Here is a 137,715-nt window from a genome sequence, read left to right as displayed (position 1 = left end):
CAATGCCAGAACCTCTGGGGATCTCAAAGTTCGTGGGAACTGAAAAGCCAGTACACGCCTGTCATCCTAGCACCGGAGAGGCAGAGGCAGGCAGGCAAGAGAATCAGAAATTCCAAGTCTCCTTTCATTATATAATGAGTTCCATGCCAACCCAGGCTTCGTGAGATTCTTTTTTTTTTTTCTTTTAATGATTTTATTTATTATTATATGTAAGTACATTGTAGCTGTCTTCAGACGCACCAGAAGAGGGTATTAGATCTCTTTACCGGTGGTTGTGAGCCACCATGTAGTTGCTGGGATTTGAACTCAGGACCTTCGGAAGAGTAGTCAGTGCTCTTAACCTCTGAGCCATCTTTCCAGCCCCAAGCGATTCTATCAAAGGGGAGGAGGGGCAGACAATAGGGATGATAACAGAGCTAAGCCACTCTGGACAGCACAACAGGCAGGAGGGCAGACGCTTACTCATAAGGTGTAAATCACCGTCCTACAACCATCTCCTACTTCAGGAATATGGAGAAAATGACTGGAGTCACTATCGTGAGGTGCTAAGAGGAGAGAGTACTCCAGTTTCTGGATGTGAGGTACAGGTCAAATCTCAGAGCCAAGTGCTGGGCTCGGAGGGATTCAGCTGTGTCTCAGAGGGCTTGGCCGAGGGCAGAGGCACAGAAAGGACTTCTAGACTAGTCTGGAAGCCAAGGATCCTCCTCCTCAGGTGATTTTATTTTTGTTCTATATTATTTTATTTTATGTGTGTGGGTGTTTTGCCTGCATGTATGTCTGTGCACCGTGTGCATGCAGTACCTGTGGAGGCCAGAAGAGGGCGTTGGTCCTCCAGAACTGGAGCTTGAGATAGCTGTGAGCTGCCAAGTGGATGCTGGGGACAAGACACCAAGTGCCCTTAACCACTGAGCCATCTTCCTGGCCCCACAAGGGGCTAGCACCAAACTCTGCATCATGGTGTGTCCACCTGTTCTCTTGGCCTCCTCCTTCTATCAGAAACCATTTGTACCACCCCATTTTGATGTGTGGAAATGACCCCAGCAGCCCATGGTGATTCACACCTATCATCCCAGCATGCAGGAGGCCGGGGCATGACTTCGAGGCCAGCCCAGATACTGTCTCAAAATTAATAATAATAATAATAATAATAATAAAAAATTTAGTTTAAAGGGGGAAAGAAAGCAAGCCAGATGCAGATGTGGTGGTGTATTTCTTCAATCCCAGGACTCAGAAGGCAGAGGAAGGTGAATCTCTGTGAGTTTGAGGCCAGCCCGGGCTACCTAACAAGTTCCAGGCCAGCAAGGTCCACACAGCAAGACCTTGTCTCAAGAAGGGGATCGGAAGCCTGAGAGATGGTTCCGTTAGGTTAAGAGCGCTTGTTGCTTGCCGCTCTTGCAAAAGACCTGAATTTGGTTCCCAGCAGCCACATGAGGCAGCTCATCTCCCAGCTCTAGGGATGCAGTGCCCTCTTCTGGCCTCCCCGGGTATTGCACGTACGAGCCGCGCTTGCGCTTACATCATTAACAATTTAACAAGGGAGGAAAGTAAGGAATTCGCAGTGCAGCCAGATGACCTGAGGGTGAGACCCACAGAGAGAACTGACTCCCGCGCATTCTCCTCTGACTCACACACACCCACACACACAGAAACACACCCACACATCTTCCCAAACAAATAAATAAATGAAAGCTAAGGAATTTTTTAAATCTTCCTCCAAAAAGGAAGAAACTGGGCATGGATGTTCGTGCCTGAAATTCTGACGCTTGAGGAATGGAGTCAGGAGGATTGTTTCTCCTCCTGCTGTAGCGTCGGGCTACATGGGACTGTCTCAAAAACAGAAAACACCCCCCCCCAAAAAAAACCCAAACTATGACATCTCTATTAACCACAACGCTCCAAAAACATTTTATAAGTTAAAAATCAGAAATGTGCGCTGGGCAGTGGTGACGCACATCTGTAATCCCAGCACTCGGGAGGCAGAGGCAGGCGGATTTCTGAGTTTGAGGCCAGCCTGGTCTACAGAGTGAGTTCTAGGACAGCCAGGGCTACACAGAGAAACCCTGTCTCGAAAAAAATCCAATATCCTCTGCCCAGGGAGCAGGGTCTCCTCCACCCACGAGGGGAAAGCGGTTTGGATAGTGGGGCGCAGATATGGAGCCTTGGGAGGGGATGTCGGGGGGCGGGACTGTGTCCAGCACTCACGACTCCGCCGGTTCTGTTTTAGGGAGAGCCAATGGCAGCGTGCGCCGTCCTCAGGGTCCCCACGCTGTTCCTGATCCTCCTGCTCATCCCAGAGCTCCACGCGGCAGGCACCCTTGCTTCTGCCTCCTCTGCCCGGAACCCGCCCGAAACCCACGCCCACCTCCCCGGCTCTGAGCTGTGGGTGCCTCAGGCAAGCCATCATGGCCGTCGGGGCCTGGGGAAGAAGGACAGGGGCCCAGGCAGGCCTAGCCGGGCCCAGGACGGGGCTGTGGCCACTGCCACCAGGCAGGCTTCCCAGATGACACTCGGACAGCCCCCCGCTGGCCTTCTGCAGAACAAGGAGCTGCTTCTGGGGCTGGCATTGCCCCACCCCGAGAAGGAGGAGGCCCGGTCTCCAGGTTGGGAGAGGGTGAAGAAACGTGGCAGAGAACACAAGAGGCGCCGGGACCGGCTGCGACTGCACCGAGGTAGTTGGAGGCCTGGGGGAGGGGCTGCACTGGGAGGAGGCTCGAATCCAGTGCTAAGAGCAGGAAGTGAGCCGGGCAGTGCCTTTAATCCCAGCACTTGGGAGGCAGACGCAGGCAGATTTCTGAGTTCGAGGCCAGCCTGGTCTACAGAGTGAGTTCCAGGACAGCCAGGGCTACACAGAGAAACCCTGTCTCGAAAAACCAAAAACTCAATCCGTTTTAAGGCTCCCGAGGACATCTTTCAGAGGTCTCTCCTGTCAGGGCAGAAGGGACAGGGAGAGGCAGGGGTTGGGGTTGGGGGTGGGAGACACAGAGGTGTCTTAGGCAATCAATCACCCTCCTAAGTTGCATCTGACCTAAATCCTCCCTACGCAGCCTCCCTGCATACAGACAGAACAGATGGGGGTCCTCCCCCAGCCCATGCTTTAGTGAGCTCTGGAAGACAGCGGGTGCTGAGGGCTTCTAAAGCCAGAGCTGCTGAGACCAGTGTCTGACTCCACTGCTAGCCTGTGCCTTGAGCGAGTCCCCCTCCTAAGCCTCAGTTTCTCCTGCTGTAAAGACGCCACCCAACCTTAGCGCAGGAGGGACCCGACGCCCAGAACGCTTAGGGTCAGCGTTCATGGGAGAAGTTGCAACTGAACCCACGGCTCCCAAGACGGTGTCCTCCAACCCTGAGCAGCAGCGCCACCGTGTGGCGATCGGCTGTGGGCCACGGTCACCGGGAAGTTGGGCACAAAGCAGGACAGAAGTTGGTTCGTTGATTTGGGATGATGGAGAATTCAGAACGTCCAGCCTGCGGCTGCTTGGCGGTGAGACAAAACAGCATGAAAGAAACGTGGAAATAAAAGCTCAGCTCGTGATGCCCGGTGGACCAGACAAGGGGGGTGGGGAGGAAGGAAGAGAGACAGAGAAAGAGAGACAGAGAGACGGAGAGGGACGGAGAGAGATGAGAGGGGGGGAGGAAGGAAGAGAGGGCGTGGGAACACCTAGGTCCACTAGGACCCGCCTCCCAGAGGCTCTACTGCTTCCACAGAGAGCCACTGGCTGGAGAATCAAGTTTTTTTTTAAGATTTATTTTTTAATTACGTGCATGTGTGTGGGGGGGGTATGAGCATGTTGAGTACGGGTGGGGGGAGACTCACCGGATCCCCTGGAGCTGGAGTTAAAGGAAGTTCTGAGCCACCTGACGTGGATGCTGGGAATCGAACTCAGGTCCTCTGCAAGAGCAGGCCATCTGTTAACTGCTGCATCATCTCTCCAGTCCTGGGTCCTCGGGCCGACATCAAAGACATAAACTTCAGTGAAAAGAGAGAGACAGAGACAGAGAGAGACAGGGAGAGGGGGAGAGGTCACCTTCCCATGTCTGCCTGTGTCCAACTTCCTTAACGCGCTCCCTGCCTCGATTCCCCGCGCTCCTGTGGTCACCCAGGCCGAGCCTCCTTTGGCACAAACAGTCAAACCTGAGCATCACCTACCAGCTGTCCCCCCCCCCCCCAGCCTCACCCGGCCCTGGGCCCGCACAGGCCACCCGGCTACCAAGCCTTTCCGTGGGACCCCTCTAGGGGCAGAGCCAGGGCACAGGTGGGCAGGTGGGGTTTGCAGGGTATTTCTCTAGGAAGAAACTGGAGCAGCCGCAGCCGCTTCTCCTGCAGATGGCCATGGGGGATCGGGAGGGGGGACACGTGCCTCCCTGCCAGGTCCACTGGGACCCCTCCACGGCAAAGGCAAGCTTCAACACAAGCCCTCCCATCCTCGGGGGTCCCCCGTGCCAGTTTGGAAGATGTTGATGCCTCGAGGACCCGCATGGGGCCCCTAGTTTCCACGAAGCTCCTTGGCTTCAGTGATGCGGCAGGGATGTCAGGGTGACGTGGTGGCAGAGGGCGGATGAAGTCCCCGGGTGGGCCAGTTTATCAGCACTTAGGAAGCCTCAGACTGACTGGGCATCATTTCTGCAAGGAGGGGTGACCTCAACGGATCCGGAGCGGCTTACAGCCACCTCCAATGTATTTATTTGTTATATGAGAGTAGACTGTAGCTGTCTTCAGACACTTCAGAAGACGGCATCAGATCTCATTACAGATGGTTGTGAGCCACCATGTGATTGCTGGGAATTGAACTCAGGACCTTCGGAAGAGCAGTCAGTGCTCTTAACTGCTGAGCCATCTCTCCAGCCCCCCCCCCCCCAGTGTCTTTCAAGATGGTCCCAGCATCGGTTTTGCACTCAGGACTGAGGTTCAAATCCACGCTCTGCCAGGCGCGAGCTGTGTGTTCTTGGTGAAACTGCCTAACCTCTCTGGGTCAGGTTCCTCCCCTGTGCCTGAGCTGCAACTACTTCTCAACAGGTCCTGCAGACGTTAGATGAAGTAGTTATCGTGAAGTGGTTCCCTGGGAACCCAGCATACCAGGGGCATTATCAAGAAGCACATGCGTGTGCATGCGAGCGTGCATGTGTGCGTGCATGTGTGTATGTGTGTGTGTAAACAGTGGCTCTCCTGCCAGTTATCTCAAAGGCTTCTCCTTAGGCAGTGTCCTCAACCTCCATAAACCTCACCTCCTCCAGGAAGCCTTCTATGGTTTCTACGGTTCTTCTGCAGCCTGGACTGAGACTTCCTAGAATGCAGCTTCTAGGGGAGAATCATCTGTTCATGCCGCCCTCCCACCCCCAGGGCTGCCCTGCTTCCAGGTCTTTAGCAGGGTAGACAGCAAGGATGTTGGACGGGTCAAGGGTTCATGAGGCAGCTCTTGGCTTGCAGCAGAAAAGGCAGGATGCCCCGTAGGTGGACACGGAGCAGCAGGCGTGTCAGCCCGTGCTTGCCTTGTCTCAGGCCGAGCTGCCATCCGTGGCCCCAGCTCCCTGATGAAGAAGGCAGAACCCTCTGAAGACCGGGTGCTGGAAGGTACCATGGAGGAGTCTTCCACCAGCCTGGCGCCCACCATGTTCTTCCTAACCGCGGCAGACGGTGCCACGCTCACTACGGAAGAGTCCCGGATCCTGCCCGTCACCTCCCTGCGGCCCCAGGTAGGGGCCCCACGTGGCCTTTACGCCTCACGCAAACTGCCTGTCAGGTCAGGGTTGCCTGGATGAACAGAACTGGTAGCGCGAATGTCTACATCTAAGGGGATTTTTTGGAGTGGCTTACGGGCTGTGGTCCAGCTAGTCCCAAAGCAGCTGTCTCCCGATGGAAAGGCCAGACTCCAAGGCTGGCCACCTCAGCAGGTCTCCGGGCTGTGTTGGAATTCTGAAGACGCAGGTTCTAATACCAGCAAAGGGGATGCCCCAGCAGCAGAGTAGATGACCTTGCCAGCAAGAGTCAGGGCAAGCAGGCAAAAAGCAAAAGCATCCTTCTTCCAAGTCCTTTCATGGAGGGCGCTGCAAGAAGGCGTGGCCCGCACTTAAGGGGTGGGTCTTCCTGCTCCAACCATCCAATCGAGAAAAATCCCGCACAGGTGTGCCCAGCTGCTTGCACGTTAGTTGATTCACCCCCTGTTCTGCTTAGGTAGACTGAGGCACAGCAAGGTGGGGAGGGGGTAGTGGAAACCTTTAACCCTTGACCCCACCAGGTAGTCTGTCCGTAGAGGGGCTGCCAGCACCCAGAGAACGTGGTCGGGGCTTGGGCCGGGGACAACCAGGAAGCCAGTTCCCCCTCAGCGTGCTGCTCTCTGCCCGCACAGAGGTGGAGGACTCTCAACGTCTGGAAGAGTTCAGAAAGCAGCCACGGTGATTTAAAGCCCAGATCTGGGGGCTGACAAGATGGTTCAGCGGTTAGGGGCACTGACTGGTCTTCCAGAGGTCCTGAGTTCAAATCCTAGCAACCACATGGTGGTTCACAACCATCTGTAATGGGATCGGATGCTCTCTTCTGGGATGTCTGAAGACAGCTACAGTGTACTTACATATAATAAATTTTAAAAAAAAGAGTTAAGTAGAAAAAAAAAGAGCAGCGTGCACCAACTGCAGAGCCTCTCGCCAGCCTGATTGTGCCTCATTTGTGAGCTAGACCCATAAGATGTGTGCATATGCACGTGCGTGTGGAAACAGTATATATTCAGGCCTTGGCTCTACCGGCCATCGCTGGCAGGTTGGCCCACATCTCCTGAGCACCAGGAGATAGCTGTAGATATTCTCTGTCCTCTCTGTTTCTTGCGATCCTGAGAGTCGGCCGGAAGCTGTGGCTGTGAGCAGGTAGTTACGGTCCGTGCTTTGCTGAACCCTGGTGAACGAGTACATGAGGACCCAGCCGTGGTGTTTGGTCCTCGGAATGTTGGTCAGAGCTGTGAGGGGAACTGAAGCCTCTACAGGACCTTCAGAGGAAGGGACAGGGAAGGGAGGCGTGGGCCACTTCCGGTCCCCTCCCTGCTGTGTTTAGAAATGCGAGCAATCTGAATCAGTCTCTCTAGCCACCATCTTGACACTTTAACACGGGTCCCAGGATCCCAGCGGAGAACAGGTGGCCTTGTCCTCTGTCCCCTGAGAGCCCAGGTTCCCACTCTTGTCCCTTTGGAGGCTCCAGGTCCCCTCTCCTGCCTTGTCTTCTGCAGACACAGCGCACTGATGGGGAGGTGATGCCCACACTGGACATGGCCTTATTTGACTGGACGGATTATGAAGACTTGAAGCCAGAGGTCTGGCCTTCTGCAAAGAAGAAAGGTATGTCCACTTCGCCACCCCGCGCCATGCCTGGACTCCTGTCTCCAGCACCTACCATTTGCTGAGCTCAGAATAACATGTAGATGGGCTGGAGTCCATCGACCTAAGCTGGACCTGACGCTCGCCGTGATAAACAGTACCCTGAGCTCACTACACAGGTCCCGTGTCTCTTTAGGGAAGAAAGGGAAGCAAAGAGAGGCAGAAGGTCTTGTCCAAGTCACCATGGGGTGGATGCCTGGCGCCACAACACCCAAGCCTCGCGCCTGATCTGACTGCTAATTTTTTGGTCCCCAGAGAAACACTGGAGCCATTTTACCAGTGACGGTAATGAGACATCACCAGCTGAGGGGGACCCTTGTGACCACCACCAGGACTGCTTGCCAGGTACTCTGGTACCCCCAACACCCACCCTTGAGGCACCAGGCTGGGAGGAAATGCCAGTGAGGTACCTAAGACAGGGCTTGGAGCAAGCCGGAGAGTCATGACCCTTCATATGCAATACTTAGAAGCTACAGTACCCACCAGGTTTTTTGTTGTTGTTGTTATTGTTGTTGTTGGGTTTTTTGTTTTTGTTTGTTTTTGGTTTTGTTTTTTGTTTTTGTTTTTTTTCTGGATTTGTTTTTTTCGAGACAGGGTTTCTCTGTGTAGGCCTAGCTGTCCTGGAACTCACTCTGTAGACCAGGCTGGCCTCGAACTCAGAAATCCACCTGCCTCTGCCTCCCAGAGGGATTACAGGCGCGCGCCACCACCACCTGGCAGTACCCACCAATTTCCTGAGAGTTGCTACCACACACTGACTCCACACATTGACTCAGAGAATGATATTAGAGGTGAGGGGAGAGAAAGAAAGGAGGGGGCGGGTGACTGACTGGCTTAGTTTTCAGACAAAACAAGACAAGCTCCAGAGAGGTTAAGGGCCCTCTCCAAGGTAGATCTCACAGCCTTAGCCATCTTGGTCCCTAACCTTCTTACCCCTGTCCCATCCTGAGTCAGATGGTCTGCTCCTGACCTTGTACTCTGAACACCCTCAAGGGTTAATTCAGTCCCTTCATCATGGCACCAAATGGCTTTCTGAGGATGGTTTCAATGACACCGTTGCCTGGTCAACAGGTCAACCTATCAGGGTGGGGTAAATGCAAGGGACCTGCTGTCTGATTGGAGTCTGGACTGCTGGCCCCGTGGGATCAGGAGGACCTCCTCAGAGCAGACTGAGGTGGAATTAGAAGCTGTGGAGGGGAAACACCTATCATCACAGCACTTGGGAGGTGGGGGCAGGAAGATCAAGAGCTCAAGGTCATCTTGGGGTGCATAGGGAGTTCGGGGCCAGACCCTGTCTTGGGTGCTAATATCTAGGACATCCATGGTTTTGCCTCTTAAAGGCAAGAGAGGAAACAAGTTGACCGAGAAACCTTGAGTCTGATGTCATGTTGGTTCAGCGAGAGTTGTAGAGAAAAGCCTTGACTGCCAGGGATGCCCTATCCTGACCAGAGCAGAGGCCTTGTTTTCTGCCACGCTGGCTGCCCATTGTCTGGAGCTGCTGAGGAAGGGGGTGGTTGGGACATGGGCCAAGGTGGCCCCTGAAACTGCTCACAGCAGAAGGTCATGTCTCTTCTTGTCACTAAATAATGAGTGCTTTGGGAGACAGGGGCTGGGGAGACCCAAGGGGGCCATCTCCACGGTAGGGGGCCATCTCCAGGGCACCACATCAGCAGGACAGTCTGCAAAATAGTAGCCATTTAGCATTGCAGGAGACACACAGGCTGTCTGCACACTGAGTGTGAAGAAAAGGATGGGGCCAGGGCCAGCAGGATAAAACTTGGAAGCCAGCTTTGTAATGGGCAAAGAGATGTCTCAACCCTGCCTGGATTTGCCCCGAAACCCCACCCCCACCCCCAAGGCTTCACTTCCCCATCTGTCCAAGAGGATGTTGTTGGCCCATGATCCCCGAGGCCCCTCGCAACTCTCAGCAGACCCTACCTCTGGCACCCCTAGCTATTACAACCCCGTCCCTGGGAGGTAAACCCCACACCACCTTTGATCCTTCCATGATCAATCAAGTGGTCCATCTGGGGAGGTCTGCCACTTGCCTCTGGGGACTTCATCCGTGACATCCAGCGGCAGTTCCAGCCCGGAGCCTTGCACACCAGATGGCCCACTAGGGCATGGCCTGCCGCCCATTTGATGGATCTCCTGTCCGGTGGGACGCGGTAGGGCGGCGGGCGGCGGTCGGGGAGGAGCCGCTTAGCTCGGCTGACCACATGTGCTTGCTATGTTGCCAGGAACTTGCTGTGACCTCCGGGAACATCTCTGTACACCCCACAACCGCGGCCTCAACAACAAATGTTTTGACGACTGCATGTGCCTGGAAGGTCAGTCCGGACCCTGGGAAGGGGAGAGCCCTCCCCCACCAGCCCTGCTCCCAGAACCGGGAAGCCTTTGTTGTCCGAGCCAGCTCTGCGTTGAGTGGGGCACGGGGTTTCCTGGCAGAGGGTGGACGTGGATGGAGGGGCTGGGGAAGAAGGAGTGGGTAGGAGGACCCCCTGAGAACTGAAGGCTCCAGTAGGAACAGCTTTGCCAGGGCCTTCCAATCTGTCAGCTCCATGTGCTTCCATCCCTGGGGTGGTTCCCAGATTGGTATTTCTCACCTCTTGAAATGCAAGCTGGCGCGATCACTCGGGATCAGGACTGAGTGAAGGGAGGAGACAGGAACGTATTTCTCTAAATAAGATCCAACCCGAGACGGCTGGCGTTTCTCAGTAGAATTCTAGCTAGGAGGCTCTCCAGGTGAGATAGTGGGGAGCCGGGAGCTGGGTGGGTTTCTGGGCAGTCATTGGGGAGGGGTTCGCTGAACTACTCTTTTAGCTGCCCCTGAGTACCAGCCTCCAGAGGAAGCGGGTGCCCAGGGCGCACGTGTGTGCCTGCTGGTGCCTGCTCCATGCTGAGTTCTTTCTTTCCCTGAAATGTTCCGAGGCAGAACTGTGCCGAACTGCATAGGCCATTCTCAAAGTCATGATTCTCCTGCCTCAGCTTCTCAAGCAAGCTAGATTGCAGGTCTAAGCCACCGTTGCTGGCTCTCTCTTTCTCCTTACTTAGGGTGCACAGTGACAACTGGCTTGGAAGAAGCACACCAGGGCTAGCAATTGGTTCGGCACATAAAAGGGGCTTGCCCTGCCAGCCTGAGGGCCTGTATTCAATGCCTGGAACCTGCAGTATGGGTGCCCCGCCCCCATCCCCTGCCACCCCCTCCCCCCTCCCCGTCCCCACATGCATGTCAATAAACAAAAATAAATGAAAATGAACCAATAAAAGGAAGAAAGGGGATAAGGGGGGAGGGAAAGAGGGAGAGGAGAGGAGAAGAGAGGAGAGGGCAGGGGAGGGGAGGGGAGGGGAGGGGAGGGGAGAGGAGAGGACAGGAGAGGAGAGGAGAGGAGAGGAGAGCGCACAATGATGCCATTGACCTGTAAGGCTGTTTGAGAGGCTGAGGCAGGAGGATCATGAGTTTGAGGCCTGCCTCTGCGACTCAGCCTAACTCTGCTTCAGGGAAAAAAAATTTTTTTTTCTTTTTTGGAGATAAAATCTCTCAGGAGGCAGAGGCAGGTGAATCTTTGTGAGTTCAAGACCAGCCTGGTTTATCTACACAGTAAGACCCAGTCTCTAAATAAATGCATAAGTTGCTGAAGATGTAGCTCTTATAAAGCCTTGAGTTCAGTTCCCTACCTAGATGAAAGGCAGAGCAGGGGATGGGCTGGAGAGGTGGCTCAGTGGTTAAGAGCCCTTGCTGCTGTCACAGAGGACCTAGGTTCAGTTCCTCACAGCAATGTGACAGCCCACTACCACCCAACCCCCCAGTTCCAAGGGATCTAGTGTCCTCTTCTGACCTTCAGACACCAAACATGCATGTTGGCATACATACATACAAGCAGACAAAACAATCAGACTCAAATAAATCTTCTTTGTTTGCTTGTCTGTTTGAGACAGGGTTTCATGGTATAACAGCCCAGGCTGGTCTGGGAGTTGCTTTGCAGACCAGGCTAGCCTTGAACTCACAGAGATCCCTTTCCCTCTGCTTCCTGAGTGCTGGGATTAAAGGTGTGTGGGATTAAAGGTGCTGGCTGACTTCAAAATAAATCTAAAAGAAAAAATTTTAAATAGGGAAGGATGAAGGGAAAAGGTGGAACAATAATTCTAATTGCATCTTCAGAGAATCTTCAGACTTACGCTATAGCAGCCATAGTCTCAGGAATACCTGGTTCCCATCACTGAGATTCAACAAAAACCAACACGTGGCCATCCTGAATGGGGCTGGGGCTGTCACTGCCACAGGCTTCCCTTGTTTCAATATGATCTTTATTTATTTAAACAGTATTTATTTCGGCACACAGCTCTGAGAGATAAGCACCCTTTTTAAAAACAAGGTGTCAGAATGGACAGGCCAGCTGAATTCAGGCCGCATTCCGGGCTCTGAGGGCAGAATCCTTTCCCAGCTCCTCTGTGAACCTGAGCCACCCTCCAAGTTTAGTTCACATCAACAGAAGAGCCCGAGCGTCTCCAGTCCTCAGGTCCATTCCTGTGAAATGAGATAACAAGAAAATAAATCCACAGATAAGCTGTCCCTGGAGCCAGGCGCAGCGGCTCAGGCCTGTGATCTCGGCATCCAGAGGCAGAGATTGCAGGCGCGTGGCTCCGAGGTCATCCTCCACCACATAGGGAGTTTCATCCAGGCAGCCTGGGCTATAGAGGGCCTTGTGTCCATCCCAACCACCCTACACCTACCCCCACAAAGAAAAAGAGAAAAGGTCCTTGGAAAGTCATAAGGTCTGTAAAGGCGGCTTCTGCCTGAAGGTGAGTAGGTGGTCTCACAGGATGTTATGTAGAGTCCTTGGGTGACTGGGGCTGAAAGATGGGTGGGAGGGGTCAGGAGGCAGAAGGCAAAGGTGGGCACCTTGGGCAGGAACAGCCTGGCCTAGCCTGGCACATAGTGGCCCCTGGAGAAGGTTATAAGAGAAATGTCCAGAAGAACCGCACTGTGTTACCCTTGTTTAGATTTTGTTTGATTAGAGAAGGGAGGTAATGCCCACACTTACGCAGAGACGCTGCATGGGCTAGCCTCTGTGATTAAAAGACAGCTCTGTGGCTGAGGATGAGGCTTAGCTTAGCTTACCTAGCATATACTAGGCCCTGGGTTCTGTCGCCTGTGAAAACCGGGTGCACGTACAATCTAAGCACTTGGGAGATAGAGGGGCAGTTATCTCTGATTGCAGGAGTGGGGACCCTGGAGGGCAGGGAACAGGCTGGAAGGTTAGAGAGGGTAGAGACTGACCAGAGTGAGGGGATGTGAGATGCTGTGTTCAGAACACAGAGGAGCAGGAAGGAGCAGTGTGACAGATAAGCCATTGCGTCCTTGGTGTTGGCCTGAGGAGGGGGCCGTGGGAGGCTCTGGGGGTGGGGGGGTGGGGGGAGCCTCCTCCTGTGGGCCTCAGATGGCAAGCCGCTTACACTACTTTCTAAGGATCTCGAGGTGTCCGCATCCAGAGCCTAATTGTGTCCCCTTGTACTGATTGGCCCCACCCAAATTCCTGCTTCTTCCTGGAGATTTGAGTTCCAGGGACAAAGGGGAGAACGGAAACTGTGGCTTGGATAACTCATTAAACATTAAACACGGCTGGAGAGGAAGGGGCTTCACCCAGATGCCACTCGGGAGGGACCTGAGGGGGACCAGAGCAGGCCGGGCCAGCAGAGTCTGGAAGCCCCTAAGGGCTTGTGTAGCCACCTAACACTCCTGCTCCGGCCACAGGCTCTCGGCTGTCACTCGGGCCAAGAGCTGGGCCTAGGGGCCGGGGATCTGGCTTAGCTAGCAGAGTGCTTGTTTAGTTGCAGACAGCAACACGGCAGCACACAGAATGGTGGGGCATACCTGTGATTCCGGTGCTTTGGAGACAGAGACAAGGGGACTGAGAGGCCAGGGTCATCCTCAGCTGCAGAGCAAGTGGGAGGCCAGCCTGGGCAACATGAGACCTTCTCTCTCTTTTTGTTTTTTGTCTTGTTTCGTTTTGTTTACGATACAGGGTTTCTCTGTAGCCCTGGCTGTCCTGGAACTCACTCTGTAGACCAGGATGAACTCACTCTGTAGACCAGGCTGGCCTCGAACTCAGAGATCCACCTGCCTCTGCGTCGTCCCAAGTGCTGGGATTAAAAGCGTGCGCCACCACTGCCCTGCTGACCTTCTCTTAAACCTGTAACAAATTCTAGGTTTCCAATCACAAACTTCCCAGCAGCCCCTTTGCCCTCCTGCTGGAAGCAGAGGTATCCTCTCACCCCCAGTCCCCCTCCCACCTTGAAGTGCAGGGGTTTCTTGGGCCACAGAGACATCTCCTTTCCTGTTATCAGGGGGATGGGACCTACTATGATCTTAACTGAAAAAAATATCTATGCACATATCAGGTAGACTAAAGCCCGGATAATCAGAGCCTCAGGCAAGATACCCACCCACTGGCATCAGCAGGGCCACCGTAAGTTAGTTAGGGGGTTCAGGAGAGACTTCTTCATGTGTTTGTGTGTGTGACAGATGTGCTTGTGTGGTGTGTGTTTGAGGTATTTGTGTGTGATATGTGTGTGTGCTTGTATGTGAGTGTAGGTGTGCACGTGCCGGGTCCATGTGTTGAGTCAGAAGACAGTCCTAGGCGGCAGCCCCTGCCTTCTACCTTACTGGACACAGGGTCTCTTGTTTGCTGCTACGAGCACCTTCTTTTTTGCTTTTTGTTTGCTTGTTTGTTCTTCCCCCGAGACAGCGTTTCTCTGCTAGCCCTGGCTATCCTGGAACTCACTCTGTAGACCAGGCTGGCCTCGAACTCAGAAATCCATCTGCCTTGGATGAAAGGTGTGCGCCACTACCGCCTGGCTGTGTGTGCTGTCTGACCAAGCATTCCTGTCTTGCCATAGAAACTTTGTAGTCCCCTTGCAGAGGCACTACAGAGTCGGGGTTTTTATAGGGGTTCTGGGGATCTGAACACGGGTCCTAATGTTTGCAGGGCAACCAGTTTACCCACTAGGCCATCTCCCCAGATGGTGAGAGGTTTCATTTCTTTCTTTTTTTTTTTTTTAAGGATTTGTTTTATTATTATATCTAAGTACATTGAAGCTGTCAGATTTATTTATTATTATATGTAAGTACACCATCACTGTCTTCAGACGCCCCAGAAGAGGGCATCAGATCTCATTACAGATGATTGTGAGCCACCATGTGGTTGCTGGGATTTGAACTCAGGACCTTTGGAAGAGCCCTGAGTGCTCTTAACCACTGAGCCATCTCTCCAGCCTGAGGTTTCATTTCTTGGTTCCTGGGTCCAGGACTTTCCAGGCAAATACTCTATAACTGGTCTGCAGCTTCAGTCTTTCATTTGCTTATTTAGTATTTTGGTCGGGGTTTTTTTTTGTTTTTTGTTTTGTTTTGTTTTTTTGAGACAGGGTCTCACTGTCTAGTTGGCTAGCCTGGAACTCACTCTGTACAATAGGCCGGCCTCAGAATCAGAGGTCTGTCTGCCCCTGCCTCCCAGATGCTGGAATTAAAGAGTGGGCCACCGCCGGGTGGTGGTGGCGGTGCACGCCTGTAATCCCAGCACTCTGGGAGGCAAAGGCAGGCGGATTTCTGAGTTTGAGGCCAGCCTGGTCTACAGAGTGAGTTCCAGGACAGCCAGGGCTACACAGAGAAACCCTGTCTCAAAAAAAAAAAAAAAAAAAAAACCAAAAAAAAAAAAAAAACCAAAAAAACAAAATCCAAAAAAAAAAAAAAAGAGTGGGCCACCACGCTCAGGTCCCCCCCCCCCCCAAATGTATGAGCTTGTGTGTAATTGAGAGATAGTGTGTGCTTAAGATCCGCAAACACAAACACCACTTTCAACGTTTAGGTTTTGTTTTTTGTTTCGCTTTGAGTCTGCTCTGCAGTCGTGGCCAGCCTCAGCCTCCTTAGTGTTGGGATACTGTGCCACCAGCCCAGCTTCTGAAGTCTTTTCAGACTGGGGGGGGGGGGGGGAGGGGGGGAGGGAGGCTGTTGGATGAGAAGCCTGGAAAGGCTGGAGGGGAAGAAAAGAGAGGAGACAGTCACCCTCAGTTCTGACTCCCTCGCCTTCTTCCACTCAGGGCTGCGTTGCTACGCCAAATTCCACCGGAACCGCAGGGTCACTCGGAGGAAGGGGCGCTGCGTGGAACCCGAGACAGCCAACGGGGATCAGGGATCTTTCATCAACGTCTAGCGCCCTAGTGGTGCCTCCTCACCGACCCGGGATCTGACCAAGGGAGGTTTAGGGCAAACGGGACCGTGTTAGTAAAACTAGCTCAGCTTGGGGCTGAGTGTGGAACCAATGGCTGAGGGTGCGGGTGCAGACCCAGAACACTCAACCACAGGCTGGACGGCGGCTCGGCAGAGAGCAGTGCGCCTGCGCCCCGCCCGCAGCCCGAAGCCCGCAGCCCGGGAGGCGGGACCCGGGCAGGACCCCACCGGCTCACTGATCCTGCTCGACCCGGTGGCTTTGTGTAGCGCACCCTCTTCTGCTCCACGCCAGCATTGCAGCCGTTTCCATTTGAGAAATCAAAGAGGCTTCCTTGACTTGGAAAGAGAGGGGACACCTGACAGTCGCTGATCTGGAATGCTATGCCGCAGGCAAACGCCGAGCACCACGTATATTTTTACTGAATTTCCACAGAAACGGTAGAAAGAGACCTCTGGCGCGCGCCTGAGGTGTGTGATCCCTCGTGCAGGGTCCGACATCATCCATGATGCTTCAGTTTTGGCAGCAGCAGAGACAGCTTGTCTTGACCTTCCTCAGGCTTTCCCAAGAGAGCCTCGTGTCTTTTTTTTTGATGGACCCAGTCTCTCTCTTTTGGGCAAGATGGCAACTCAGACAATCTTCCTGCCTTGGTCTTCCAAATGCTGGAATTATAGGCAAGGCTCAGCATCTCTGGCAGGTGTATCTTTCTTACAAACAAAACATGAGGGCTGGGAACGCGGCTAAGTTTGTAACACGCGTGCGTGGAATGCGTGAATCTTGCCTGGGCTGCTTCTGACACCTAGGAAGTACGAGGCCAGACTCCAGGAGACCATAGCTAACAAGCTGTCTGCCTAACCTGCACGGGGCCCTGGGCCTGATTCCATTCTGCTTCCTCCTTCCCCTACTTCTTCCCCTCAACTCCTACATATGACACCTGTTTCCAAGTGAAGAATGATCCCCGCGGCTGGGTCCTAGCCTGTGACAGGTGCTGATCACAGTCATGAGTCGGGGAGACAGTGACTTTCCTCCTGTGCCCAACCATAGCCCAGACCATCCAATCCTGGGACGCCGGGTCGCTCCCTCCTAAGCTGTCCTCCGTTTCTACTCCACTTGGAAAGTGGGGCCACCTCTGAGTTTGGGGTCCAGTGAGAAGCACCCCCACAGGCTAGAACTGTGAGGGCAATTCCACCAGTACCGTCGCTACGCAACGTGTTCCAGTGCATCTGACTTCAGGAGAGCCCTTCAGATCCCTGTGCCTGGCATCTCCCTCCTGGTCAACATTTTTGCAAAGGACAAAAGCCTTCCCAGGACAAGCCCTCCCCGACCTGGACCACATCCATGGGATGCCAGGGCTGTTTACTGCTTTGGGGTGACCAGTCTGGTCCAGGGGTCAGGCACCAAAGAAAGCAGGCCGATCTAGAAGAAATCCAATATGCTTATTCTCCTGTCCAAGTCGGGTCTGATAGGCCTGGGAATGGGGGGCGGGGCCAGGAGCCGGAAGGATCAAGGCAGCGATGGGAAAGCGAGTCCTAATACAGATTTATTTTCCTTTTTGTAGTACCAGGGCCTTGCACGGTCCAGGCAAGTGCTGAGCCTGGACCCCTGAGCTGCATGCTAACTGGTCTGGGCTTCAAAGTCTCCAAAGCTCCCCAGGGAGGCGCCTTGGCAGCCAAGGCTAGACCATTGGTCCCCTGTCTTCTCACCTGCTGCAGTAAACAACCTCTTCTCCCTCTCATGCTTTGCTGACCTTGGAAAGTTACTTAGGGTCTTTGTGCCTTGACTCTTCATCTTCGAGTTGTAAATGCCTGGTTCTTACCAGGTGTACAGTGTCTGGCCCATAACACACACACACAAACACACACACACAGAGTACCACCTAACAAACTTCAACAGGTCTTCTCTTCCACAGTGATCCATCACATAGTCAGTGATTTTTTTACTTTTCTTCTTCTTCTTCTTCTTCTTCTTCTTCTTCTTCTTCTTCTTCTTCTTCTTCTTCTTCTTCTTCTTCTTCTTCTTCTTCTTCTTCTTCTCCTCCTCCTCCTCCTCCTCCTCCTCCTCCTCTTCCTCCTCCTCCTTCTTCTTCTCCTCCTCCTCCTCCTCCTCCTCCTCCTCCTCCTTCTTCTTCTTCTTCTTCTTTCTTCTCCTCTCTTCTTCTCCTTCTTCTTCTCCTTCTTCTCCTTCTCCTTCTCCTTCTCCTCCTCCTCCTTCTTCTTTTTTTCTGAGACAGGGTTTCTCTGTTTAGCCCTGGCTGTCCTGGAACTCACTCTGTAGACCAGGCTGGCCTCGAACTCAGAAATCCGCCTGCCTCTGCCTTCCAAGTACTGGGATTAAAGGTGTGAGCCACCACTGCCTGGCGCCAGTGATTTTTTTAAAAAAAATCTGATGTCTCACTATACAGGCCTCGCTGATCTGACACTCATGACGTAGACCGGCTCGGCTTGGCCTGGAACTCACAGAGATCTGTCTGCCTCTGCCCTCTCCTGTGCTGGGATTAAAGGCGTGCACCACCAGGCACACTTCAGGATGCTTTCTTTGGTTTCTCCAAACTGCATTAATCCCAGAACTCGGGGAGGCAGAGGTAGGTGAATCTCTGTGAGTTCAAAGCCAGGCTGGTCTACATAGACCGGGACAATCAGGGTTATGCAGAGAGACCCTGCCTAAAAACAAACAAATAAACAAAAAAACAAACTAACAACAACAACAAAACAACAACAACAAAGTATATGTCACAAAGCAAGGTCACAGTGCTGCAGAAGCATATAGGTCCCCATGCTGAGGCAGGGGTGGAAGAGGTTGTGGCTATGCAGGAATAGGTTTGTTTCGAGACAGAGTTTCTCTGTATAGCCCTGGCTGTCCTGGAACTCACTCTGTAGACCAGGCTGGCCTCGAACTCAGAAATCCGCTGCCTCTGCCTCCCAAGTGCTGGGATTAAAGCCATGTGCCACCGCTGCCCACAGGAACAGGCTTGTGTGTGTAACAGGGGTCCCTGGTGGAGAACTGAGCAGGGTGAGAGGAGGCTAATAGCTTCGACAGACACCTGAGCTGAAGCTTCAAGAACACTCTGACAGATCCCCATTGTCCCCAGACAGGGACTATTTTTCTGGGCTTTGTCTGGTGCTATGAAGGGTTGTTCGTTCTCACGGCTGGCAGGAAAGGGCTGAGGGTCCTATGACCTGAGACACAAACTTCAAAGGAAGATGACAGTGTAGCCTGCTCTTTGAGGGGGCGAGTTCAAGGCCCCATACCTTCTCCTGCTGAGGAGCTGCGTTGGAGCCTTTCCCCGAGCCTCCTCAGGCCCTCTGCAGGCTCCCTCTGCAGCTACCTACACCGAGCCTCTGTGGAACCTACAAGGACGGTGTTTAGAAGCTAAGAACCCAGGAGCTCCGGGTGCCAGAAAAGTGGGGTCTTGAGAGGCCAACAGCTGAGGCTCCCTTTTGAGGGCTCTTGTGTCTGGACTACATTAGTTCTGGCCCTCTGTGACAGCCTTCATGCTCGCAGACCGTAGTGAGCGTGTGCCTACAGGCCATGGCGATGGGTGGACACGGGAAGTAGGAGGTCAGGGAGAGCCAGCTGCACGAGGAACGGGGGTTTAGCCTGTAGGGAGTGACGTTTCCAAATCTCAAGGAAGAGCAGGCGATCTGGGGCAGATCCATGGCCAAGGCCCTTCTTGTTGCAAAGGTCCAGCATCACCTGGGTGTCTGGTGAAATCACAGAGCCTCCCTTCAGTCTCCTCGAGGCACAAGAACCATCTACATAACCTGCAAGAACTATGTTTAGAAAGCAAAGGACCCAGGAGCCCTGGGTGCCAGGATTGTGGGTCCTACTCCACACCTACGGAAGCACAGTCACAGGGGTACCCCTTCCCCTCTCCTGGCATCATCTGGCTTCAAATACAATCTCCAGCTTGCTCTTGTGTGTGATGGGATGTCACAGGTCCAGGATACAGATGGAAGACAGATGCTGGGGTGGGGGTCATTTGCACAGGTCAGCACTGTTGCACTCAGGATGATGGCTTGGCAACTCTGAGGTCTGTTTCCTGGCAACTTAGCATCAAGGGCAAACTCCAGCATCCAAGGCCTGCCTTCTAGGATGTTGGCTGTGCTTGGAGGATCCTAGTGGGGCTGGAGAGATGGCTCAGTGGTTAAGGGCTCTTCCAGAGGATCCATGTTCAATTCCCAGCACCCACATGGTCTCACAACTGTCTATAACTTCAAGATCCGACACCCTCACCCACACATACATGCAGGCAAAAACATCAGTGCACATGAAATTAAAAAATAAAATAACAGGCTGGAGAGATGGCTCAGTGGTTAAGAGCACTGACTGCTCTTCCAGAGGTCCCGAGTTCAAATCCCAGCAACCACATGGTGGCTCACAACCTCTGTAATAAGATCTGATGCCCTCTTCTGGTGTGTCTGAAGACAGCAACAGTGTATTCATACATATAATTAAGTCTTTAAAAATATGTATAACATTTTAGAGGATCCCAGGTAGGGCTCCTAGACCTGGAGCCTCTATGGTTGGGCTTTTGAAGCCTTGAATAATTCCTTGGAGGGCTGTAACTTCTTCTTGGAATGTGGGAGCACCAGGGGAAGGGTGTTACGCCTCCTTGCATGGATTCTCCGAGCTTTTAATAAAGAGGCGACAGTTGCTAAGCCATTTCTTGTCCCTGTTCTTCAGGAGATGGTCAGTCTGGCTGACGGGCAGGGAGCATTGCCAGAGCCATGCGAGGAGACCCTGTTTCTCTTGTCATATCCTGTTTGTTGACTCCACATGTTTGACTGAGGTCTGCTCTGAGCGAGCAAGGCAGGCATGGCCCTCCCTCCTCACCCTCACCTCACCCCTTATAGCTGGATATCCAGGTGTGCGGGGTTGGAGCCGCTGGGCTTCCCAGACACTGGAGGCTGGTCACAGCAGGCTGGCCAGCGGCAGCTGCAGCAGCCACCTGCTTCAGTGTGGTACAGAACAAAAGCCCTGTCACTCCTGGCAGGGTCTGGGGAGGCTCAGATGCCATCTTGCAAAAGCTTGAGAACTGCCTGCGGTGGCCTGGTGTGGCACCTGAAGGAGCGTCTCTTATCTGGGCACTGTTTCTGCCGGCACCACCCGCGTCTGCTCACCAGGTCCGCTCAGATCTGGCTGATGAGAGAAATTCTGGCTCCGGTGGCAATGGCTCTGGTATCCCAAAGCCAAGGCCGAGCCCAGACACTTCTGGAGCCTGGTGTCCCTGCAAGACTTCTGTGCCCAGCTGGGCAGAGTGGGTGGGGACCAGCTTTCCCAAACCTAGGGTTTCTTAAATCGTGGACCCTTCCATCCAGCTCCAACATCCTCCAAGACACCTCAGGTTTCTGAACCTAGAGGGCCACTGTCTCTGTGCTCCTGGGACTTGGCCTGTTTGGTTTTAGGACTATAGAGTCCTGCACCAAAACTTCCTTTCCTGTGCCTCTGCCCAGCAAGCCAAGGTACTCCAGCTGAGTGGTTCTAGGAGACCAAACCCAGAATGTCCCCTTCTTACAGACATCAAAGGTCATGGCCTCTCTGTCCCAACTGTTAAATTCTGCCATTTGGTGGTTGTACACTAATAAAATCATATTGCCATAAAAGAGCAATGGGCCAGATCTGGTCTCTGGGTTACAGATTCCTCACCTGGAGCTTACCTCTAGACAATGGCTGCAGAAAGGCCTATTGTTTTGTTGTTGTTGTTGTTGCTGTTGTTGTTGTTGTTGTTTTTGAGACAGGGTTTCTCTGTATAGCCCTGGCTGTCCTGGAACTCACTCTGTACACCAGGCTGGCCTCGAACTCAGAAATCCACCTGCCTCTGCCTCCCAAGTGCTGGGATTAAAGGCATGCGCCACCACCGCCACCTGGAGGCCTATTGTTTCCTCGCACCCTTTCTATCCTGGCATGCCAACCTAAAATCTGTTTCTAGGTATTAGTGGTCCTGAGATAAAGAGCCAAGGTCAGACAAATCCAAGGTCACAGGGGTGTCAGCAGCCTGGAAACAGGCCTCAGAGCTCAAGTAGCTTCAATGGGGACGGGGGCAGATCTGTTGGCTTGTCAAAAGCAATAACACCAAAACTAGACCCAGAGGCCCAATGCCTGCAATCCCAGAAGGTCGAGGTCACCTTTGGCTAGATAACCACCCAGTCTCAGAACAAAAAAATCAGAGAGAAAAAAAAATCCCCAATGGGTATTTGTAGTCATCTCCTTTTTAAATAGCTGTGTGTTTATGTACCGTGCATGTATTTCTCTGTGTATACATATCAACACAGAGAGCTTTGCTTTATTTTAAGCACTTGGCTGTCTAGACTGTGTGGACTAGCAAGTCCACAATCTGTAGAACAGGCTGGCAGGCCAGAAACTGAGGCAGAAGTTAACGTCGCCTGAGGCCAGATTTCTTCCCCAAGGCCTCCATTCTTGGTCTTAAAACCTTCAACACATAAAACTGCCCACTGTGGAGTCAGGCAAAGGTGGTGCACACCTGTAATCCCAGCACTCTGGGAGGCAGAGGCAGGTGGATTTCTGAGTTTGAGGCCAGCCTGGTCTACAGAGTGAGTTCCAGACAGCCAGGGCTATAAAAAGAAACCCTGTCTCAAAAAAAAAAAAAAAAAAAAAAAAAAATCCAAAAAACCAAAAAAAAAAAAAAAAGAAAGAAAAGAAAAGAAGAGAAAACAGCAACAACTAAAACCCTGCCCACCACAGAGGCTCTGTCGCTTGGCTCTCCAGCCAATCACAGCGCCTGGTTATGGGCCAAAATTTCTCTGGCAGGCAGTGCTCTCTCTGTCTGTCATCCCAAGCTTTGGGTGGTGGCAATGGCCCATGCTGTTATCTGTGTGGGCTTTTGTGCCTGGAGAGCCCAGGACATGGAATCCCAGTCTGGGCTGACATGGGGAGAGGGCAGAGTGAGTGGGTGGACAGGAATAGACATTTTGTTCCTTTTCCATCTTTATCTCCTGCACACACACACACACGGCATATCCTGAAGCTCTGGGTGCACGCAGGGACTGGAAACAGGACTGGTCAGTGCAGCCTTGTACACGACGTCCTGAACTGTCTTCCTGTGCCCTTGACCTCTTAACCTTTTAGCCTGATACAGAGAGGGGAAGGGTTCTTTGCAAACCCAGTCATAGCTTCTGTTTATTGAAGGAAGCCCCTGCCCTCCTTGTACCTAAAAATGCTTAGATTTTCTTTTCTCTTCTCTTCTTTTTAAAGAATTACTTATTTTATGTATATGAGTACACTCTTACTGTCTTCAGATACACAGAAGAGGGCATCAGATCCCTTTACAGATGGTTGTGAGCCACCATGTGGTTGCTGGGAGTTGAACTCAGGACCTCTGGAAGAGCAGTTAGTGCTCTTAACCGCTGAACCACCTCTCCAGCCCTTGGGTTCTCTTTATGGAGGAGATAGATTCAGGCACAAAGAAATATCTGTCTCCTCCTCAGTCTCTTCCCTGGAGTTGTGCTAAGCAACTGGTGGTAGACCTGGGGCCTTCAGTGGTGATGACTCCAAGACCGGACCCTGTGTCTGTAAGGCCTTGGCTCTCTCAAATGGTACCTATTCACAGAGCACCTACTAGGATCAGATAACTGACACACACCCATCTCTCCCCAGTAATCTGGTGTCCTATCTTCCCCAATAGGCTGCACCATGAGGATGCCTCCTGGGAGGTGCTTTCCACCTGGTGGGATGTGGAGCCTCCCCTACCCCCACCCTTTCATTCCTCTCTTATCTCTGGCTACAGCTGCCAGGGTGCAGAGTCAGGCTCCAGCGTCTTACCACACTGTGCGAGGAAGGCGATCCTCCTAGAGACGGTGGGATCAGATACAAGGAAAGCAAACACCCAGGGAAGCTGGTAACTGATGGGCACCTTGGGGTGGCAGGGCCAGGGCCCCAGCTACTCTTGTGTGTACACAGACAGAGCGCCCAGAAATACAAATTCCAACACCATCCGTGCAGAGAGATGGGAGGCCGGATACGGGGGAGGCTGGGGCCTGACGTGCTGAAGCCTTGATGGGCTGTGGCGAGTTGGAGGAGCGACAGGCCTTCAGGGAGGGCTTGGCACAGGTGCAGGAATGCAATCGGACAAGATTCTCAGCAGAAAACAGGGAGAACAGAACACAACAGCTGAGCACATGCGTGTGTTCATGTACACAAGCATTCACATACATATGTACGTACATACACACACACACACACACACACATATATATGTATATATATGTGCACACAAGCATTTACACATGAACACCCTACACACACAAGTTAATGAAAGGGAGCATCACAGTGAAAGGGAGCACTACAATGAAAGGGAGCACCACAATAAAAGGGAGCACCACAATAAAAGGGAGCACCACAATGAAAGGGAGCACCATAGTGAAAGGGAGCACCACAATGAAGAGGAGGACCACAGTGAAAGGGAGCACCACAGTGAAAGGGAGCTCCACAGTGAAAGGGAGCACCACAGTAAAAGGGAGCACCACAATGAAAGAGAGCACCACAATGAAAGAGAGCACCACAGAACAGAGAGCTGGGGAGCAGGCCTCCTTCCTCCAGGCAATGGTCTCTGTGTCCTCTTTCCCTCTGGCCGGTTTCCTAGGATATAAGGCAGAGGCAATTTCCCCACATGCCTTTCTTTTCTTCCTGGTCTTTTTTGTTTTGTTTTGTTTTGTTTTTTGTTTGTTTGTTTTTCGAGACGGGGCTTTTCTGTATAGTCCTGGCTGTCCTGGAACTCACTCTGTAGACCAGGCTGGCCTCGAACTTCAGAAATCTGCCTGCCTCTGCCTCTGCCTCCCAAGTGCTAGGATTAAAGGCGTGCGCCACCACCGCCCTGCTTTTCTTCCTGGTCTTTGGGTGGGTCCCTCACTGCAGGACTTGAATGCTCCAGTCCTAGCACTAAGTGACTGGACAGGTCCCACTAGTGTAAGCCTCACCCGCTGGCAATTCGAAACTGCCTTCCCTAAACCGCACCGACTCCACACTTGAAGCCACCACTAACTAAGACCAGGGTGAGCGCCTGGCCTCTCTGTCTCCACACTGCGTGTCATCTCACTGTGTGTCACCTCACTGTGTGTCACCTCACTGTGTGTCTCCTCACTGCGTGTCACCTCACTGCGTGTCTCCTCACTGCGTGTCTCTTCACTGCGTGTCTCCACACTGCGTGTCTCCTCACTGCGTGTCACCTCACTGCGTGTCTCCTCACTGCGTGTCTCCACACTGCGTGTCTCCACACTGCGTGTCTCCTCACTGCGCGTCTCCTCACTGCGCGTCTCCACACTGCGCGTCTCCTCACTGCGCGTCACCTCACTGCGCGTCTCCTCACTGCGTGTCTCCTCACTGCGTGTCTCCTCACTGCGTGTCTCCACACTGCGTGTCTCCACACTGCGCGTCTCCTCACTGCGCGTCTCCTCACTGCGTGTCTCCACACTGCGTGTCTCCTCACTGCGTGTCACCTCACTGCGTGTCTCCTCACTGCGTGTCTCCTCACTGCGTGTCTCCTCACTGCGCGTCTCCACACTGCTCGTCTCCTCACTGCGTGTCTCCTCACTGTGTGTCTCCTCACTGCGTGTCTCCACACTGCGTGTCTCCTCACTGCGTGTCACCTCACTGCGTGTCTCCTCACTGCGTGTCTCCACACTGCTCGTCTCCTCACTGCGTGTCTCCTCACTGCGTGTCACCTCACTGCATGTCTCCTCACTGCGTGTCTCCTCACTGCGTGTCACCTCACTGCATGTCTCCTCACTGCGTGTCTCCTCACTGTGTGTCTCCTCACTGCGCGTCTCCACACTGCTCGTCTCCTCACTGCGTGTCTCCTCACTGTGTGTCTCCTCACTGCGTGTCTCCACACTGCGTGTCTCCTCACTGCGTGTCACCTCACTGCGTGTCTCCTCACTGCGTGTCTCCTCACTGCGCGTCTCCACACTGCTCGTCTCCTCACTGCTCGTCTCCTCACTGCGCGTCTCCTCACTGCGTGTCTCCACACTGCGTGTCTCCTCACTGCGTGTCACCTCACTGCGTGTCTCCTCACTGCGTGTCTCCTCACTGCGTGTCACCTCACTGCGTGTCTCCTCACTGCGTGTCTCCACACTGTGTGTCTCCACACTGCGTGTCTCCTCACTGCGCGTCTCCTCACTGCGTGTCTCCACACTGCGTGTCTCCTCACTGCGTGTCACCTCACTGCGTGTCTCCTCACTGCGTGTCTCCTCACTGTGTGTCTCCTCACTGCGCGTCTCCACACTGCTCGTCTCCTCACTGCGTGTCTCCTCACTGTGTGTCTCCTCACTGCGTGTCTCCACACTGCGTGTCTCCTCACTGTGTGTCTCCACACTGCAGCTCACCGGATCGCTTCTGCGCCAAGGCCATAAATCACGCCGGGATACCCCATCTCTCTCGTTCCCCATCGTGGCAGAGACAAGCCCAGGTATCTCGTCTGCTTTTACATTCTTCCATGTGTTTGAATGTTTTGCGTGCATGCACTGCACGGATGCCCGGTGTCTAGGGAGGTCAGAAAAGGATCCTTTAGAATTACAGCTACATTGCGGGCAGTGGTGGCGCATGTCTTTAATCCCAGCACTTGGGAGGCAGAGGCAGGCGGATTTCTGAGTTCGAGGCCAGCCTGGTCTACAGAGTGAATTCCAGGACAGCCAGGGCTACATAGAGAAACCCTGTCTCGAAAACCCCAAAAAAAAAAAAAAGTTACAGATAAACCGTCTGTTGGGGGCTGGGTGCTGAAGCAAGGTCCTCTACAGCACCAGCAGGTGCTCTTAGCCAGTCGGCCGTCTCTCTAGCCCCTCACTGTCAGTTTTTTTCCCCAAGACAGGGTTTCTCTGTGTAGTCCTGGTTGTGCTGGAGCTGACTCCGTAGACCAGTTTGGCATCCATTCAGAGATCCACTTGCCTCTGCCTCCCAAGGGCTGGGATTAAGGGTGTGTGTGACCATCAGTAGCCTACTAGCAGCTTTTTATACTGTCCTGCTCCAGACTCTCTAAAAGGCACCTAAAAGATGGTCTCTTCCAGAGGATCTGACGCCCTCTCCTGGCATTCTTGGGCGCTTCACACACATGGTGCACAGACATACAGGCAGGCAAACATCCGTACGCATAAAACAACAACAAAGGGCATCTCTGCCAAAGCCATCAAGGCTCTCTCCAGTCCCACCAGACCCAAGGCCAAGATACCCAGAGCCAGTGTGTCTGTGAAGATCAGCACCATAGGGGAGCAAATTGACTCCAAGGAAGACACTCTCTGAGATGTTGAGGGGCCGGGGCTCTGCCCTCAAGGCCCTTCTCTGGAAGGCTTCTTGGTCCCACTTCCTCACAGGCATGTGTGCCCTTCAGATAGAGTTTGGGACTATATTCTCTGCTCTGTTTCTTCCACTGAGGCTTGTCCTCTTAGGGAAGGAAATGTCTGGGACTCACATCAAAACTGGTGTCTCCTACCGCTGGAAGCACAGGACAGCTGGAATCATTTTTTTTTTCCCGAGACAGGGTTTCTCTGTGTAGCCCTGGCTATCCTGGAACTCATGCTGTAGACCAGGCTAGCCTCAAACTCAGAAATCTGCCTGTCTCTGCCTCCCAGAGTGCTGGGATTAAAGGTGTGCGCCACCACTACCCGGCAGCTGGAGTCATTCTAAAGACCTTTCCCATTTCAAGCCTTCTGTGAGCCCCACAACGTCTCAGATCTGATGTCACTGCCCCATTTAGGTCAAATGACTCACTCAGGGACACAGACACCCAGTGGCAGAGGACTGGGGAAAGTGGCAGGGATTCAGGCCTTCAGATCCCCAGTGCAGATGAGTCTTCAGATACACTTTACACTTTAGCAGCCTTCATTTACTGGTGCTGTCCCCAGCCCTCAAGGAGAGAAGCTCCTTATGGTTAGTCAGTTAGTGCAGAAGTCTCTGACTGGCCCAAAGTGCCTAGAGGAATGCTTGATCCTAGTGAGACAGCTTGGTCACTCCCTCCTGGGCCCAGGGAGCACAGCAGAGTAGGGCTAGGGATGGAATGAGTCAGTGGGATCACTCCCCCCTAGGCTCTGGGAACACCCTGGGGGCATCCCTGGGAACAGGGACTGGGAAGAAGCAACAAACAGAGGTGTAAGAGATAGAGTACGGGTCTGGACATGACACCACCATTGCACTCATGATCACACTCTGCAGGTGTGGTTATCTGCATAAGACCAGCACATGATGGGGGAGGGGCTCAACATTTCCCCAGGGTTGGTGGAGGAAAGATCTGCAAGGCTCCACCCCTCGAGGAGGGACCACTGGCAGTTTGCAGTTGTAGGGGGAGGAGGTATCCTTTTTGTGATGGTTTGCATAGGCTCGGCCCAGGGAGTGGCACTATTAGAAGGTATGGCCCTGGGCTGGAGCGGTTAAGAGCACTGACTGCTCTTCCAAACATCCTGAGTTCAAATCCCAGAAACTGCATGGTGGCTCATAACCATCTGTAATGAGACCAGACGCCCTCTTCTGGTGTGTCTGAAGACAGTGTACTTACATATAATAAATAAATAAATCTTTGGGCCAGAGGGAGCAGGGACTGAATGAGCAAGGTTGACTGGAGGGAGTGGAGACGCCCAGAGCGAGTAGAGGTCCTGAGTTCAATTCCCAGCAACCACATGAAGGCTTACAACCATCTGTACAGCTACAGTGTACTCATATACATAAAAATAAAATAAATCTTAAAAAAAAAAGATGTGGCCCTGTTTGAGTAGATGTGGCCTTGTTGGAGTGGGTATGGCCTTGCTGGCGTGGGTGTGTCACTGTGGGTGTGGGCTTTAAGGCCCTCACCCTAGCTGCCTGGAAGCCAGTATTCTGCTAGCGGCCTTCAGATGAAGATGTAGAACCCTCAGCTCCTCCTGCACCAGGCCTGCCTGGATGCCGCCGTGTTCCCACCTTGATGATAACGGACTGAACCTCTGAACCCATAAGCCAGCCCCAGTTCAATGTTGTCCTTATAAGAGTCGCCGTGGTCCTGGTGTGTGTTCACGGAATGAAACCCTCGCTAAGACAATTTTCTTCAGAAGTGTAGCCTCTGGTAACTGGCTCTGCCCCAGGAAACCCTCTCCCACCCATGCTCTGGTGAGAGACTTGAATTCAACCCTGTGAGAGACACACACAAAGAGAAGGCTGAGAGACAGAGGGGAACTAGATGGGAAGATGGTCCACTGAGATGAAGAGGGTGGGGTAAGAGAAGGGGGGGCATGGCTAAAACTGGGGGCTGAAGAAATGGCTCAGCAGTTCGAGCACACCCAGCTCTTCCAGAGGACGCTACTTCAGTTCCCAGCATCCATACCAGACGGCTCTCAGTGACCTGCAACCCCCGCTCCAGGGCATCCAAAGCCCTCTTCTAGCCTTTGTGGGCACACAGCACATGGCACACACACATACATGCATGCATATAAATAAAACTAAAGCTTAACAAAAATGAAAATGAATGAAATTTGTTGTATAAATTAAGAAGCTGTCAGTCACAGTTTAAGAAATTATGAATAAGTCCACAGTGCAACAGGATCCCACCGCAGGATAGTCCAGCCCCCTGGTTTACCAGTAGGAGAGCTGCCGGGCACCACTTCTCCACCCAGGAGATAATTACCCTTCCTCTTCAATTAATTGGGCATTGCAGTGCGTCAGGGATGCTGAGACACTGACAGACACCATGTTTCTCATGCGGCAGAGGGACAGCCAGAGGGACAGCAGAAGGGACAGCTGGAGGGACAACTGGAGGGACAGCTGGAGGGACAGCCAGAAGGACAGCTGTATAGAGCCATTACTGTGTGCCAAGAGCTGTGTGGCTGGGAACCCTGCACAATGGGCACATGTGACCCTACGAACACTCCCGAGGCTTAGCGTCAGTCCGAAGGATCAGTGTTCGAGGCTAGCTAGATGGCTCTCCAAGGAAAGGTGCTTGGGACAAGCTGAGGTGAGAGTTTAGTCCCTGTAACCCACATGGTAGGAGAAAAATGACTTCTGCAAGTTGTCCCTCCACACACGCACACACCTGTGCTGCAGTGTACACACACACACACACACACACACACACACGGAGAGCTTTTTGGGCTGCCTAAGAACAAGGAAATGGGCCGATTGGCAGGAATCTGACATTAAGGTGGGACAAAGCGGGCTTCAGCCATGATTATGACTTTTGGCTAGGACAAGGAAGTAGGCTCAGACACCCAGACCATCCTCGGAAACAGCGATCATGGATCGGCTCTCGGCACTTTCTTTATTGTCTTGCTTGATTCCTCATTGTACTGCTCGCCTTAATACCTGCATGTAATTAAAATGGTATAAAAGCGGATTGGAAAAAATAACCCCGCCTTCAGTCCAAGAATTGACTGAGGCCACGGCAGCTTTGTCTTACTGTCTCCTTCTTTTCAGTCCTCACGCCTGTGCTGGAGGACCTGTTGACTGACTGAGCTGGCTCGCACACACACACACACACACACACACACACACAAATAAATAAATAAATAAATAAATAATAAACGTAATAAAAACAAATCTTAAGTTCATTGTATTGAGTTTAAGGTCCTGAAACTCTGTCTCGGGGGGGAGAGAGAGAGAGGGGGGGGGAAGAAAGAAAGAAAGAAAGAAAGAAAGGAAGGAATGAAGGAAGGAAGACATATTTAAACTTAAATTCCGGGCTGGAGAGATGGCTCAGAGATTAAGAGCTCTAATTGCTTTTCTAGAGATCCTGAGTTCAACTCCCAGCAACCCCATGGTGGCTCACAACCATCTGTAATGAGGATAGGATACCCTCTTCTGGGGTGTCTGAAGACAGCGACAGTGTACTCACATACACGAAATAAATAAATAAATCTTTAAATTTCAAAAGAGCATTCCCTAAATGGCTGGCTCTGAGGCCTTACAGTCTGTGTGGGCCTCTTATCCTCCCACAGCCAGCCGGGAGCAGGTCATGGCAGGAACCTGGGCTCCCTCGAGAACAGTTAGCTCCTTTCTCCTTTGTTCCTCTGTGTCCTCGCACAGGCCAGGCTGGCCTGCCCAGCTAGCTGGTTCTTCACCTGTCCCCTCCCCCCTCTGGCCGCAGCTTGCTGGGATGAAGACAGTACCCATGAGAGCATCAGAGGCCATCTGCAGGCCTGGCTCTACCCCTTTCATCGTGGCCTGGGCGGTATTCTCTTTACAGAGTGACCATGTGTTCATTACACACAAAAAGCATAACATATATAGAAAACCAGGGTCTATATGACACGGGAGCTTTCGGAAACAAAGACCCAAAGGCCCCAGGGAGCTAGCTGTCTGTTTTCATGCTAAGGTACTGTACTGGCTGGTTTTGAGTGTCAACTTGACACAGGCTGGAGTTATCACAGAGAAAGGAGCCTCCCTTGAGGAAATGCCTCCATGAGATCCAGCTGTGGGGCATTTTCTCAATTAGTGATCAAGGGGGGAGGGCCCCTTGTAGGTGGTGCCATCCCTGGGCTGGTATTCTTGGGTTCTATAAGAGAGCAGGCTGAGCAAGCCAGCGGAAGCAAGCCAGTAAGGAACATCCTTCCATGGCCTCTGCATCAGCTCCTGCTTCCCGACCTGCTTGAGTTCCAGTCCTGACTTCCTTTAGTGATGAATTGCTACGTGGAAGTATAAGCTCAATAAACCCTTTCCTCCCCAACTTGCTTCTTGGTCATGATGTTTGTGCAGGAATAGAAACCCTGACTAAGACAGGTACCTTGAATGCACACAGTTGTAGAAGTGTGAGGATCCGATCTAGTGACAACAAACTAAGCAGACCCTACAGAGCCTGTCTGCTTCATTGCTTCTTAACCTCTCTGCACCATTCCTCCTCCTGAGTGTGGAGCAGGATCCTGTGAGAGCATTGGGGACTTTGTTTTGGGGCAGTGGTGTCTAACTTGCTTTTCTATTGCTATAAAGAACACTATGACCACAGCAAATCTTTCGGTTTTTTGAGACAGGGTTTCTCTGTGTAGCCCTGGTTGTCGTGGAATTCACTCTGTAGATCAGGCTGGCTTCCAACTCAGAAATCCTCTTGCCTCTGCCTCCCAAGTGCTGGGATCAAAGGCATGGGCCACCACTGCCCGGCCAACCACAGCAACTCTTATAAAGGAAAACATTTAGTTGGGGCTGGCTTATAGTTCAGAGGTTTAGTCCATTATCGTCATGGCGGGAAACACGAGGGTGCACAGGCGAACATGGTGCTGGAGAAGGAGCTGAGAGTTCTACATCTTGATCTGAAGGCAGCAAGAGAGAGACTAACTCACTTCCTCCAACAAGGCCATACCTACTCCAAGAAAGCCACACCTCCTAATAGTACCACTCCCTATGGGCCTGTGACTACTATTTTATTCAAACCACCAAATTATAAAAGGTTTGGAGGCTGGTAAGATGGCTCAGGGGTTAAGAACACTGACTGCTCTTCCGAAGGTCCTGAGTTCAAATCCCAGCAACCATATGGTTGTTTTATAAATTTTTATAAAATAGAAAGAAAAGAAAAGGTTTAATGAGACTTAGGGTTCCGTGATTATTATAGTGGGATCATGGCAGTGGGCCGGTAGTAGCTGAGAGCTCGTATCTTGACCCACAAGTTGGAAGCAGAGAGACCGATAACTGGGAATGGCGTAGGCTTTGGAACAGCAATGCCTGCCCCAGTAACACCTCTTCCAACCAGACCACACCTTCTAATCCTTCCCAAACAGTTCTGCCAACCGAGACTCACGCATTCAAACATAGAAGGCTATGGGGACCATTATCATTCAAGCCACCACAAGGGAACAGGGTTTCCTTTGGCCTAGGCTGGTCTTGAACTTCTGAATCCTCCTACTTCCACCCCTTGAGTGAGTGTTGGGGTTACAGATGCATGCCACCATACTGTTTAAATAGTTCTAGACCTCCCACCCAGGGCCTTGGAATGTCGACCAAAGGAGCAAAAGCAAGACTCACTCTCACTCTCTCTCTCTCTCTCTCTCTCTCTCTCTCCCTCCCTCTCCCTCTCCCCCTCTCTTTCTCCTTCCCTCCTCCTCTCTCCCTCTCTCTCTCTTTCCCTCTGCCCCCTCCTTCTCTCTCCCTCTTCTTCCCTCCCCCCTCTCTTTCTCTCATTCTTTTTTTTTTTTTTGTTTTGTTTTGTTTTTTGTTTTTTTTTCAAGACAGGGTTTCTCTGTGTAGCCCTGGCTGTCCTGGAACTCACTCTGTAGACCAGTCTGGCCTCGAACTCAGAAATCCGCCTGCCTCTGCCTCCCAAGTGCTGGGATTAAAGGCATGTGCCACCACCGCCCCGCTTTCTCTCTCTCTCTCTCTCTCTCTCTCTCTCTCTCTCTCTCTCTCTCTCTCTCTCCCTTCCTTCCTTCCTTTCTTTTCCTTTCTTATCTAATGTATTTTATGAAATTCTCTTGAAATCCAATAAGCTTGAAAGGGAAATTTAACACAGTAAGAACTGAGCTTTGAACTTTTTCATATTTATTTATTTTATCTCGTGTATACGAATGTCTTACCTGCCTGAATGTGTGTGCACTGTGTGTCTGGAGCCTGCGGAGGACTAAAGTGGGAGCTTGTATCACAGGTACATGATTGTGAGCAGACGCGTGGGTTCTGGGAACCGACCCAGATCTTCTAGAGAAGTAACAGGTGCTCCTAATCACGGAATCACCTCTCCGACCTCACTTTTTATCTTTATGGACAGGAATTAATTCACTGACCCTCACACAGATCATGGGGTAGGTAGGCACTGTTCTAGTTCTTGTGCAACGGAAGGAAGAGAGGATGTTCTGGGCAGACACCAACGGTTATCACACCAGCAGTTCCCGCCTGCTTGCCCCAGGCTCTTGCGGCTGTAGGCGGTCCCACCGCCTCTTCTCGATCCCACCTAGGCAGCCCCTCGAGCCCTAGGCTGCAGAAATCCCGACTTTCTGCTTGAAGCGCAGGAGCTGGTAGCGGCCTAGGCAGTCGTGGTAGCAGCGGGAGCCTGAGCCTTGCAGCGAGGGCCTGCTGCGAGACGCCGTCTCCTAGCAACCGGTGCAGTCACGTGGCCGCGCGGGCCCGCCTCACACCGTTGGAACTGGCGCAAGGCGACGGGCGGGGCCAGGAAGTTTGTTCCCGAGTTCGGAGCCCAGGAGTCCCCGCGGCCGTCGCTCAGGTGTCCTCCGCCGGGTCGGGATGGAGCTGCCTGCCGTGAACTTGAAGGTGGCCGCGCGGCCGGGGCGGGCGGGGGTCCAGGAACGTGGGGAACGGAGTCGGAGCCGAAGGGAAGGCGCCGAGCCCCGGGGAGGAGGCGTCGGACGCCTGGGGGCAGAGGAACACCTGGGGACAGAGACCTGGGGACAGGGCCGCCCCTTCCGCACAGACCCAGGCTGGCACGGGGTCCCAGACTGCCCGGGCCTGCGCTCCTGGTGTCCCCCACGGCAGGACAGGGACATCTCTCCTCCCGAGAGGTCAGTGCAGTCCGGGTGTGTGCGCTGGCTCAAGTTAGGAGAAATCCGCCGTCCCCAAACGATCGCTTTTCCCTAATTTCCGCATGCAGCGTCCTTATTTCATAATAAAGAAGCAGGAACTGCGGAGGTTTCCTAAAAGCAAAGATCCCCAGAGCCTGTGCTGACCAGGCTCCGGGCAGCGGGACTGCCTAAATGTCTTCATTTCCGAAGTTCTTTTCTCTCTCAACCCTCCTCGTTTGCAACAGAGGTTAGCTTCGGCCAGAGTCCTGTGGACCTGGAAGTAAACCGGCCATCTTGGGCCTTTGGTGCAAGCTCCTTGAGACCCTAAGATTCCCAGGTGTTAAAATCATTTAGCACCATTGGTGTCTGAGACGGAAAAAGGACGGAAGAGAGAGGTGGCTTTGGGGCAGTTGAGTGATTACACAGGGGCAGGGCTGTGACTTGCTCTGGCCGGTTTCCCATTCCTAAGCTGATGGCTGGCAGCTGGAGGGAGACGGAGGGAAGGAATGGGCTTGATTGGATCCATTATCTAGGGGCAGATTTATGGGCTACTTACTGCAAGGCTTGGAGGCAGTCTTAATTCTGCTTAAATAATTGCAAAGCATGAGTCTCAATGGAACATTTGAGTATCTCACGCCAGAACTGGGGTTCCATCCCAGTACCACACAGTAATAAATAATAATAATAAAACATAGGAACAGGTGAGAAAAATGCCTTGAACTTACTATTATAGCTGAGGATGGCTTCAAATTTCTGATCCTCCTGCCTCCACCTCTCCAGCGCCAGGATTGCACTGTAGTGGGGATGAAAGCCAGGCCTTCTTCTTGCAGCATAAGGAAACACTACTGACTGAGCCACATTCCCAGCCTGTGTTGCTTTTATTAACCCCAGTCCCGCTGAGAAAGCTAAGGCTGTACTTGTGTCGTTTTTGTTTAGAGTCAGAGTCTTGCTATCTAGTTCTGTCTAGTCTGGAACTCACTATATAAATCAGGCTGTCTTTGAATTGACAAGAGATCTGCTTGCTTTGGCCTCCTGAGTGCTGGGATTAAAGGTGTGCGCTACCATACCAGGTCAGAGAAACTGCATTCTTTTATTGGGGTGCAAACTTCAGCTTAGATCATACAAGCAAATCGTCAGTCTCCCAAGAAATAAGTGGTACAGTCAGGATTCGAACCCCCAAAGACCCAGCTCTGGTGCTTTGCATTTCCCCTATCAGTTGCTTAGGGTTTTGGTTTTGATGGCCTAAGTGGACTTTTAGAACCTGATAGGTACAGTGTGAAGGAGCATCACAAATGTGAAGGAGCAGGCTTTCAGGCCCAGAATGCAAAGGCTAGGCCCTCCCTTGATCTGACTGACAAACTCCTGGGTTAGCAGGGGCCAATCAGCAGCAAGTGAGCAAGCACTAGGGGGTTGTGAAGTAACACGCAGGAAGGACATCCAGTCACGTTTGGGCTTCACATCAATGACAAAATTTTACTGTATTGGGGGACAAACTGACTTATTCACCATCTGAAATTCAGAATGAGGCTGGGTGTTCTGTTATTGTTGTTTGGTTTTTCGAGGTAGTTTATGTAGTCCTGGCTGTCCTGGAACTCACTCTGTAGACCAGGCTGGCCTCGAACTCAGAAATCAGCCTGCCTCTCACCAAGGCTTGTCTTAAGCAGGAGCTAAACTGAAGCAGCTCAGGTTGGACCAGACTCGTGAAGCCCTGGGGGAGGTGGGGAGGGCAGCAATGAGGCCTCTTGTGTTGAGTGTTTGACCCACCTCTACCACAGTGTCCTCCAGAGTCAAGGACTCCCCGCTGCTCCGAAGAGCAGGTGGCCATTGTCTGTCAGGAGACGGTTCACGTGCAGAGCTAAGATCTGTACCACAGTTTGACTCCAAAGTCTGCCAGGTGACCAGGGCAGGGCCTGCCTCTCCTCCTGGGTAGCCCTTTAATTTAGCTGTCCTGGGGGCATCCTACTGCCTTGTCTAATAGGCCAAAAAAAAGCTGCACAGGATACACTAGGATGTATTAAGTTGAGGTCTGGGATATCCCCAACCCCTCCTTCTTTGGGAGTGGTAAACAAAGACTTGTTGTTTTCTTGTGGTGGGATACCACATGCCAGGCAAGTTTTCTACCTCTGAACTACAGTCCATAGCCCCAGACAAAGGGTTAAGTAATCCTCACGGCCCTTAGACTTCTGCTGACCCATGCTTTTCTAAGTTAAACTTCACTTCCCTCTGCCCAGCCTTTGACCTTGAAGATCCTGACAGGACAGAATGCAGGCTTCAGAGCCAGGTTTTAAGACCAGCTCTGACAGAGTTATCTGTGTGACACTGAGGAGGTTCTTGACCTCTCTGCGTATCTGGTTTGCTCACTGTACCAAGAGGTGGAAAACAAGCTGTGCCTTTTAAGGTGATGAGGGGATTAAAAACTCAGACCAGATGTCAGGTAGTGATGGTGAATGAAGAAACGGAGATCTTTGTGAGTTCGAAGCCAGCATGGTCTAACAGAGTGAGTTCTAGGACCGTCAGGGCTGCACAGAGAAACTCAGTCTCAAAAGACAAAAAAAAAAAAAAAAAAAAAAAAAAGGAGAAACAAAACAAAACAGCCCTCAGACCAGAACACAGGCCTACCTTTGCAAGCCCCTGAAACAAAGCCAGACAGAAAGAAAGCTCAGAACAGGGGGGTGGATCTGGGCTTTGCGGATCGGATCTGGTGTGCTGAGTCTCTCTCCGGTGAGTTCTGCTCCAGTTGGCCCTGGACAAAGCGTAGGCAGAAGGCTCCCTGGAGTGTGCTCCGGAAGTAGGGCTTTGATGTGGAGTTACTGCAGAGTGAGGATTCCCCCCAGGAGTGAGGTGGACCAGCACAGGACAAGAACTGGAAGCGCCTGCTTCCCCTGAAGCCCAGGCCCCCTTGGGATCGATGCTCCCTGTAGATACATCCCATCTTCACCACACAGACAGGGGCCCGTGTTCCCATCCAGCACCGGCGACCCCTGCTGCCCTGGCCTGCTGACCATGTTTTGGGGGAGAGAGTCTCCCAGCTCTGGTCAGCTCCCTTCCATCTGTGGTCAGTCCCTACCGCTGTGCATTCCCAGGAAGGGCTGGGCCACTTGGCTGTTTCCTCCTGCTTGGCAGTCGTATCACCGAGGGGCTGATTAGATCCCCATTACAAAGATAGGGAAACTGAGGTATGAGAGGCGAAGTCTCTCTTTTCTTTTTCTTTCTTTTTGTTGTTTTTGTTTCATTTGTTTGTTTTGTTGTTGTTTGAGACTGGGTTTCTCTGTGTAACAGCCCTGGCAGTCTTGGAACTCTATAGACCAGGCTGGCCCCAGACTCCAAGAGACCTACCTGCCTCTTCCTCCTGAGTGTTGGGATTAAAGGTGTATGCCATCAAACCCAGCCTGAGACGCAGTTTCTTTTCTTTTCTTTTCTTTTCTTTTCTTTTCTTTTCTTTTCTTTCTTTTTTCTTTCTTTCTTTCTTTCTTTCTTTTATTATTTTGGTTTTTCGAGACAGGGTTTCTCTGTGTAGACCTGGCTGTCCTGAAACTCACTCTGTAGACTAGGGTAGCTTTGAACTCAGACATCCACCTGCCTCCGCCTCCCAAGTGCTGGGATTACAGGCGTGCGCCACCACGGCCCAGCAGAATGCAGTTTCTTGATACCTTTGCATGAGTGTCCAGTCCTATCTCTGTGCCGTATGCCCTTGAGTCAGGGTCCCTCACAGAACTGGGGCTCACTGATTTGGCTCCACTAGCTGGTCCATGAGCCACGGATCCTCCTGCAGAGTCCCTTCCTGTGGGCAGGTTTGACAGCGCCAGGTCCCAGGCTGTATCCTGCCTGCCTGTCCCGGTAGCGCACACTGCCTGGCCCTCTGCTCAACCCTGCCACCTGCGCCAGCTTAGTTCTTGGAAGTCTGGGCCCCCTCTGGGGCCTCTGCCTGGGTCACGTCCTCCTCCCACTCAGAGGGCTGGTCCTGGCTCCCTGCCTTGGCCTGCCTGATTCCTTAGTTGGCCTCAGCACTAGTCCTGGAAACCTGTGACTCACTGTAGCTGAGGGTGCCCAGATCCTCTCAGGGCATCTGCCCTTCCTGTCTTAGGTGTCTAGGCAGTGCCCTCTGGATTATTAGTAGAGGCATATCCAGGACCATGGCTGTGATTTCAAGGATGCCAAACACAGTGAAAGGGTATTGTAGAAACCGGTGCAGGGAGGAGGGATTTTGTTCTTGACGCGAGTCACGTGACATCTGGGGGGGGGGCAGGCGTCATTAAGCTTGAAATCTGAGCTGCCAGCCTCTGCTTTAGACATCCTCTGGTGTCTCTTACCCCACCCACCCCTGCACACACTGTTGTGTGTTTTCAAACAGACCTAGGTTAGTCCTGAACTCATTATGCAGCAGAGGAAAGTCTTGAACTCCAGATCCTCCATCCTCCACACCCACCCACCCCCAATGCTGAAATTACAGGCGTGCACACCTATGTCTGATGTACGAAGTTTATTCATTTCAGGGATTGAACTCGTGGCTTCAAGAGTGCTGGACAAGCACTCCACCGAGGAGTCCCAGCCCCCCCTCCTGGCTCCCCTCCTCCCACCCCCAGCCGCTGGGGCTGGCTGCCTTCCTAAGAACTCTCCCCTTGTTGGAGGCCCCTCCCATTTTCCCATTGGGGGAATGGTTCCAGGGCCCAAGGTCTGGGCTCCCTAGAGGAGCCCCCAGCCCTGGTTAACAGGAAGAGACAGTGGTGCCTGCTGCTGGCCCGGCTCCTCTTTCTTCACCACAGACTCTTTACCTTGCTGGAGTTTAAGACACTGTGAGACCCTTGTGGGTGCCAGGCAGGGGCCTCCCGTGTGTTCCAGAAGCCTTACACCACCTGTGACTTTGCACCGGCCGACTTATCCAACCCTATCTGTGTTCCACAGGTTATTCTCCTGGTTCACTGGCTGTTAACAACCTGGTAAGTGGCTGTGTGTCTGGCTGCATCCACATGTCTCCTGGCTGCTTGTTCCCGCCACTGGGATCAGTGTGTGTGCACGCGCGGCCTCCCGGGTCCTGACAGTCTGGCCAGGCCCTGTCCTGTAGCGTTTCAGCCCATCACATTTAGCAGTCCATTCTACGCAGGGCTGGGTCTGCTTTCCGTCCGCACAGTGGGATAAGGATTGGCCTCTGCGGCAGTGCGGACAAACCAAGGCCCTAAGTGGGGCTCTGGGATGCAGTTTGACCTCGCTGTCACTTCGCTCGTGTGTCTGCAGCTGCCAAAAACAAGTCGGGAAATCACTGAGATCACGTGTGCTTCGCAGGCTTTGAAGGGCAGTGCCTAGGCCAACCGCTCCTAGGGATGTAAACAGCAGGGGGTGTAGGGTGTCACTTTCCCAGAAGCTCCACGTTGGTGACATCTGCTTTCTCGAGACAGAGGGAAGCAGGACTGGAAAACATCAGGCCTACTGGCCTAATTGCTACTTCCAGTGTTCCAGCCCCAGCCCTGCTGATGGTTGGGTCCCTAAGAAACCCAGATAAATCTCTGTACCCGTGGCCCCGCCCAGCACTTCTTACCCCGCCCCCTACCCTAACCTCTCCGCCCACGATCTGGGCTTCCCTTCCCCAGCGTCTGATTCCGTTTTGGCTGCCTGCTCTATTGGTTCTGCCCCTGGCTCCTCTCCTGGACCTCTGTCTATTTCTCTGCCCTCTCTCCTCTCCCCTCCTCTCCTTCCACCCCTCTTGCTCTGATGCTCTCCCCCACAGCTCTCATGGCCCTAGTCAGTTTGCTGGCCGTGCTCAGTCTGGTCCCTTGCAGATAGACGCCCGTGCTGTCTCTCCCTCATATCCACAGTAGAACCTTCTCCTCTCCCGTACCTGGGAGCAGTCAGTCCTCATGTTCATTCACTGTGTGACTGTGTGACCTGGTTAGTCACCTATGTCTGTGACTTTGAGTCTGTAAAATGGGGCTCATTACAACACCTCCCTCCAAGAGCAGCTGTGAACGAGTGAACTTAGCATGCATAGGGCAGAGCCAGGTCCCAGGAAGGGCCCTGTGCTAACTGTGATAAGCCTGCTCAGCAAGCAGATTAGTAGGTAATGTCAGTTGCTAGCTGGGTCAGGTCGTCATGGGAGCGGATCTCTCTCTCGGGCACCATTTGAGCTCAAGATGGAAATAAATGACAGTGTGTTCAGGACGACGAATCCTCAAGGGTGTGGCAGCCAGGAGGTAAGGGTGGGGCTCTCATGGGAACCCCATAGACGACAGCTGAAAAGGTATCTTAGTCCAAACAGCTGGAAAGGTTGGTGTGGAGGAGTCACATGATCTGAGTCACACACTGCTTGCTATTTCAAGACCTGCCTGCAGGGGGCAGGAGTGACTCTTCTCAGAAGAGGCTAAGGCCCTGGAGCGGGGGAAGGCCTGTGGATGGGTGGGCAGCTCAAGGTGATTAGCTGACTGACAGTGTCTCTCTATGCAGGGGCTGCCTGGTGTTCTCCGGCTCCTATGCCTGGGGCAACTTTACTATCCTGGCCCTGGGGGTGTGGGCTGTGGCCCAGCGCGACTCTGTCGATGCCATAGGCATGGTGAGTTGGGGGCGGGGTGCCTCCATCCGTGTGACCCTCATCTGCCCGTCTTCTCTTCCTCATCCCCCACCTTTCCTGTCCTAGCCCTGCACGTGGTAAGCCTTGCTAGGCCAGCTGCACTCCAACCCACCCCTGCCGTTGTCCCCCCAAAACAGACACGGGGCAGGTCACAGAAGCCCAGGGCTCCCCAGGAGAATTATAAAGGGCTTCTCCTTGTCTTCTTGCAGTGTAAACAGGTGGTACGGACTCCATGGGACTCCCTCTCCAATTCTGGATACAGGCCCTTCGTGACCTCAATGGCAGGAGGTGGGGGTGGGGAATTCTGGGGCAGCAGGCTAGAGCCAGACTCCCGGTTGTGCTCCTAGACCTGTGCCGCGGCCAGTGACCAGGCTGGTGTATGTGAGGGAGGCTTGGGGTCTGGTGGGGTGTCAGCGGCCATGACCCTGTGACGGTGTCCCTTGGGGTCTGGTGGGGTGTCGGCGGCCATGACCCTGTGACGGTGTTCCTTGGGGTCTGGTGGGGCGTCGGCGGCCATGACCCTGTGACGGCGGCCATGACCCTGTGACGGTGTTCCTTGCAGTTCCTCGGTGGCTTGGTCGCCACCATCTTCCTGGACATTATCTACATTAGCATCTTCTACTCGCACGCTGCCACTTGGGACACTGGCCGCTTTGGCGCCGGCATGGCCATCTTCAGCCTGCTGCTGAAGCCCTTCTCTTGCTGCCTCGTCTACCACATGCACCGCGAGCGAGGGGGCGAGCTCCCCCTCCGCCCGGGTAAGTCCCACTCCGCCCCGCCGGCCCCTGGCTGAGATGCCAGTCTCGTGTGACTCTTCCTGCTGACGGTCTGCAGGCAGACTTCGTGGGCTGCGGGCCTGCACATGGCTGCGGGGACAGCTCCTTCCTTCCGTTCCCACCCAGCCCGAGCTCTGGGAGTGTGCTCCCCTGCCACGTGGGGCGTGCCCTGTTCTGGGCAGGCAGGCCAGGGAACCCTGTGTGCCAGTCTTTTAGCCTCTGGTCCGGCCCACACTGTCCTCTCTGGTGGTGGACCAAGCCATTTTCCTGCCCTCTCTGACCCTGTTCCCCTGTGGGAGCTGGGTGTGGTTCCCAGGTGGCCTGGGGATCCCATGAGAGTACAGAGAGTGCAAGAGTGGCCCATGGGTGCCTGCTCTGGCTTACCTCAGTGCTAACCTAGACCTGCCCGGGTGTGACGGGATCAGATGGGAGAGGGAAGGGAAGGCCACTGCCCTCGGGACTTGTTTGTGGTCCCAGGACAAATGTACAGAGGAGAAATGTGAGAGACACGGGTGCCTTCCGTGCTGCCCTGTACCCTCAGCCCCAGCCTTCTGGTATAGCAACTGTCCCAGGCGCTGCGGCTTCTAGAAATGGTGACTTATATGGGTCCTGGTGCCTGGCAGAGAGCAGGAGAGAAGTGTGTGGGCTCAGGATGAGCCGCCTCTCATCAGATGCTGCTGGGGCAGATGTGGCACAGCAGCCATAGCCATTGACCATAGGACCTGCTGTTTAGGTTGGAACCCAGTGTCTGCTTCCAGCCACGTGATATCAAATCGGGCCTGTCTCTCCGACCCTCAGGTTTCTCTCATCTGCAGATCCACCCATACAGATGCCGGATTGGGTGGGTGCTGCTAGCCAAAGGTTTGGCGTCTGGGCCTCTGCTTACTGCCACTGTCCTTGGTCTCACAATGCTGAGCTCTAGCCACGGCAGACGGTGGATCCTTCTGTGCTTAGCAAAAGGCCCACGGTCTCATTCTCTCCATCCACGTGTCCCCTGTCCTCTAGATCTCTTCGGACCCCCTCAGGAGCATAGCGCCTACCAGACGATCGACTCATCAGACTCCCCTGCTGACCCCTTTGCCACCCTGGAGAACAAGGACCAAGCTGTCCCCCGGGGATACTGAAGCTGTTCCTGGCCGTCCTGGTGCCCAGCGGGATGCCTGTCACCTTTACCTGGACTTACAATGGGGCATCCTCGATTCCACCACAGAGATGGCCTGAGTCGTGTATGTGCCCTTGGAGATCAAGGAGCCTCTAGTTTTCCAGCTGCCCCCCCTTCAAGACACCCGTCAATCCCTGGGCTAGAGCTGTGGTTGGTTCCTTCCCTCCTACCCTAACCATAACACACTCCTACCCAGCCGCACAGAGTGCTCAGGGCCAGCCAGGGTCTCTCAGGCCTCCCCCAAGCCGATCCAGCCCTTCCCAGAAGCTCTGTGAGCTTGTGGTCCTCAGCCTGCTCTGCATAGGAGCAGAGTTCCGGTGCCTGTCACCGCCTCATGGTTCGATGCCTGAGAACTCCAGGCCTGGACGCCTTAGTTCTGCAGAGGCCTCTCTCGGAGCCCTGACATTAAAATTCAGGGGTTCTGTGGCTGCGCTGTGTTTGAGCTCCAAGCTCCAACCGCCCTGCCGTCTTGGTATGATTTCGCCTCTGAGTTGGAGCCTGATGGAAGGAAGGGCTCCTGTGAGTTCGCGTGGAGGAGCCTGGCCCCCGCCAAACGGGTGTCAGAGGAAGTGCTGGTCAGGGTGGCACATCTGCCCTCTGAATCTAAGTGGCCCAGTTCACTGCCTCTGACACCGAGCAGGGCACGGGTGGCTTCCTCTAAGCCCTGTGTTCTGACCACAGTCACGGCCTCCTGAGGTCCCAGGGTTCCCACGTGCACTCACTGCCAGATCTCTGGGGACAGACACTTGAAGACTTATAGGGAACCACAGGCTGAGGTGAGTGTTGTGAAAGAACTGTCCACAGACCTGTAGGCAGGCAGGGAGGCTGAGTGACAGCGTCTGTGAAAAGTGAATCCCGCCCCCTTCTGGGCGGGGTCACTGTGGTCCATCCACTGTGTGGAGCACCAACCCATATAATCAGCACATAACCCAGACCCGCTGGCATCCCGAGCCCAGTGAGAGCAGAGGGAGGAGCAGCGTGTACCACTAGAGGGCGGTAGTTGTGATGCAGCCTCTCACAAAACCTGTTTAGGCTGCATGCAGCGCACTATAAAACAGGAGCTGGGGCCCAGAGAAAAGGCTCAGCAGCAGGTAAAGGGAGGCTACTCCTGGGCATGACAGTCTGTGTTTAGCCTTGGACCGACTCGTGAGAGCTGTCCTCTGACCTCCACACTGTTGTCAAGGTTTTACACACACACACACACACACCGGAATCTTAAAAACAGACATGGTGGGTGGTTGGAGGCAAAGGCAGGTGAATCTCTGGGTTCAAGGCCAGCCTGGTCTACGGAGTGAGTTCCAGGACAGCCGGGACTATTACATAGAGAAACCCTGTCTACAGAAACAAACAAACAAAGCTCTGGGACACGTGCTTGCAGAGGCCTTGGAGGAGAAGGGCGCATGAGACCTGAGGCAAAGATGGAGAACCCAGTGTTTTCTCCTGGAAGGGTTCTCAGCAGAAGGAAGGCCTGGAGTGTGGGCGCCTGAGTCTCTTGGAATAATAGGTCATGCTTGCGGAGACTAACGGGGTGAGGGAGGGGCTCGGCCTGAGTAGCTAAGGCAGCTCAGAGCCTGCATCCTCCCCCGGATCTGACTGACTTTAGGGCAGGGTAGAGGAGGACTATCACCGGAAGAGACTAGAGCAGGGGAGCTGGGCTTTCTCATTGGTTGGCGGCTGTCTCACAGTGAGTGACAAACTTCCAGCTGATGGGGGAGAGGCCCTGGGGGACCCCAGAGCTGCCACCGGCCTTACAAAACAGCTCGTGAAGAAGAACATCCAGTGCCAGAATAGGTGGGTGAAAGTAGAGACACGCCCTGGAGGCAGAAGGTCTGAGTGGAGAGGCGGCCCCCAGGAAGCCTGCCTGACCTGGAGCACTGGTCAGTATGTGGTCAGGAAGCAGGTGTGGCTGGAGCGCTGGGTGTCAGAAGAGCAGGCTGGGAGCCGTCGTGGGGACTGGCCTCCACTGAGCAAGAGAACAGGAGAGCATGCGCCGGAATCCGCATCTGCACCCGCTGCATGAGAGCCCAAGAGAGCATGCGCCGGAATCCGCATATGAATTTGACTGGTTGATACACCCTAGAAGGATAGTTTGTATCTGTGGGCTGTGGGAGTGTGGCAAGCTGTCGATTAATTCCCAGACACACTCTGAAGGTGACTGGCAGGATCTGCGGACGCGCCGAAGACAGAAACTGGCAATCACTAACAACAGGATTTGGGCTCGACCCTGGAGTTGCCTCTGACTGGAGGGCAAAGAGGAGCACACAGGCTGGCCAGCAAGGCCCGGGAGGGCTGTGCTTGTGGAACGGGGCTCTTCAATCAGCCATTCTCACCCGCACCTGCCTTTGTGCCACAAGTCCCCATGCTGATTTGGAAACAGGCTGGCCCCCAGGTTTTAGTCTAGAGTCGGCCAGTCTCGTCCTCGGGAGGTCTCTTCCCTGTTGCCTGCAGAGCTGAAGTCACTTGTCCAGTTTGCAAAGCTATTGCTTGTTTGTACTGAGTTGAGTCTTCCTGAGAAACTACCCCTGGGGCAGGTACTCAGTATACTTGTCTGTCACACTGCTGGTCTGCTCTGCGCTCTCTCTCTCTCTCTTTCTCTCTCTCTCTCTCTCTCTCTCTCTCTCTCTCTCTCTCACACACACACACACACACACACACTTGGAGAAAAATGTAAATTAAAGGGAGGATAAGAATCGGGTGCGACTCGGACTAGTGAAGGTTAAGAACAGTGGAACCTCGATGGTCAGTAAATGTTAAAGCGTATTGTATGTGTTGCTGTGTGATTGATCACAAGGGGGAGGGGAGCAGCCCGCCGGTGCAGATACCTATCGTTTACCAATCGTGTAAACATCGTGGGCGCCCTTACACAATATCAGAGGGCTGCAAGTGTCCTCTGAGGCTTTGTTCTGTGAAGCACATGTGTGAGCAAGAGACCATCAGAGAGTCAGTGAATGATTCTAACCATCCATTGTCATCTCTGAGACTTGAGAGCGCTAAGGACTTTCCTCCCCCGGTGCCTTGAAAATGGACTTCATTTTAAATTCATTACATAATAGAATTACCTATGATTCCGAATATGAAGGAGAGCCAGTCTGTCGGAGCATTCTGCCTCCCCACCACCACACAACCAGAGGACATATGGTGCCCTAGCTTCCCAAAGGACACTGATCTGGGGACACACCAACTTGGACAGAGGAGCCTTGGACAAGGGACCCTGTAGAGCTGATCCCAGAGCTGGAGTGTGCTTTACGGAGCCTGGGGTGGCTGGGAGTTTAAAAAGAGGGCAGCCATTGTGAGATGATAAACACAGTTTAAAGCAGAAACTCGATGCAGCAGACAGACCTAAAGACTGGTAGGTAGCCTGCAAAACAGGTTTGAAGGACTGACTCTCAGAAAAGCAGCCAAGGGACGACATAAGATTCAGTGCGACTTACGAGCTGAAGTTGGGGAAAGGTGGCCAAAGGTCCCAATCACCACGTTTAGGAAGATATTCGAGAAAGATTTCAAAACAAAACAAAAAACCACATTTGTTTTTGAGACCAGGCTCATTAGTTCTGGCCCGCCTGGGACTCACACAGATCTGCCTCTCTGCCTCCAGAGAGTGACCACACACCTGGTTTGACACAGACCTAAAAGAGGTAGGAGGAAGGCTAGGATCTAACTCAGTGGAAAAGGTCTTGCCTAGCATCCACTGGTCGTGGGTTCGATCCCCAGCACCATTTTTAAAAATGGGGTGGGAGTGGAGCTGAGGGTGTCACTGGTTTGGGATTTGGCTAAAGCCACCCAGCCTTGTGACTTGAGCCCAGGCTCTTTCATCTTCCTACGGGTGCCACAGGAAAGGCGCATACGGCAGGGTGCACCACGGAACAACACAAACAATGGTGTGAAGTGTGTGCTGTTTAGAAGGAAGCCTGAACAGACCAACATCAAAAAGCATGCAAGGAAGAGACGGTGATTTCCTGCTACTTCTGGGGAGACCTGAGGCCTGGAGACCATAGACAATGTAGTAGTGGGACGGACTTGGGGGGGGAAAACTGCCCGCAGCCACACCGCCTGGTAACTGAGATGCAGGTCTGTAAACTCAGCCCAGAGCAGCGCAGCTCATGCACGCGCTCGCAGACCTCGGCAACTTTCACTTGAGGACGCGCAAGGCACCCTGGGTACGGGGGCGGGGCTAGGCGAGCACGCGCGTGTGTTTGAAAATCTTTTTTCCACACACTTAACGTTAGCGGTCCCCGAAACCTGATTGGTCAAAGGAAAGGTCCCCAGGAGGACTGAAGCATGTGAGAGCAGGTCCTGAAGGGCAGGGAACTGGTCCTAGGCTTCCACGGTGGGAAAAGGGAGGTCTGTGTGTCTTTATGCGGGCGTGGGGGTGAGAGGGCGGGAGTGGCAAGGGAAACCACCGGTGTTTACAAATCAGCCTCCTCTCCAGAGATCCCCAGCGGTAGGGCTGTGCAACCAGCCGGTGGCCTTTGCAAGCCTCAATTATTGTCTCGTTTCTAGAACCAGTAAACTAAATCTTAGGACTGACCGCGGTGCAGAATGCCTCTAACAGCGGAGCTAGTGTTTAGCGTGGTTCGGTCACTTAACACGTGTCTAAGCCCCAGCCACGTGCCCGGCTACTGTGTATGCTGTACGTGTGCAGGTGAGATCATCATCTCGTCAGTAGACACAGTTATGATACGTGCCAGGCGGAGCTCACGCAGGGCACAGAGAGTAAGGGTGGGCAGCATGCTGCAACTGATGAGAAAGCGCTTACTGTGATGTTCGAGGCGGGACTTAGAGGCAGGAGGCAGGGGCAGGAGGCAAGGTGGCTCAGTGGTTAGGAGAACTGGCTGCGCTTCCAGAGATGCTGCGCTCAATTCAGCAACCACAAGGTGACTCACAACCATTCTATAAGGAGATCTGATGCCCCGTTCTGGCCTGCAGGTGTATCTGCAGCAGGACATAATAATTAAAAAAAAAAAAAAAAAAAAAAAGGGCAGGAGGGAAAGGAACTCAGTTTGTAGTGTGCTTGCGTAGCACAAAGAAAACACTGGGTTTGAACTCCAGCACTGCACAAAGTAGGTGTGGCGGCCCGGTCTCTAATCCCAGAATTTGGGAAGGGGAGTTCGGTATCATCCTTGGCTATACACAGTAAGTTTAGGGACAGCCTGGTCTACATTTAAAAAACTCTCAAAACTGTGCAGCTAATTAAGCCGGCCGAGTCCCTTTCCCCATGGGGACTTTGGTGTGCAATGGTTGCAAACAGCAGCTTCCTTGGTAGTGTATGTAGCCTATTGTCTATATGGGTTGCCTCAAGGGACCTTGGAGACAATTTTCTGGCAGTTGATAATCAAGTCTCTGATCACAATGTTGTCCCTGATCTAGGCTCCAGACAGGTATGCGTGGTGCTTTTGGGAAGCCCCAGGGCACAGTGGCCAGGGTTCACATTGGCCAGGTCATCATGTCCATCCGCACCAAGTTGCAGAATAAGGAACATGTGATTGAGGCTCTGCGCAGAGCCAAGTTCAAGTTCCCTGGCCGCCAGAAGATCCACATCTCAAAGAAGTGGGGCTTCACCAAGTTTAATGCAGATGAGTTTGAAGACATGGTTGCTGAGAAGCGCCTCATTCCTGATGGCTGTGGTGTCAAATATATCCCCAATCGTGGTCCTCTGGACAAGTGGAGAGCCCTGCATTCCTGAAGGCTTCCACGGTGCTCTCTTATACCCTACCTACAAAATCATGTTCAATAATAAATCTTGCATCAAGTCCGCTTAAAAAAAAAAAAAACTCTCAAAACAAAAGAGAGACTGGAGAGAGAACTCAGTGGTTAGGAGAAATCTATTGCTCCTAACCTAGGACCCAGGTTTGGTTCCCAGCTCCCACGTGATGGCTCTCAGTTTCTGGCAAGCTGGTATCCAGATTTCTGGTGGTATATGCCTTTAATCCAAGCACTTGCGAGGCAGTGGCAGGTGAACTTTTGTAAGTTTGAGGCCAGCCTGGTCTACATAGTGAGTTCCAGGATACCGAGGGTCACATAGACACTTCCTTAAAAAAATAAAATCAAAAAAGAAGAAATTATTACAACAGAAAGGGGAAAGGCTATGTGGGGCAGTGAGCAGAGACCCCAAGAGACCAAGAGACATATGCAGGGAAGGGCTGTAGCTGAGGATGTGGCCCAAAGGTGTTAGAGCGATCAGGGCCCCGTGGCCAGGCCATCTTGTTCTTTCTCCACAGAGAGTGCCCTTTCCCTGTTCCTATGCTGAGAATCTAACCCAGGGCCTCACACATGCAGGTCACCGCTTCACCCTGAGCTACGCCTCAGCACAACTCATCTAACGGAATGCACAGCTGTCCTCAAACCCATGGAACCGAGACCTGCCACTGGATATAAGGAAAATGTTCCCCAAAGACTGTGGCTGTCCTGGGGCCAGGTAAGAAGCTCACTGAGCCTGGGAAGGCGGTGGCAGCTGGTCCTCTATAGTCGCCCACCTAACACGTTTGGTGGCTCTAGAGAGTTGCTTCCTTAGGTGAGGTTGGTTGGTATAGCATCACCCACCCAAGGGGAGAGCCCTTGAGAAGGATGGAAAGGCGGGACCTCAGGAGGGAGGGGTCCCAAAGGGAAGGGTCTTGGGAGGACACCCACCTCTGAAGGGTGGAGTTCCTGTAGAATAGGCCCTTAGGAATGTAAGTCTCTGAGCCAGACTCTCTGGAGGGTGAGCTTCTGGGGTGAGGGTTCTCAGGCTACAGAGTGGCTGGAGGGAGAGAGAGAGGCCCAGAGGTTAAGAGCACCAGCTGCTCTTCCAGAGGATCCTGGTTCAAATCCCCAGCAACCACATGCAGCTCACACCAGTCTTGTAACTCCAGTTCCAGGGGCCTTCACACCTGACACCCTCACACAGATATCCTTGTAAGCAAAACACCAATACACATAAAAAAAAAAAAAAAAAAAAAAAGGCTACAGAGCCGGTCCAGCCTAGGGTACGAAGAGCCCAAGAACTGATCCAGATTCTGATTCTTACGTCTGGAACAGTTGGGGTCACTGGAAGGCAGCCAGAGGGTGCATTAAAAGGTGAGAGTATTCTGAGACCGCTGGGCAAACTGTGAGCTGGCAAACTGTAGTCCTTCACTCTTTCCCTTTCTCCCTTTCTCCTTCACCTCTACCGGTCACCCCCATTTCCACAGCCCTCTGTGCACCTTGGTCCTACCTACAGATAACCCTTCCGCAGGCTACCCTCTCTCCCCTCCCCTCCATGTTCCACACAGCCAGGCCTCAAGTGGAACCTTGTCACTGCCTGGTGCCACGGCCCTGGGCTCCACACATTGGCTCCCTCAGGCTTGTAGAACTGAAGTCCTGACTCCTCCTACCAGGAGCCCATACAGCTCTGAGGCCTGGATACCCGCTTGTCTTACCTGAGAAGATATCACCTGCTTCTCGCCCCAGGGTGTGGCTGTCTCTGTTCCTTACAAAGTCGAAGAGACCTTGGAGAAGCCTGGACATCAGCCTGGGTAGTGGAGGCCAGAGGATGCCCGTTTGCCAGGTCACCACACACTCCCTAGGCCCAGGGCTGTGCCAGAAGTCCTGCCGAGTCCAAAGTAACCTGGCCATCCCATGTCGCACCTGGCCCTTGCCCTGGAGGACACAGCTGCCAGACACGGTGACACGGGGCTCTGGCTGCAGAGTAGCCTCCGGCCGCCAGCAAGGAGGGCCCAGGGGAGGACCTGAGAGCCCTTTGTCCAGCAGAGTGACCTGTGCTTCTGAGGGGCCGTCAGCCCCCATCTGCAGAACATCTGCCTGCTACCAACTGGCCCGTCCTGCCACCAGAAGCAGACACCCTCTGCTTACACTCGAGGCTGTCTGGGGGCTTGGCACCTCTTGGTGGGTGCACATGGCCTGGCCCCAGGCCCTGAGGCAGTTCAGGGAGCTGGACACCCAGGTTTGTGGGGGAGCCCCTCACCTTGGAGGACCTGCCTGTCTCAGGCCTCAGCTCCTTCCTCCTGAAGTACTGCCCACTGGCTGCAGGACTCCGTCCAACACCTAGAACCTGAGGCTACCCGTTTAGGGAGCCAGACATCCTGGGAGTACCCAGGCCTTACCCAGAGAGGACCCCACAACTGTGGTAGCCAGCCAACGCCTGCCCAATCTTGGCCCAGCCACTCTAGGGACAGTATAAGCTTCCTGGAGACTCTGGAGCTCCAAGATAAATTCTCTGAGTCCCCCACATACAAGCCCCTGCCCCTGCCTCTAAGTCCCGCCTCGAACATCACAGTAAGCGCTTTCTCATCAGTTGCAGCATGCTGCCCACCCTTACTCTCTGTGCCCTGCGTGAGCTCCGCCTGGCACGTATCATAACTGTGTCTACTGACGAGATGATGATCTCACCTGTACACGTACAGCATACACAATAGCCGGGCACATGGCTGTGGCTTAGACACATGTTAAGTGACCGAACCACGCTAAACCCTAGCTCCACAGTCAGGGCCCGCCTAACCACGTGGTAAGCTGTGGAGTTGTGGAGTTATCAGCCATTATGTTTGTTTTATTTATTTACATTTTATACTTATTTTTATTTGTGTGTGTGTGTGTGTGTGTGCTTGAACGGTTGTGTGTACACCACATGCATACAGGTTCCCACAGAGTCCAGAAGAAGGCAATGGATCCCAGGGAACTGGAGTTACAGGCGGTTTGTGTGCCTACAGATGTGAGTGTTGGTAACTGAGTCTGCGCAGCAGTCAGTGTTCTTAACCACTGAGCCATCTTTCCAGTTCCTATGCATCTGTGGGCTTTTTTTCCCCTAAATTCTATACCCTCATGTTGCTCCCCCACCCCAGGCAATAACTTTTTTTTTTTTTTTTGGTTTTTCGAGACAGGGTTTCTCTGTGTAGCTCTGGCTGTCCTGGAACTCACTCTGTAGACCAGGCTGGCCTCGAACTCAGAAATCCATCTGCCTCTGCCTCCCAGAGTGCTGGGATTACAGGCATGCACCACCACCGCCCGGCCCCCAGCAATAACTTTTAACCCTGAAAGTGACGAAAGGACCCAGACATGGTGAGCGACTTAGGGGTGAATAGTAACCTGTAGGGGGACACTGGGGCCCGGGTACCACGGAAGGGAACAGAGCCCTGCGAGACTCAGGGAAAATACTACAGAGGGAGAGGACTTTGCTGGGCTGGGCCTCTGGGGGTAGCAGGAACCTTGCCAGTCCTGGAGGTCCAAGAGGAGGTCCCAGGGGAGCAAGCCTTGGCTGGGCTGCATCCCTGTCTCCACATAAGCGATTCTGGGCAGGGGACTCTTCTGGCTTAGCACTGGGTCATCTGCTCAGGAAGCATGCATGTGGCTCTCTGCCCCAGAAGCCTCTAGTCTGAGGTGGGACACATATAGCCCCCTTTCCAGCCGGGAACGTAGGCTCTTACGGCAACCTTATGGGGAACATGTGGAGGACACAGAAAGGCAGTGCCCATGATGGGGAGGCCGGGGAGGCCTGAGGCTGCAGCTGTATGTTTGCGACCAGGAACTTAACCCCTTCCTGCCTTCTTCTCAGAGAATAAGGTTCTTAGCAGCTTAGACCCAGGAGCCACCATGGCCCACTGCCTGGTGACCATGGCCCCGGGCCCAACAGCTATCCAAGGGTCCAGATCAGTGCTCCCTGTGGAAAATCTGCCAAAAGTTGGCCCTCTACGGGACCCTGATCCTCTGGAGGACACGATTCTACCAGCACCAGCAAACTGTGTAAGCTTCCGGAAGCTGATGACCCAGGGTCAGCCCAGGGCATGGTGGGTACATGATCTGTGTCCTTTAGAGCCTGGTCACCCATCCCAACCTTCCCATGGCCTTGACAGGAGGCCTGATATGATACATTGTGTGGCCCGGCTGATAACAGGCTCTGGGAGGCTGATAGACCATGGGACCCTGAGACAGTGACCAAGCAGTGACCAAGCTGGGGCCACCGCCCCCAGCTGCCTTTACAAGGATTCTGAGACCTGGCTGATAGTTAGCTCTGGGGAAGGCTGGGGTCATCAGAGGTCAGCTTTTCAACTGGGCAGTCTTGGAGAATAAGCCAGCAGTTTTTGAGTTAAGAATTCTGTTCTAGCCGGGTGGTGGTGGCGCACTCCTTTAATCCCAGCATTTGGGAGGCAGAGGCTTTCGGATTTCTGAGTTCCAGGCCAGCCTGATGTACAGAATGAATTCCAGGACAGCCAGGGCTACACAGAAACCCTGTCTCGAAAAAACAAAAAACAAAAAAAAACAAAAAAAAAGATTTTTGTTCTAGCAAGCATGGTGGCCCCTGGTTCAGGATGACTGCAATCCTCCTACCTCAGCTTCCCAAGTGGTGGAATTGCAATCAAGAGCTACTATGCCTGGTTTGTGTTTTTGATTGTTTCTGGGTTCCCTTTGTTTTGCTTTGCTCTGCATTGTTTTGTTTTCAGGAAGTGTTTTGTTTTGTTTTAACTGAGTCCCCCACAAGAGGGCAGTGGTCTGGGAAGTCACTAGAGTGGCTTGTTTGTATCTTTTATGGGGCTGGGCGCCAGGACCTCAGTCAGACTCCTCCCCCTAAGCATGTGTCCACCACTGAGCTATGACAGACATCGTTATTTCTTGAAGCTTCGGTGATCCCTCTGTTTCCACCGGCTACAGTCTGCTGGCTGGGCTCTCTCACAGCCGTCCCGTCCCAGTCATGGGTGCCAGGAGTCCGAGGGACTCACCGGCCTCCCTCCCTCCCTCCCTCAGCTCCTTCTTTCAGGGTATGCAGCACATCCTGAGCCACTGGCACTGGAGGGTCTGGGGCCCAGACCCTCCCCCAAGTGACAGGAAGACCATGCTACCCCTGGAGGCACGGGGCAGCAGCCCAAGATGAGAGGCCTGGCTGGGCTGCAGACCATCAGGAGGGGCGCTGGAGAAGGTGAGGGGCTGGGGTGGGGGTGGAGATGAGGAGACCCAGGATTCACCCTCCTCCCCAGCTCCTAGGACCCCGCCCTCCTGGAGACCTTTCTGTGGGTATCCTGAGAGCAGCCAGGTGACAGAGCAGGGACTGTGCCCTCTTCTCTGGCACTGCACCTCCAGCAGGCTCTGGATGCAGTGAGGTTGTACGGGTGTTCCCTCCAGAGGTGGTAGGAACCCCTCCCTCCCCAGGAAGGGGGAGCCCCATTGTCCATTGTGTAGTGGAATCATTGCTTCCTGACAGCTCCGCTGACCCATCCTCGGTCTTCCCAGCAGCAGCCCCGTGGAGTCAGCCAATTTAGGGGGCTGCCTGCCCACAGCCCAGTCAGCATGGCCCCCAGAGTCTCATGCACTCCCCTGCTGTGAGGGGTGGGAGTCCAGCAGGGTTTGAGAAGGGACTGCCTGCATCCCTTTGTTTTGTGCCTCTGGCTGTGAGATTCGAGGCAAGTTACCTAACTTCTCTGTGCCTCTGCTTTGCCATCTGTAAAATGATACACAATTACACAATTACAGCACCAACCCGGATGACTGAGCACTGGGCATCGGAGGTTGAGGGCCCTTTTTTAGTCCTGTCACTTGTCATTGTGTCTTTTACAAGGGCCCCAGACCCCTTTAATCTGTTCATCAGAGCTGGGAAAAGATCCACCCAGACCATACCAGTTGCTGAGGGGAAGAAGGAAGAGGTGAGGCTGGCCCAAGGGCTGTGCTCAGAGAGGATGTTCCCCTTCCTTCCCGGTGTCCTCCTCAGCTGGAGCCACTGGACTGCAGCTCACGGGACCTGGGGAGAGCTAACTGCTCCCTGGGCCTGCAGTTGGAGCTGTGGGACTGTGATGGGTCTGTGGCGGCAGCGGCTGGCTCGGTGGTGGACAGTGCAGGAGAGTCCAGGAGCGAGGCCAGGGACTGCGAGTGGCCCTGAGTCACTGGCTCTCCTGCTGACAGAAGAAGCCAAGGACTGGGTGGGGACACCTGGGAGAGGAGACGGCCAGGGTCTCTTAGTGACACTCCGTTCCAGAGCCATCTCAGAGCGAGCCCAGGATTGGATCACGGAGGGCGCATTCAGGACCCTTTCATCTTCTCCTGTGCGGGTCTCTAACAAGCCACTGAAGTACACTGAGTCTGTGCTCGGCCGTCTGCAAACCAGGAACAAGAGTGCACACTCCACCAAGTGCCTGAGGGGCTCCTGTCAGATTGTCCATGGCAAACCCTAGGCTGGAATATCAGCCCCTCCCTCTTCTCCTGTCACCTCTGCCTTGCCTGGCCTCCGGATGTTGCTGGCCTAAGCTCTAAGTCCAGGAATACAGAGTCCTGGTGTTCTTGGGGCCATGATGCCAGTTAGGCTGAAGAAATAGGCTGGCTGAGCAGGCAGCCTGGGAAAGGAGCCTGTGTGCGTGCGGAAGGAAGGGAGTGAACCCCTCTACCTTCCCAGGAGGGTAGCCCCACTTTTATGCAACTAATCAACCTCAGTTCTGGGGATAGAGCGCAGCACTCCAGTCTGCCACGGAGCCACCCTCCCAGCCCCCATTACAGTTTTGTTTTAATGAATTACTTAATCGGTGGGTGGCGTGCGCGCCACGGCTCTTCACGGAAGTCAGTTCTCCCTCTCTCTCTCTCTCTCCTCTCTCTCTCACACACACAGACACACACACACACACATACACACAGACACACATACACACGAGTGCAGGGTATCAAACTCGGGATGACAGGCTATACTTTTTTTTGGGTTGTTGTATTTATTTATTTATTTATTTATTTATTTATTTTGGTTTTTTGGATTTGGATTTGTTTTTTTTTTTTTGTTTTTGTTTTTTTTTTTTTTGAGACAGGGTTTCTCTGTATAGCCCTGGCTGTCCTGGAACTCACTCTGTAGACCAGGCAGGCTGGCCGAGAACTCAGAAATCCACCTGCCTCTGCCTCCCAGACTACTGGGATTATAAGCATGTGCCACCACCGCCTGGCCTACGCCCACTTTTCAAGTGCTGGGATTACAGTCCCATGACACCATGTCTGGATTGCGCAATACCAGGGATCAAACCCAGGGCTTTATACGCATGAGACAAAGCAAGTGCTCTTGCAGCAGAGCTATATCCCCCAGCCCCTAGATTTTTTTTTTTTTTTTTTGAGACAGGGTTTCTCTGTGTAGCCCTGGCTGTCCTGGAACTCACTCGGTAGACCAGGCTGGCCTCGAACTCAGAAATCCGCCTGACTCTGCCTCCCAGAGTGCTGGGATTACAGGCATGCGCCACCACCGCCCGGCTAGCCCCTAGATTTTTAAAACTCTGAATTCTTCCAGTGCCTAAACATCTTCAACAAAATCTTCAACAAAAAAAATCTGGGAATGACATTCGCTGGGGACTGTGGAGTTAGCATGGGCGACATTCTGGGTTCAGTCCCCAGCACCCAGAAGAACAAAACAAAACAAAAAACAAACAAAACAAAACAGAGCCTCAGCTTCCTGAATATAGTGCCTGGTGACCAAAAGCATTTTAGCCAGGCAGATGAGTGTAGGGCAGAGGGCTGGCTGAGCAGGGCACAGGGAAGAGGCTGGGGGAGCCCCCAGTGGCTCTCGGCCTCTCTGGCCCCAGGGCAGCAGTTTCTCCATGAACCGTACCAGAGGTGGGGCAGTCTGCCTCCAGGTTCTTCAGAAGGTTGTGTCTAAGGACTGGACTGGCTGTAGCTGAGATGTCGTCAGAGGTAGGGGCTTGTAAGGTAGGAGGGGTCTGCCCTTGCGTCCTGGGAAAGGCAGGGAGCCCAGGGCATGAAAAGCTCTGGGGATTGGAGGTCTTGGTCTGAGGCAGAGACGGTGATCAGCAGCCTCTCATTATTTTTGGGTTGGTAACAAGACTCAGACTCAGTTTACCTCCTGACCAGGCCAGCCCTATGACTTCAACAGGCCAGTGAAGGTGACAGAGGTAGGTGTTTCCTTTAGCTATGAGGAGGTTCAGGTCCTCAGGCCTCTTCCAGTGGCCAAAAGAGGGTGGAATTGTATAGCTCAGGCTAGCCTCAACTCCTTGTGGTTAGCCAAGGATAGCTTCGAATCCTGATCTTCCTGCCTCTATATAAGAGGGTATATGCCGCCAGGCCTAGTTTATTTGGTGCGAGGGACCAAAGGCTTTGTGCACCTTAGGAAAGCACTTTACCACTTAAGTCAGATTCCCAGCCCTTGCAAGGTCTTCAAGCCTGGGCTAGCCTCAGAAAGCCTCCTGCTTCAGTGCTGGCATCACAGGCATGTCTGCAGGTATCATTTTGAATAAACACAAAACCCAACTGAGAACGACACCCCCACCCCCTGCAGCTATTTCCATGCCTGGTGTGATCATGTGGGGGACATAGGAGTGTCCCCCCACCCCAGAAGCGTGAAGACTTCCAGGACAGCCTGAGAAGAGACCTGGGGGCCATGCTCGGTAGCTTGCAAGAGACCTAGAGCAGGGGCTCTGGCACAGGACCAGCGTGTGGCCTTTGTCCTGGGCTGGAGAAGCTCTGTGCAGCAGGGTGGATGGAGCTGGCGGACAGCTGTGGAAGACTCAGGCCCAACAGGCTTTTGTGGTGTGGCGAGTCACCCTAGGGCTGTGCCGCGAGGCCCAGCAACAGGCAGGAAGGAGCGTCTTGGCCCTGTGCTGGATCCTGTGGATGTACTAGTCCTGCCTAGGCCAGCCAGGCCCACCCAGCTCATGCTGCCCAGCACCTGACAACCTGATGGGTGCCCGAGGCTGGAGGGCACGCTCACACTGTGTTTCTAGCTTAGGTTTTGAACTTTGGATTGGGAAGCATATTGGGTAGCTGAGTGGTGACTGCATGTCTGGCTGTCAGGACAGAGACATCCTGATCTTTGGAGTGGATCCCAATTCTGTCACCTTCTAGTATGACCCATCCTTGGGAAAGCTCCTGACTTCACCTGCCTTGCCTCGAAGCCTGGGAAAGTGTGCATGCACTTTGCAGAAATGGGCAGTGCACTGGCATTTGCAGGGGAGGGGACAGGGTGTGGCTGTTAGGACTGCCCTCTCTGCCCCTTGAAACAGTCTGGCATGGACTTAGGACACTGGCCGAGGCTGGCCAGCAGAGGGCACCTCCTGCTACTGATGGACACCCCAAACCTTTGGATGCCAGTGAGTTGGGTCCGTGTGTGTGTGTGTGTGTGTGTGTGTTTTGTATATGTGTTTCCCAAATAAATCCTTAAAATCATGTGGTGGAGGCCGGAGGACCCATGAGCAAACCTCTTGAGTGACAGCCCTGTGCATGAGTGACAGCCCTGTGCAGGGCTGCTTTCCAAGGGTCTCTGTTAAGATGGACACTGTTAAAAAGTGTTTGTGGCTGGGCATGGTGTTGCGTGCCTTTAATCCCAGCACCAGGAAAGCAGAGGCAGACAGAGGCCAGATCTCTGTGAGTTTGAAGCTAGCTAGGACTGCATAATGAAACTATCTCAGAAAGAAAGAAAGAAAGAAAGAAAGAAAGAAAGAAAGAAAGAAAGAAAGAAAGAAAGAAAGAAAGAAAGAAAGAAAGAAAGAAAGAAAGAAAGACAGAAAGACAGAAAGACAGAAAGAAAGAAAGAAAGAAAGAAAGAAAGAAAGAAAGAAAGAAAGAAAGAAAGAAAGAAAGAAAGAAAGAAAAAGGAAGAAAAGAAAAAGTGTGGGTCAGCGGGGGTGTCTGGGCGGGGAGGGTCAGCGGGGCGTCTGGGTGGGGAGGGCCAGCGGGGTGCCTGCCATGCCAGTGCAGTGACTTGATGTGATCATCAGAGCTGATGCAAAGGAGGGAGGAGATGAACTCCACAGAGTTGTCCTCTGGCTTCCTTGTGTACCAAGGCACGCATGCCCCTCCCTACACATACATCACACACACTAAGTAATTTAAGAGAGAGGGGGTGGGGCATGCCATGCTAGCCAAGTGTTCGCTCAGCCCCACCTCCAGATCTTAAATTCCGTTACAGCACAATCTGGGGCTGGAGAGTCCATTCCATGGTAACTCTTTCTAGAGGGACCTGAGTTCGGTTCCCAGCACCCGCATCCACATTGGCGGCTCACCACCCTGTGAAGCCTCAGCTCCGGGGCATCTGTTGACTCAGTGACCTGTTCTGGCTTACATATGGGCGCACACTGATGCACACAAAAATGAAACGTGCTAAGTCTTTACAAAACAGCTATATGGAGTCAGCAGTTTTATTGTTTTTGGAAAAATGAAATGTGCTCATTACAGAAAAAGTAGAAAGTAGGGTTTTTTGGTTTTGTCTTTTTTTTTTTTTTTTTTACCAAAAGGTCACCTTCAGACCAGTTCTTGGCTCTGACACAGCAGTGAGGCTGATGGTCTGTGAGGAGGGAAGAGAGAACCACGAATGCCAGATGCAGCAAACAGCTCTGCCTAGCGGTCTGGAGGTGCGACCAGGGACCCAGCCCAAGTCCCTGTCAGGCCAGGCCGTGTTCCTGAGGACACTGTGGCATCAGCCAGTCTTGCTTCAGATTGCCAGCGAGAACAGGATTAACTTTGGAAAGAACATAAACCATCGAAGTGCCTTTGCCTTTGAAATGGAATTGCAAGGCTAGCCTTGCTGGGTTTCAGGATCCCCGCGTGGGCTCAGGGTGACAGCACACTGTGGGGTCTCGTGCGCTGCTGCAGGCTCTGTAGACCCAGCTTGTACAGCCCAGGGGGCTTCAAGCTCACGAGGCACTTCCGGTTCTCTTGCCTCGACGTCGTGAAATCTCACTAGTACACTACCATATACACTTTCATTCTCTTCTTGCTAGTGAAGGGAAGGCTAACACGCTAATAAACTGAGGGTTCTAGAAACACAGCAGACACTGAGAATGGTACCCAGAGTTCTGCCCTTTACCACGGGCAACCTTGCCCTGGCAACACGTGTGGTGGCAAGCTATTCCCGGCGCTGGGAGTCCTCTCTGTATGTTGCGTTAGTTGGGAGCCCAGACTTCGGAGTCAGGCCATGTGAGAGAGAGGCAAGGCTTCAGCAACATTCTAAAGCTTGATTCAGGAGCACAACGTCGATCTCAGGGCTAGCCTGAGCTCCACCACGGGGCAGATATCATATCACTGAGCCAGCCTCTGCTTAGATGCCTTCAGCCAACAGGGAGGATGGTCAGAGGGAGCTGTGCATGTCCTGGTGGCTTGTGTCGTCTGGGGGTCTTGGGACCCCTGAGTGTCAGGTGAAGCGCCCCATTATGCACACAGGTGGAAGCCTGCTCTGACAGGAGGCAGGCAGCAGGGTCGAGCCCACTGCAGTTGATCTTTGCCCCCCTGCTGTTCCTTCAGTCTCCCGGCTGCTGGCCACCCGTTATAGAGAATGTGCTGCCCAGCCTGACATGGCCACACGGAAGAGGCATACAGAGGACCGCATCCTGGGCTTTGAGTAAGGAGCTGGGCCCTTTGAAACAATGCCCTTGTCCATCTCTTCTTGAGTGTCCCAGCTATTTGAAGAATTCCTTTCTTTTCCCTTTAGTGCCATGGGCCAGCCCTCAGCCTGGAGACTTGAGGGAGGCTTTTGTTCTTCTAAATCAAGATATCATCCTCTCCTGACCCAAGTCTCCTTTCCAGGTGATAGAGACCCCTCTGCCCAGCCCTCCAGCTGTCTGCCACTGCCTGCATGGGCCTCCCCTGCCCCCTACAGGACTAGGTGAGCTCTGCAGCTTTGAGACCAGGGCCCTCGAGGGCCAAGGCCAGGCTCCTAAAGGTGGCTAGGGCAGGATCAGCTGGCATGGGAGGGCTGGATAGCCCTGGCAGGACAGCAGAGCCTGGGGCTCTTGCTCTTCGCCCTCGAAGAGGTTAGGTGTTCTTGGCCTGCAGGGACAGGCACCTACACTGTGGCGCAGTTGGGTTTCCCAGCAGGCCTGGAGCCTGGCGTGGCAGCGCTGGGTAGATGTTCACGGGTGGAGCGGGTGTCTTAGGTCTGGCAGGTACCAAGCGGAGGCCGTGGGAGACTTCCCATTCGCCCTGTCTATCCCTGGCTAACTGGAGACACTAACTGCATCTCGTGCAGAGCCTAGGGATGGGCTCAGGTGTTTTCATCTTTAACATTCCTTAGATGATGGCCCCTTGTCACATCCCTTTCACCCTGGGGCCAGGGCTGAGAGGATGGCCGAGGGTCTTTTCTCAACTCTCTCTGTAGCTGAGACAATGGCACCTGGAACAGGAAAGACCCTTCAGCTCCAGGTGGCTCACAGCTACACCAGAGAGAACATAGCTGGGTCCTTTCCCAGGTCACTTTATCTCACCCAGCCAGCCTTCCAAGACCAGTGCCACCTACAGGCTGAGCCAGGGAGAGGGCAGGGGTGTCCCCGCTTGCCACCCTGGGCTATCCTTGTTCAGTAGAGACAGAACGCACGGCCTGGACATTAGAGCCCTTGGCTAGTGAGTGGCCTTAAGCCCAGCCCAGTGTCAATTTCACCCAAGCTGAGAATCAGGCTGCCTGCCGGTGGCAGTGGCTCCCGTGCTGGTTCCTGCAGGTCACTGGGCACAGCTTCCAAGGTCATAAGTCCATTCTATTCTGAGCCTAGATATTTGGGTGGAGACAGGGTGGGCTGGCTGCCAGGGCATAGGAAAGGGCTCTGGCTGAGACACACAGAACATGGCTTAGGTGTCCGTCTGACAGGCCAACTACAGGCCCTGCAGAAGCCTGCGACACATGGCATTTCCTGTCCTGCTCTGCTTCCACGCCTTTGAAAAGTGGCACCAGTGCCCACGAGAAGTGCCAGCAGCGCCTGTGCCCCTAGAACCGGTTGACCGTGGCTCAGATGTGGCAGGCGTGGGGTGAGCAGGTCCAGCAGCAGCTCTGAAGTGTCCTGAGAAATAAGCGGAGCCCAGCCCAGCCCAGCCCTCCGAGGGAAGGACAGGCCCACCGTTGGAGGAGTCAGCGCCCGGAGCTCTGGACAATAAAAGGCCCTCTTCATCCCAGCTGCTTCTGCCCAGTCTCTCCAAGGCCGCTCTCCACTGCAGCCACCCAGGCCTGGGAGACAAGGGCAGGGGACACCCCTGCTCTACCCACGTTGCTCTATGGACAGCTTTCTCCCGTCCCCTGGCTCAAGCAAGACCAGCAGGCTGGGAGCCAGGCTTCAGGAGCAGCCTTCTGTGCCCGCCAGTCACTGCCCCAGGCAGCAAGGCCTGAGGGCTGACGGGGGAGGAGTGCCAGCGACAGTCTAGGCTGAAGGGCAGCAGCTGGCAGGAGAGTCTGCTCGGAAGCCGGGCGTGGGGCTGCACTCAGCCACCGACAGCTGGGCCCTGCCCAGGTCAATCTCCTTAAGAGGACAGAAAACAAGGCCAAGAGCAAGCCTCCACGGAGAACAGAATGCGTTTAACCCTAAGGGGCACTTCCTTCCCAGCCACAGAACAGACACAACCTTCTGAAGCCCCGTGGAAGAGACAGAACTCCTGCACTCTTTGGCCTAAGATGGCAAGAAAGGCTTACGCTCCAGGCCAGGCTCTTCTGGGGACCTGGTGCGTAGTCCACTGAGTAGAGAGGTTTCTATACCCTCATTTGTCACAGTTCTTCCTACCTCCTTCAGTACGAGTGCCTACTGTCTGTGTCACATAGACCCCAGGTCAGAGTTCACCTCCTAGAGGCTGGCTGCCTTGGTGCAGTGGCTGGGCAGTCTCTGGTCTCCTCCCCTTGAGGATGAGGATGGAGACGCTTGCCACTGCAGGAACATGGGCTCTGGGCTCGAGCGGAGAGCATCAGCCTCCTTTCAGGTCCAGACAGCTTCCTGCCAGTCTAGCTGCTGTTATCCTGTGTGGAGAGATGAGGGAGAAGGGCCCAGGAGAGGGAGATACCGGGCTGCAGGCTTACGGGGCCTGCGTCTCTGTCTTTGTGGTGGTGTTCCTGTTGAGCAGCTCAAATGTGTCTTCCACCACCTGCCACAGGCAGCTGTCCAGGGGGAACTCGTTGTCCACCAGGTTGACCAGGAAGTAGTTGTCATGGATGTACTGGATGATCATGCGGGACGGGGACTCCTCCTCGTATAACTTGCCCCACTGCTCGATCCACAGGGCAAAGGCCTCGTCCTGTGTGAGGAGCGTCACATGAGCAGGGTCAGCAGGGCTGATACCTCCAGGTCTGGGCCCCTGCTGTCTCCTTGCAGGCCAGTGCAAGACAGTGCCACTCCAGCTAGCCCAGAAATAAACACCACGTGCTAACATACGTCTTCCTGGGCCAAGTCTATCCTGCCTGGGGTGTGGTTTTCAGCCAGCGTGTGTTTGGGACTGTTCTCTGCCCAGGGCTCTCGAGGTAGCCAGGGTGCACAGCCTCCCTCCATTACCTTCCAGAACATGAAGCTGATGGGATCCACCACGGTGGGCTGGATGATCTCTCGGCCAGGGAAGATGCCCCATGTCACCGCGTTGGGCTGCAGCTCGGGGGCGTTAGTGATGTTCTCTCCCTGAGAACAGAGGCAGGGCTGGGGCAGGCAATGGCAACCTAACCTTGCTTGTATGCCCTCCTGGCTTGCCACCAGAGAGCATCACCCACACTTAAACCAGAGCCCTGAAGCATCCTGACTGAACTTCTATTCTACCCTGCACTTTAAAAAAATAAAACAAAGCAAAAAGAAAAACAAGGCTGGCCTTGAACTAAGATCGTCTGACAAATGGAGGGCCAAAGGCTGGGATTACCTGGCTTTTCTGCTGCTCCTTATCTAGACCTACGGTAGCAGCCCGGCTTTCTACCTGGGCCACAAGGGTCCCCACTGGGTTCCATGGTCCTTGCCTCTCTCACAGTTCCTGCTGTGATCTCTTTAAAAAGAAATGGAGGCGCTGGGCAGTGGCAGTGCATGTCTTTAGTCCCAGAGGCAGGGGATCTCTGAGTTCAAGGCCAGCCTGGTTGTCTGCAGAGTGAGTTCCAGGACAACCAGGGCTCCACACATACACACACACAAACAACAAGAAAAAAGCAAGAAAGGAAAAGAAGGAAGGAAAGAAGAAAGAAAGAAAAAGAAAGGAAGGAGAGAGAGAGAGAGAGAGAGGTGGAGGCAAGCCACTCTGTCCCAGGAAGAAAGGCTCCCTGTACTTTAGGTAGTTTCTTGGCCTCAGACGGGACAGAGGACAACTACCATGTCCTTCCTTCTGTAGTTTCTCCACAGGCAGTGCAGTGCAGAGCCACTCCTCTGCCTTCTCTCCAGAACACCCTTTGCTTATTAGTCTTTGTCCTTAAAAAGGATCTGGGGGGGCTGGAGAGATGGCTCAGTGGTTAAGAGCACCGACTTCTCTTCCAGAGGTCCAGAGTTCAATTCCCAGCAACCACATGGTGGCTCACAACCATCTGTAATGGGGTCTGGTGCCTTCTGGTGTGTCTGAGGAGAGTGACAGCATACTCACAAACATTAAATAAATAAATCTTTAAAAAAAAAAAAAGGACCTGGGGGCCTGGGGACATGGTGCAGTGGGTAAGAGGCTTGCTGCGCATGTCTGGAACCCAGCACCTGCTGTGCCTGTCACCCTACTGCATGGGTAGACGGGCAGATTGCCAAGGCCTGCTGTCTGTTAACACAGCTCTGAGTCAGTGACAGATACTGTCTCAAGGGCATAAAGCAGAGGGCCACAGTAGGACACCAGACATCCTTCTCTGGCCTCCAAGTGAGTGCACACACATGTGCGCGTGCACACATACACACCTGCACACAGGTTCAGCCCACACAGGATCCCTAGAAACCCCGGACATCTCCAGTGCGACATCTCTCCTCTGGAGCCTGGAGCATCCTACGTTGAATCTGCCTTTCCTACTTGCACAGATTTGTCACGGCATACACTCACCCACCTCACAATCTGGGGCCGCCTCCATCTGGTCTGTCTGTCTTGTCCCATATGCCTGGCTCAGGCTGGGCGTTTGAGGGCTGTTCTCGAGCCTTGCTGCCATGTAGGCCGGGGCTGCCTTACCTTCACATCCACGATGTGGTAGTTGACGCGCAGCTCATATGTCTTTAGCACTTGCAGAAGAGCCTCCACGGTTTCACGGGAGGTGAAGAACTCTAGGTAGGCCTGAGGGAGAACACACCCACACGTCAACCCCACTCCTTGACAGGTTCTCTGCCCTCTTACCCCGCTCCATTCTATCTCCGCAACTGACGAGATCTGCCCACGCCATCTCTCCTAGATGTCTGTCCTCCTCGCCATCGGGGAGAGGACTGTCAGAATGTGTGGGACAGTGAGGGCTCTGGGGTTAGAGGTAACACGGTGGACCCGGATGACCCGTGGTGTTGGGTGAATGCAGAAGGAAAGGGGCTCTGTGTGGAGGCCCGAGTGGCGGTCCAGGTCACCTCTCTCAGCTAGGCACTGAGGAGAAGCCTGTTAGGAGCGGACCAGAGGCGGCCACTCTGACAAGCTTAGGGTGAGGGAGGAGCCGCGCACAGGCCATCGTCCCCAGCTATTGCATGAGAACGACCCCACAGGGCTGGGCAAAGCGCTTCTGTCTGCAGAGGGCCTCTGCCTTTCTTTAGAATGTTCAGAACACCGCAGGGTGGGTACATTTACCCAGAGGAAGAAGCCAGGTTTGGGCATAGACCAAGGGAAACAGCAGAGGTGGCACCTAAAGCCAGGTCTTCCGAGTCCAAGGCTACAGGCCTTGCTCCTGAGTAATTTAGCTCCGGCAGGGTTGGGATTAAAGTCGGTTTAGTTAGCTTTACAGAAGCCCTGAGACTGACTGCTTTCCTTCTTCTTCCTCCAGTCACATTAATATATTTTATCACAGGATATAAAAGAACCCCTCGCCCCATTTTATACGACAAACTGGGGCTCATGGAGCCTGTTACTTGCTCTGCTCTATAATCAATCAGAATGCAGGGCCGGGGGAAAAGGCCACGGGGAAGGCCAGGGATCTACGTCAGCCTCTGCAGATATCGGGAATCCGGTTGCATAACTTCAAGCATCCAGCGTACCTTCTGGAAGACATAGCCCCCACTGGGGCCCCAGCCCACAATGGGGTCTGAGGACGGCTTTGCGTTGATGTTGGGCTGGGAGTTGATGGTGAGGATGCCCAGCCTGTTGACGCGAAGCAGCTCCTCCTTCATCAGGCTGGTTTCCGCCGCCAGGGGTTCATCGTTCCAGGGCAGGCAGGTTACCTGCAGGGCAAAGCGGGCCTAGCTAGGGCAGCACTGAGTCCAGGGCAGTCTCTCTAGAGACCCGGTCTATCTCAGTCTCCATGGGCTCCTTCCTCAGTGGGATCTCTTACCCTCTCCTCAACTGAGGTGCTCATCCACGCACGGTAGGGGAACAGCTCAGCCCCATGTCCGCCCGTTTCCCCCTCACCCCACTCACTCTGTAGCCATGACGATTCGGCTCTCCTGAGAGGTAGTGTTCAAAGACTTCAAAGACACTCTCCTCACTGGTGAGCTCCTCACCCCACATCTTCAGCAGCTCCTCCCTGGGGGACTTGCTTTTCAGGTAGAAGAGGTAGTAGTCCTTCAGCTCCCCAAAGGCTGGCGAGGAGGAATTACCCCTGGCACGAGTACAGGGGACAAGGCCCTTTGTTGTAAATCCTGCCCCTAATTCCACCCAGGCACCAGCAATTCCTCACAGGGACTGGCTTCTCTCCTCACCAGCGGCCGTTAGGAAACTCATCCCAGCCCTGTGTGCGGTAGATGTAGCTTTTTGGTCTGGAGGCCCAAAAGATGGGACGCACATCTTCCTCGCGGCGCTTGGGGTGCGCACTGACAGCCCAGGGCAGGGGACGCCTGGTGAGAGGCAGAGGGGAAAGCCAAGGGCTCAGGCGAACTGAGCGAGAGGAACGCCCCACACCTGGCCTCTGGGACCCCACTCTGAACATGACTGCATGTGGAGGCTCGCCCTGAGGTGGAGGCTGGGACTGGGTGACCCTGCTGGCTGTGGCACCTCAGTGTGGGTTGGTACTGCGCCCATGCTGCTCTGACTCTCACCTGGGGTCCTCGGTCCACAGGCCCAGTTGCTTGAGCACCTCCATGGTGGCCACCTCGCGGTTGAGGGTGTAGAAGTGGAGGCCTGGCACCGAGCCGCTGTCCAGCAGCTCCCGGCACAGGCTCACAGCCAGCTCGATGCCGTAGTTGCGGATGGCAGCGTCATTGTCTTTGATCGGCTCGATCACATCCTTGATCTTCTGTGGCACCTCCAGCTTGGACAGCTTCACCAGCTGCCGAAGGGAGGTGTAGCCCTGTCCGGACACAGGGGCGCGGGGTCATCTCCAGCTACACACAGGGGCACGGGGTCAACTCTGGCTACACACAGGGGCGGGGGGGTCAACTACGGCTACACACAGGGGTGCGGGGTCATTTCCAGCTAGACACAGGGGCGCAGGGTCATCTACCGCTAGGCCCCACTGTATCACCTTCCTGTCTCTTGGCTACTTAGTTTCACGGGGAAAGGCCTGGGAGAGGCAGGTGGCATTGCAAGGCCGTGCTTGGCCCGCCCTCCGGTCTCATTTGTAGAGTCCGGGAGTAGCCCTGCTGCATTCCTGCCACCAGCCCAAGCCAGGCCTGAGCTCAGCACAGCAGTCACCTAACTCAGTTCCTCCTAAGCCTCACCAGCCAGTCATCTGCCAAACTTAAGGTTTAAATCATAGATCCCTGTTTTAGTTAGGGTTTTACTGCTGTGAACAGACACCATGATCAAGGCAGCTTTTATAAGGACAACATTTAATTGGGGCTGGCTTACAGGTTCAGAGGGTCATGGCACACGCCTGTAATCCCAGCATTCTGGGAAGCAGAGGCAGGCGAATTTCTGAGTTCGAGGCCAGCTTGGTCTACAGAGTGAGCTCCAGGACAGCCAGGGCTACACAGAGAAACCCTGTCTCGAAAAAACCAAACCCAACAAAACAGAACAAAACAAAACAACAACAAAAAAACAATCAAGGCGGGAACATGGCAGCACCCAGGCAGGCATGGTGCAGGAGGAGCTGAGAGTTCTACATCTTCATCTGAAGGCTGTTAGTAGAAGACTGGCTTCCAGTCTTAGAACCCACGCCCACAGTGACACACCTACTCCAAAAAGGCCACACCTCCAAATAGTGCCACTCCCTGGGCCAAGCAGATACAAACCATCTCAGGTTGTAACATCAGAAACCCTGGAAGTGGAGTGTGGGGACTCAGTTGTGGGACTACCTTATTAAATATATCTTGTGAGAGTCAAGACTGGAGAACACTAAGTTAATCTTTTTGACCTTGAGATAAGGAGTCTCTCCGAGCCAAGGCCACCTCAAACTCCTTCTCCTCTTTCTTCTAGCTCCAGAATGCTGGGATTACAAGTGCATCAGGTTCAGTCTAACCAAAACTTCTTTGAGAGTTAATAATCACTCTCCGTACAGGTCCTTTATAGACACCATTACCGTCTCAGGGGTGACAATGAGGTGACCAAATGCAGCCTGTGGACAGTTCCCCACGGGCACTGAGCACCACTGAGGAAGAACTTCCGCATGACCCGGGGGCCTGAGCCCTGCCCAGGACAGTGCACTGCAGTGAGGGAATCAGGCCCTCCCGAGCCCTCACCTGAATAGGGAAGATCCCAGGCAGGATGGGGCAAGAGATGCCGATCTCCGAGCAGGCCTTCACAAATCTGAGGAAGGTGCTGGCCTCAAAGAAGAGCTGGGTGATGATGAAGTCCGCGCCCGCGGATACCTTCTCCTTCAAATGCTTCAGGTCGTCCTCGAAGCTCTCCGCATCCGGGTGGCCTCTGGGGTAGCCTACCAGGAGACAAGAGAGCAGGCTGGTCTCAACCTGCCTGCCCAAGGAGTGAAGACACCAGAGAGCCGGGCCTGGGGAGTTCTCAGCCCAGGCACTGCAGGCGTTCTGCCAGAAGCAGTTTGAACAGCTGACTTGTGGACTCCAAGCTACTGCTGTGCCACAGACCCTGTGGATGAGCGTCCAGGAAGGGCGGACTGTTCCAAATGCTGTACGTTGTCCTGTCTCACTCGGCTAGGCACACACTCGGTGGCCACAGACAGGCTGCCACACTGAATACTAACTGGGTCGTTTCTAGGGAGCCATCTCGACTTCGAGCGTTGGACCTAAGGACCCAAGGGTTTTTTGGTTTTGTTTGGGGATTGAACCCAACATCTTATGCATGTTAGGCAAGCATTCTTGTGTGTGTGTGTGTGTGTGTGTGTGTGTGTGTGTTTGAGACAGGGTCTCATTGTATTGCTATGTAGCCATGACTGGCTTAGAACTCTGGAGACCAAGCTAACCTAAATTCAAAGAGATTACCTGCCTCTGCCTCCCAAATGCTGTGCTTAAAACAGCACCACACCCAATTCTAACAGTATTTTTTTTTTTAATTTTTTAAAAAAAAAGTACATATGACACTAAAATCCCTCTGAACCCCAAAAGGCTGGGAACCACACAAGGGCTAGAGAGATGGTTCAGCTGTCAGAAACACTCACTGCTTTTACAGACCACCCCCCTCAGGCCTCTGTGGGCACCAGGCATGCACATAACACATAATACATGCAGGCAGGACAAACATACATATAAAGTAATAATTTAAAAAATCATACTATAGCCGAGCAGTGGTGGCACATGCCTGTAATCCCAGCACTTGGGAGACAGAGGCAGGCGGGTTTTTGAGTTCGAGGCCAGCCTGGTCTACAGAGTAAGTTCCAGGACAGCCAGGACTACCCTGTCTCAAAAAACCAAACCAAACCAAAACAAAGAGTGCTCTTTTGCAAACACACACACACACACACACACACATACAAAATTAAAAAAAGAAGCAAAAAGTATTTTTTCATTGCAGTCTGATTACACGTGGGGGTGGGGATGAGGGTGGGGGATGGAACAGTGGGCCGATCTTAAGCTGACCATGCAGAAGATGGGTTTCCAAATCCACAGAGACAGAACTAGAGGCTGTCTGATCATGTTGGTGGCTTGTGAACTCTACACCTCCTCCTCTCAATGACCAAACTCATTAGAAGCCTTACCCAGGCAGAAAGGCACAGCTCTGTGGCAACTTGGGGTGGAGGGTGGGGGTGGGGAAGAGCCTTACCCTGGCAGAGAGGTAGGAAGGCACAGCTTTGAGGCAACCTCAGAGTGGGGGAGGGGGAGAGAGACAGGGTGGGGAGAGGAGAGCTAATCCTCTACCCGAGCTCCAAGAGCAGAACTGAGCAGAGAGGCAGCCCGAAGCCAGAGCAGTATGGAAGCCAAGGTGCTTCGCTGTGATAAGGTCACTGGGTTCTTAAGAAACCGCAGCCACCGAGGGAGACAGAAAAACCTACTGTGTGGAGATCAGGCACCAGAACTTCAACTTTGAACAGCAAAGCTCTTTTCAGTGGGAAATTTCTGTAACCACACAGTTAAGCAGTCTGCGCATTGCCAGGCCACGCCATACGGGCTTTGATCACTTTGCTATGTTCTGTTTCTGCCAGGACCAGCTTGGTAGTTTAAAAACGGTTTTTTGGTTTTTTTTTACAATTTTTAATTTATGTATTCACCATTGCTCTCTTCAGACACACCAGAAGAGGGCGTCAGATCCCATTACAGATGGTTGTGAGCCACCATGTGGTTGCTGGGAATTGAACTCAGGACCTCTGGAAGAGCAGTCGGTGGTGCTCTTAACTGCTGAGCCACTTCTCCAGTCTGTTTAAAAACGTTTAATTCCTTTACTTTTAGTTTTATGTGTATGCGTCTGTGTATATGTGGGCACGGAGGCCAGGACAGGGTATTGGATCCCTGGAGCTGGAGTTCCAGGTGTTTGTGAGCCACAGGGTGCAGGCGCTAGAAGGGTGTTCTGCAGGAGCAGCACATCCTCTTAGCCACTGCCCACTGTGCTCTACCCCTAAGCTCCATGCTTTAACCAGCCAGTTTTACCACTCACTTTATGACAGGCAAAGCACAGAACCGCTTGACAACTGTGAGCTCAGAGCTCTTCTAGGTTCCCCTCACCACCTCACACCCACAGCTGGAGCCCGGCAGCAGGCAAGGCAATGCCTGCTCCTTCAGCTCCTTAGCAGTTCCCCAGTCTTGGCCAGTTATGCAGCCCGCTGAGAGGAGCACACGCACACATGGGAGGACGGAGAATGACCATCCACACATGACAATTTTCTAAAGCTGCAAACTGTTTTTAAATTATATTACCTGAGGGCCCGTGAGCTGCTCAGTAGGTGAAGTTGCTTGCTGTTAAGTATGCCCACCTGAGTTTGAATCCCAGGATTCACATGGTAGAAAGAGAACTGTTCCTGAAGGTTGGCCTCTGACCTTGACTCGTGCACATGCACACACGCACACTGCATGCACACACACACACTGCACGCGCACACTCACACACTCACGCTGAATACAATGTTACTACTTGATATGTTACTCCATAACTTAGGCTTTTATTCATTTATCTGTTTTGTCAGCTGGGGAGGGAATCCAGGACTTGGCACACACGAGACAAGTCTGAAGGAACCTGGGACCTGTCACACACTACCACCTCTAGCACACATAAGCTCTTCTAGCACCAGACTACAGCTCTGGATTCTTTCTTTTTGTCTGGGCAGGGTTTCTCTGTGTAGCCTTGGCTGTCCTGGAATTAGCTTTGTAGACCAGGCTGGCCTTGAACTCAGAGAGATCTGCCTGCTTCTGCCTCTCAAGTGCTGGGATGAAAGCCTTGCACCACCATCTTCCCACTCCACCTCTGGATTTCTAAGACAAGTTCAGGCTGGCCTGTATCCTTCTCTCCTCTCCTCAGCCTTAGTGCAAGGTTTATAGCTAAGCCAGCGTGAGCCTCATTTCCTAGAAACTGAGAAGAGCTAGAGTACGGGCTGTCTGGAGCTGACACTGCGCACACACAGAAGCAGGACTCAGGCACAGGACACTGCGTCTCTGAGGGCCTCTCATGCGGCAGACACACAGTGAGAAGCCAGCCAGGGACCCTGTGGGTACAGAGGGAATGAAGGACCCCAGTTCCTGATGCCGTTCAGGGCCCAGTGAATCCTGTCCCTGGAGTCTTTCATAACACATCCTCCCCCTCTTTCCCTCATGAGAAGATGGGACACAGAAGGCAGGGGAGGGAAGCTTTGGGAGTGGGAGTAGTGTGGGGATGTTGGCAGTAGGTGGCAGGAGGAGGCCAGGACCTGTGCCATTCAGTTCACTGCTGTGTCCCCCACCCCACTCTGTATCCACCCAATCAACACGTCCTGAACCGAAGACTGGCTGGCTGTCCTCTCATCCTGTCCCTTCCCTGTCCCCACTCACCTGCCACACAGATGTCAAAATAGTCGCCAAACTCGTGCCGGATGTGCTTGACCAGGTCTGTGGCATAGCTGAAGCCTCCTTCCTCTGCTTCCCAGTGGTCACCTACAGGGTCTGCAGGGTTGCTGGAGGTCATGGTCACTGGGTGTCCCCCGACCTCCAGAGTCTTCTCGTTCCCTCTACCTACCCCTACACTGGGCTGAGGGTGCCTCAAAGGCAGAGACTTCCTATTGTGTGAGGCTAGCCTGACACCTGGCAAGCAGGAGGTGTCAAGTGTTTACTAAGGCTTACCCTGCAGGTGCCCCATTGGTGGAGGGACCAGAGAAGGTGTGGCTCTCCACTGAGCCTGGCCTCGCCCTGATGCCCTGGGTGTGGTCAGACACCCTCTCCCACACCTCTGTTCTCTCAGTGCTCCTGGATTCTGGGTGTATTTTCTACTCATTGTGAGAAGGAGTGCTGTGGAGGGAGCAGAAGCCACAGATCCCCCCACCCATCAGGTTCGCACCTCCCACTTCCGAGTGTCCTGAAGTTAGCAAATGCCCGGCTGCGCCTGGGAAATGCCAACACAGCACGCTATGACTAGGTCAGACAGTGCCACAACTGATTGATGGCTCTGTGTAACTGTAACAGAGGGTTGTGAGGCACAAGCCACATCCCAGCTGAACTGTATACAGGTCAAACTGTAGAAGCGGCCATCGCACCTGTGTGACACCCCTAATGGACTCATTACCCACAACGATCACTGATCCTCCTGCAGCAAGCTGACCCTGGATGTGTTTAATGTAGAGCCCAGGGAAAGTAAAGGACTTGTCTGGGGACAGGAGACGCCTTCAGGAAAGCAAGAACCCAAAGAGGAGGGGTGCTGGCGCCACACCTCCCCTCAGCGCCATTATGTTCTTCAGGCCAAGCTGCTTGGCTCTGTGCAGATGGCCTGTGATCTCCTCCGGGCGCTGCTGGCAGCAGGTCATGTGCAGGATGGTTTCCAAGCCACAGTAGTTTACTGCTGTGCTGGCAATCATCATGGAGGAGGTCTCCTTGTCTGAGCCAGGGTCTCCAGCTGGGTGCCAGGTAACATCCACAAAGAGAGGGCCCCCTGCTGCCATCCGGTCAAACCTGTAGGGGATTTCTTCCTTAAGTAGGGCTCCTGGGGGAAACAGCCCGCTCACTCACCACCCTGGGCAAGGGAGCTGGGGCAGCAGAATATGCAAATTAGTATCAGAGCACTGTGTTTATGTTACCTATTCCTAATAATCTATCTGAGCCACAGTATCTTTGTCAGATGCGGTGGATAACAGTACCTACTCACCATCTATCAATGTTCTGGGTCAGAGCAGGGCCTGAGCCCAGTGAGCACCGCTATGATTGTCACACTGATGTGTAGCAATGTCACTATCTTGTGTAAACCGTGTTCTGTGCTTCTCAGAGTGAAGCACGCTAGGGTTTTAGAGTCTTGACAGCTGAGGGTTCAGGACTCTCAGCAGTGGGTGGACAGAGAGCTTTAGGGAAGGCAGAGAGAAATGAACACACTTGTGTTGCTACCACGGCCTCTTTGCATCAGCCAACAGTCCTGCAGAGGAAGGCTGAGTTCCCGAACTAGATTCCAAAGCTTTTGCAGGCACCAGCACTGGGTTAGGGCTATAATGGTGTTTTTGAGACATCGGGGTCTTGATTTCAGGACTGAGACAGCAGCATATGACAAATACATATTCAAAGGCATTAATGTTTGTGGTTGTTTCTGAGACAGAGTCTCAGTTAGCCCAGACTGACCTCAAATTCCCTCTGTAGTGGACGATATTCTTTGTTTGTTTTCAAGACAAAGGTCCACTATGTAGCCCTGGCTGTCCTAGAACTCACTATGTAGACCAGGCTGAGCTGCCTGCCTCTGCCTCCCAAGTGCTGGGAATCAAGGTGTGGCCGCCATGCCTGGCTCTCCACTGGCTATCCTTGACCTCAGACCTGCTTGTTTTTGCCTCCTGGGTGCTGGGATTAAAGGCATGTCCCTACACCCTGTTTATGTCGTGCTGGGGACCAAATTTAAGATTTCTGGCAAGCTACACACGCACTCCACCAATTCAGCTATACTCCTCCCCTTTTTAAAACAAGGTGTCATTACACACCTGGCTGGTCCACCTAGACTCTAGGTAGCCTAGGCTGGCTTTGAACTCACAGTTATCCTTCTGCTTCTGAGTGTTGGGATTAAGGCATTACCAGTAAACCTGACTTTCCTTTCTCTTGTCTTTGTGAAGCTGCGGGATTGTAGCACAGGGGTCTTGCGGTCTAGCAAATCACTCTTTGACTTGAAGAAAAGGAACTGGAATTCAGAAAGTGCTATCGCAAAGCATGTGGTGCTTCCCGATTTGGAAAAAGCATGCTCTCTGCGTCCAGCTAGCTCAACACATTCCCTGAATTGCGGTTTGTTGACTTCCTGAGCTCCTCAGGAACCAGCCCCACGTTCTGCCAAAGAATGCGGCCTGAAAATGAACATTTTTGGCTCACTGAGCGTGCGTCCAAACATATCTAATGCTGCTTCAGGGGGACTTCCACAGACAAGAAGTTAAAAGTCGCAGACTAAACTCCCTGTCTCGCCTTTGCTTCTTCCTGCCTCCACTCCCCAGGGCCTTTTCCTGCCGGGTTAAAGGGCAGCTCATGTTCCCCTGCGCCGACCCCCTTTACCTCCCTACTGACCTCGCGATGAGGTTAACAGCGCCCTCAGCAGTCCGAGGAGGGAAGAACTCCAGGGAGAACCACTTGTCACCAGATTCCATTCTGCGCCTCATCTTCTCCCGGAGTCTCTCGTGCCGGTCTGGGTCCAGGCTGGGGGTAGAACATCTCGAACTGTCCTTGGAACTCTCGCCGCCACTGCTGCTGCCCTCAGACCGGGGCTTGGGGCTGCCACTTCCTCTGGCCTCGTTCACCATGACTGGATACCTGCTGTAGAGGGTGGAGGCCAGGGGTATTAGAGGGCCGGTAGCCAAACCGCATGCACACCCAACACCTGAGCAGGCAGCTCCGGTGGCGGCCACTGCTTCATCAGCCTGCACGAGTGAGAGTCGTCACGCAGCTCCTACCCAGAGGCTCCGTGCGCTTCGCCCCCCTGCTGTTGTCCGGCTCTTTGTAGGACCACCTCCCACTAAGCACTGAGCGGTCCTTCAGCTCACGATCCTTGGCGGACGGCGACAGCTACCTGATTGAGGGTGGCACAGAAAGCCTCACGCAGCCGGCCTCTGAGGCCCACGTCCCCAGGGATGGAGGACAGTGCCCCGCTGGGAGGACCTTGGCTTTTTGATGGTTCATCCCGATCTGCTTAGACCCAGAGTGAGTGGGGAAGGAACCTTTCCTGGAGGGTGTGCTCAACTGGGCGGAGCTGTGACAAAGAGCCCCGAGCCGAAGCTGGGGCCACGCAAAGGGGCGGGAGTAAGGTTTCCAGGCTGGAGAAGGCTCAGGCGCGAGTCGGAGAAGGAAGGCGAGTGGGGGAGGGGAGGAGTGGGCGGGCAGCGACTGCAGGGGTTAGTGGAGGTTAGGCTGTTAGCCTTTCAGGATTTCTCCCACCAAAGAAAGGACTGCTCGCTGTGGCTGGCCCCACCTGGAGCGTGTTATAGGCTCTCTGCAGCACGGGTAGGCAGCCTGATCTCCTGAGGTCACACTCCTTCAAAAAGACCGTTGTGTTGTGTACTAGAACTTGCCAAGGGCTGGGCTGCAGAGGCAGGTGGACTGAAGTCACCAAGGGTAGGGGTTTATGTCCAACTCTGAACAAGGGTTGTCCCATCTGTGCCTGCCCTGCTAGCAGCACTCCCTAAACAGGCCAATTAAGTCAAAACGATCAGTGAGCACAGTCTACCACACAGGCACTTCCAACTGGGCACAGGGCCATATTGCAGTCTAGTCTGGAAATGGCAAGCAAACACTACCACTACACAGGGATGGGCAAACACAGTAGTGGCCATCTGTGTGGTGACGTGGAGCAACGGAGAAATGGTCAGGTCAGGTTCGTTTCTTTCCAGAAACTTCCACCTGTAAGTCAGTGTACCATTTTGGGTCTCAGCCTCAAGAATCTGATGAAATCCACTGCTCCTTCCCCTCCCAGTCTCCAGACTTAGTGCCAGTGTTAGTCCCAATCTATCTATGCCACTTCTGGTCTGACCTAAAGCTGCCAAGTTCTCATGGAGAGTGAGAAAGACCTTTCTCCTCCATCCAAGGGAGATGCCTCATTTTCACGAAACCTGAGGAGCAGCTGTCTCAGGCACAGTAAACTTGTTCAAGGTTGAAGCATTTCTAATACACGCCATATATCGACCAGTGCCCACCAGCTATCTGTTATTAGCTGAGCTCTCATATCACACAAGGTTGTGACTGTGAACTGACAGCTATGTTTACCCTTCTACTGTCCAGCCCCCTGCCTGAGACTGGGACCGGAGAGACCAGCCTCGGGCGTGTCATCCCCAGTGCCCGGCAGAACAGTAACAGGCAGTACTCACTGGGCCCAAAACTCTACACCAGTCTCAAAATGCCCCGCTGCCACCTACGGATCATTTAGGACTGTGGCACACACTGAGGCCACCGCTCCCAGCAGCGTTGTGACAGATGTATGTGAACAGCAGTACGCGACGGGCACCTGGGCGTTGAAGCTAATGGTCCACTGTTCCTTTCCAGATGTTGTCAGGGCGGCAGGTTTAAGAGACTGGCAGCCAGGCGTCACGGCGCACAGGAAGCAGTGAATCTCTGAGTTCGAGGCCTGATCTACAGACAGAGTTCCAGAACAGCTAAGGCTACGCAAAGAAACTATCTCAAAAAAACAAAACAAGACAAAACCAAGCAAAATCCCAGAGAGCGAGCGAGAGCTAGACAGACAGACAGACACTACGGCAGGCAGCCACCTTGGCCTGAGGGATGGGAATCGGGTCACCTGGTCAATGGGTCACGGGCCGGGGCGGGGATGCGGGTCCCAGATGGCTGCGGGGGTTGGATCGCTGTCCCAGATCCAGGACTCCTTTAACTCTGGGGTACTTTCGCGAAGGTAGTGGGGCTGCGATGACAGCCACCATGAGTTCATGGGCCCTAAGAGCCACGGAGCCTTCACGTGCAGAGGGCGGGCCAGCCCCTAACTACCCGCCTGCGGGTCTAGCCTGCGGTGGGGTGTTCCCGACTCCGCGAATCCCTCCGCGGCGTCCCAAGCCTTCTCGTTACCTCCTGCGTCAGACCGCTGGCGGCGGGGGCGGGGCGCAGCTACCGGTTGCTAAGGGAGACAGGACGAGCAGCAGGCGGAAGCCACAGGAGACGGTGGCCGGAAGTCCCGCCCCAACATGGCGGCGCCCGGAGGTCTCTTGGGAAAGCCAGCCGAAGTACTGCGTCATGTGACGCGAGCTCTCTCACCCCACCCGTCTGCAGCCACTCCCTGTCTCCGGACCCTGAGCTCGAGAGGGCCACGTGACCCTCCCGGGACCAGTCACGTGAGGGTCGGATCCTGGGTGGTGGGAGGGGGGGGATTGGCCTAGGTGGTCCGGAGCGGCAGGAAAAGAGGAAGATGGCGGGGTGCAGGGGGTCCGTGTGCTGCTGCTGCAGGTGGTGTTGCTGCTGCGGTGAACGCGAGAGCCGCACCCCCGAGGAGCTGGTGAGCGGCGGCGGCCTGGCTGGGGAAGGGGCAGTGGCTGAGGGATGACAGGATGACAAGAGGCGTTGCCGGGGGTGGGGCCGCGCCGAAGTGCGCCTGCAGGTGGCTGCGGGTGGGGCCCGGGGACCGCTGCCTGGCTCTGCGAGCATCGGTCTTTGCTCCGCGTGCCCAAATCAGAGTTCTGGTCCCATAACCTCCATCTGGGCTCTGAGGGAGGATCTCGGGCAGCTTGGGTTAATGCCATCCATATTCTCTTTTTATCGGGAAGGAGTTTTGAATGAAGCAAGCCTTTTTTAGAAGGAGCCCTTTTGCAGGACTTGATGCTCATGCATTTTGGTTTAGTTTCTCCGGCCTTTTCTTGTTCTACCCTTCACTCTTCTGGGTCACTGATGATCCAGCTTCCCCCCTGCAAAGCAACCTGGGAAAACTTGAGTTGGGTTTTCAGAGTTGATACATTCCCCCACCCTCTGGTTTCATATTCAGTCTATTATCAAATGAAACCCGAATTTTTCTCCTAAACCAAGATGCCATCAGACATCTTTCAGGTGTCGCGAAGGTGAGCATTATGATTTAGATTCATCAATCAGTACAAATGTGGAGCTCAGCTGGTGACTACGTATCCATCCCAACATGTTTTTTCTTTTTAGGTTTTTGTTTTTGTTTTGAGCTGAGTACTGAACTCAGGGTCTTGTGCTCTACCACCGAGCTAAATAAATCCCCAGCCCCGCTAATTTCCATCTTAATAATACTAATTCTCCTTCTGCCCTTAGCCCATTAAAAGATCTCCATTCTGTGAATCTGTTTTTCTAGACCATCCTTGGGGAGACACAGGAAGAAGAAGATGAGATCCTTCCAAGGAAAGACTATGAGGTGAGGTGTTCAGACACTGTCTTGGGCAACTGAAGTAGTGAAAGGCCTGGGTGCTTGCCACCCACCAGAGATGATGCTCTGTGACCTTCTGCCTCAGGGAGTGGGGGTGGGGGAGATAACCGACTTGGGAAGTGCTGCTTAGCAAGCCCCTTTCATCACCTTAACCGACACACAGTCTGGTGGTGATGATGCATTCCAGTTCAGCCTACATAGAGAGCGTGTTTGCCGTTAAACTTTTATACCTTGCAGAGATCTGGGGTGGAAGCGCTTTCCTGTGACTGCTCACAACAGGCATTCTTATGAGCTGTTAGGAGCCCTCGTAGTTTCCAGTTTCAGATACGGGACTTTTAAGAGTGTGGGGCCACATGCTGTGGTGCCCCTTTAGTCCAGCACTAGACTTGGTGGGCTGAGGCGGGAAGACCCCTCTGGGAACCCACAAGGCTGCTCCATCAATCCTGTCCAACCTTTCATTTTTTAAAAGATTTATTTATTTATTGTATATGAGTATACTGTAGCTGTCTTCAAACACTGGTTCCCATTACAGATGGTCATAAGCCACCATGTGGTTGCTGGGAATTGAACTCAGGACCTCTGCAAGAGCAGTCAGTGTACTTAACTGCTGAGCCATCTCCCCAGACCTCATTCAGACACTTAATCAGGAAAGTGCTCTGCTTATAGCTAAGGATCAACCGTGAAACCCTTCTGCTGAGATTTTTGGGTATAGTGGCACATTTCATGAATGAAAATTATAAAATACTAAAGAGTTCAACTGTGGAGATTAAGGTGGAGGGGTTGCTCATCCCCCAAACCAAAGGACAGCATAGACAGCAGAAATAACAGGTCTGTCCTGTGGAGGAGAGAAAGCGTGTGGTTGACAAAGTAACAGACTGCCTGGCACGTGTGAACCATGTAGAGATACTTGGTGTTGCCTCGCCGCTTGCCTCCCTTAGCAATCTGACTGGATGCAGTTCATCCACTACGAGTAGCTCATCCCGGGTGGACCTGAGTGGATCTACAGGAGCAGACAACAGTCATCAATTTTAGAACATTCTCTTCATTCCAGAAAACCCATGCTCTTTAACAATCGCTGAATATCACATTCCTTTTGCCCCTGACTCTTTTTTGTTTATTTTTTGACCCAGGGTTTCTCTGTGTGACCTTGGCTGTCCTTGAACTCAGAGATCCACCTGCCTCTATCTCCCAAGTATTGGGATAAAAGACGTGTCACAGACACCTGGCCCTCTGAGCAGTTCTTTTTACTTTTGTGTGTGTGTGTGGGGGGGGTCGATGACATTTTTCTTTTTTATTTCTAAAATGTATTACCAGGGGCTGGAAAGATGGCTCAGCTGTTAAGAGCACTGACTGCTTTTCCAGGGTCCCAGGTTCCATTCCACCTGTATTTGATTCTAGGGTATTCAGCGTCCCTGTCTAGCCTCTGTGGGAAATAGGCATGCATGTGGTACATACATGCATGCAGGCAAAACACTCACATACATACAAATGAAACCTGTTGTTGTTGTCAGGGGGTCACATGTGGAGGTCACAGAGCAATTCTGTGGGGTCCATTCTGGGGTCTGGGGATGGAACCCAGGCTGTGGCCATGTGGTTTTGCTCTCAGAGCTATCTAGTCAGATTTTTTTTTTTTTAAAGACAGGCTCGCTCTGTGCAGCCCTCGATGGCTGCCAGTACAGCTGTGTATTTGTATTAACACCACACCCAGTGTAAGCAGCCCTTATTCCTCTGCCTCTGTAGATTTGCTGCTTCTGGACAACTGAGACGTGTTTGTGGAGCCCTGGGGTGGGACAAAGGTCTTTCCCATTTCTCCCTGCTGGGAAGTAAACTAGCCATGGCTGGATTAAGACCAGAGAGGCAGGTACATACCTGCGAGCCAGGCGCAGCAGGCGAGATGGATAGGATAGCAAGCATTCTTAGGGCAGATGGGTGTACACAACTTCAGAAGAGAGAACTTGGTTTTAAGTTTTAAAAAATTTTGACATTTAAAATAGAGTCATCTTTTTTGGATTTTACACGGATTTTAGGGTGGACAGATGAATGAGTTTAAAGAACAGATCGTTGCCTGGGACAGAGTTTGCACTGTCTGCTAGGTCTCCCTTCTGCCTTGTGATTCAGTCTCCATTATCTGCCCCTGTTGATAGGAAGCCTGGAGAAGGATTCCCACCATTTGACTGTCCTGTGGCAAATCTTGACCTGAGATAGACAGAGGCTTCAGAGAAAGCACTTCCTCTTACTCTCACCCCACTCTGTACCCCATTTTTGACACCAGATGGTTTATTTACTGACACCCAAAGCAGATATCTAGCAGACACTGGCTGATTATTTGGGGGTAGCAACAGATCCCACGGGTTGAGGGCTACATTTGCCTGCTGGAAGCTGGGCGTGGTTGCACACACCTTTAAATGATGTTTTTTCTGAATTTATTTTATGTATGTGAGTACATTGTGGTTCTCCTCAGACACACCAGAGGAGGTCATCAGATCCTGTTACAGATGGTTATGAGCCACCATGTGGTTACTGGGAGTTGAACTCAGGACCTCTGGAAGAAGAGTCAGTGCTCTTAACCGCTGAGCCATCTCTCCAGCCCTACACACATCTTTAATCTCAGCACTTAGGAGACAGAGGCAAGGAGATCTCTGAGCTCAAGGCCAGCTTGGTTTCTGCACTGAGTTTCAGACCAGCCAGAGATACACAGTAAGACCCTTCCTCAAAAAACCAAAAAAATAAAAAAGAAGGAAAGAGATAGGTTGCCCTTCCACCCCAGTCTGATTACATTCACAGTACTCAGGGAAACCTGAGTCCCCAGTTTATTATTAAGGCATTTACTAAAGGGTATAGCTGTACAGGCAGATCCAGGTGTGCAGGTAAGGTTTGTGGGAGCTTCCCCGATCTCCTAGGGGAAGCCATCCTCCCAGGACCTGCCTGTGTCAGCACTCCGGAAGCTCTTGGGAGTAGTCCCTCAGCTTCTTAGACACAGGTGTGGCTGACTGGCTGACCCTGGCATCCTTGGTGAGCACCGTAGCCTTCTGCCTCTCTTCTCAGAGGTCAGAGGTTACAAATACCTCTCTATTTTTTAGAACACGTGGAAGGTCCTGGGTTTGATCGCAGCACAACAGTGAAGGAGGAAGGATAGGGAGATAATAGAAAACTAAACAAAGGTTGTCTGGGCCTTGTCCAGGCTGGCCTTAAACTCAGGATCCTTCCGAGTGCTGTGTAGTAGGCAAGTGCCTGGGTGAAAATTGAGCTTTCTAATCAGAGTCTGTGGTCAGCCACATCCTGATTTTCTTCAGGGGTGCAGCCCTCGGCCTCGTCACTGCAATAACATAAGAAGGCAGGCCTTCGTCACACTCTGGAGATCCAGGGCTCTGGAAGAGTTGGTTTTCCAGTAAAAGGAGAAATATGCATACACATTTAAGAAATTAGAAAAGAAATTCTTAAAGCTAGATTCACGCCTTCTGTGTTGGCACATGCCTTCGATCCTTTTTATTCCCATAGTCTAGAGTCTGGACTATGACTACTGCATCTAGGACCCTTACCTGGAGGTATCGGAGACCACAGATTAAGGAGCCCACAGCTCTTGGTCTCTTAGACTGAAGAAGTCTCAACAGCTTGCTATCATGTGACTCAATAAGTACACTTTCTCATTTTTCTTTAAAACACAAAAAGAGATCAATAGATTGCAGTATTTTTATTTTCCTAGTTCCTAGAAAGTAGTTACTCTGATTAACTTTCTAAATTGTGTGTGTGTGTGTGTGTGTGTGTAAATCTGTATATGTCTAGTAACTCATGAATGAGTTCGATTTCCTCCCTGTGTTCTGCTTGTTTTTTATATACAATTCCATTAATGTATGTGTGGGTTTGTGTGTGGGTAGGCACACATGAACACACAGGAGTTCAGGTGCCTGCCAAGGCCAGAAGACAGTGTTGGGTCCCCTAGAGCTGGAGCTGCGAGCCGTGTGATCCACCATGTGAGTGCGAAAAGCAAACTTGCGTCTCCTGGACGAGCATGTGAGCCATCTCTCCAGGACCCAGTTATTTTCTTATTTAATATAACAACCAGCTAGAGGCCTAGAGTTTACATGTGTAGCATGTGTGAGGTCCTGTATTCCATCCCCAAACCTACGTAAACCAGACACAATGTGATACTGTGATCCCAGCACTTGGGAGATAGAGGCAGGGGGGTCAGAAATTCAGCATCATTGTTGGCTACATAGTCAATCTGAGCATCCTGGGCTTCATGAGATCCTGAAATCCTTTAAGATTTTTTTTTAATTATGTATATGGAGCTGGAGAGGTGGCTCAGTGGTTAGCGGCACTTGTTGCTCTTAGAGCATAAGACGTAAGCTCTGTTCTCAGCATCCTCATGGTCCCCAGCTTCCATCATCCACAGACACCAGGCACAAGTATAGTGCATAGACATACAGGCAGGTAAAACATGCATATGCATAAAAATAAATCTAAAAAAATTTTTACATAAAAAATAAAAATTAAGTGCGAGTGCGTGCGCACGCGCGCGCTTGTATGTATGTGTGTGAGAGAGAGAGAGAGAGGGAGAGAGTGGGTGAGTGAGTGAGTGAGTGAGTGAGTATGGGTTTGTGTACGTGAGAGCAGTGCCTCTTGAGGCCGTTGTGAGCTACCTGATGTGGGTGCTGGGAGTTGAACTCAGGTCCTCTGCAAGAGCCTGGCCCCTACATCTTGCTTTTTATCACTTTTTTCTCCCTTAATGAGTCTGAGCATTCTTCATATGTTTTAGGGGATAAAGGTGTTACCACAACGGTTTGATTGCTACCTAGTCTTGTGTCGAGATGTATAACAGACTTACTCCAGGACTTCTTACCAAAGGAATTTGGACTTGCTCTCGGCGGTCATGGGTGGATTAAATTGTCACACATCACATGAATATTTGGCTGACTTAAAACTTGTGCTTGGGAATAAGGCCACAGGCCAATGTCCAGCTTGCTTATTAACTGACGTGGCAGTGGAGCTGGGTATGGGGAAGGGAGGGCATAGGTTGGACCTTTTCTTCGTTGACAGACTGCTGCTTCCCTCAGGAGACCTAGAACTTAGATGACTTCTTTTGACTGACTGCCTGTGGCACACCTGCACACAGGCTGCTGGGTGTCTGTGATCTCTGGAGCCTGGCTGAAGTGACATTGCCTGAGGGTAGAAACTGGGGGAGCTGGGCTCAGTGTGTGCCCCTTCTGACAGACATGAGAAATGGCCTTTAAAAATAGTCTGTCTGGGTCTGTCTGTGGCTAACCTCATTTTCCTGGAGGCCTCCTATAAAGACAGGTACAATAGTTGATCTGGGTTAGCTTGGTTCTGGTTAATTGAAGGTTTGTTCACATGTAAGGGAATAAGTTGGGCAAGACCGGTGATAGCTGAAGGCCTTCAATGATTTTGTAGAAACTGGAAAATCTGTCTTTTATTTTTTCCCAGTGCTAGGGTGCAACACGAGGCCTTAGGTATGATATCCTACCACTGAGCTTACTTCCCAGACCCTAAAAGTTTGTAGTGACAGCTTCTTCCTGGGTATGAGGCTTCCCAGGAGTGGGCTGCTGGCTCTAACTGCAAATACCACTCACCTGGGCGTCCTATTCATGCGCCGGTCACAAGCCACTGGCCACAGGCTTGGAGTCTGCATTTGCACCGAGCCTTCCCTGGCACCGCTGGTGCCCACTTCCTGCTGAACAGGAGGAAACGGGCTTTTCTTGTTAGGTTTTGTTGAGATCCCATGTGTACCATTAGCATTCTTGTGTTCTCTCAGAGTCTGGACTATGACCGCTGTATCAACGACCCTTACCTGGAGGTTCTGGAGACCATGGATAATAAGGTGAGCCCACAGCTCTTGATCTGTTAGCATTGAAGAAGTCTCAGCAGCTTGTTGCTGTCCTTGTGTGACTCTGTAAGGGCCCGCTTTTGTCTTTACACCTTTTCATGAGAGAGTGGCATTTACATCCCTAAAGCCTGTTCCCAAGCAGGAAGAGGAGTCTGCTGCTACGCCTGCTGACATGAGTTTGATCCCCAGTACCCTGGTGGTGAAAGAGAACTAACACACACACACACAGACACACACACACACACACACACACACACAGATATACACATAGCCATACCACACACACACACACAAACATATATACATACACAGATATACACACAGACATATATATGTAGACACTACATATATACAGACACACACACACACACACAGACAAACATACACACATGGACACACAGATACACACAGAAATATATGCATACACACACAAACATATACAGATACACATACATACGTAGACATTACATACACAGATACAGACACACATAGGCTCCCTCACACACATACACAGTGTTGGCACAGTCTTAGACTTCTCCCTGCCGTCCAGTGTACCCCTGGCCACTCTGCCCAGCTCAGTTCCCTGGGGCTCATCGGTGTCGCTGTGGGGCACACGCAGCTGCCCCTCCTCAGCACACTTGCAGAACTGGTTAGCTAAGATACATTTTTCCCCATCACGAATGGACCGGTTGTTTCCTTTGTGAACAGAAAGGGCGAAGATACGAAGCGGTGAAGTGGATGGTGGTGTTCGCCATCGGTGTCTGTACGGGGCTGGTGAGTCGTGGACCCTGGGGGCGGCAAGCTGGATGGGTCGGGATTAGAGGGAAGGCCTTGCCTGGTGAATGGCCCTTGTCATCTGCCGCTGTGACATTTGCAGCATTGGGCTAGCTGTCACTCTGTTCAAGACAGCCTTTCTTCTTTCTCCTTCTGAAAATTCATTATCCTGGCCCGTTTTTTTTTTTTGCGTGACTTTGCATTTGCATTGGCTACTACAGAAGTGAGTCACAGACTCTGGGCTCTCTGGGCACTCCAGGCTTGCGTGGTCAGAGCTCTACTGAGCGAGCCAGTCCTTCTTTGTGGTGGATGTTGAGGTCACACTGTCCTGCTCACATTGAGTAGGCAGTGGTAGCTGAAGGGATGGGTCAGAATCGACAAGGCTCCTAGATTCCCAAAAGATTATGACAGCAGTTAGGCTGGTGCCGTAACTATGGCCTTAGCATCACTAAAACCAAAGAAGGGAAGCTGCACCCGGTGGAAGACACGTGCCAAATCTGATTTCTGTCACTACGGTGGCAGAGAGGGGCTCAGCCCCTCACCGGCTTCCTCAGGACCTGGCCACAAGCCTTAGGCTTACTTCTCAGTGACATATCTAGGTAGAGTATACGTATGGTATATTTCATGTCACACAGCCCCAAGTGACATTGGTTCAAAGCGTGTGTCCTTTCTACGGCTTCATTGTCTCCATTCACATTGTACTCGTGAGAGTTGTACGGTGGTAAATTCACAGGGAACAGCTAGTGGCGGTGATGCAGTCAGGAGGCCTATTTGCTAATATTCTGGGGGCATCGTGAGAATGAAATTGGGTTGGTTGTGTTTATAATTTTAGCGTCCCAGGTGGGGGCGGGGACTAAAAACACAAGCACCTGTCCTGTGTATTTCTGGCTGTGGCTCTCTCGGTAAGCGGCGTCATTTGCATGTAATTGTTAGTGTTTCTGTGAGTTGTCACCTTTTTAACTGCCGCATCAGTGGCTTCGTCCATAGATGCTGAGAAGGCAGCCTCCTCTGTTGCGGAGCTGCTGCAGCCTAACCCTGCTCTAGGGCCCTGGGACCTGTCTCACTTTCTGCTTCAGTTAAAAGGCTTCTAGGCTTTAGCTGGAGGGAAGCCGGAGTTAAAGCAAGGCCTTTGATGTCACTGTGCCACATTGGGAGGCGTCCTGGGCCTCCCGAAAACTGCCTGGGGTAGAGCAGCGGCATGTAGGTTCCCAGGAATCCAGCGACTGAGAGCATTGTTCTCACTGAAATATGACTTGGAAAATACAAAGGGCTAATACCAAACCCAGAGACCACGTATACCCACGTAAATGCCCTGTAAGTAGCATTCTGAGGCGAAGGCTTGTTCAGCTGGGCACCACTGAGGACAGTTTGGCTGTTCTTGCCAATCCTCCTCTGGAAACTGGAAACTGCTGAGTGGCTCGCCGTGACTCAGTCACACCCTCTCTCCCTGTCTTTTTTTGAGCCTTCTTTCTTACCTCTGCCTCACTTCCGCTTTTCTTTGGAGAGTCAGTGGGGCCACTGTGGGACAGGGTCCCTCAAAGCCAGCGTGACTGGCAGAGTTCATGCCCCTGCTGCTGCTGCTGCAGGTGCCACGCGGAGCCACCACCAGAGTGCAGTGAGGGCAGGGGAGTCTTCTCAGGGACTCGCACTGGCCTGCAGACGCAGACGCAGACGCCGATGCTGCTCTCTTATCCTCCACAGGTGGGTCTCTTTGTGGACTTTGCGGTGCGGCTCTTCACCCAGCTCAAGTTCGGAGTGGTTCAAGCGTGTATCCTTTCTGCGGTTCCATTGTTTCCCACCCTTGGATTCCCGAGGCTTTTTCCTTTTTTTTAGTTTTTATTTTTTTATTATTATTATTATTATTATTATTATTATTTTAGTTTTTTGAGACAGTTCTCTGTGTAGCCCTGGCTGCCCTGGAACTCACTCTGTAGACCAAGCTGGCCTCGAACTCAGAAATCCGCATGCCTCTGCCTCCCAAGTGCTAGAATTACAGGCATGCGCCACCACCGCCCATCTCCGAGGCTCTTTCTAGTTGAGAAATTTATCAGTAATTGTGGTATTTGGAAGGCTGTTTGTCAGCCATTCAGGCAGGAGGTTTTCAATTGTCACTGAAGGACAGGAAACAGGAAAGCACGACTTTTTTTTTTTTTTTTTTTGAGATACTGTCCATTAGCTAGCCTTGGTTGTCCTACAAGTAGCTACATAGCCCAGGCTGGCTTCAAACTCATTGTATGGCAGAGACTGGCCTGAAACTCCTGATATACCTGTCTTAGCCTCCCAAATGTGGGATTAGGGATCTGCATCACCTCTCCTGGGTTTGAGATGAAGATAGAAAAGAGCAAACGAGAGAGTGGCTGACGGCAGGAGTTCTGTAGAAGCTCAGACTTCAGAGGCATGGATTGGAGGCAAAGCAGTTATCCTGGACCTTGATCTTATCGATTGACCACATTTAAAGAAACACTCCATTTATGAAAACAAATAGAAACCCAAACAACAACAAGAAAATTGTACAAATAAAGGGAAATCTGAGCTCACAGCCTGGGATAGGTTTTCCCTGCATTTAAGAAACAAAGCTAGGCCTCTTGGTGCTCTGCTAGGGAGGCCGAGGCAGGAGATGTGCAAGTCCCAGGCCTGCGTGGGCTGCAGAGCGAGTCCCAGCCAGCCAGGCAATGCAGACCGTGTCTCAAAATGAAAGGCAAAACGGCTGGGGAAGTAACACGCTGTTAGAGCACCGTGCGCGAGTAGGAGGCCATCATTTCAATCCCTAGTGCCACACAAGAGAGACAGACAGTTCGTCTCCACGCATCTACAGTGTCTACATCTTATCTGAATGTGTCTTTTAAACTCCTTCTCAGGTGGACTTCAGGTCCATCGAAGGCAGCTTTGTGACAGCTTGTGACACAGAAGGCTGTCAGAGAGGAGGGCATGGAGAGAGCATGCCTCCTCCTCAGCACTGTAGCGTCTGCGGAAGTCAGCGGAGCACAGCTGTGTGCCCATGAGGCTAATGCTCAGGTGGGGCAGCACTGGGACATGCTGTGGGGTAGTACAGTAAAATAGCGGGGGCCCACGGGGCACTATACAGGGCACAGTGTAGAGGTTTGCCCAGGCGGCGCTTTGGAAGGTGTTGGTCATCTTTTGTGAATTTGGGGGTGGGGGAATCCTGTAAATTCAGAGTAGTTCTTTTATTTACTCTCTGTGTTGGGGGTAGTGGTAGTGCACATGCCACCGTGGGTGCGGAGGTCCAAGGACAGCATGTCATCTCTTTCCACTATGTGGGTCTTGGGTCAAACTCAGGCTGTCGGGTGTGGCAGCGGCACCTTTCCCTGTGGAGCTGTCTGACCGCCCCTGAGAGGCTCTTGTTTGGTGGTTGGTTGTTTTGAGGGAGGGTCTCACAGTTCTGACAGCCTGGAATGATCCTATGTAGACAGACGGACCTCGGACTCACAGAGACCCACCTGCCTTTACTTGAACTAAAGATACGAACTCCCACACCCAACTAAAGCAGTTGTGGGGCTGGAAAGATGGCTCAGCAGTTAAAAGAACTTGCTGCTCTTCCAGAGGACCTGAAGTTTGTTCCCAGCGACCTCATAACCACCTCTCAGCTTCACCACTACCTGTAGCTCCAGCTCCAAGGACCCAAGGCCTCCTCCTGGCTTCTTTGGGCACCAGCACACAAGTGTATATTCACCTGGCTTCACACACACACACACACACACACACACACACACACACACACATCGAACTAAAATGTTTAAAAACTGTTGTATGTAGCCAGCCACAGTGGTACACATCTTTAAACTAATCCCGGTACTTGAGAGGCAGAGGTAGGTGAATCCCTCAGTTTGAGGCCAGCCTGGTCTACAGAGTGGGCTCTAGGGCACCCAAGACACAGAGGAAAATCTTGTCTTGAAAAAACATAAAAGGCTGTTGTGGAGTGCAGGGAAACATTCCAAGCGCTGAGCCGCGTGGCCGCGACCACTCTTCCTTGACTCTGCCTGCAGCGGTGGAGGAGTGCAGTCAGAAAGGCTGCCTCGCCCTGTCCCTCCTGGAGCTCCTGGGCTTTAACCTGACCTTTGTCTTCCTGGCAAGCCTTCTCGTCCTGATAGAGGTGAGGTGGATTGAAAAGTGGCCATCTGTGAGGTCTTAGTACTGTTCGCTTGTGTCTGTGTGTGTCTAGTTTTCTGAGACAGGGTTTCTCTGCGTAGCCTTGACTGTCTTGGAACAAATCCCACTGGCCTTGAACTCAGAGACCCACCTGCCCCTACCTTCTGACTGCTGGGGTTAAAGATGTGCACCACCACTGCCCAGCTAGAAGAACGTAATGTTCTTCAGCTGTGCGTTGGGAATCAGGTACACGAGGCTCGTAGGTTAGTGTTCACCTGGAGATCTTTCTGAAAGTAAAGCCTGCAGTGTGTGGTGAGGTTAGTGAGGAATGTGTGCATGGGAAAGGTGCTTTTGATCCTCGACGCTTTGGAGTTGCCTGGAGAGTGCGTCATCAGAATGTGGGGAAGGGGCTCTGCAGCGATGCCCAATGGTCCCGTGTGGCCAGACTCCACAGGCAATGAGGAGTCAGGGCTTGGGCTTGGGCTGGGGCCCAGTGTCTGTGGATGGGCAGCCCTGGCTTGTTGAGTGGAAGCTGCACAGTGGGTTTTTAATCTCTTTGTGTGTTTCCTTCCCTAACAGCCAGTGGCAGCAGGTTCTGGAATCCCTGAGATCAAGTGCTATCTGAATGGTGTGAAGGTGCCGGGAATTGTCCGGCTCCGGACGCTGCTCTGCAAAGTCTTTGGGGTGCTGTTCAGTGTGGCCGGAGGTGAGGAGGGGCTTTCTACTCTTCCCGTGGGGTGCTGAAGGCATCCTGTGCATTGATTAGATTGGGGCTGTGGCTGCTCCTCATCGGTAAGGACTTCTCTGTGTTAGCTGTGTGTCGCAGCATACGTGGCAGAGATAGCTTGGGGGGGGGGGGGGGCGTTGCTTTTACTCATAGTTTCAGAAGGGATTCAGTCCGTCATTGCTGGAAAGATGAGGGACACTTCATGATGGTGGGTGGGTGTTGTGGGCACCAGGAAGCAGAAATCAGGCCTGAGCTACAACCTTCGAAGGCTGCCTCGAAGTAACCCACTTTTGCTAGCCGGGCCCCATGTTCTCAGGTTCCACAGCCTTCAAAACAGCTCTGCACACTGGGGCTTTAGAACACGAGTCAGTTGAAAGAAGCTCAGATTCAAATCCCAGTGCAGGTCAAGTCCACACAATCTTGTTCCTTTAGTCCTTTCCTTACCTTTCTGTTTTCTTTCTCCAACCCCCCTCTCTCCTTTCCTGTCCTCCTCGATCATCTCCCCCCCCCCCTTCTGAGAGTGTCTCATTATAAAGCCCAGGGTGACTTGTCTGTGGGCTTTCAAATACAGATATTGTTAGTACACTGTCATTCTGATATACCCAGTGACACGACCCTTCTGTTTGAAGGACTGATCATGCAGTTGGTTTGTAGGGTGGGCTCTGGCAAGGGCAGCCAGGTTTTGGTCAGGTGGCAGATGATTTAGCCTTTGCAGGCCAGGAGAGATAATTGAGGACACAGTGTAGGAACTTAGGGAATTGTACAATGTCCCTGTTTAAGAATCCCAGCTCTTGGGAGTCTCAGGTAGCAGGATCACAAAGGTTGGAGGCAGCCTGGGCTATATATATAGTTCTAGGTCAGCCTGGGCTATATATAGTTCCAGGCAGGCTTGGGCTGTATAGTCAATACCTGTCTAAGCAAAAGGGTAAAAGGAAGGAAGGAAGGAAGGAAGAAAAGGAAGGAAGGAAGGAAGGAAGGAAGGAAGGAAGGAAGGAAGGAAGGAAGGAAGGAAGGAAGAAAAAGAAAGAATGAATACTGGCTCTAGCAGAACACACATATAATCCTTACTTCTTTGAGGTTGAGGCAAGAAGACTTTGAGCTCAAGGCTTGCCTAGGGTACAGAGTGAGTTCAAGGGCAGCTCTGGTACCTTAGTGAGGTCCATGCCGCACAGTGCCACTGTAATCCCTGTAAAGGCGGCAGAGTAGCTTCAAGTTTGAGGCCAGCCTTGTTTTTGAGTCCAGGACAGCCATGGCTACATAGTAAGATGCCGCCTCAAAAGCCAGAAGTAAACAGATAAAGGGTTGGGAGCAAGGCCGAGTACTTGCTGGGAATATCCGCGGCTCCTGGCTTGATTAGCACCGTTGGTAAGTAAGGGGTAAATAGTTCTCAGGATGGACAGAGGCAGGCAAGGTGGACCCACAGGCCGTGGGTCCCAGCACTGGTATTTGAAAATAAAAACTATTCTCTCGGGCTGGAGAGATGGCTCAGTGGTTAAGAGCACTGACAGCTCTTCATGAGGTCCTGAGTTCAAATTCCAGCAACCATTCCAGCTAAGCTAGGCTGGCTGACCGGGGAGCCTCAGGAATCCCACCTCTAGTTCCCCAGTGCTGGATGATGGGGTCTCTATGTTGGGGCTGAGGATGGACCTTGGGTCCTTATATCTGTTCAGGAAGTTCTTTACTGACTGAGTTGTCTCCCTGGCCCTGGTCCAGTCTTTACCTTAGAGAGTCAGTCATATGCTTGCCTGCTGAAAGGTTTACATAGTAAGTTCTAGGCCAGAAGCCCTCTGCTGACTCTGCCCTTCCTTTCTCCCCATTCCCAGGGCTCTTTGTGGGGAAGGAAGGCCCCATGATCCACAGCGGTGCCGTGGTAGGAGCAGGCCTCCCTCAGGTAAGGGCTGGTGGGCCAGGGCATGCATTCCTCAGAATGGGCCTCTTGCATAGGCCCAGCAGATGTGGAAAAATCCTTTGTTTTTGTTTTTGTTTTTGTTTTTGTTTTTGTTTTTGTTTTCGAGACAGGGTTTCTCTGTGTAGCCTTGGCTGTCCTGCAACTTACTCTGTAGACCAGGCTGGCCTCGAACTCAGAAATCTGCCTGCCTCTGCCTCCCAAGTGCTGAGATTAAAGGCATGCGCCACTACCGCCCGGCCTTTATGACATCCCTGATGCAATTTCAGAACCTTTGGCCTTTTGGAGTTGAGGTGAAACTGTGTGACCTGTCCCAGCAAAGCGTGTAACTAGCATTGCTGCCGAGTCTTTGGAGCAGACACAGGAAGCAGAGGAGATCCAGACAGTCAGTGTGGCTGATGGGCTATCACAGGCTACCAAGTGCCCTGTGTCTGGAAGAGTTGACTGGTACAGTCTGAGTCCACCTCTCCCCGGTCCACATTAGGTGATGCAGTGATAGTCACAGGCCAGGCACTGGTCACCTGTGCACTGCACTGTGTGTCCCAATTCCTTTCTCCTCTGTAGTCATGGACTGATTAGCGCCCTAAGCTTAGATGAGGATGCTAAAGAGCTAACTCAAGACTTAATATCTCCTTTTAACAATGAGGTTTCATGGATTGATTGGCCAAGATAGGGTGTCACTATATCCTTACTGGCTTCGAACTCAGTGCCTTCCTTGTGCCTCGGCCTCACGCATAGGCCTTCACGCCTGCGCAGAGCTCCTAGTCTTAGGGGTCCTCTGGACATGTGGGCTTTCATGTGAGAAGTCTTAGTCTCTGGGTCTTTTGTTTGTTTGTTTGTTTTGTTTGTTTGTTTTTTGAGACAGGGTTTCTCTGTATAGCCCTGGCTGTCCTGGAACTCACTCTGTAGTCCAGGCTGGCCTCAAACTCAGAAATCCACCTGCCTCTGCCTCCCAAGTGCTGGGATTAAAGGCGTGTGCCACCACCGCCTGGCTTTAGTCCCTGTCTTAGTCAGGGTTTCTATTCCTGTACAAACATCAGGACCAAGAGGCAAGTTGGGGAGGAAAGGGTTTATTCAGCTTACACTTCCACATTGCTGTTCATCACCAGAGGAAGTTAGGACTGGAACTCAAGCAGGTCAGGAGGCAGGAGCTGATGCAGAGATCATGGAGGGATGTTCCTTACTGGCCACTTCCCCTGGCTTGCTCAGCTTTCTTTTTCTTTTTTAAGATTTATTTACTTATTTTATGTATGTGAGTACACTGTAGCTGTTTTCAGACACACCAGAAGAGGGCATTGGATCCCGCTACAGATGGTTGTGAGCCACCATGTGGTTGCTGGGATTTGAACTCAGGACCTCTGGAAGAGCTCCTAACCTCTGAGCCATCTCTCCAGCCCCTTAGCTTGCTTTCTTATAGAACCCAGGACTGCCAGCCCAGAGATTGCTTCACCCACAATGGGCCCTCCCGCTTGAGAAAATGCCTTACAGCTGGATCTCATGGAGGCATTTCCTCAGGGAAGGCTCCTTTCTCCGTGATAACTCCAGCCTGTGTCAAGTTGACACACAAACCAGCCGGTGCAGTCCCAGAAGAACATTCATTCACATTGGGCCTTCTCCCTGTTCCGAGAAAGGGACTTACCTAGAGGGGGCGTTGTTGGCATGAGGGACGAAGGCTCTGCTCCAGGCCCATCTGCTCATTTTGCTTGCTGTCTTGTTCAACTACTGGGTCTCCCAGAACCGAACCTGGAAGTGGCATCCCTCCAAAGAGCTAGTGACATCATATGCAGCAGGTCTACATCCCTTCCAGACCCTAGCTCTGCTGCCCCCTCCTCCTGACTTGTTGACACTACACTACACTACTACACCACACAGTCACTGTAGGTGACTCCTTTCCTTCCTGCAGCACACCATTACAGTTGTACGGATGGCAGGGGCCTCTGCAGGCGGGGAGGCCCTGCGCCCTGCCCTCATGGCTTCTCTGACACTGTTTTCCTCCATTTCAGTTTCAGAGCATCTCCTTACGGAAGATCCAGTTTAACTTCCCCTACTTCCGCAGCGACAGGTATGGGAGTGGTGAGAGGCGCGGGCGGCCCAGTCACTGCACACTAGCCTGACGAGACTGAAAGCTGTGAGGAAAGGGCGCACGCTGTGCTGTCCTCCTGAGACTGAGACACAAAAGGACCTCGCTGCTGTCCTGACTATAATTTCTACTTATCCTAAGAGCCATTTCAGGCAGGGATGATGGTCCCACACTGAAAACCCAGCCAGAGAAGGGCGCCCTGCTGGGCAGACTCCAGCCCTGTGGGTTTGTGTGCTCGTGCCCTGCACTGCTCCCGGCTCCGATGCCGTGTTCCTGTCGGTCAGGGAGCTCCTTGTCTCGGGTGCGGAGGGAGTGGGCTGCAGTGTGCTGGCCTCTGCTACAGTAACATCTTCCCGGGGTGGGCAGCTGAAGTGAGGGAGTATTTCCTCACAGTTTTGAGGGTTCAGGATCCTTCATGGAGTGGCTCGGGAGGGGTCCCAGTGCCCCCTTTACAAACATACTCCACGTGACTGCGTTTCAGGTTCTGTCACTTTCTGCAGCGCCTCAGGGCGAGAGCCCTGAACACACTGGAGGATAGATAGTTCACGCTCACACTCAGCATGTAAGGATTCTGTGTGGCCCAGAGGCAGCGGTGCCTACTGTCCAGGCCAAGACACTCCTAGCTGGGAGGGAGAAGGGTCATAGGTAAAAAAGGAAGAGACTGGCTCTTCAGTCTGAAGGTTCGTTCTTAAACCAACATTGTCCCCTTCCCTCCTCTTCCTCAGAGACAAGCGGGACTTTGTATCAGCGGGGGCAGCTGCTGGCGTTGCTGCAGCTTTCGGGGCCCCGATAGGGGGGACCTTGTTCAGTCTGGAGGAGGGCTCGTCCTTCTGGAACCAGGGGCTCACGTGGAAAGTGGTAAGGAAGCTATCCGTGGTGTCACCTTTTAGACCCGAGCGTGAGCCCGGAATTCATGGATATCTCTTGAAATGTGCAACTGTTTTTGTTGGAGCTGACAGACGGCTCTGAGGACCTTCCCTGTCACAGCAGCCATAGCTTCCAGACAGTAGACTTTTGTGCTCTTCCTCTGAGCCCACTCCCACCCCCAACTATATACCATGCCAAACAACTGCTGCTGCTCTCTCTCTCTCTGTGAGCCCCCTGCCTGAAGAATGTGTCCGTCTCAATGACAGGATTGTGACTTGTCTGCTGTTGTCCTCCTTTGTGTGGGCGCAGGGCCTGCCCCGTAAGGAGCTCTCAGCGTCAGACTCTCTGGCAGCCCAGGGAGACTCTGGCTCAGCCCGCCTTCTGCTGCTTTCCCCAAGGCGGGCCCTGAACCCAGCACTTCCGAAGGCCTCTTCTGGAGCCATAGGGTTTATTTCTTTTTTTGTTTTGTTGTTGTTACTGTTTTGCTTTGGTTTTGAGACAGGAGCTCACTGTGTAGATGAAGCTAGCCTTGAACTCACAGAGATCTACCTGTCTGCCTCCTGAATGCCTGTGCCACACACCTAGGGACTGTCAGGCTGGCAAGGTGACTCTGGATAGAGGCGCTTGATGCCACGCCAGACCCCACATGGTAGAAAGAGAAAACTGACTCCTGCAAGTTCTCTTTTGACCAGCACATATGCACAAAATACATGAATGAATGAATGAATGAATGAATGAGTGGAAGAGGGTGTGAAGGAGAGAGGGTGATGTCCCCAATGTCTTTGTTTCGTTACCTCTCCTCTAGCTCTTCTGTTCTATGTCTGCCACCTTCACCCTCAACTTCTTCCGCTCTGGGATTCAGTTTGGAAGCTGGGGGTCCTTCCAGCTGCCTGGATTGCTGAACTTTGGCGAATTTAAGGTATGTCTCATCCTTCCTCCCAGGGTACTTCACTGTGCCCGTGAAACGTGCTCTTAAGTAAAAGGCCAGTGGGGTAGGCAGCAGGCGGCTCGCTCCTGCACACAGCTGCTCCGCTCCCCTCCCGTGTGTGAGCACACAGGGTGCGGCCTCGGCAGGGAGGAAGACATCCCGCTCTCTCCTGCTCCTGTCTCTGCTTCTTCCCCTTCCTGCTCTCATGGCCACTCTGGTTTCTCTCTCCCTCCCTTCCCCCTTCTCTCAGTGCTCTGACTCTGATAAACAATGTCATCTCTGGACAGCTATGGATTTGGGTTTCTTCGTCGTGATGGGGGTCATTGGGGGCCTCCTGGGAGCCACTTTCAACTGTCTGAACAAGAGGCTTGCAAAGTACCGGATGCGCACCGTGCACCCGAAGCCTAAGCTTGTCAGGTATCTGCAGTGCGCCCCTTGCGGGTGGCCGCCTCTCCCAGGGAAGATGGCCCTGTGCATAGACCCTGCTTCCCACAGCCACGGGGATGTCTCCTCTGAGGCCAGGCACATAAACAAGCTCTTACGTGTGCCCATGAAGGCCCGAGAAGCTAAGGCTGAGTTTATTCTGCGTGGCTAGGTGGCTCACCCTCTAATGCTGGCCCGCTCTGGCACGCATGACCAGAGGTCAGGAGGGTCAGCAGATTCCACCAAGAAGCTGTCTGTCAGGAGTTACCCTTGCCCTGGGCTTAGCAAGGAAAAACCACTTAGTTCTTTAGAAAGAGATGATGTGTGCTGCAGCCTCCTCACCAGCTGCCGGCCTCTCCTGCAGCCAGCTGGATAGCGCAGGTCGGGAGTGCATCCTGGACGGTGTCCTGAGCAGGGCTGCTGGGCTTGCCCTGTGGGGAGGGGGAGGGGCAGGTGCAGTGCTCAGTGCAGTGTTTGATTGTATTGTAACAGCTGTGCTCTGCTTTCTAGAGTCCTAGAGAGCCTCTTGGTGTCCCTGGTGACCACTGTGGTGGTGTTTGTGGCCTCCATGGTATTAGGAGAATGCCGACAGATGTCTTCGACGAGTCAGACGGGTAATGGCTCATTCCAGCTCCAGGTAACCCTCACACACTCGGTGTCTGTCCTCTAATCAGAAAAGTGTGTCTGTTCAGAGCCATGCCGCTCTTGCCTGCAGCTGAGTGCTGTGTCCCTTACCTGAGAGGACACGGACCCTTGACTGCCATCCTTCCTACACTGTCTAAAGCCCAGGCTGCTCTCCATGGGAAGCCTGCTCATTAGTGTACTGGTCACCTCTCCACAGGCCCGCAGGGACACACTGACTCAGGGCCCTGCCACCCGCCACGCACCTCTGTGATCTGAGTCACTCATAGGCCGTCGCTAACTCCTCCCGTGCTGGGTCGCTCTCCTTAGCACGCCTTCTTGTTTCTAAGCGGCAGCTCGGGCTCTCAGAGCCCTCTGCAGCTTGTCTAGAGGGAAGGTCAGCCAGCCATGGCCAAGGGGGACGTCTGCCCTAGCAGCTGCCCTTTGTGTAGCCCGCAGGCAGAAGGCACCTGGGACAACAGAAGGTGCCACACAGAGTAGACATTTACTGACACCTTGTCAGTCCCAAGGCCACTTCGTTTATGAGACCAAACTTTTCAAAATGTATTTTGTTGTGGAACACTAAAAGTATAAAAGACGTAAAACATTCTGTGCTCAGGTTGGCTAACTTAAAAAAAGTGAACTAAAGCCAGACAAAGGTGGCTGTCCTGGGACGGACTGACTTTCTTGGCTATAGGACTCCTGGGCCCACGAAAGTCCAGCAGGCACCAGAGACACTCAGGCCCTGCGTCTCAGATCTTTCACAAGTACCTCACACCACTACCATTATTTTCTTTTTCTTTTACTGTACTGACTGATAATAGTATCCCCATTTTTAAAGGAAAGAAAACAGAATCAAAGTGAAGGCTTTTCCAAGATCCCTTAGCTGGTAACTTGCAGCGTGAAGGGGAAGGTACTACTTCATTTTGTAGATGAAGAAAAGCCAGAGTTTCCAAAGTAACAATCCTTCCCAGAGTGTGCACTTCCCGGAGAGTGCAGACTTAGTGGCGAAGGCGTCTGAATTGTAGTCTGCTCTCAGCCAGCAGACGGGTGGTCTCTCAGCAGTGCTGCTGACCTCAAGACCTGTCCCAGAGACTCCATGGGACGGGCTTTCCTCCAGACGTGTTCTGGGAAACCCTACATGTGTCCATTATTGAGCTACGGCCAACAGCTTGTCCACTGTCCCCTGCACTCACACCTCTCTGCCGGCAGGAGGCGCTATCCTCACGAGTGCAGCCCACCTTCTTACTGTCCATATTCAGAGACAGCAGTGCGGCGAGCGGCCGCTGCACCCCAGCAGCCAGGAGTCCAGAGCCATCCCTCTGCAGATGCCCTGCCTCCACTCATAACTCAGGCGGCATCCAAAGCCCGGGCACACAGGGCGGCGAGATGTAAAGAGGCCTGCCTTCCTTGTTTGACTTGTGCTCTCCTAGTGGGGCTGGAAGGAAGGTTGCTGGGCACATGACGTTGCTGTGGGGCCTCAGGTTAGGGCTGTTTCTTTTGTAGAAAGTCCAGAATAAAGTTGGTTGTGTGGTTGCTTGCTCGGTTGGCTTCATTTGCAACTGAAGTTGGGGGTTCAGCCGACCTCTAATTTGCATTGCCCTCCCACAGTCCTTGGGGCTCTCACTCTGAGCTCTCGGCTGTGGTACTTTGGAATCTGCACCGAGGAGGAACCAAGTCGTGGTTGTGCTCAGTGATGCGTGAGTGAGGGCTGAGGAGAGGGTGCAGCAGGGAAAGCACTTGCCATCCAAGGACAGGGGCCTGAGTCAGGGCCCTAGGGCCCTTAGAGCATGGCTGCTCATGTCTGAAGTCCCAGTGCTGCCACGGCAAGGTGGGCGGCAGAGCCGGGCAGCTCACCTGGCGTGGGTGGAGGTGCATTCGAGCTGCCTTGGCATTTATGCTGGGGCACTTGTGTATTCCTCACAGTCATGCGCAGATACTTCTCAGGAAGTGGGTGACAAAGGCCCTCACCCCACATTCACAGTGCAGGGCCAGCATCAGGCAGCGCCCAGAGCAGATGTGTACCTGCCTCCTCCTCCAGCCAGACCCCAGCCCCTCCCACAGGGAGAGCTGTCCAGCCAGACCCTTGACCTCTTAGGAGCCAGCACCGGAGGCCTGTGTGTCCCATCAGGTGCCTTTGTGCTGACTGTTTGACCCCTTTCTTCAGGTCACGTCAGAAGATGTGAATTCAACGATCAAGACTTTTTTCTGTCCCAATGATACATACAATGACATGGCCACACTCTTCTTCAACTCGCAGGAGTCTGCCATCCTGCAGCTGTTCCATCAAGACGGTGAGTGTCCGCGCCACAGCGCCCCGCCCCGGGGTCGATACCAGCTCCCTCTTGGGCATCTCTGCAATGCCCCGTTTAGAGGTTCACGTCTGCCTCCAGAGTTGGCAGGTGACCCGGTGGGTGTGTAGATGCTACCCTAGAGCACCCAACACGGTTCCCTGGGCCTGTGCTGCCAGTGTGACTCAGGTCTGCTGTCGCCCTGCAGGGACGTTCAGCCCCGTCACCCTGGCCTTGTTCTTCACCCTCTATTTCCTGCTGGCGTGCTGGACGTTCGGCTCTTCTGTCCCCAGCGGCCTCTTCGTGCCTTCCCTGCTGTGTGGAGCGGCTTTCGGACGTTTAGTTGCCAATGTCCTGAAAAGGTAGTGTGGATTTAATGAGTACGCATGTGCCCACGTGTTTGCAAGCCCGTGAGCCACGCTACCACTGTGAGTCTGAGCCCGGCTCTGTTTCTCTTCATCAGCTACCTCGGACTGGGCCACCTCTACTCTGGGACCTTTGCCCTGATCGGCGCGGCAGCCTTCCTGGGTGGGGTCGTAAGGATGACCATCAGCCTCACAGTCATCCTGATCGAGTCTACAAATGAGATCACCTACGGCCTTCCTATCATGATCACACTGATGGTGAGCGCGTCCCCCTGGTGGCCGGCAGGCTGAGGGCCAGGCTCACCTCAAGGGCTGTCCTCAGTTTCTGCTTTATGTTGCAGGTGGCCAAGTGGACTGGAGACTTGTTGAATAAGGGCATTTATGACATCCACATCGGGCTGAGAGGTGTGCCTCTTCTGGAGTGGGAGACAGAGGTGGAAATGGACAAGTAAGAAGTTTGCCTCTTCCCGCGTCTTTGCACCAGCTTCTAAGTTGTGGGCCCGTCAGAGGGGGAGACAGTGGGCCGCCTTGCCCTGTGTGTTCAGGGGTGTCAAGCAGCTTAAGTTGGCTAGGAATGTGGTGAGCAGGCCCCGGGGCACATGGAAGCAGGGCTCCGTAGCATGCTGGCCGAGTCAGTTGTGAGAACTGCTTCCAGCTTATGCATTGCTAGCTGGTCACACTGAGAATATGCACAGCCCTGGCAATACAGCAGCCTACTCACACATCCAAGCAAGCACCACTCCTACCTGGGACCACACACAGATGCCCAGCCTCCTATCGGGGTCTCAGGCCAGCTTTTGGAGTTCATGTGGGGTCAGCATCCTGTCAGCCCCACAGCCCTGCCACTGCTGCAGGGAAACAGACGGGGAGGAGTGTAGGGCTGGGATAGGTCGTGGGCTCTGGCTGGCCATCCTGGTCTAAACAAGGACTCTAGAATTGCCGTTAACTTCCAGATAACTAGTGATTAGTGGGGATTGAGCCCGGCATGTGATGTGCTGTGTCAAGGAGAGGCTGACCAGCCCTTGGGAAGCAGGTGGGGTCTTGGATAGTTAACAGAGGCCCCCAGTGTGGTAAGTGAGCAGTGCAGCAGGCATGGTGCAGACGTTGGAGAAGCTGCTGGGAGGCCCCAGGGGTCCCCATGGAGATGAGCACTGTTGCCCAGCACAGCCTGTCCCTCTGCAGGCTGAGAGCCAGTGACATCATGGAGCCCAACCTGACGTATGTGTACCCGCACACTCGAATCCAGTCTCTAGTGAGCATCCTTCGCACCACGGTCCACCACGCCTTCCCCGTGGTCACCGAGAACCGGGGCAATGAGAAGGACTTCATGAAGGGCAACCAGCTCATAAGCAACAACATCAAGTTCAAGGTACAGGAGACGGCCGGGGAGGCCGGGGAGGCCGGGCTGGACTCATACTGGGCCAGGCTAGGGGACGGACTCTGCAGCACCCTCACAGGACACAGTGGGTCTCACAAAGGATATGTGCTCACCTGGGCAGCAGGGAACAGGAGGATGGGTCCTTCTGGACAAGTCAGCAGTCTTGGCATTAATTATTTACCACACACAACCATCGGGGAGGGTTCTAAAGTTGCTGACACAGATGGACTCTGGACAACTTAGGAAAGTGGGGGCCCAGGCAGGGGAATCACTGCGAGCTCATGGGCTCCATAGAGAAACTCTTGTCTTAAGAAACCACAGATAGATAGATAGATAGATAGATAGATAGATAGATAGATAGATAGATAGATAGATTGATAGATAGGAGGGGGAAGGGAGTCAAATTGGAAGCTGCAGGTGCAGACCCGGGCTGCGAGCCCTAGGGATGCAGATGCTGACCTCATGATGCTGTGTGGTGTACACAGGTGAGGCGGTGCCGCTGCTCTCCGACCTTGGGTAGCCCACCTCTCAGTCCAGGGAGGGCAGGTCCGTCACCTCCCGCCGGCTCCGTGGCCCCCAGTGGGCCTTAGTGGCTTTGGGAAGAACAAACATAAACACTGATGGTCCCTCCAAGATAGGATGTAAGGGAAAGAGTGTATTCCCTCTGCAGAATTGAGGTGCACCTCCCCAGACGACAAAGGTACAGTCTTAGGCCACAAAAACCGTGAGGTTTGTTGCAGCAGATAACTTTACATCTCTGGGACAAGATGCGTGGTGTGACCACACTTAGACAACGTGGGCAGTGCTGGCATACTTAACAGACCAAGCGGGTGGGGGTAATGCCAGCCTTTAGTCCCTGTACTCAGGAGGCAGAGGCAGACAGCCCTGCTACACAGAAAGAAAAACAACAAAAATTAGCCACTTAGAAGAAGGATTTCTTTTGTCCTGTGATTCAGAGGTAAGTCTGCCCATCAGGACCGAGGAGATACACAACAGAGTATCTAGCAGCATGGAGAGAGAAAGCAGACATGAGCCCAGGAGGGGCCAGGGCGAGATAACGCCCCCCAGGAGCCAGCACGCATGCGTGCACATCCAGCTGTAACCTGCTTCCCCATCTAGACCCTAGCTCTTCATCTGTCTGAGGTCAAAGCCCTTGGGATGTGGCCCTGTGAAAACAGACAGACACCTGGTTAGTAAACCCCAGTCAGACTGAGCATCACGACCCAGTGATGCATTTGGGCTTGGCACCCCAGTGGTGGGAAAGACTTCCGTCCCACATGAGGCCTCAGGGTCATGTTCAGGTCTAACTGACTGGCCTGCAGCTCGAGTGCCTTGCAGACCTCCAAGAATAGTACAGTTCCCACCACAGCTCGAGATGCTCCAGTATCTGCATGCCCGGCACCCCCATCTGGGCCCTTGTAAAGACTCACTGCCCCACCTCCATCCCTAGAAATGCAGTATCCTCACCCGTGCGGGTGAGCAGCGCAAGCGGGGCCAGTCCATGAAGTCTTACCCTTCCAGCGAGCTGCGCAACGTGTGTGATGAACACGTGGCTTCCGAGGAGCCGGCAGAGAAGGAGGACCTGCTGCAGCAGATGCTGGAGAGGAGGTGAGGGCCTCACACTGGCTGCCACGGCCTCCATGCAGAGCGCCCAGCACGCAGAGGCAGGCCGTGGGGGGTCCTTGCTTGCTGGAGATTACCGGAGGGGATGAGAATGTGGGAGCGGCCCTGCTGAGGGATACGAGGCAGCAGCGTCTGGTTTTTGTGTAACAGATACACTCCTTACCCCAACCTGTACCCTGACCAGTCCCCGAGCGAAGACTGGACCATGGAGGAGCGCTTCCGTCCGCTGACCTTCCACGGCCTTGTCCTACGCTCTCAGCTTGTCACCCTGCTCGTCCGAGGAGTGTGCTACTCCGAAAGTCAGTCCGTAAGTCTGGCCTCTGCTGCTCTAGAAGGCGGCAGGATAGGGACAGGGACAGACCCTGTTGCTCTGGAAGAGGCCACACTGCTGTGTTCGTGAGGCCCCCAGGTCGTGAGGGCAGTGAGGACAGGCTGACTCCAGTTGTCCCTTGTTTATCCTCTGTCTCCTGACAGTGTCTCCTGCCTGCTGGCCTGTGAGCTTTTCATATCCTGAGGGCTGTTTCCTTTTGTTTTCTTCTGATGTTAAGACAGGGTCTTGTGTAGCCCAGGCTGGTCTTTACCGTATCTCAGGGTAGCTGAGGATAAATGCCTAATACAGCACGCATGTGCTGGGGTCCCCGGCATCGGCCATGCCTGCCTTTAATCCTGCGGGATTTGAGCTCTTGTTCAAGTGGACTCTTGCAGGTGTTAGTAGAAGAAGTACCCCTCCCTCTTCCAGCTCCACTGTAGCCATCTTGTCTCTTCCATTTGGTTTTAGGGTGTCCCCATGGCACCCAAGACCACACCTCTCACACCTTTTTGGCAGGAGCGCCCAGATCCCTGCTTTCCGGAGTGACTGCTGATCTATGCGGCGGCAGGTTCTCCCGCTGCGGCCCCGAGCTCTTCTGTAGTCTGATACTGTAGAAAAGCACTTGCCTGGCACAAGGAGCTGGGTGGAGTGTGGGTCACCAGCCAGGTTGGAGCGGGTCGGGGCAAGGACAGCTTGGGTCCTGAAGAACCCGGCCTGGCCTGCCGGAGCAGGTTGATTCTGGGGCTGTCCGGCAGTAGGGACAGCTGTGAGCCAGGCGTGGTGCACAGAGCGGAGTTAGGGAGCAGAGCCTGCTCAGACAGCAGGTCCCCGCCAGCACGTGTCTGTCCTGTGAGCCGGGCACTGGCCTCCCTCACCTGTCAGACAGCAGTGAGATCTGAGGGACAGTGACAACACTCCTGCCACACTGTCTGTAGCCATTGGGTCAGATTGCCATTGGCCTGGGAGCTTGAAGCAGGGTCTTCCATAGTTCAAGACCATACGTGCAAGATGCAGAGTCCACGGGCGGGCGGGCTCTCTGAGGAGCTAGGAGGCCAGGCCTTGCTGTGGAAATACCACTTCAATGGGACTTGTGTTGGCGCCCGTGCTCACTTTGTAAGGTTGCTGGTGCTAGAATTAGGCCCCTAGTGTGAGTTCATTGAAAGTGTGCAGAGCCCTGTTCTCGGCAAAGGCACCTGATAGCTACTAGGATCTGCAGGTTGGCTGTGTTTTGGGGGGACACAACCCTAACTCCTATTAGCAGCCTTACCGTTCATTAGAACTGGTTTGGTATCACGCTGTCTCCCGCCTCAGCACCTATCATGGCTCCTGGACTGCCACCCCCGCCCCTGCCCCGCCCCCGCCCCCACTGGCATAGGACTGGAAGATTCTGTCACAACTGGGGAGGGGAGGGGGCTGTGAGAGGGACCCTCTGAGCAGCTGCGGTTTGCTGCAAGGACATCGCCTTGGTCGGAATTGCAGAGTGCCAGCCAACCACGGCTTTCGTACGCTGAGATGGCCGAAGACTACCCGCGATTCCCGGACATCCATGACCTGGACCTCACACTGCTGAATCCGCGAATGATTGTGGTGAGGAGGCTGGCTGTCCCTCGGGGCTGTCCCACGCCCTGCTGTGTGCCATGCTTGTTCTAGGCTGTGGGTGATTCTTGATTTTCTGCTGCAGGACGTCACCCCGTACATGAATCCTTCACCATTTACCGTCTCCCCCAACACCCATGTTTCTCAAGTCTTCAACCTGTTCAGAACCATGGGCTTGCGCCACTTGCCGGTGGTGAATGCGGTGGGAGAGGTGAGTGGGTCGGGTGGAGGAGGCCCTGTCCCTGGGGCCCCTCATCTGTCCACCACTGGACGCTCTGCCATGCACACCCAGTCCAGCAGGGGGCGCCCGTGTCCTGCCTGCCTGTGGTCTTGGCTCCGGGTGGGGTGCCTCCTCACTCCCCACCCCAGCTCTTGGCCCCCTCCCACCTCCTAGGGCAGTTGTCGCCTTAACAGAGTATAAGGCAGAGGGAAGGCTCAGAGGGTTGGGAGGAAGGAAGGCACACCCAGGGATTATGTCTGCAGGCTTCCCATCATTCCAGGGCTACTTCAAAAACAAAACCATTACCATGTGCTGTCTGAGCACAGCTTTGTGGGCCGGCTCTCTCCTTCCACTTCAGTGAGCTCTGGGGCTTAAGCTCTGGTCACCAAGCTTGTGTGACAAGCATATCTACCCACTGGGCCACCTTGTCAGCACAACGTAATTTTGATTTTTTTGAGACAGGGTTTCTCTGTGTAACCCTGGCTGTCCCTTAGACCAGGCTGGCCTCGAACTCAGAAATCCGCCTGTTCTCTGCCTCCCAAGTGCTGGGATTAAAAGTGTGCGCCACCACTGCCTGGCCCAACTTAATTTTTTATGATATAATTATTGCTCTACTGTCTTACTATATTATAGCATAATAAGAAAGTACAAATAAATAAAAGTCAGCCCTGATTCCTGCCCTGCTGAGGTCGTCACCTCAGCCCAGGCTCTGCGTGCCCCGAGGTCACTCTTCATCCTGGGTTTCCTTGCAGGTAGGGTGTGGCTTAGTCCTAGGTGTGCCAGGCAGGCAGTCTCCCCTAAGCTGCCCTGCACCCCACCTCTGACAGCTGAGCATCGTGGCTACGTGGTCTTTCCCCGTCTTACTTAGTTACTTCTCAGTTCCCTTTAGAGCCGTTCCTTTGTCACAAAATGACCTGGTTCCTGTTTAGGGGACAGCCTGCCTTCCCTCCCTTCCCTTGCTGGCCTGTACTCACTAAGTAGCCCAGCCCGGCCTTGCACTCAGCCTCCCTCCTAGGTGCTGTTACAGGTATGCAACAGGTATGCAGCAGGCTGTGAGTGCGCCCTGTTTAAAGACACACACACACATACACACACTAGCCAGTTTGTCAGCTTGACACAAGCTGGAGTCATGTGGGAGCAAGGACTCTGAATTAAGAAAATGCCTCCATTATACAGGGCTGTGGGCGGGGCTGTAGTCCATCTTCTGAATTAGTGATTGGTGGGAGGGGCCGAGAGTTCCATCACTGAGCTGTTGGGCCTGGGTAAGCCACTCAGGAAGAGCAAGCCAGTGAGCCGCACCCTCCACAGCCTGGGCCTCGGCTCCTGCCTCGTGGTTCCTGCCCTGAATTTGCTAAGTGACAGACCATGAAGTAGCTGAAAGAACCCTCCCCCCCCCCCATTGCTTTTGGTCATGTGGCCCCGTCACAGCAGTAGAAACCTAAGACAGGGTGTGGCTTGACTTGGGGTGTAGCTAAATGGTAGAGCATGGGTCTGGGTTTATTCATAAACAAGTATGCAAGATAAAACACAGGCTAGTTATGCCAGGTGTGTGGCACACGCCTGTAGTCCCAGCACACAGGCCTGTTCAAGGCTAGCCTGGGCTGTGTTGTGGATGAAACCCTGTCTACCCAAACCAAAAACAATGAAAGAATGCCTGGGCCACACGGAGGTCTGTGTTGGGAGAAAGCAGGTGGCTCCGACTCCCTTCCGGTCCTTCCCCTCTCCTTGCTCCCAGTTTTCTCCCATGTCAGGACCCGCTGATCCCTCTGGTGCAGCTCCATCTGCCTCCAGGCCTCCATGACCCCTGACCTCTGAGAGGAGGAAGTCTGTGACACGAGCACAGAAATCCTGAAATCCTGTCGTGTCCTTACACGTCCAGGTCCAATTCTGTCTTTCTGTTCCTCCATCCTGTGCTACATTGGCAGGGACCGCCTCTCTTTACATGCAGTCTTCTGGTGGGTTTTACCCCGTGGTGACTTGGGTGTTTTCTCCTTGCCCTAGATCGTGGGGATCATTACACGGCACAACCTGACGAAGGAGTTCCTGCAGGCCCGGCTGCGGCAGCATTACCAGACCCTCTGACGGTTGAGCCCGGCTGCAGCCAGCCCACACCCAGAGGCGCCTCTGCAGGTGGCCCGCTCCTTTGCTGGTCCCCAGCCCACGTGAAGGCTCCTGGTCACCCATTTGCACAGATGCCTGGAGTCCTGGAAGAAGGGGGTCAGAGGGTTTGGGGGATCTGTTGAGCAGGAAGTTGGGATTTTACTGACTTCCTCTGTAAGAATCTTCCATTCCCCAGCTCTCCTAGAGAGACATCAGGGTGCCGTCGGGCGGGATCCTAGGTGGACACTAGGTACCTCTCAGAGCACAGCCGTTGTCCAGGCCCTTCCAGGCAGGAGCACTGAGGGTGTGATTTGCATATCATGTTCATTCCGAGGTTCGAGAAGTGGGCATCAAGAACTGTCCCCATGTTTGGGAAGGCCTGGAATCAGAACCAGGACCTCAGATACATTCTGCCTCTTCATTGGTCCAACTTTCTTCTCCTACTGTTTCCTAGGAGCGGGTTCACGCTCTTGACCCCGTGGCTTGAATGTCCTTAGACTCATTCCTGACCAGACCCCTGATGCACTAAAATTCCAGCCAACGGCCTTTGAAGCGTTAAACCCACCACAGGGGCCCACGGCGCCTCCCCCGTGAGCGTTCAGTAGTCCCCACGCACTGACTATACCTGTTCTCCAGTGACACACGCTCTCCCCCATTGTCATTCTTTTCTTCCCCACAACTACTCAACTTTCTAAGCCGTTGTCTCTCTTCCTGGTGGGGCAGCCACAGCTTCATCTTGGATTCATTCCCAAAGTCAACCAAAATTGAAGAACCCCTAGACAGAACCACTACCCAGAACCCTAGTGAATTTGGGATTACTCTACAGGCTGGCAAGCAGGCTGTCCTGAGCTGGGCGGGGCCAACCAGAGGTACAACCTTAGGAGAAAGCCAGTGGCTCCCCAGTGCACTCCCGACTTGGCCCTCTTCCCGAGGACCCTGAGCTGCTGCTGGGGTCCTGGAGGGAGTGGGGTGCTCGTGCCTCCCTGATCATGGATCGCTCTCTCCGCGGCACCTCAGCGACCATCTGGTACAGACGTTTGCACTCATCTCCCTGCAGCCCAGGGCCCCTGTGACAGCTGTTCTCTGGATACAGGTGCCGTTCATGTTCATTTGTGTTAGGTACTTTTTAGATCATGGAACTTGCGGGAGGGCATCTGTGCCAGGCCTGGCAGAGTCCTCTGACCAGTGCTTGGGGAGGTGTCCCAGGGCCCTGGTCGGAGCTGACAGTGACCCAGCCCCGTTTTCCCCGTTCGCTTATCTTTTTTACCAGAACGAGCTTGACTTACTCTGTTTTCAGCTTCTGACTGGGGATGGGGGGTGGGGGCGAGGGTTGAAAGTCCCCATAAGTACTTGGGAAAATAGCTAAGCAGGGTTGTGTGTGGCCTGCTGCCTGCTTCATTTTATAGCTGATTTCAATGCCTTCCCTGCTCTGTGCTCCGTCAAGGAGGAGACCAGTTGCCCACACTAAGAGAAAAGTATGACACACCACAGGATTGTCTTCCCAGCCTGCAGAGGACCCCAGTCCACAGCTTCTTGCCTCACAGCCAGTCCTAGGGACCTGTTGTTCCCCCATGTGAGTGTGTGTGTGTGTGTGTGTGTGTCCGTCCATGTATGTCCATCAGTTTATCCCAGAATGGACAGGATCCAGACTTCCATACCCTGGAACCCGTGAGCCCATGCTCCTGCAGGGCACTCGGTTCTCTGTCCCTCCCCGCCGATCCTGCCTTTGCAGAAAAGCCGGAAGACAGCAGCCTTTTTGCCTGTGAACCGTAACTGTAAGCCCTGGAGCCTCCTCCACGGAAGTCCCTTGGCTCGGTCTCCTGTCACCTGTCAGCTCCGTGCCCCACCTCCACCCCCACCCCGTGCCACAGCGCCTCGCAAACACTGCTCCATGGAGGGACAGCGAGGTTGGCTTGAGGCAGTTTTCCTGGCTTGGGCACTCGTGTGGCTCCCGGGACTGCTGTGGGAGTTTGGTATTTTATGAGATGTCTGCATGTGACCTTGCTAAGCAGTTCCAGCTGGAACGGACATTAGCTTGACTCAGCTAGCCATGTGACAGTTTGATGCAGACCTTGGTGACAAGAAAGCTTCTGGAGAGGCCAGCACGGCCCTCTTGGCCCAGCCTTGTTGATGTGGAGTGCTACCCTTGGTGCCTGTGAACCTCAGTGACTGTCCAGCCGCAGCTCCCGCCTTTCCCTGCATACTGTCTGTTTATATGGTAACATAGCTGATTCCACTGTGTAGATAAATGGTATCTTTTTTAATTTGTAAAAGTCTATTTTTATTTGGCCCTTTGGAAGGCGGACATTGTTGTGGTCACTCTTAAGTCGGAATAAAATGTCTGTACCTTCTCCGTAGCCCTTGTCTCCAGGGCTCTCCCTTTCCAGATTTGTATTTTCTCCCTCTTAAGTGGGGAGAGTCAAGGTGCTATCTCAGAGCAGCCTGTTTCTGAGACACGGTCTGATGTAACCCAGGCTAGCCTCAGACTCACTGTAAGCAAAGAACTGCCCTGTCCCTACCTTCCATGTGCTGGGATTCCAGGTCCATGTCATCAGACCCAGCCAGGAAAGGTAGTCTGCTGGCCTCCCCTTCACTGCTGTCCCCGCGCCTGTGGCCATGCTGTCTTCGTGAGCTCTTCCTCGCGTGGCACCTGTCACCTCTGCATACTTTCAGTCTGTTGATCTTTTCTCCCCGCCAGCTGCTCCAGGACGACATGGGACAGCCTGTTTGGGTGCTCGGCTGCCTGTCTGGGGACACACCCCACAAACGAGCCCAACAGCAGCCAGGAGAGAAGCCCTCGCAGCTCTCCCGGTGTGTGCGGGCGCAGCGCATCTGCCTGCTCTCTGTTCGCTTGTCTTATTTTACAAGGAACACCGCTTGCAGTGTCCGTGGCTGTGCTGCCTTGTCACCAGTCACAGACGGCCCTCCAAGCCCCTGCTCTGTCACCTTTCTGTCCCTTTGTTACCATGACATACCAGGTCTCACTGCATAACACTGGCTGTCTTGGAACACACCATGTAGACCAGGCTAGCCTTGACCTCACAGATTTTGATTGGAAGTGGCTGAAGGTCTTCCTCTACCTCCAGCCCATCCCTGTCTGCTCCTGGCCTTGCTGCCTCTCAACAGGTATTCATGATACTGCTCGGTTTTCCCTCCCCGTTTTTGTACAACATGCCCAGTACAGGTTAGAGACGCAAGTACACAGGCGCGTGTACACACACACACACACACACACACACAATCATACAGGGGGATAGCAAACCATGTCCTATTGGAGTTATGACCTGTGTGATCTCAGGGGAGAAGCGGTGTTCACTCTCAGCCTTGAATGTGTTCTCTGCTTAGGGTGGTACCTTTCACAAGCTGATATAAAAATACTGCCCCTTAGCCAGACTTGGTAATGTAGCAAGGGAGAGAGAGGCAAGCAGATCTCCCAGAGTTCCAGGCCAGCCAAAGCTATAGACGGAGACTAAACATAGATAAAGCCCTGCATGTTTCCTCCTGGCTCTCTCCTCCACGCAACGTGCACGTCCAAGCCCCACAGTCCTGGGCCAGGGACACTGGCCGTGTTCAAATGCATTTGGCTCCCCGAGTGTGAGCTCCAACACTGACTGATAGCCACGGGTAGGTAGTGGTGCACCAGTGAGGCGGTTCACAAAGCGTTTGCACTTGCCGCCCATCAGCCTGCAAACCCTCCTCCTCCCAGCTGCGGAACCCACCCTGCGCTCACGCTTATCCAAACTGTGTAATTCGCATGGTCACAGCAGCAGCTAGCACGCTGTAACAGATCTGGACAGTCCCTGGTTCTCTAAAAACCCCTTAAGGTCACCCAGGCTGTAACCAGAAGGTGAGAGGGATGCATGGAATGTCTTGAGACTAGGCGTCTTTACCTGTGCTCTGGAAAAGGTGTGCTTGTGGTCCTTTTCTACGAGTTAAAAATAAACGCCCTTTTCAGCCTGGGCGGGTTTTCCCGGGTTCTGTGATGGAGGCAGAGCACGTCGGAGACCATGGTATGAGCGCCCCCCACACTCAGCAAGAAAAGGGAGGGAAGGAGGGAGAAATGACAGATCAAGGCTGGGGACAGCAAGGGACTGGCAGCAGAAGCCAAAGAAGCACACCCAGGCCTCAGCGTCTGTCCTTGGTGCTGAAGTTTATTCAATATTTTTTTTTCCAACTGCTTTCTGAAAGGGGTGAGGATCTACCTTAAGATGCAGAGTGGGAGAGGCAACTTTACTTTAACATCGATCGTGATAGATGAAGACAGGAAGTCACAGCTCTAGGAGGGTGTCCGCCACACCTCAGTGGCAATGCGACCAAGCCTCGTGACACACTGCAAAGGACTTGGGGTCTTTTGTGATCTGCTCTTGCAGATCTGGCTGTCTTTTCCTTCCTTGGCTGTTATCTTCGATACTACAAAGAGAGAAATAGACTGGCTCAATGATCCCTTTCCTGGGCTACACGGTCCAACTTGAACAATGACCAACTATTTCCCACAAGCCACAGTCCAGCTTCTGTGATAAACTGGCAAACAAGGCGCTGGTAAGCGTTAGTGCGGGCAATCTTGGCCCTGTATTCTGATTTCCCACCGCTCAGGGCTCAGAGCCTGTAGAAGCTGTTGGCACTGTCTTGAAACTCAACGTACATCCATCATAGTGAAGCAGAACTCTCAGAGGAAATAGACAGATGGACCGGACTCTCTACTGCCAAAGATGCTCCCTTGGCAAGGTCTGAGCCCTAAGGACACCCCACCGGACCCCCATTCCATTTCCATTCACAGCCCCTCTTACCCTGAAGCTGTTGCACCCCAGTCCGCTCTGGGCTCCAATCCTGTCAATCCTTCCCCCAAAGCAGCTGGACCTCCGAAAGCTCCGAGGGCCAGTGAGCAGAGCCCTCAGTTTGCTTTTGAAGAGGGCAGATCTATCGGAGGGGTCCCAGGGACTGCGCCCCAGAGCACCGCCATCTCTCTGAGGTGGGTTGACCTCCCCAATCCAGGGAGGCACCTCAGGGAGGGAGCCAAGCGCCGCCCCTGCCTCATCCGTCTGCTCACTCAGGGCCTGTGGGGGCATGACCTCGTCTTCTGCCGGCATCTTCTCCTCCAGGTGGTCTAGCAGGTTCTTCATAAAGGGAAAATAAATCCAGAGAAAGGAGACATCTTAGGAACAGACCCAGTACCAGAGACACCTTGGTCCCGGTCTGTGTCCCATTTCCTGGTCCTACCTTGAAATCCATCAGATCCGTGTTGGACACGGCACCGTACACAGGGTTTGCTCCAATATGGCCTGGGAGCCAAAAGGCCAGGGTGAGGAAGAAGCCCACGGTGATGGAGAACGAACCCATGCTGACTCAGGTCGGCACGATCTGATGTCCGCTGTGTCTGCTCACTCTCTGGTCTCTCTCCCTCTCTCTCTCTCTCTCTCTCTCTCAGTCTTTGTCCGTCACTGTCTCCCGGCTGCCCAGCGTCTCCGTTTTTATAGCCCCCACAGCTCCCTGAGAAGGCAGGAGGGCTGGAACCCTCCCCATTCTGTCACTTGCGGCGATAAAGCGATGGAGAGAGGAGCCAGCAGAAGATGCCCTTTTAAAGTTATCAGTTCGGCAAAGCTTGTCACGGCCCCTTCGCCTTGAGCAGCTCCAGCAAACCCCCTCCCCTCCCCCAGACCCTCGGCTGCAAGAGTCACATTCTTGCTGATTGGCCTCAAGAGGTCCCCACTTCAAAGGTGTGAGAAGAGCAGAAAGGAGTCCTTGGTTATCTTCCTGGGCGCTCGCCTCAGGATTCTTTCTCCCTGGCAACGGGACCCATGCAGGGAAGCAGAGGGTGACGGCTGGCCTGCACCCAGCTTCCCCCACCCCCCACTGCTTCAGCTCAGCTGTCAGGGGCTCCAAATAAGGGCGGGAGAGGGAGTCAATGACAGACAGCCGGGAGGCCAGCTAGGCTAGGGAGTCCACGCGCTGGAGCGAGCGAGCTTCACACCTGATTCACCGGCCTCGTGGGTGGACCTCTGGCCCCAGACAGCCCACCCCACCCTAGATGTCCCCATTAGCAGTCAGGTGAAAGAGATCTTACTTTTTTTTTTTTTTTTTTTGGAGTATGAAGTCAGCCAGGAAGCCGACATGATACAGGCTCTAAAGAATTCAGCTACACGTGTAAACGCCAAGGGCCGTTAGAAGAGCGTGTTTCCTCTAAAGCTTATTTTTAACCGTCTCCCAAAACTCGTGTCCAAGGCGCCGCCCGCCGGCAGGTGCCCGGAGGATGAAACCTTTTTTCTCTCTTGGCCTGGCTGCTTTCGGAAGCTCAGACTCTGAGCGTGAGAGGTGTGGTGCTCCCACCCTTCCCAGGGAAATAGAGGGAGGAGGGAGGGGATCGGAGGGGGCCTTCCATTCTCCCTAATGTCCTTCATGACCTCTGAGACCAAGGAAGGCCTCCGTTCTTCTGGCATCCTCAGGAGTGGTCTCATCCTCCATCCTTTAGTGACTGGCCCCATACCTCAGTGTCGCCATAGTCACACGATGTGTGCTCTGCGTGTCTGATGCGTGTGTATATTTCTGCTACTGTCCTTTCTGACGGTCTATGGGCTATTGGAAGCCTTCCACACCCGCATGTGTCAGCCCACTCTGACACCTGTGTATCGGACGCCAGCTCCGTCCTCAGCTGTGCCGACCCTGCGGCTGCCTGGAGGAGTTGTCACGTGGCCAGAAGGCACAAGAAGTGTCTGGGGTGACGTTTTCTCTAAGGTAGAAGAAAACAAGAGCCCCCCTTGAGAGAGCTGGGCATTGTAGGCAGCCAATTTGGGTTGGCCAACCTCTACTTGAAATCTGAAATCAGTTCAAGTCCAAACCGTCGCCTCTGGATGAGTCCCTGGAATGCTCGCTGCATAATTGTGTGGCTGCGGATTATTATTAGCAGAGAGGACTCAGCAAGCAGCCCTACTGGGGGAATTCGGGCTCCTTGCTGTGTGTGTCACGTGGCCTATCTCCTGGAGATGGTCTGAACAGGCAAAGACTTGAAGCAGGTGGCCTCGGACGACCGACCACTGCTGCTTTTCTGTCCTGAGCCACGTCTAAAGTCTATAGGTGGCCCTGGGAGACCTACGGTCCTGACCAGTGCTCTAGGAGGGCCATTTCAAGGTTTCCCCATCTATTTTGCTTAGAGTCAACTTTTCAGAGTGGAACCGGAGGGGACATGAATGTCATCCACTGAGACTCTGAGACCTCAGGGTTTCATTGAGGGGCAGGGCAGAGGATGCTCTGCAGTGATGCTCTCTGCGTGCTTTCCATACCTCAGCGCTACCATGTCCAACACTGTGTATCCTCTGTGTCTCACAAGTGGAGGAGCCCATCACCCGCTCAGCCCAGTCCTTAAGCCTTTGGGCTGGAGAGACGGCTCATCAGTTAAGAGCACTGACTGCTTTTCCGAAGGTCCTGAGTTCAAATCCCAGCAACCACATGGTGGCTCACAACCATCCCTAACGAGATCTGATGCCCTTTTCTGGTGTGTGTCTGAAAATAGCCACAGTACTTACATATAATAAATATATAAATCTGAAGAAGAGGAAGAAGAAGAAGAAGAAGAAGAAGAAGAAGAAGAAGAAGAAGAAGAAGAAGAAGAAGAAGCCTTTGATTTGAGCACCAATTGGAAGGCAGCCCAATGTGACTTTTTTTTTCCATATCTCTAGCCCTGCTCTGCTTTGGGGTGCAGGGGGACTGATACTTCTTCGGATGTCCAGAAGGAAAGCAATTGGTGGGGGATGGAGACATGAGGCTCTCAGGGACTTGCTGGATGCCAGCCCAGCCCAAACAAACAACTGACTTCAAGTTCAGTGAGAGACCTCACCTTCTAGCAGTGCTTCTCAGTTCAACACGGACCCGTGGCTTGCGGTGACCTCCAACCTTAAAATTATTTTGCTGCTACTTCATAACTAATTTGGTTACTGTTATGGGTCATAATGTATATATCTGATGTGCAGGATATCTGATATGTGACCTCTGTGACAGGGTCATTCAGCCCAACTATCAAAGGGGTTGGCCAGTTGCCTTATGGGAATATGGCGGAGAGTGTTAGAGTGGGACACTTAATGTCCCCCCCTCTGACCTCCCGGTGTACTGGGTGCACACACAGGCATATACATCATGTACACATACACACAGGAAATAAAAAAATAAATGTAAAAGACATGGAAAGGCCCATCTTCTCAGGCCCAAAGCCTTTCCGTGCTCCCCTCAGAGAAGAAGTCACCTCAGCCAATGGCAGGCAGGACGAGTCTTCTGTATGGGAATCCAAGGTCTAGGATTTGGGTCTGTACAGTTTGTAGTCTTGAGATTTGATTTCATAACTATCCCCGGGGACATTGTGTGCTGCTCGGGGAGGCGGATGTCCCTAAAGCCGCACATCCAAAGGCTGGCAGAGGAGCAGGGTGACTCTCAGGCTGGGCAGATAAGATATTGTGGACCATTTAGGCATGGCTGTTCCGAACAGGGACCCGATGCTTCGCTTGGTCTTGTGGCACGCACCCGTGATACCAGCCCTTTGAGGCTGAGACAGAAGGATCGGGAGTTTACGGCTATCATCAGCTACCTATCGAGTTCAAGGCTAACCCGGGCTACAAGAGACCCCGTCTCCAAAATAAAAAGAAGCAGGAGGGTCGGAGAGAGATCTCAGTCAGAGAAGCGCCTACTTTGAAAGCATGAGAACTTAAGTTTGGGTCTCCAGCATTCATATAAAAACGAGATTCGTTGAGAGATGTTTGTAAAAGGAATTATTTATTCTAGCTAGCTCATGTCAAAGACACACACAGTCCGGATATCTTATTTACAAGCTGTAAGCCTAGACTGGGCGGGTTTCAGAGCTGTTCTAACTTACGTTCTAACCATATGTCCCTCGATACTTGCTATTTCTTTCTCTTTTTTAGATTTATTTATTTATTATACAAAGTACACTGTAGCTGTCTTCAGACACCCCAGAAGAGGGCGTCGGATCTTTTTAAGGATGGTTGTGAGCCACCGTGTGGTTGCTGGGATTTGAACTCAGGACTTTCGGAAGAGCAGTTGGTGGGATACTTGCTATTTCTTCTGGTCACACACTCACGGTCCAGCTCCTCTCATAGCAGCTTCCTCCTCTCTCTGTGTCATTTCTTGTCTGTGCCCCTCCCCCACCGGTGACACCAAGTGGTAACTGAAAACCCTCCTACCTCTGTCTACTGCCCAGTCACAGGCTTTAGCCTTTGTTTGTTTGTTTTTTGTTTTTTGTTTTTGTTTTTTTGGATTTTTTTTTTTTTTTGAGACAGGGTTTCTCTGTGTAGCCCTGGCTGTCCTGGAACTCACTCTGTAGACCAGGCTGGCCTCGAACTCAGAAATCCACCTGCCTCTGCCTCCCAGAGTGCTGGGATTACAGGCGTGCGCCACCACCGCTAGACTGGCTTTAGCCTTTTATTGACCAATTGACTTGGGAAGCAAAGTTCCATAGCATCACTTGATGTGTGTGAGGATCTCCTTGTCAGGAGAAGCCAGAACTTGGGGGTGGGGTTTAGAATTTGAACAGACAGCAACACTAGGCCAACTCCAACAGAGTTTGTCTCAAAAAAATAAAGCAGAGGCCAGCGACATGGCGCAGTAGGTAGATGTGCTTGCCACAGGAGCCTGGCAACGTGAGTTTGATCTGCGGAACCCACGGAAAAGTGGAAGGAGAGACCTGGAGCCACAAAGTTGTCCCCTGGCTTTTATTCAAGCATCACGGCATGCCTATACATATCACGTACATACAAAGATTATTTTATTCAGGACTGGAGAGGTGGCTCAGTGGTTAAGAGCACTAACTGCTCTTCCGAAGGTCCTGAGTCTAAATCCCAGCAACCACATGGTGGCTCACAACCATCCGTAAAGAGATCTGATGCCCTCTTGTAGTGTGTCTGAAGACAGCTACAGTGTACTTAGATATAATAATAAATAAATCTTTAAAAATAAATAAATAAACAAATAAATAAATAAAATGGACAGTAATCTCGTCAACCTCTGACCAATGCGCGCGCACACACACACTCACACACACACACACACACACACACACACAGAGATGGGTAGGTGGATGGGATGAAGAAGGAAGAAAATATTCTATCTCTTTGTTAGACATTCAGGTATCCAAGGCAGGAGTTGACTTGAGACAACTTTATAGCAGCACTATTTACATAAAGCAAGAGTGGGGGGCAGGGAAGAAATGGGTAGTGAGCTAGTTCATCATTGTTGCATAACAACTGTGTCCGCACCAAGGAGCTGAGTCTGCTCTGGGCGGGTGGGTGTCCCTGGCTTAGTATTGCACAGCTACGATGAATGGAGACACTGACTCAGGCTGCTGTCATCGCAAGCCTGCTGGGAGAATGTCTTTTCTCAGACTGTGGCTTTTGAGGCCTTAGCTCCTTGCTGTCCTCTGGCAGTGCCCTGGACATGTCAGCTTCCTGCTTCCTGGCCTCTGTAGAGAAGCAGTGGATTCCCTTTAGGTAACACAAGAGAGCCGGGCGGTGGAGGCGCACGCCTGTAATTCCAGAACTCTAGGAGGCAGAGGCAGGAGGATTTCTGAGTTCGAGGCCAGCCTGGTCTACAGAGTGAGTTCCAGGACAGCCAGGACTACACAGAGAAACCCTGTCTCAAAAAAGCCAAATCCAAAAACCAAAAAACCAAAAACCAACCAAACAGGAAAAAAAAAAAAAACCACACACACACAAGAGAAAGAAAAGATGAGGGAGAAAAGAGTCATGGAAGACACCACTTCTTTGCCACCTCAGCCTGGAAGTGGCCTGTCACCTTGTGCTCTGTTCCTTTGGTGTCCCTAGGCCCTGCTCACGGGCTAAGGAGCTACAGCAAGGCCTGAGCACCAGAAGAAAGGTCCTGGGGATGAGGGCGCCTCAGGGGTGAAGAAGGAAGAGTAAATGTAAAACCACGTGTGACCCAGCTGGCTGTAGCCTTGAAAAATATCCTTAGTCGCTGGGTAGACATGCTGAGCATCTCCTCAGTGCTAAGTCGCAGGCTCGTGCTGTCATTTGGGGCTAGGGTGGAACCCAAGGCTTCCTGCACGTTAAGCGAACATTCTACCTTCTGTGCCACTTTCTCAGCCAGAGGCCAGTCATGGCACGCCGGGACGCAATGCCACTCGTTATACCTATAGCGAGTTCTTTGCCTAATATGGCCTCATTCAGAGGCTTTCCATATATCTTTGGTGGGGCGCTATATATCTTTTGACCACTAGTGGGCGCTGTTCAAGGAGGGCCTTCCCCATCTTGTGTCTCTTGAAGTCCCCATATCCCGGTCTGTGTCATCCAGATGGTGGCTGGATCTGGCCTTTTTGTGAACCGGCTTGTGAATTTCTTCTCACCGGGTTAGAGATAAGTGAGGGATCTTTTGGGCACACAGAATTTTGATATAGCAGCCCGGGTGTATATCGGCCACAGCATTTGCTGGAAACCCAGAGGTTTGCGCAGGCAAAGCCCGTAGGAGTTGGCGTCAAGGCACCACTCTGTGGATACACACCAATTCTTTAGAAAAATACTTTCTGGATGACTGGCTCAACGCGCCTGCTCTCTTGAACCCCCTTTGCCCAGGCCCCACCCACCCCGCGTATACTAAATGCCTCCCTAGGGGTGAAGTCACTTTTTGGATGGAACATGAAAAGATGAAGAAAAAAATGAATCTCCCCCGACCCCCATGCCTGGGTGGGGGAGCGCAGGAAGCGCAGGATGTGTAGGAAACTGGTACAGCTAATTAATAAACTGTCCTGGTGCGTAAATCAGGGCCAGAAGCGAAAGGTCCTGGAAGGAGGGAGCCCGTGGGTGTGATACCTGCTCGGGTGGTCCAGCCAAGAAGGATTCTAAGGGTTGCCTCATCCAGGGTGTGGTCCAGGGCGAGGGCTTAGTCACTCGGGAGAATCTCCCTTAGGCCTTCCCAAACAGGAAACGGACAAACAGGAAAGCGCAAGGGCTTTATTTTGGAGACAGCACAGGCAATGACGACAGGAGAGGAGGGCCGTGCCCGGAGGAAAAGCACAGCCCGAGAAGGCTGAGGACAGCGGCTGCTTCAGCTGCCTCCTCACAGAGAGCCTTGGACACCAGCACAGGAAACCGGCGCTACCTATGATGAGCTGCGCTCCTGTACATCTGCTGCCCCGTGCTTCTGGGGAGCCCCGTGTACTCTGAACGCCCGGGGAATCCTCCCACCAAAAGTGCGAGGCTGGGGCTAGAGATGCGATTCAGCTGGTGGAGCGTCCATCTCTAGCGTGCACAAAATCCAGGGTTGATCTCCACCATAGCCCAAGCCAGGCAGGATGGCACACGACTGTAATCACAACACTCAATCAGATGGAGGCAAAAAATAAATCAGAATTTCAAGATCATCCTCAGCTGCATAGGGAACTTGAAACCTGCCTGGGCTGCATGAGACCCCATACCCGTCTCCGAGTGGAGTGTGGACAGAACCTCAGATGGTAAAGTGCTCAGTAGTTATGAGGATTTGCAGAGGACCTGGGCTTTGCTCCCAGCAGTCACTGAGAGACTCAAACCATCCATAACCCCAGTATTACAGGATATGGTGCCTTCTTTTGAGTCCATGGGCACCAGGCTTGCAAGTGCTACACAAACATATCTACAGTGTTATACATCACCGGGGATGTTGTGGAGGCAGGAGGATTTCCAGTTGGTACTGGCCACCCGGTCTAACGGAATCAGGAAGCTTCTGGCTCGTCAACAAACCTATCTAAAATAGTAGAATTGAGTGATGGAGGAAGGAACTTAATATTGACCACACACACACACACACACACACACCACACACACACACATACACACATACACACACACACATACACACACACACCATACACACACACACACACACACCATATACACATACACCATGTGAACAAACCTATCTAAAATAGTAGAATTGAGTGATGGAGGGAGGTACTTAATATTGACCACACACACACACACACACACACACACACACACACACCATATACACATACACCACGAGAACACCACACAACACCAAATACATACACATATCATGCACATATACACAACACACATACCATATACACATACACACCACATATACCACACATATACACACAACACATGCACATAGACACACACCACATACACAAACAACACATACATGCATGTATACCACGTGCACACCACACATATACCATACCACACCCACACACATACACACATCACAAACATACATGCAACACACACATAGAACACATGCACAGCACACACACTCTATACCCTACACACATACACATATACCACATGCATACCACACACACACCACACACATACATATATCACACACATACACACCATAGACACATACATATCACACCACATACCCCCCCAACATACACACAACACATACATACACACAACATACACATACAACACGTGCACAACACACACTCCATACCCCGCCACATACACACAACACACAGATATGCCACACGCACCACACCACATGCACATCACACACATACCACTGAAGTGGGAATTTCTGGTCATGTCATGTGATGCTTTCCTGATGCAGACTTGTGTGATGTTTCTCTGTTTGGAGAGACCGTAAGTAGGACCGCACAGACAGCGCGCCCGCTCGCACAGCTAGCTGCGCAACGCTTCGTTGGTCTCACGCCTTTGCTGATCTTCATTTCGTTGACAGAGGCGGGGCACAGAAATTGTCCTGGTATCCTGCCTGTCTCTGCTCCAGCCGATCTGTGCTGATTCCGGAGAGGCCGAGCTGTTCTTGCCGGATTGTGCGGCTGCTGCCCATTCATGTTTGGTGACACTGTTTAGAACGGAGTGCTGGCAGCCTGACAACAGAGCCTGGAGTCGCCCCAAAGATCTCCTTCTAAACAAGCCTACACCCCACTGTCCTGTTACCGTCTTTCCTCCTCTACCTGTGGAAGGTGGGATAGGATGGAGGGGTCAAAGTGTTTGAGAACTGTTGTTAAAGTAGGCTGCGTGACCAGAAGGACACAACCAGTGCTCTGCACTCTCAGCGCTCGAGGCCGGACAAAGCCGGCTTGCCCTGCACAGCCTCCTTGAGGACCTTTAGCTCTGAGGCTGGGGACTGAGCCCCCTCTGGTCTGATCCACACACAATTCCCTTCTAGAGGGATTCGGAGAAGCGCTTGTGGAGACAGAGGTCATGGCAGCTCTTTGAGGGGAACATGGTTAGTAACAAGCAACCTGGGAAACTAAAGGCTGCTGTGGCTCCAAGAAGGAGTGTCAGGGAGGCTGGAGGTGTGTACCTGTGTGTGTGTGTGTGTGTGTGTGTGTGTGTACATATGCGTGCGTGAGAGAGTGTGTGTATGTGTGTGTGTGGTGTTTGTATGTATATGCATGCATGAGTGCGCACGTGCACGAGAGAGTGTGTGTGTGTGTGTGTGTGTGTATGTGTGTGTGGTTTATGTATGTGTATGTATGTGTGTGTGGTGTTTGTATGTATATGTGTGTGAGTATGCATGGTGTGTGTGTCTGTGTGTGTGTGGTGTTTCTACGTGTATGTGTGTGTATGGTGTTTGTATGTGTGTGTGTGGTATTTGTATGTATATGTGTTTGTGTGTGAGTATGCATGGTGTATGTGTGTGTGGTGTTTATATGTGTGTGTGTGTATGTGTGCATGCAACTAAGTGTGTCCCTGATTAGGAAGCTTTTATTTTCTTACTCTGTTCTCTATTCATTTTTGAGATAGTCACCACCTCAGGCTGGCCTTGAACTCAGTCTTAGCTTGTTTTCTAAAGCATCATCGAAAGCAACTTGGGGAGGGAAGAGCGTATCTGGCTTACTTATCCCAGTCGTAGTTCATCTCCATGGGAAGCCAAAGCAAGAACTTAGTCAAGGCAGGAACTGGAGGCAGGAGCTGACGTGGAGACCTTGGAGGGGTGCTGCTGTCTGGCCTGCTCTCCAACCCAGAAGCACCTGCCTAAGGGCTGGCTCCGCCCACAGTGCGCTGGGCCTTCCATGTCAATCACTAACTACTCAGGAACAAGCCTCCCCCTTTGCCACAGGCCAATTTGACTGAAGTGTTTTCTCAGTTCAAGTTCCCTCTCCCAATCAACTTGAGCCCATCTCAAACTGCAAGTACAAAGAGACCGAAAAACCATCAGCAACAACTATCACAACTGACCCCTTGTCAACCTGACATCCGAGTACATCATTATTAAATCATAAAACCTTTCTTTTCTTGTTTATCCCCAAGATTATGTTAACACTCAGTACAAAGCATGGTATAACTTTAAAAGTCCTGATCTTTCAAATACTTTAAAAGCTCAACTTCTTTTTAAAAATGTATTCTCTCTCTAAAATCCCAGAGTCTCTCAACTGTGGGCTCCTGTTTAAACAAAAGGAAAAGAAAAGAAACAGAAAACAAACAATAGCAGTATCAAAAACTCCAGGGCACAGTTAAAAGATCGGAGCAAAGCTAAAAACGTCAACAGTGTAAATCGCTCCATTTGTGATATCTGGGACTGCTCACCATCTTCGAGCCTCTAAAGGGCGTGGGCACCTCCATTTCTCTGGCTGTGCCATCCACAACACTTATAATGGCTTTTCCAGTCCAAAGCTCTAAATGCTTGCACGGCCTCCCCCAAAACAGTGTGGTGAAAATGCTGGCTAGGTTTTTCTTGTCAACTTGACACGGGGCCGGGTCACCTGGGAAGAAGGACATCAATCTAGAAACTGCCTCCCTCGGGTCGACCTGCAGGCAAGTCTGTGGAGAATCTCCCTAGTTAGTCATCGATGTGGAAGGGGCCAGCGCGCTGTCAGAGCAGGGCTCTACTCCTGGTACCAGCTTCTCTTCCATCCTAGTTTTGCTGCTGTGATAAACACCATGACCAAAACCAACATGGAGAGGAACGGGTTTATTTTGGCTTACACCTCTCAGGTCACTCTCCATCACTGAGGGGAAGTCAGGACAGGAATTCAAGGCAGGAACTGACGCAGAGGCCGCAGAGGAACACTGCTTATTGGCTTGCTCCCCGTGGTTTGCCCACCTCTTGCTTTCTTAAAATGACGCTCAGGGCCACCTGCCCAGAGCGGCACTGCGCACTTACTCAAACTCTTGGACACTGCCACATCAATTATGAATCAAGAAAATTCTCCACAGACTGTCTTGCAAGTGAATCATCTGATGGAAGCATTTTCCCCTCTTGGATTCCTTCTTCTCAGATGACCCTGCCCTATGTCAAATTGACAAAACAAACAAACAAACAAAAAACCCAAAACAAAAACCAACCAACCCAAGCAAGCAAGCAAACAAACAAAAAGGCCTAACCAGCACACTGACCATGTAGCTTAGGAAGGGCCAGAACTGACCCTCTACCTCCTGGGTTCTGGAGTCATAAGCACATGCAGCCAATCACGTTGATGGGGCACCAGGGGTGGAACTCAGGGCTTCTGCACTCTGGACAAGCACTTTGGCAGTGGCCACACCCACAGGCTCGGCTCCGATTGTTTGCCTGTTATTTTTATGAGTGTGTGGTGTATTGATATGTCCATGGGTTTGCATGTGTGCTCATGCGTGTGGGGACCAGAGATCACTGCGCCGTCCTCGAGTGCTCGCTTGCTGAACCTGGAGCTCGCCGATTCAGCTGTGCGGGCTGCACAGAACCAAGCCTTCTGTCTGGATGACAGGTCCACGCGGCTGTGTCTGGCTTTCATGTGGATGCTGAGAATACAAACCCAGGTCCTTCTGTTAACATGACAGGCACTTTCCCAACCAAGCTAGTTATCACCTCAGTCTCCTTCTATGATTTCTTTAAAACAAATTTTTAAGATTTATTTTATGTATATGAGTACACCATTGCTCTCTTCAGATATACCCGAAGAGGGAGTCAGATCCCATTACAGATGGTCATGAGCCACCATGTGGTTGCTGGGAATTGAACTCAGGACCTTCAGAAAAACAGTCAGTGCTCTTAACCACTGAGCCATCTCTCCAGCCCTGTTTTTGTTTTTCAAGACAGGGTTTCTCTGTGTAGTTTTGGCTGTCCTAGAACTCACTCTGAACAACAGACTGGTCTAGAATTCATAGATTGCCTGCCTCTGCCTCTTGTGTGCTTGGATTAAAGGCACGTGCCACCATCACCCAGATCTTATATTTTTAAAGATTTATTTATTTATTTTATGTATATGAATACACTGTAGCTGTACAGATGGTTGTGAGCCATCATGTGGTTACTGGGAATTGAACTCAGGACCTCTGCCCGCCCCTGTCCCGCTAAAGATTTATTTATTTATTATATGTAAGTACATTGTAGCTGTCTTCAAGCACACCAGAAGAGGGCATCAGATCCCAATACGGATGGATGTGAGCCACCATGTGGTTGCTGGGATTTGGACTCAGGACTTTGGGAAGAGCAGTCAGGAGACTGGTTTTAAAGGATGTGCCCTGCAGTGCTTTCTGCTAGGAACATCCTCCTGGGAGCTCAGCAGGATGTCCCTCTGGGTCACCTTTCCAGGACTTTGCTTGGAAAAAGAAAGTTAAGTACTGGGTCCAGCATGAGCCACACCCAAGCAACAGGCCCCTATTAACAGATGTGCCCGGTCTCCTGGAAAAATGGATGTGTGCTGTCTGTCCCCTGAGTAGAGAAGCAGGCTGCAAGCAGGTGGTGGCCCAAATGTGGATCCGTGGGATGACTCACGAGTGGGTCCCAGGGTCTACTCCAGCAGCAAGCCTAAGTCCCTGGCTTGGAAGAGGGCGCCCGGGCAGTGGTTAGAACCTGGGTCAGAGTATGGCTCTGCCGCTCGCTAGCTTCATGACCCTGGGCAAATCACAGGACCTCTCTCTGCCAGCCAAAGGAGGGTGCTCATCCTCTTCTCAGCGTCACGAGGGACCGTCCCAGCTATCGGAACTGTGCCTGCCCTGTTCACGAGGGCTTTGTCCACACCAACTGTTCTAGCTCCTCATCGTCTCTGAGTCAGAAGCATCAGAAGACGAGTCCTGGAGGCTTGGAAAATAAGCTACTTTCAAAACCTCACTTAAAAAGAAATCCTTGGGGGCTGGAGAGGTGGCTCAGCAGTTAAGAGCACTGACTGCTCTTTCGAAGGTTCTGAGTTCAAATCCCTGCAACCACATGGTGGCTCATAACCACCTATAATGAGATCTGATGCCCTCTTCTGGTGTGTCTGAAGACAACTACGTTGTACTTACATATAATTGTAAATAAATCTTTAAAAAAAAATCCTCATTGCTTTCATTAGATATCCACAACCTTGAGTGCACATGAGATCGAAATGAGAAATCACAACATAAGCCACCTCTCGGTTCTCTCTCTCTCTCTCTCTCTCTCTTTCTCTCTCTCTCTCTCTCTCTCTCTCTCTCTCTCTCTCTCTCTCTCTCTCTCTCTCTCTCTCTCTCAGACACTCTCCAGAGCTCTGCTCAAGCCAGCCTGGGCAGATGTGCCAGACACTCAGCTGTCCCCTCATGTCCCTGGATACCTGGCTTTTCAACTTTCTCAGCCATAAAATGGGTGTGATGATAATCATGGCAGTACTGGTCGTGAGGAGCTTAGGTGACACGCGGCAATCAAAGGAGAGCATTTCAGCTGGGCAGCGGTGGCGCATGCCCTTAATCCCTGCACTCTGGTGGGAGAGGCGGGTGGATCTCTGTGAGTTCGAGACTGGCCTTCCTGACAGAGTGAATTGACAGAACAGCCAGGTCTCTACAGAGAGGCCCTGTCTTAGACCAAAATAGACAAAAGCAAGGTAAGAGAGATGAGGGGTGGATTGAAACTCACGGACACAAATCCTTTTCAAAAGCAAGAAATATGCTATGTTTATTACGCTGTGGCAAGTTTGTGCTCCAGGATAAGAAACAGTCTTGTAGAAAAACAACAAAATAAATAAAAATAAATAAATAAATAAATAAACAAACAGGATCACTTCAAAGGTGGTCCCAGAGCTGGAGAAAGAGCCTCAGGTAGAGTCGGGAGCCAGGAGGTCTTCCTAAAAGAACTTCAGCACTGTGGGGAGGAGAGGCAGGGTAATGTCAGACTTGGAAGTGAAACCGAGGCAGGAACTGAGCTTACACACACACACACACACACACACACACACACACACACACACACACACACCACACCACACCTGCAGTCCCCAGATGATGCCGAAGTTTAAGGCTCTGGGGAAAGCTATCTATCTCCCTGGGCCTCTATGGTTTCTACTGTGAGGTGGGCTGGGAATGCCCTTTATCTTTGATAATTTAGTTTGGAGACGATGGAGGGGAAATGCTCAGACCTCTTTCTGCCTCGTGAAGGGGGTGGTCAGACAGCAGGCGGTCTGCGCCCTGAGGAGTGTGGGACCCCTCTGATGGAAGATAGGTGCTGATCTGTGAGGATAGGATGAAGTACCCATGTGATATTTCCTGACAGGCTGCCTTGGTCTTGAAGACTGTCAGCAAGGTGGAGGCAGGCTGTGCAGGTAGCCAGACAGCAAACCTAGGGGCCTCTGAGGGTGACAGGCATGGAGATGGGATGGGAGCATAGCTTGGCAAGGCAGGTTCTCACCGTTACAGCCCAAACGACTGACAGAGCCGATCCGGTCTATCCTGTGCCCAAAGCAGCTTGAAGTACGTGTCGCCTTGGCATTTTGAAGTCTCTGCTGCACCCGGAGGGTGCTGTCTTGAGACCGAAGGACTCTTCTTGGAGCTTCGTTGGCGAGGCCTTGGTCCTTGGGGAAATGTCTCTGAGCCATTTCCTCTGACTTTTCTCTTATGAGCTCCAGCAGCCTCTGTGATGGATTGGGGAGCCGGGACCTCAGACACACACACCTCCTGACTCCCCCACCCTTCCGCAGTGCCCATCGGGTAAGGGATCTGCGGCCCAGTCGTGCCGTTTTATGATCCTCACATGGCTAATTCCCAAAGGACACAAGGTCTTTTCATTGCTGCTGCCCAAACCTTTCAGGCAGACCCCGTCTCTCTGTGCAGACCCTCAGTGCTCACCTGCATCTTGAATTGGTCTGGAGACTGGCTAGGACTTCCCAGAGGATGGGAGTGACCTCCCAGCGGCAACAGATAGAGGAAAAGCAGGAGCAGAATCGTCTGGGGCAGCACCTTCTGGAGATCCATGCTGTGGAAGCGCTGGGCCAGCTGCTGCAGCGGTGTGTAGTTCTGTCTTGTCTCCTCCTCGAGCAGCGTGCGCACACTGGCCTCTTCAGCAACGGGCCTCTGCCTTTTATCCGGCCAGCCCTTCACATGGAGTAGGGGTGGGGTTATCTCTGATTTATCAGCCACATTCTTGTCTGCTGAGCTCAGGACCTGAGAATTCACCCCTCTGTGCCTGTGTGGAGTGTTCGTTGTGGGCGGAGGCTGCGGAGAGCAGGCCTTGTATAGAAATGGGCTGGGCTAGGGTGAGAGTGTGGGGGGTGGGGGGTGGAGGTGGGAGGGGGCACACTAACATGTCCTTGTTTCCTGCCCCCTTCTTTCATGCAAAACCTGAGGGCCTTTAATATCCTACCCACCCCTGTTGCAAATGGCAGGGAGAACCCCAGCTTTCAGAGCTTGCAGCGAGTACAGGGCTTATGGGGTGACTCATCGAAAACACTCCCAGACAACACCCACCATCACCAGCCTCCGGGGGAGAGTGTCCTCTGAACCTGTAATCCCGCAGGCCCTGACTGGCTTGGACCTCTGGACTGCATGGCTTCCAGGCACCCTGGTAGCTGTCCGTGGTTCTGATCGCCACAAGTGAACTTCACACAAACTTTCAAACTCTCTCCTCAACAGGATTTCCGGTCCAGAAGGAGCAGGCGTGTCTCGCACAATGGTTCTGATACCCTGCTCCGCCTTCCAACAACCCCCCCCCCCAAAACCTTGTGACGATTTCAGCTCGAGGATGCTGACTCTAGTGTCAACTGATTAAAAGCCGGGACATGACAAGGAACTTCTGGAATTCCAACCCTCCTTTCTGACCCTTAACAAGGAGAGCTGATTAGGATAGAATTTTGAGCCTGGCCCAAAGATGAGGTCATGTAGCAATGCCTTCTGGGACATATCCAGGTGCCAACGTCTCCTCCTCCACCATGAGTGGAAGAGAAAGGGTGCGTGGACACTAGACGTGTGGGAAGGGCCTCTTTCCAGCTGTCTCAGCTCATCGGCCACGAGTGACTTCACCCTCACACACCCAGCCTCCCACCCAGATGAGAAATGAGACTCTGAGGAAATGAAACTATGGGATACATATACACCCAGAAGTGTGCCCAAGGTCACCATGCCTTCTGCAGAATCTGTGTGAACAAGTGTCAGGTTGGTCGAGGACGATGACCAGGAGTGGCTGTGGGTTAAGGCAGAGGTGGAGAAAGAGGATAGTTAGAAGATCGTGAGTCCCAAACCAGTCACATTTGGAGAAAGCTGTCAGGTTCTTCTGCAAGCTCCTGGGCTTCTTGGACCCATGTTTGCATGAGTTTCTGTGTTCTGACCCAGGGGAAACACTCTCCTAAGCAATTGTTTTTGAGGGGCAGAGAACCCCTCCAGCTCCCACTCTTAGCTCAAGCCTTCGAAGTCCTTGTACATGAATTTGCATTTTTACGAGTTGGAGCCTTTAACCTCAAGGCGTCCCTCCTACTGTCCCAGTTCAAAGCACACAATTTCCTTCTGAGAAACAAGTTAGTCTACCATCCCCACATCCTGCTTTAGTAAATTCTCAGGACACAGGCAGAATAAAGCCAGGTTCTTGGCCAACCTGTCATACAAATGGCTCCCAGTCAAGTTCCTGATAGTGCCCATCTCTCCTCTGAGATAAGTCCCCACTGTCCACATTTCTATCCACATTGCGTGTGGCAGGAGCTGGAACTCAATGGTCATATAACATCTACAACCAGGAAGCAGAGAGCAGTGGAGAGCAGTGAATTCCTCTCTCTCTCTCTCTCTCTCCCTCTCTCTCTCTCCCCACTTACATCTTCCAGGACCCCATCCATGGAACAGGCCCACCCACAGTGGGTCTTCTCACCTCAACTAATACAATTAAAACAGTCCCCAGGACTGGAGAGGTGGCTGAGGTGCTTTAGGGCACTGGCTGCTCTTCTAGAGGACCCAGGTTCGGTCTCCGGGCCCATATGGTGGCTTACAACTACTTACAACTCCAGTTCCAGGGGATCTGACACCCTCCTTCAGCATTCATTTATTTTGTTGTTGCTTGTTTGAGACAGGGTTTTATTGCGTAGTCCTTAGCTGACCTGGAACTCACTTTGTAGACCAGGCTGACCTTGAACTCACAGAGATCTGTCCATCCTTATCTCCTGAATTCCGTGTTCAACAGACTGTACATATTTTGAGACAGGATCTCATAGCCCAGGCTAGCCTAAACTACCAGATCTTCCTGTCTCTACTTCTCAAGTACCCAGATTACAGGTGCGTGCCCCATGCCTGTTGCATGCTGGCTGAAGATTGAACGCAGGGCTTTGTGCATGTGGGGCATACACTGTGCCACAAGCTCTGTCTGTGAGGCATATTTACAGTGCCATGAGGGACGCATAGCTTAGTGGCTTACAGTGACCATCTTTCAACCATTCTTCCAGTCCTGGTGACTGGCAGACCTCTGCTGTGGGACTCCAGCTTGGTGTCCCTCTTCAGAGTGTGTGGCCTGGTGCCAGCTGCTGGAGCCTCTTGAAGACTCTTAGGCACTCTCTGGGCAGAGTGGGCCAGAACAGTCCCAGGCTGTTAGGACAGTTGTCTGTGGCGGAGTGGAGATGGAGGTTCAGTTTCTAACTCTGACATGGCCGCTCACAGCTGCAGGTAATTTTCTGTATCGGGCTGAGCCTAGCATCTGTGTGGGCTCTGCTCCACCCTTTTCAAATTGTTTAAAACAGACCCCGGTGACGCCGAAGAAACTGGAAGTAGATCTCACCTCTGTGCAGCGATGGTCGCTGACCAGAAAGGAGTCTTCAGTGTCTCTGTCTAGTCATTAGATCTTCAGACAAAGCGGTTTATGGAGACTGCCTCTGACCTCCTCACTTCTGACCCACTTGCCTTCAAACCCTTCCTGCAACTGGTGCTGTCAAATCCCAGACTGTGTTAAAAAAAAAAAAATCCAGTCTGAAATGGACACGCTAGTCAGGTCATCTTTTTAAGCAAAAAGCCTTTAGAAATGCTAAGTGGGGGGGGGGGGGGTCTGAAAGCAGAGCATTTCATTCTTCCTAGACCAAGCACGACATCCAGATTTAAAGGTTTCTGAAGGACGGGCCAGTCGGAGACCTCTAGGAAGCAGGCTTGGTTAACATACGGCTCTGCTATGTATCAGAGGTAGGGGAAGGGGACTTTGAACTACACGAGACAAGCCAGTGAGTGGGGCTTGGGTGCTCTGTGATGCAGTCAGGCTGCTGCGGACCCTGGGAAGCAGGGAGCTGGCCGTGTTCCCAACCTGCTCACAGCAGCACCTGGAAGAGAGTCGGGGTTCTCACTTTGTCTCTGTCTTGCTTATGGATTCTGTCCCCTTGGTTTGTAAAGACTATTTAGTGTTTAAAAAAGTGTGTGTGCGTGTTTTGCCTACATACATGTATGTGTATTGTGTGTGTGTGCCCTACAGTGAAATTTCTTTTTTTTTTCTCTCCTTTTCTGAGGTTGGGTCTCATGTAGCCCAGGCTGGCCTTGAATTTGCTGTGTGCTGAGGATAACCTTTACTTCTTACCCCCTTACCTCTATCTCCCAAGTGCTGAGATTACAGGCATGCAGCACTAAACTCAGCCTAATGCAGGGCTGCAGCGGGATGGAACCCAAGACTTTTGCACGCTAGGCAAGCACTCTCTCCGGTGAGCTCTAGCCCAGCTTTAAGTGCCAAATTCAGGGCCTCACACTGGCTACACACTGCCTGTGTGTGTGTGTGTGTGTGTGTGTGTGTATGTGTGTGTGTGTGTGTGTGCATGCCTGTGTATGTATCTGTGTGTGTGTCTGTGTGTGTATCTGTGTGTATCTCTGTGTGTGTCTGTGTGTGTGTCTGTGTGTGTGCCTGTGTGTGTATCTGTGTGTGTGTGTCTGTGTGTGTATCAGTGTGTGTGTGCCTGTGTGTGTATCTGTGTGTGTGTCTGTATGTGTGTGCCTGTGTGTATGTGTATGTGTGTGTGTGTGTGCATGCCTGTGTATGTATCTGTGTGTGTGTCTGTGTGTGTATCTGTGTGTGTGTATCTCTGTGTGTGTCTGTGTGTGTGTCTGTGTGTGTGTGCCTGTGTGTGTGCCTGTGTGTGTATCTGTGTGTGTGTCTGTGTGTATATCAGTGTGTGTGTGTGTGCCTGTGTGTGTATCTGTGTGTGTGCCTATGTGTGTTATCTGTGTGTGTGTCTGTGTGTGTGTGCCTGTGTGTGTGTCTGTGTGTGTGTGCCTGTGTGTGTATCTGTGTGTGTGTCTGTGTGTATATCAGTGTGTGTGTGTGTGCCTGTGTGTGTATCTGTGTGTGTGTCTGTGTGTGTGTGCCTGTGTGTATGTCTGTGCACCACATGCATATTGTGTGCGTGCCCTCACAAGTCAACAAGGGTGCCAAGTCCCCTGGAACAGGAGTTACAGGCAGTTGTAAGCCATGATGTGGTGCTGGGAATTGAACCTGGGTTCTCAAGAAGAGCAACCAGTGTACTTAACTGCTGAGCCGCCTCTCCTGCCTTCCACTGGGTCTGAAGCCTGCCCTCCCTGGCTGTCTCTCGTTCATATGCCTGCAATGGCAGCAGACAATCTCCCCCAACGCTCTGTGTTGGGTTCCCTGCCTTTTAGCATGGCGTCCTGTTTTCTGTTGGTTGCTATAACAAAACTTCAAGGCCAGGATACTTCTTACAGAAAATGAATTATTTATTTAGCTTGCAGTTCTGGAGGCTGGGAATTGAAGAGCATGGTGTCTGTGTCTGAGGAAAGACCATCGCTTTCTTCTTCTTCATTCTTTTTTCTTCTGTTTCAATATTTTTAAATGTCTTTTTATGTGCATTGGTGTTTTACTTGCATGAACGTCCATGAGAGTCCCCAGAACACGGGCTATAGGCCGCTTGAGCTGCCTTGAGGGTGCTGGGAATTGAACCAGGGTCCTTTGGAAGACCAGCCAGTGCTCTTGACCACTGAGCCATCTTTCCAGCCCTACCCCCTACAGTGTTTTTTGTTTTGTTTTGCTTTGCTTTGCTTTGCTTTGTTTTGTTTTGTTTTGTTTTGTTTTGTTTTGTTTTGTTTTGTTTCGAGACAGGATTTCTCGGTTCTTTGTGTAGCCCTGGCTGTTCTGGAACTAGCTCTGTAGACCAGGCGGATTCTGACTCAGAGATACATCTGTCTCTGCCTCCGAAATGCTGAGATTAAAAACATGCGCCACTGTGTCCAGCTGAAAGCTTAATCTTAAGATCAAACTTCTGCAAAAATAAGCATTAACCGATGAATCTATAAATCTATGACTGGATTAACCTCCCAAGGCCCTCTTTCCATTCACACGTGCATTTAGGACTAAGTGTCTAACATATGGGAACACATTCAAACAGGATACCTCTAGTCTACAAGTTAGTAAAAGCTTCATTTGATATGACCCCCCTCTACTTCCTTTCTTCCTTCTTTCCCATAGGGAAGTAACTAGGCTGGTCTTGAATTCCCTATGTAGTCTAAAATGACCTTGACTGCTTGATCCTCAGACTCTACCTTCCCAGAGTGTCGGGATTACAAACACGCTCTGTTACTCTTGGTTTATGCAGTGCTGAGGATCTGGTACAACCATCTGCATTCCAGTTCTAGGGGATTTGATACTGGTGTGAGGCCCTGCATTCGACAGTCTGGGGCTGTAGTTAAACTAATAGAATGTTCGCTTAGCCCGTAAAAAGTCTAGGGTTCCATCCCTGGGGCCTGGCATATGCTAAGTGAACACTCTACTGGGCTGCATCCTTAAGCCAGCCCTACCGCTTTTGAATTCAATGTGTCTCTTGTTACAGCTGCCATGCCTGCCCCTGAGACGATTCTCTCTCTCGCTGAGCCCAGGAGAGAGTCGCTGAGATGATCCTCTACTTGTGGAATGTGAGAGTGCTTTAGGGCACAGAAATGGAGTAAGAAGGAAGCCTCATAAGCCAGCTAGGGATTTATCTTAGGGCATCACATCCCCTCAGCTGCTATCTCTGTGCAGGACTCTAGGAGCTACCAGCCAGGAGCGTGAGGGATGACTCACACGTGACTGTCTTTGGCTCTTGCCCTGGCCTGAAGAGTCTGACTGTGGTACTGGGGTCAGGCCATGAGGAACTCACAACCTCTTCCCACTTGGCGAGGTCAGGGGGGATCTGGGGGCTGTAAAAGGATCTTGGTCAGGAAGTGAGTAGCTAGCCTCCAGGTCCCTCCGGTTCAAAACTCCAGCAGCTTGTCTCCCAACAGGGAAAGGAAAGACAGGCATGGTCACTCAGAAACAAGCACCCCACGGGATGTCTCTGTAGCAACTGTGCTTATACAGGAACGTCTCTCGTTTATTCATTCAACAAACATGCATCAAAGCCCGCTCTGCTGTCTGGGTGGTGGAGATGGCTGTGCACAAAAGAGGTGATATCCCTGTCTCAGAGTGGCTTCCTTTCAGGATAGAGGAGGAGGTAATTGGCCAAATGCGGAAGTCGGTTCATGTATTAGAAAGGATAAAGCAGAGAAGAAGGGGCTGCTGGGGGCTTGAGGAGACGTACACAGGAGAATCAAGCAACAGCTGACTAGGGTGGTATTGAACCAGCACTTGGTGGAGATGAGCAGAGTGTGTCTCGGGCAGAGGGAGCAGCCGGTGCAAAGGGTCTGTGCTGGGCCAAAAGCCCAAATTCAAGATGTTGTCCAGCCGTCACCACCTCTCCCAGCTCTAGAGAACAGTCCTTGCTCCTTCCAGGCGCTGGCAGCTCCAGGTTGCCCTTGGCGTGTAGACACCCCACTCCCACCTCTGTCTTCATGCACCGTTCTCTGTCTGTGTCCCAAAACGCCCTGTGGTTCTTTCGTAAGCACACCTGTCATGGAGCTAAGCGTAGAGGCACATGTCTACATCTCAACACTCAGGAGGCTGCTGCAGAGGGATGGCTGCGAGGCTCAGGCCAACTTGGTCCACAAAGCAAGTTCAAGGTCGCCGTGGCATACATAGTGAGACTCTAGCTCAACCCCATCTCCCCGTAAAGCCTGGTGTTGTAGTTTAGTTGGCAGGGTCCCTGCTGGGTACATGAAGCACTCACTGGGTTTGGTTCCTCCCGAGCAAATCCCAGGCGTGGTAACACAATAATCTTCATTGGATTTAGGGATACAAGTCCACCTTATATCCAGGGCGACCTTACCTTGTGACGTACTATTTCACTGTGTCTGTGGGGACATGTCTTTCAAATGCAATCCCGTGTTCACATCCCATCAGTTAAAACATGACGACTCTATCTCCTTGGAGGCTACCACTCAATGCAATTGTGAGCCCCAAGATGGCAAGCAGCCATGGGCGTTGGAGGGAGGGAGAAGAGCAGAAAGGCAGAGAAGGGGAGTGAGCCACACCGGGAGAGACACCTTCAGGAATCTCTTGGACTAGGAGCACACGCGAGGGCAGAGATGCTGAGTGGCTTACACATGAGGTATATTGATCTCTCCTTGGAGAGAGATGACATCGGCATAGGGCTGGTGCCCTGTGACAGCTCCATCATGGGAAGGGGAGGGGATGGCAGGGCTCCAAAGACCTTTCAGCTGGCTTTCCCCCACAATCTATTCCCCTGGGAGGGCAGGACTCATGGCTCACACCCAGAGTACCAAGATGGCGGCATCTTCCTGAGCAGTTGATATCCGGGGTGGCCCCTGGCCACTTCTCATTTAAAGGCCGGTGCAGGACAATGTAAGAGGCTGGGGAAGCAAGGTGGGACGTGAGACCAGAAAGGGGGTGGAGCTGGTGAGACGGATGAGTGGGTAAAAGAGCTGGCTACCAAGACTTATAACCACGGTTTGATTCCCCAGACTTCCATGGAGGATGAAGAGAACCGACTGACACAAGTTATCCTCTGTGTTTCACATGTACACATGCACACAGTCACGATATATGAAGGAATGTCTTAAGAAGAAAAGGAAGGGGTATCATACTGAGAAGAGTCATGCCTGCCCCCCAAGTCATGTCCACCCAGAATCTCAGAATATGGCCTTGCTCAGAAATCAGATCTCTGCCATTAGCTAAGATGAAGTCCTACTCAATGTGAGTGATCCTCAGTCCTCTCTGTCACATGACCACTAGTGACCCTCGGTCCTGTCAGATGAATGTGAGTGACCCTTCTGTCCTGTCACATGACCATGAGTGACCTTAACTCCTATCAGATGAATGCAAGTGACCCTTTTGTCCTGTCACATGACCATGAGTGACCTTTAGTCCTATCAGATGAATGTGAGTGACCCTCCATCCAGTCAGAAGAAAGTGAGTGACCCCTCAGTCGTGTCAGATGACCATGACTGACCCTCAGTCCAGTCATATGAATGTGAGTAACCTTCAGTCCTGTCACATGACTGTGAGTGACCTTAAATCTTATCAGATGAATATGAGTGACCCTTCCATCCTGTTACATGACTGTGCGTGGCCTTAAGTCCTATCAGATGAATGTGAGTGACCCTTCCACCCTGTCACATGACCACTAGTGACCTTAAATCCTATCAGATGAATGTAAGTGACCCTTCCATCCTGACACATGACCATGAGTGGCCTTAAGTCTTATCAGATGAATGTAAGTGACCCTTACATCCTGTCACATGACCATGAGTGACCTTAAGTCCTATCAAATGAATCTGAGTGACCCTTCCATCCTGTCACACGACCATAAGTGATCTTAAATCCTATCAGATGAATGTGAGTGACCCTTCCACCCTGTCACATGACCATGAATGACCTTAAGTCCTATCAGATGAATGTGAGTGACCCTTCCATCCTGTCACATGACCATGAATGACCTTAAGTCCTATCAGATGAATGTGAGTGACATTTCCATCCTGTCACATGACCATGAGTGACCCCCTCAGTTCAATCAGATGAATGTGAGTGGCCCCTAAGGCCAGTCAGACTGGTGTCCTTGTAAGAAGACAGATTGAAAGGAAAAGGTGGGTGGAGGATGTGACGTCATAAACGTGACCTTGATCTTCGGTGACAGTGCCTAGAGGTTCTGAGGACCCGCAGTTTACACAGGCAGTTTACAAAACAGCCTGTACCAGAACCGCTTGTCCCAAACTCCTGGATTATTTACATTTATACCAAGAAGGTCAAAAAAGGATCAAAATCTACACGAGGAGGTGCACAGGCAGACTACATGGGGTTCATATTAGGATGCCTAATGTCCCCTTGAGATTAGCTAACCCAAACAAAAACAGAAAACACAACAGTACCTACAGGGTTCTAAGGAGGTTAAACGTGTCTCTGCGATAGGATCCAGAATGCTTTCCTTATTGAAAAGCAGAAATCATTGTGAACATTTCAAAGGCATAAGCACAGAGTTAGGGAGACTACCATAAAACTCTTTTAAGTAATAAAACAAAAAATCAAGGCTTACAGCAGTATCCCTTTGGTACTGTGATTGTCAAAGTGGGCATCTTTGATTTCCCCTGCTGCAATGAAACACCATCACCAAAATGAACTTGGGGAGGAAAAATATTATTTCACTTACACTTTCACAAGGAAGCGAGGGCAGGACCCTGGAGGCAGGAAGTAAAGCAGAGGCCATGGAGGGATGCTGCCTCCTGACTTGCTCAGCCTGCTTCCTCAGAGCACCCAGGGCCACACTCAGTGGCTCCGCCCACAGTGCTGGGCCCGCCCCCATCAATCACTAATTAGGGAAATGGCCTACAGGCTGGTCTCTAGCCCGTTGTCATGGAGACAGTTTCTCACTTAGGGGCCACCTCCTTTAGGTTGACTCTAGTTTGTATCAAGCTGACATAAGAGTTATTGCACACAGGGGCCTGTTCCTTTCTGAGTCTCCCTGAAGAGATGTCCGTTCTTTTAAAACGGGCTGTATACAACCTTCAATGGAGGCTTAAACTACCATCATGGCTAGTGCTTAAAGGTGTTATTTTAAGTACTGGGAAGATGGCTCGATGGTTAAGGACGTATACCACTCTGGCAGAGGACCCAAGTTCAGTTTCCAGCACCTATGCCAAGCAGCTCACAACCAATTGTAACGCTAGCTCTGAGGCATTAGATGTAGCCTCCTTGGGCACCCACACAGTATGGCCAACTTACCAGAAGCTACACTATCAGACAAAACCGACTCTTCCTCTCCCAGCGTCTGTCAATCACCAGGAGTTCCTCAGTTGGGGTGGGACTTCATGCCTGCCTGTCCTCACCAGCCTGGGATGTTGTTGGGCTTGAGCTTGTACAGGCCTTTTACATGTAGTCATAACCACTGTGAGTCTGTCGGTGCAGCTGCCCTGTTGCGTCTGGGAAACACTTTCCTTGAACTTTAGCCTCTGGCTCATATATTCCAGTCTCCTCTTCTGCAGTCATGTGAGCCCTGGAAGGAGGAAATATAATGCAGATGTCCCGTTTAGGACTGAGCGTTCTGCAATGTCTTACTTGCCATACCTTGACTAGGCTGTGGGTCTGTGTATTAATCATCATCTGCCGCAAATAGAAGCGTCTCTGGTGAGGGTTGAAAGACATATTAATCTGTGGTTGTAACAACCAATCATTACACAGATTAAGGAAGCCATTCGAAGCCTTGTGCAACCATAAACTGAATATATTTCAGTGAACTTTACCTAGGATTTACACTTACACTATAATTACACTTTTATTTACCTATCCATCACACACACACACACACACACACACACACACACACACACACTGACAGGAGTTGAAATTAGAAAAACAATTTTCTAATCTGTTTTCATGACTTATGTTCTTTTGCCCATGCTCCAATCCACCCCCCCATCACCAGACGTTATTCTTACTTGGTCTCCCCTCTAACATTGTACACTGTAGCCACACAAGTCCTTATGTGTACGTCTGCATGTGTATATGTGGACCATGTGAGTGTCTGGTGCCCACAGAGGCTGGAGAGAGCACCAGATCCTGGGGACGGGAGTTACACAGTTGTGAGCTGCCGCTGGGAGGACCCTGGGAATTGAACTCGGGTTCTCTGAAAGAGCAGTCAGTGCTCTTAGCATATATATGTATGTGTATGTGTGTATATGTGTATATGTATATGTTAGGGTTCTGTCTAAGCTCCACCCCACAATTACCTGGCAACAGCCAGGTATGCCCTTTCTCCCTGCAGTTGTCTGGCAACAGCCAGGTAGGCCTGGCGTATAAAAGAGGGTGCTGGGCCCCTCCTCTCTCTTATCTCTTATTCCTTTTGCCTCTCTTCACCTCTCTCCTCTCTGTCCTCTTGGGCTCTCCTCCTCTCCCCCCCTCTCCACCTGGCCATGGCCGGCCTACACTTCTCTACTCCCTCCCTCTCTCTGCCTTTCTCTGCCTCCACTACCCCATTAACTCCCATCCTCTGCCCTGAATAAACTTTACTCTATACCATGTCTGTGTGTGTGTCTGGTCCCTCAGGGGAAGGGGGCACCTGGGCATGGGCCCGCCTGGGCACCCCCTTCCCCCACAGTGCCAT

The 137,715-nt window shown here is 52.6% G+C and overlaps 8 protein-coding genes and 1 non-coding gene across 20 annotated transcripts; 5 read left to right on the top strand and 4 right to left on the bottom strand.

Moving 5' to 3' along the window:
- Window positions 1-2,231: 2,231 nt before the first annotated feature.
- Window positions 2,232-17,524, top strand: Draxin (dorsal inhibitory axon guidance protein). Its single transcript, XM_052175752.1, has 6 exons — window positions 2,232-2,669; window positions 5,495-5,688; window positions 7,209-7,317; window positions 7,612-7,701; window positions 9,597-9,686; window positions 15,454-17,524. Exons 1-6 carry the CDS (start codon window positions 2,234-2,236, stop codon window positions 15,564-15,566), a joined length of 1,032 nt encoding a protein of 343 aa, XP_052031712.1. The 5' UTR covers window positions 2,232-2,233; the 3' UTR covers window positions 15,567-17,524.
- Window positions 17,525-24,574: 7,050 nt separating this feature from the next.
- LOC127680439 (paternally-expressed gene 3 protein-like) lies at window positions 24,575-25,981 on the bottom strand. The gene has a single exon (XM_052175891.1). It carries the CDS (start codon window positions 25,979-25,981, stop codon window positions 24,575-24,577), a length of 1,407 nt encoding a protein of 468 aa, XP_052031851.1.
- A 7,631-nt stretch (window positions 25,982-33,612) lies between these two features.
- Agtrap (angiotensin II receptor associated protein) lies at window positions 33,613-45,236 on the top strand. Its single transcript, XM_052178144.1, has 5 exons — window positions 33,613-33,731; window positions 38,882-38,916; window positions 40,415-40,520; window positions 41,101-41,296; window positions 42,320-45,236. The coding sequence occupies exons 1-5, from the start codon at window positions 33,705-33,707 to the stop codon at window positions 42,436-42,438; spliced, it is 483 nt and encodes a 160-aa protein (XP_052034104.1). The 5' UTR covers window positions 33,613-33,704; the 3' UTR covers window positions 42,439-45,236.
- A 2,420-nt stretch (window positions 45,237-47,656) lies between these two features.
- On the top strand, window positions 47,657-47,792 carry LOC127681879 (small nucleolar RNA SNORA70). The gene has a single exon (XR_007977225.1). It is a non-coding gene; the product is annotated as a small nucleolar RNA SNORA70 (small nucleolar RNA).
- Window positions 47,793-47,816: 24 nt separating this feature from the next.
- LOC127680187 (60S ribosomal protein L10-like) lies at window positions 47,817-48,225 on the top strand. The gene has a single exon (XM_052175751.1). The coding sequence runs from the start codon at window positions 47,857-47,859 to the stop codon at window positions 48,157-48,159; it is 303 nt and encodes a 100-aa protein (XP_052031711.1). The 5' UTR covers window positions 47,817-47,856; the 3' UTR covers window positions 48,160-48,225.
- A 10,306-nt stretch (window positions 48,226-58,531) lies between these two features.
- Mthfr (methylenetetrahydrofolate reductase) lies at window positions 58,532-76,783 on the bottom strand. 10 transcript variants are annotated; one of them, XM_052178136.1, is made up of 15 exons: window positions 76,390-76,693; window positions 76,128-76,252; window positions 75,099-75,209; window positions 74,584-74,699; window positions 74,201-74,446; window positions 72,390-72,628; window positions 71,519-71,629; window positions 67,835-68,028; window positions 66,254-66,504; window positions 65,918-66,052; window positions 65,637-65,817; window positions 65,258-65,440; window positions 64,260-64,361; window positions 62,648-62,767; window positions 58,532-62,393 (listed from the first exon to the last, which is right to left on the bottom strand). In XM_052178136.1, the coding sequence occupies exons 5-15, from the start codon at window positions 74,431-74,433 to the stop codon at window positions 62,175-62,177; spliced, it is 1,968 nt and encodes a 655-aa protein (XP_052034096.1). In that variant the 5' UTR covers window positions 74,434-74,446; window positions 74,584-74,699; window positions 75,099-75,209; window positions 76,128-76,252; window positions 76,390-76,693; the 3' UTR covers window positions 58,532-62,174. The 10 variants fall into 10 exon arrangements, with proteins under 10 accessions (XP_052034096.1, XP_052034099.1, XP_052034097.1 ...); XM_052178139.1 differs by lacking the exons at window positions 74,584-74,699; window positions 75,099-75,209 and adding an exon at window positions 76,700-76,771 and having other exon boundaries at window positions 76,390-76,538; XM_052178137.1 differs by lacking the exon at window positions 74,584-74,699.
- Window positions 76,784-76,840: 57 nt separating this feature from the next.
- On the top strand, window positions 76,841-108,436 carry Clcn6 (chloride voltage-gated channel 6). Of its 3 annotated transcripts, XM_052178132.1 has the most exons (23): window positions 76,947-77,123; window positions 77,934-77,993; window positions 83,776-83,841; window positions 84,556-84,621; window positions 86,323-86,389; window positions 88,626-88,732; window positions 89,308-89,434; window positions 91,279-91,346; window positions 93,365-93,423; window positions 94,167-94,299; window positions 95,114-95,227; window positions 95,487-95,653; window positions 96,170-96,296; window positions 98,448-98,574; window positions 98,780-98,933; window positions 99,035-99,194; window positions 99,278-99,384; window positions 100,119-100,305; window positions 101,765-101,922; window positions 102,088-102,244; window positions 103,727-103,834; window positions 103,929-104,054; window positions 106,065-108,436. In XM_052178132.1, the coding sequence occupies exons 1-23, from the start codon at window positions 77,037-77,039 to the stop codon at window positions 106,143-106,145; spliced, it is 2,613 nt and encodes an 870-aa protein (XP_052034092.1). In that variant the 5' UTR covers window positions 76,947-77,036; the 3' UTR covers window positions 106,146-108,436. The 3 variants fall into 3 exon arrangements, 1 of the variants encoding a protein (XP_052034092.1); XR_007977141.1 differs by lacking the exon at window positions 106,065-108,436 and having other exon boundaries at window positions 76,841-77,123; window positions 103,702-103,834; window positions 103,929-104,026; XR_007977142.1 differs by lacking the exons at window positions 103,929-104,054; window positions 106,065-108,436 and having other exon boundaries at window positions 76,841-77,123; window positions 102,122-102,244; window positions 103,727-103,824.
- Window positions 108,437-110,561: 2,125 nt separating this feature from the next.
- Nppa (natriuretic peptide A) lies at window positions 110,562-111,500 on the bottom strand. The gene is made up of 3 exons (XM_052175890.1): window positions 111,381-111,500; window positions 110,951-111,277; window positions 110,562-110,573 (listed from the first exon to the last, which is right to left on the bottom strand). Exons 1-3 carry the CDS (start codon window positions 111,498-111,500, stop codon window positions 110,562-110,564), a joined length of 459 nt encoding a protein of 152 aa, XP_052031850.1.
- Window positions 111,501-125,145: 13,645 nt separating this feature from the next.
- Nppb (natriuretic peptide B) lies at window positions 125,146-126,375 on the bottom strand. The gene is made up of 3 exons (XM_052175889.1): window positions 126,143-126,375; window positions 125,706-125,928; window positions 125,146-125,162 (listed from the first exon to the last, which is right to left on the bottom strand). The coding sequence occupies exons 1-3, from the start codon at window positions 126,266-126,268 to the stop codon at window positions 125,146-125,148; spliced, it is 366 nt and encodes a 121-aa protein (XP_052031849.1). The 5' UTR covers window positions 126,269-126,375.
- Between the last annotated feature and the right edge of the window lie 11,340 nt (window positions 126,376-137,715).

The sequence above is a fragment of the Apodemus sylvaticus genome, chromosome 3 (assembly GCF_947179515.1).
Source record: "Apodemus sylvaticus chromosome 3, mApoSyl1.1, whole genome shotgun sequence".
In the NCBI taxonomy this organism is placed as follows: domain Eukaryota; kingdom Metazoa; phylum Chordata; class Mammalia; order Rodentia; family Muridae; genus Apodemus; species Apodemus sylvaticus.
The sequence above is the reverse complement of the archived record's forward strand: the minus strand, read 5'-3'. Positions and strand labels throughout refer to the sequence as shown.

What these genes read in the sequence shown, in the direction of transcription:
- Draxin (XM_052175752.1), top strand. Translation starts at nt 2,234, where the DNA reads ATGGCAGCGTGCGCCGTCCTCAGGGTCCCCACGCTGTTCCTGATCCTC. An exon ending in CCGGCTGCGACTGCACCGAG is followed by an intron (nt 2,670 to 5,494) that starts GTAGTTGGAGGC and finishes GCCTTGTCTCAG; the next exon opens with GCCGAGCTGCCATCCGTGGC. An exon ending in TCACCTCCCTGCGGCCCCAG is followed by an intron (nt 5,689 to 7,208) that starts GTAGGGGCCCCA and finishes TGTCTTCTGCAG; the next exon opens with ACACAGCGCACTGATGGGGA.
- LOC127680439 (XM_052175891.1), bottom strand. Translation starts at nt 25,981, where the DNA reads ATGGGGAACGAGAGAGATGGGGTATCCCGGCGTGATTTATGGCCTTGG.
- Agtrap (XM_052178144.1), top strand. Translation starts at nt 33,705, where the DNA reads ATGGAGCTGCCTGCCGTGAACTTGAAG. An exon ending in TGCCTGCCGTGAACTTGAAG is followed by an intron (nt 33,732 to 38,881) that starts GTGGCCGCGCGG and finishes TGTGTTCCACAG; the next exon opens with GTTATTCTCCTGGTTCACTG. An exon ending in CGAGCTCCCCCTCCGCCCGG is followed by an intron (nt 41,297 to 42,319) that starts GTAAGTCCCACT and finishes CCTGTCCTCTAG; the next exon opens with ATCTCTTCGGACCCCCTCAG.
- LOC127680187 (XM_052175751.1), top strand. Translation starts at nt 47,857, where the DNA reads ATGCGTGGTGCTTTTGGGAAGCCCCAGGGCACAGTGGCCAGGGTTCAC.
- Mthfr (XM_052178134.1), bottom strand. Translation starts at nt 74,809, where the DNA reads ATGAACCATCAAAAAGCCAAGGTCCTCCCAGCGGGGCACTGTCCTCCA. An exon ending in CATAATGGCGCTGAGGGGAG is followed by an intron (nt 71,630 to 72,389) that starts GTGTGGCGCCAG and finishes GCAACCCTGCAG; the next exon opens with ACCCTGTAGGTGACCACTGG. An exon ending in ACCACATCGTGGATGTGAAG is followed by an intron (nt 62,768 to 64,259) that starts GTAAGGCAGCCC and finishes CTCTGTTCTCAG; the next exon opens with GGAGAGAACATCACTAACGC.
- Clcn6 (XM_052178132.1), top strand. Translation starts at nt 77,037, where the DNA reads ATGGCGGGGTGCAGGGGGTCCGTGTGCTGCTGCTGCAGGTGGTGTTGC. An exon ending in TGGAGACCATGGATAATAAG is followed by an intron (nt 83,842 to 84,555) that starts GTGAGCCCACAG and finishes CTTTGTGAACAG; the next exon opens with AAAGGGCGAAGATACGAAGC. An exon ending in GCTGTTCAGTGTGGCCGGAG is followed by an intron (nt 89,435 to 91,278) that starts GTGAGGAGGGGC and finishes CCCCATTCCCAG; the next exon opens with GGCTCTTTGTGGGGAAGGAA.
- Nppa (XM_052175890.1), bottom strand. Translation starts at nt 111,500, where the DNA reads ATGGGTTCGTTCTCCATCACCGTGGGCTTCTTCCTCACCCTGGCCTTT. An exon ending in CGGATCTGATGGATTTCAAG is followed by an intron (nt 111,278 to 111,380) that starts GTAGGACCAGGA and finishes CCCTTTATGAAG; the next exon opens with AACCTGCTAGACCACCTGGA.
- Nppb (XM_052175889.1), bottom strand. Translation starts at nt 126,268, where the DNA reads ATGGATCTCCAGAAGGTGCTGCCCCAGACGATTCTGCTCCTGCTTTTC. An exon ending in CAGACCAATTCAAGATGCAG is followed by an intron (nt 125,929 to 126,142) that starts GTGAGCACTGAG and finishes AATCCATCACAG; the next exon opens with AGGCTGCTGGAGCTCATAAG.